Raw genomic sequence first — 144,179 nt, 5'->3', positions numbered from 1 at the left:
TCTGCCCCTGTTGCCCCATGGGAACAGTCCAGTCCGAACTACAAAAGCCATGTCCTTCCCAGAACGGAATCAAGCATCCGAGGACCGGACCGGTTTCGAGGTAACACCTCTCATCAGCCCGGCTAGCTTGAATCCAAGTGGTGTGGAGTGCCTGGGACCCACGTCTGGGCATCCCCAGCGCACTTAGGGCGGCAATTGCAAAAACAACAAGTGATGGACCGAATGTGGATCAATGTCACACAGTCCCCCAGTCAAAAGATCTGGGCCCAAAGCCATCGTTTTTTTGCACTCCACACCACCCTGGGTTAGACAATGGCGATATGCAAATCAGCTCTGACCCTGTTGCCCCATGGGAACAGTCCAGTCCGAACTACAAAAGCCATGTCCTTCCCAGAACGGAATCAAGCATCCGAGGACCGGACCGGTTTCGAGGTAACACCTCTCATCAGCCCGGCTAGCTTGACTCCAAGTGGTGTGGAGTGCCTGGGAACAACGTCTGGGCATCCCCAGCGCACTTAGGGCGGCAATTGCAAAAACAACAAGTCATGGACCGAATGTAGATCAATGTCACACATTCCCCCAGTCAAAAGATCTGGGCCCAAATCCATCGTTTTTTTGCACTCCACACCACCCTGGGTTAGACAATGGCGATATGCAAATCAGCTCTGACCCTGTTGCCCCATGGGAATAGTCCAGTCCGAGCTACAAAAGCCATGTCCTTCCCAGAACGGAATCAAGCATCCGAGGACCGGACCGGTTTCGAGGTAACACCTCTCATCAGCCCGGCTAGCTTGACTCCAAGTGGTGTGGAGTGCCTGGGACCCACGTCTGGGCATCCCCAGTGCACTTAGGGCGGCAATTGCAAAAACAACAAGTGATGGACCGAAAGTGGATCAATGTCACATATTCCCCCTGTCAAAAGATCTGGGCCCAAATCCATCGTTTTTTTGCACTCCACACCACCCTGGGATAGACAATGGCGATATTCAAATCAGCTCTGACCCTGTTGCCCCATGGGAACAGTCCAGTCCGAACTACAAAAGCCATGTCCTTCCCAGAACGGAATCAAGCATCCGAGGACCGGACCGGTTTCGAGGTAACACCTCTCATCAGCCCGGCTAGCTTGACTCCAAGTGGTGTGGAGTGCCTGGGACCCACGTCTGAGCCTCCCCAGCGCACTTAGGGCAGCAATTGCAAAAACAACAAGTGATGGACCGAATGTGGATCAATGTCACACATTCCCCCAGTCAAAAGATCTGGGCCCAAATCCATCGTTTTTTTGCACTCCACACCACCCTGGGTTAGACAATGGCGATATGCAAATCAGCTCTGACCCTGTTGCCCCATGGGAACAGTCCAGTCCGAACTACAAAAGCCATGTCCTTCCCAGAACGGAATCAAGCATCCGAGGACCGGACCGGTTTCGAGGTAACACCTCTCATCAGCCCGGCTAGCTTGACTCCAAGTGGTGTGGAGTGCCTGGGACCCACGTCTGGGCATCCCCAGCGCACTTAGGGCGGCAATTGCAAAAACAACAAGTGATGGACCGAATGTGGATCAATGTCACACATTCCCCCAGTCAAAAGATCTGGGCCCAAATCCATCGTTTTTTTGCACTCCACACCACCCTGGGTTAGACAATGGCGATATGCAAATCAGCTCTGACCCTGTTGCCCCATGGGAACAGTCCAGTCCAAACTACAAAAGCCATGTCCTTCCCAGAACGGAATCAAGCATCCGAGGACCGGACCGGTTTCGAGGTAACACCTCTCATCAGCCCGGCTAGCTTGACTCCAAGTGGTGTGGAGTGCCTGGGACCCACGTCTGGGCATCCCCAGCGCACTTAGGGCGGCAATTGCAAAAACAACAAGTCATGGACCGAATGTGGATCAATGTCACACATTCCCCCAGTCAAAAGATCTGGGCCCAAATCCATTGTTTTTTTGCACTCCACACCACCCTGGGTTAGACAATGGTGATATGCAAATCAGCTCTGACCCTGTTGCCCCATGGGAACAGTCCAGTCCGAACTACAAAAACCATGTCCTTCCCAGAACGGAATCAAGCATCCGAGGACCGGACCGGTTTCGAGGTAACACCTCTCATCAGCCCGGCTAGCTTGACTCCAAGTGGTGTGGAGTGCCTGGGACCCACGTCTGGGCATCCCCAGCGCACTTAGGGCGGCAATTGCAAAAACAACAAGTGATGGACCGAATGTGGATCAATGTCACACATTCCCCCAGTCAAAAGATCTGGGCCCAAAGCCATCGTGTTTTTGCACTCCACACCACCCTGGGTTAGACAATGGCGATATGCAAATCAGCTCTGACCCTGTTGCCCCATGGGAACAGTCCAGTCCGAACTACAAAAGCCATGTCCTTCCCAGAACGGAATCAAGCATCCGAGGACCGGACCGGTTTCGAGGTAACACCTCTCATCAGCCCGGCTAGCTTGACTCCAAGTGGTGTGGAGTGCCTGGGACCCACGTCTGGGCATCCCCAGCGCACTTAGGGCGGCAATTGCAAAAACAACAAGTGATGGACCGAATGTGGATCAATGTCACACATACCCCCGGTCAAAAGATCTGGGCCCAAATCCATCATTTTTTTGCACTCCACACCACCCTGAGTTAGACAATGGTGATATGCAAATCAGCTCTGACCCTGTTGCCCCATGGGAACAGTCCAGTCCGAACTACAAAAGCCATGTCCTTCCCAGAACGGAATCAAGCATCCGAGGACCGGACCGGCTTCGAGGTAACACCTCTCATCAGCCCGGCTAGCTTGACTCCAAGTGGTGTGGAGTGCCTGGGACCCACGTCTGGGCATCCCCAGCGCACTTAGGGCGGCAATTGCAAAAACAACAAGTGATGGACCGAATGTGGATCAATGTCACACATTCCCCCAGTCAAAAGATCTGGGCCCAAATCCATTGTTTTTTTGCACTCCACACCACCCTGGGTTAGACAATGGCTATATGCAAATCAGCTCTGACCCTGTTGCCCCATGGGAACAGTCCAGTCCGAACTACAAAAGCCATGTCCTTCCCAGAACGGAATCAAGCATCCGAGGACCGGACCGGTTTCGAGGTAACACCTCTCATCAGCCCAGCTAGCTTGACTCCAAGTGGTGTGGAGTGCCTGGGACCCACGTCTGGGCATCCCCAGTGCACTTAGGGCGGCAATTGCAAAAACAACAAGTGATGGACCGAAAGTGGATCAATGTCACATATTCCCCCAGTCAAAAGATCTGGGCCCAAATCCATCGTTTTTTTGCACTCCACACCACCCTGGGATAGACAATGGCGATATTCAAATCAGCTCTGACCCTGTTGCCCCATGGGAACAGTCCAGTCCGAACTACAAAAGCCATGTCCTTCCCAGAACGGAATCAAGCATCCGAGGACCGGACCGGTTTCGAGGTAACACCTCTCATCAGCCCGGCTAGCTTGACTCCAAGTGGTGTGGAGTGCCTGGGACCCACGTCTGAGCCTCCCCAGCGCACTTAGGGCAGCAATTGCAAAAACAACAAGTGATGGACCGAATGTGGATCAATGTCACACATTCCCCCAGTCAAAAGATCTGGGCCCAAATCCATCGTTTTTTTGCACTCCACACCACCCTGGGTTAGACAATGGCGATATGCAAATCAGCTCTGACCCTGTTGCCCCATGGGAACAGTCCAGTCCGAACTACAAAAGCCATGTCCTTCCCAGAACGGAATCAAGCATCCGAGGACCGGACCGGTTTCGAGGTAACACCTCTCATCAGCCCGGCTAGCTTGACTCCAAGTGGTGTGGAGTGCCTGGGACCCACGTCTGGGCATCCCCAGCGCACTTAGGGCGGCAATTGCAAAAACAACAAGTGATGGACCGAATGTGGATCAATGTCACACATTCCCCCAGTCAAAAGATCTGGGCCCAAATCCATCGTTTTTTTGCACTCCACACCACCCTGGGTTAGACAATGGCGATATGCAAATCAGCTCTGACCCTGTTGCCCCATGGGAACAGTCCAGTCCAAACTACAAAAGCCATGTCCTTCCCAGAACGGAATCAAGCATCCGAGGACCGGACCGGTTTCGAGGTAACACCTCTCATCAGCCCGGCTAGCTTGACTCCAAGTGGTGTGGAGTGCCTGGGACCCACGTCTGGGCATCCCCAGCGCACTTAGGGCGGCAATTGCAAAAACAACAAGTCATGGACCGAATGTGGATCAATGTCACACATTCCCCCAGTCAAAAGATCTGGGCCCAAATCCATTGTTTTTTTGCACTCCACACCACCCTGGGTTAGACAATGGTGATATGCAAATCAGCTCTGACCCTGTTGCCCCATGGGAACAGTCCAGTCCGAACTACAAAAACCATGTCCTTCCCAGAACGGAATCAAGCATCCGAGGACCGGACCGGTTTCGAGGTAACACCTCTCATCAGCCCGGCTAGCTTGACTCCAAGTGGTGTGGAGTGCCTGGGACCCACGTCTGGGCATCCCCAGCGCACTTAGGGCGGCAATTGCAAAAACAACAAGTGATGGACCGAATGTGGATCAATGTCACACATTCCCCCAGTCAAAAGATCTGGGCCCAAAGCCATCGTGTTTTTGCACTCCACACCACCCTGGGTTAGACAATGGCGATATGCAAATCAGCTCTGACCCTGTTGCCCCATGGGAACAGTCCAGTCCGAACTACAAAAGCCATGTCCTTCCCAGAACGGAATCAAGCATCCGAGGACCGGACCGGTTTCGAGGTAACACCTCTCATCAGCCCGGCTAGCTTGACTCCAAGTGGTGTGGAGTGCCTGGGACCCACGTCTGGGCATCCCCAGCGCACTTAGGGCGGCAATTGCAAAAACAACAAGTGATGGACCGAATGTGGATCAATGTCACACATACCCCCGGTCAAAAGATCTGGGCCCAAATCCATCGTTTTTTTGCACTCCACACCACCCTGAGTTAGACAATGGTGATATGCAAATCAGCTCTGACCCTGTTGCCCCATGGGAACAGTCCAGTCCGAACTACAAAAGCCATGTCCTTCCCAGAACGGAATCAAGCATCCGAGGACCGGACCGGTTTCGAGGTAACACCTCTCATCAGCCCGGCTAGCTTGACTCCAAGTGGTGTGGAGTGCCTGGGACCCACGTCTGGGCATCCCCAGCGCACTTAGGGCGGCAATTGCAAAAACAACAAGTGATGGACCGAATGTGGATCAATGTCACACATTCCCCCAGTCAAAAGATCTGGGCCCAAATCCATTGTTTTTTTGCACTCCACACCACCCTGGGTTAGACAATGGCTATATGCAAATCAGCTCTGACCCTGTTGCCCCATGGGAACAGTCCAGTCCGAACTACAAAAGCCATGTCCTTCCCAGAACGGAATCAAGCATCCGAGGACCGGACCGGTTTCGAGGTAACACCTCTCATCAGCCCAGCTAGCTTGACTCCAAGTGGTGTGGAGTGCCTGGGACCCACGTCTGGGCATCCCCAGCGCACTTAGGGCGGCAATTGCAAAAACAACAAGTGATGGACCGAATGTGGATCAATGTCACACATTCCCCCAGTCAAAAGATCTGGGCCCAAAGCCATCGTTTTTTTGCACTCCACACCACCCTGGGTTAGACAATGGCGATATGCAAATCAGCTCTGACCCTGTTGCCCCATGGGAACAGTCAAGTCTGAACTACAAAAGCCATGTCCTTCCCAGAACGGAATCAAGCATCCGAGGACCGGACCGGTTTCGAGGTAACACCTCTCATCAGCCCGGCTAGCTTGACTCCAAGTGGTGTGGAGTGCCTGGGACCCACGTCTGGGCATCCCCAGCGCACTTAGGGCGGCAATTGCAAAAACAACAAGTGATGGACCGAATGTGGATCAATGTCACACATACCCCCAGTCAAAAGATCTGGGCCCAAATCCATCGTTTTTTTGCACTCCACACCACCCTGGGTTAGACAATGGTGATATGCAAATCAGCTCTGACCCTGTTGCCCCATGGGAACAGTCCAGTCCGAACTACAAAAGCCATGTCCTTCCCAGAACGGAATCAAGCATCCGAGGACCGGACCGGTTTCGAGGTAACACCTCTCATCAGCCCGGCTAGCTTGACTCCAAGTGGTGTGGAGTACCTGGGACCCACGTCTGGGCATCCCCAGCGCACTTAGGGCGGCAATTGCAAAAACAACAAGTGATGGACCGAATGTGGATCAATGTCACACATTCCCCCAGTCAAAAGATCTGGGCCCAAATCCATCGTTTTTTTGCACTCCACACCACCCTGGGTTAGACAATGCCGATATGCAAATCAGCTCTGACCCTGTTGCCCCATGGGAACAGTCCAGTCCGAACTACAAAAGCCATGTCCTTCCCAGAACGGAATCAAGCATCCGAGGACCAGACCGGTTTCGAGGTAACACCTCTCATTAGCCCGGCTAGCTTGATTCCAAGTGGTGTGGAGTGCCTGGGACCCACGTCTGGGCATCCCCAGCGCACTTAGGGCAGCAATTGCCAAAACAACAAGTGATGGACTGAATGTGGATCAATGTCACACATTCCCCCAGTCAAAAGATCTGGGCCCAAATCCATCGTTTTTTTGCACTCCACACCACCCTGGGTTAGACAATGGCGATATGCAAATCAGCTCTGACCCTGTTGCCCCATGGGAACAGTCCAGTCCGAACTACAAAAGCCATGTCCTTCCCAGAACGGAATCAAGCATCCGAGGACCGGACCGGTTTCGAGGTAACACCTCTCATCAGCCCGGCTAGCTTGACTCCAAGTGGTGTGGAGTGCCTGGGACCCACGTCTGGGCATCCCCAGCGCACTTAGGGCGGCAATTGCAAAAACAACAAGTGATGGACCGAATGTGGATCAATGTCACACATTCCCCCAGTCAAAAGATCTGGGCCCAAATCCATCGTTTTTTTGCACTCCACACCACCCTGGGTTAGACAATGGCGATATGCAAATCAGCTCTGACCCTGTTGCCCCATGGGAACAGTCCAGTCCGAACTACAAAAGCCATGTCCTTCCCAGAACGGAATCAAGCATCCGAGGACCGGACCGGTTTCGAGGTAACACCTCTCATCAGCCCGGCTAGCTTGACTCCAAGTGGTGTGGAGTGCCTGGGACCCACGTCTGGGCATCCCCAGCGCACTTAGGGCGGCAATTGCAAAAACAACAAGTGATGGACCGAATGTGGATCAATGTCACACATTCCCCAGTCAAAAGATCTGGGCCCAAAGCCATCGTTTTTTTGCACTCCACACCACCCTGGGTTAGACAATGGCGATATGCAAATCAGCTCTGACCCTGTTGCCCCATGGGAACAGTCCAGTCCGAACTACAAAAACCATGTCCTTCCCAGAACGGAGTCAAGCATCCGAGGACCGGACCGGTTTCGAGGTAACACCTCTCATCAGCCCGGCTAGCTTGACTCCAAGTGGTGTGAAGTGCCTGGGACCCACGTCTGGGCATCCCCAGCGCACTTAGGGCGGCAATTGCCAAAACAACAAGTGATGGACCGAATGTGGATCAATGTCACACATTCCCCCAGTCAAAAGATCTGGGCCCAAAGCCATCGTTTTTTTGCACTCCACACCACCCTGGGTTAGACAATGGCGATATGCAAATCAGCTCTGACCCTGTTGCCCCATGGGAACAGTCCAGTCCGAACTACAAAAGCCATGTCCTTCCCAGAACGGAATCAAGCATCCGAGGACCGGACCGGTTTCGAGGTAACACCTCTCATCAGCCCGGCTAGCTTGACTCCAAGTGGTGTGGAGTGCCTGGGACCCATGTCTGGGCATCCCCAGCGCACTTAGGGCGGCAATTGCCAAAACAACAAGTGATGGACCGAATGTGGATCAATGTCACACATTCCCCCAGTCAAAAGATCTGGGCCCAAAGCCATCGTTTTTTTGCACTCCACACCACCCTGGGTTAGACAATGGCGATATGCAAATCAGCTCTGACCCTGTTGCCCCATGGGAACAGTCCAGTCCGAACTACAAAAGCCATGTCCTTCCCAGAACGGAATCAAGCATCCGAGGACCGGACCGGTTTCGAGGTAACACCTCTCATCAGCCCGGCTAGCTTGACTCCAAGTGGTGTGGAGTGCCTGGGACCCATGTCTGGGCATCCCCAGCGCACTTAGGGCGGCAATTGCAAAAAGAACAAGTGATGGACCGAATGTGGATCAATGTCACACATTCCCCCAGTCAAAAGATCTGGGCCCAAATCCATCGTTTTTTTGCACTCCACACCACCCTGGGTTAGACAATGGCGATATGCAAATCAGCTCTGACCCTGTTGCCCCATGGGAACAGTCCAGTCCGAACTACAAAAGCCATGTCCTTCCCAGAACGGAATCAAGCATCCGAGGACCGGACCGGTTTTGAGGTAACACCTGTCACCAGCCCGGCTAGCTTGACTCCAAGTGGTGTGCCTGGGACCCACGTCTGGGCATCCCCAGCGCACTTAGGGCGGCAATTGCAAAAACAACAAGTGATGGACCGTTAGTGGATCAATGTCACACATACCCCCAGTCAAAAGATCTGGGCCCAAATCCATCGTTTTTTTGCACTCCACACCACCCTGGGTTAGAAAATGGCGATATGCAAATCAGCTCTGACCCTGTTGCCCCATGGGAACAGTCCAGTCCGAACTACAAAAGCCATGTCCTTCCCAGAACGGAATCAAGCATCCGAGGACCGGACCGGTTTTGAGGTAACACCTCTCATCAGCCCGGCTAGCTTGACTCCAAGTGGTGTGGAGTGCCTGGGACCCACGTCTGGGCATCCCCAGCGCACTTAGGGCGGCAATTGCAAAAACAACAAGTGATGGACCGAATGTGGATCAATGTCACACATTCCCCCAGTTAAAAGATCTGGGCCCAAATCCATCGTTTTTTTGCACTCCACACGACCCTGGGTTAGACAATGGCGATATGCAAATCAGCTCTGACCCTGTTGCCCCATGGGAACAGTCCAGTCCGGACTACAAAAGCCATGTCCTTCCCAGAACGGAATCAAGCATCCGAGGACCGGACCAGTTTCGAGGTAACACCTCTCATCAGCCCGGCTAGCTTGACTCCAAGTGGTGTGGAGTGCCTGGGACCCACGTCTGGGCATCCCCAGCGCACTTAGGGCGGCAATTGCAAAAACAACAAGTGATGGACCGAATGTGGATCAATGTCACACATACCCCCAGTCAAAAGATCTGGGCCCAAATCCATCGTTTTTTTGCACTCCACACCACCCTGGGTTAGACAATGGTGATATGCAAATCAGCTCTGACCCTGTTGCCCCATGGGAACAGTCCAGTCCGAACTACAAAAGCCATGTCCTTCCCAGAACGGAATCAAGCATCCGAGGACCGGACCGGTTTCGAGGTAACACCTCTCATCAGCCCGGCTAGCTTGACTCCAAGTGGTGTGGAGTGCCTGGGACCCACGTCTGGGCATCCCCAGCGCACTTAGGGCGGCAATTGCAAAAACAACAAGTCATGGACCGAATGTGGATCAATGTCACACATTCCCCCAGTCAAAAGATCTGGGCCCAAATCCATCTTTTTTTTGCACTTCACACCACCCTGGGTTAGACAAGTGCGATATGCAAATCAGCTCTGACCCTGTTGCCCCATGGGAACAGTCCAGTCCGAACTACAAAAGCCATGTCCTTCCCAGAACGGAATCAAGCATCCGAGGACCGGACCGGTTTCGAGGTAACACCTCTCATCAGCCCGGCTAGCTTGACTCCAAGTGGTGTGGAGTGCCTGGGACCCACGTCTGGGCATCCCCAGCGCACTTAGGGCGGCAATTGCAAAAACAACAAGTGATGGACCGAATGTGGATCAATGTCACACATTCTCCCAGTCAAAAGATCTGGGCCCAAATCCATTGTTTTTTTGCACTCCACACCACCCTGGGTTAGACAATGGCGATATGCAAATCAGCTCTGACCCTGTTGCCCCATGGGAACAGTCCAGTCCGAACTACAAAAGCCATGTCCTTCCCAGAACGGAATCAAGCATCCGAGGACCGGACCGTTTTCGAGGTAACACCTCTCATTAGCCCGGCTAGCTTGATTCCAAGTGGTGTGGAGTGCCTGGGACCCACGTCTGGACATCCCCAGCGCACTTAGGGCAGCAATTGCAAAAACAACAAGTGATGGACTGAATGTGGATCAATGTCACACATTCCCCCAGTCAAAAGATCTGGGCCCAAATCCATCGTTTTTTTGCACTCCACAGCACCCTGGGTTAGACAATGGCGATATGCAAATCAGCTCTGACCCTGTTGCCCCATGGGAACAGTCCAGTCCGAACTACAAAAGCCATGTCCTTCCCAGAACGGAATCAAGCATCCGAGGACCGGACCGGTTTCGAGGTAACACCTCTCATCAGCCCGGCTAGCTTGACTCCAAGTGGTGTGTAGTGCCTGGGACCCACGTCTGGGCATCCCTAGTGCACTTAGGGCGGCAATTGCAAAAACAACAAGTCATGGACCGAATGTGGATCAATGTCACACATTCCCCCAGTCAAAAGATCTGGGCCCAAATCCAGCGTTTTTTTGCACTCCACACCACCCTGGGTTAGACAATGGCGATATGCAAATCAGCTCTGACCCTGTTGCCCCATGGGAACAGTCCAGTCCGAACTACAAAAGCCATGTCCTTCCCAGAACGGAATCAAGCATCCGAGGACCGGACCGGTTTCGAGGTAACACCTCTCATCAGCCCGGCTAGCTTGACTCCAAGTGGTGTGGAGTGCCTGGGACCCACGTCTGGGCATCCCCAGCGCACTTAGGGCGGCAATTGCAAAAACAACAAGTCATGGACCGAATGTGGATCAATGTCACACATTCCCCAAGTAAAAAGATCTGGGCCCAAATCCATCGTTTTTTTGCACTTCACACCACCCTGGGTTAGACAATGGCGATATGCAAATCAGCTCTGACCCTGTTGCCCCATGGGAACAGTCCAGTCCGAACTACAAAAGCCATGTCCTTCCCAGAACGGAATCAAGCATCCGAGGACCGGACTGGTTTCGAGGTAACACCTCTCATCAGCCCGGCTAGCTTGACTCCAAGTGGTGTGGAGTGCCTGGGACCCACGTCTGGGCATCCCCAGCGCACTTAGGGCGGCAATTGCAAAAACAACAAGTGATGGACCGAATGTGGATCAATGTCACACATTTCCCCAGTCAAAAGATCTGGGCCCAAATCCATCGTTTTTTTGCACTCCACACCACCCTACGGTTAGACAATGCCGATATGCAAATCAGCTCTGACCCTGTTGCCCCATGGGAACAGTCCAGTCCGAACTACAAAAGCCATGTCCTTCCCAGAACGGAATCAAGCATCCGAGGACCGGACCGGTTTCGAGGTAACACCTCTCATTAGCCCGGCTAGCTTGATTCCAAGTGGTGTGGAGTGCCTGGGACCCACGTCTGGGCATCCCCAGCGCACTTAGGGCGGCAATTGCAAAAACAACAAGTGATGGACTGAATGTGGATCAATGTCACACATTCCCCCAGTCAAAAGATCTGGGCCCAAATCCATCGTTTTTTTGCACTCCACACCACCCTGGGTTAGACAATGGCGATATGCAAATCAGCTCTGACCCTGTTGCCCCATGGGAACAGTCCAGTCCGAACTACAAAAGCCATGTCCTTCCCAGAACGGAATCAAGCATCCGAGGACTGGACCGGTTTCGAGGTAACACCTCTCATCAGCCCGGCTAGCTTGACTCCAAGTGGTGTGGAGTGCCTGGGACCCACGTCTGGGCATCCCCAGCGCACTTAGGGCGGCAATTGCAAAAACAACAAGTCATGGACCGAATGTGGATCAATGTCACACATTCCCCAAGTCAAAAGATCTGGGCCCAAATCCATCGTTTTTTTGCACTCCACACCACCCTGGGTTAGACAATGGCGATATGCAAATCAGCTCTGACCCTGTTGCCCCATGGGAACAGTCCAGTCCGAACTACAAAAGCCATGTCCTTCCCAGAACGGAATCAAGCATCCGAGGACCGGACCGGTTTCGAGGTAACACCTCTCATCAGCCCGGCTAGCTTGACTCCAAGTGGTGTGGAGTGCCTGGGACCCACGTCTGGGCATCCCCAGCGCACTTAGGGCGGCAATTGCAAATACAACAAGTGATGGACCGAATGTGGATCAATGTCACACATTCCCCCAGTCAAAAGATCTGGGCCCAAATCCATCGTTTTTTTGCACTCCACACCACCCTGGGTTAGACAATGGCGATATGCAAATCAGCTCTGCCCCTGTTGCCCCATGGGAACAGTCCAGTCCGAACTACAAAAGCCATGTCCTTCCCAGAACGGAATCAAGCATCCGAGGACCGGACCGGTTTCGAGGTAACACCTCTCATCAGCCCGGCTAGCTTGAATCCAAGTGGTGTGGAGTGCCTGGGACCCACGTCTGGGCATCCCCAGCGCACTTAGGGCGGCAATTGCAAAAACAACAAGTGATGGACCGAATGTGGATCAATGTCACACATTCCCCCAGTCAAAAGATCTGGGCCCAAAGCCATCGTTTTTTTGCACTCCACACCACCCTGGGTTAGACAATGGCGATATGCAAATCAGCTCTGACCCTGTTGCCCCATGGGAACAGTCCAGTCCGAACTACAAAAGCCATGTCCTTCCCAGAACGGAATCAAGCATCCGAGGACTGGACCGGTTTCGAGGTAACACCTCTCATCAGCCCGGCTAGCTTGACTCCAAGTGGTGTGGAGTGCCTGGGACCCACGTCTGGGCATCCCCAGCGCACTTAGGGCGACAATTGCAAAAACAACAAGTCATGGACCGAATGTAGATCAATGTCACACATTCCCCCAGTTAAAAGATCTGGGCCCAAATCCATCGTTTTTTTGCACTCCACACCACCCTGGGTTAGACAATGGCGATATGCAAATCAGCTCTGACCCTGTTGCCCCATGGGAACAGTCCAGTCCGAACTACAAAAGCCATGTCCTTCCCAGAACGGAATCAAGCATCCGAGGACCGGACCTGTTTCGAGGTAACACCTCTCATCAGCCCGGCTAGCTTGACTCCAAGTGGTGTGGAGTGCCTGGGACCCACGTCTGGGCATCCCCAGCGCACTTAGGGCGGCAATTGCAAAAACAACAAGTGATGGACCGAATGTGGATCAATGTCACACATTCCCCCAGTCAAATGATCTGGGCCCAAACCCATCGTTTTTTTGCACTCCACACCACCCTGGGTTAGACAATGGCGATATGCAAATCAGCTCTGACCCTGTTGCCCCATGGGAACAGTCCAGTCCGAGCTACAAAAGCCATGTCCTTCCCAGAACGGAATCAAGCATCCGAGGACCGGACCGGTTTCGAGGTAACACCTCTCATCAGCCCGGCTAGCTTGACTCCAAGTGGTGTGGAGTGCCTGGGACCCACGTCTGAGCATCCCCAGCGCACTTAGGGCAGCAATTGCAAAAACAACAAGTGATGGACCGAATGTGGATCAATGTCACACATTCCCCCAGTCAAAAGATCTGGGCCCAAATCCATCGTTTTTTTGCACTCCACACCACCCTGGGTTAGACAATGGCGATAGGCAAATCAGCTCTGACCCTGTTGCCCCATGGGAACAGTCCAGTCCGAACTACAAAAGCCATGTCCTTCCCAGAACAGAATCAAGCATCCGAGGACCGGACCGGTTTCGAGGTAACACCTCTCATCAGCCCGGCTAGCTTGACTCCAAGTGGTGTGGAGTGTCTGGGACCCACGTCTGGGCATCCCCAGCGCACTTAGGGCGGCAATTGCAAAAACAACAAGTGATGGACCGAATGTGGATCAATGTCACACATTCCCCCAGTCAAAAGATCTGGGCCCAAATCCATCGTTTTTTTGCACTCCACACCACCCTGGGTTAGACAATGGCGATATGCAAATCAGCTCTGACCCTGTTGCCCCATGGGAACAGTCCAGCCCGAACTACAAAAGCCATGTCCTTCCCAGAACGGAATCAAGCATCCGAGGACCGGACCGGTTTCGAGGTAACACCTCTCATCAGCCCGGCTAGCTTGACTCCAAGTGGTGTGGAGTGCCTGGGACCCACGTCTGGGCATCCCCAGCGCACTTAGGGCGACAATTGCAAAAACAACAAGTCATGGACCGAATGTAGATCAATGTCACACATTCCCCCAGTTAAAAGATCTGGGCCCAAATCCATCGTTTTTTTGCACTCCACACCACCCTGGGTTAGACAATGGCGATATGCAAATCAGCTCTGACCCTGTTGCCCCATGGGAACAGTCCAGTCCGAACTACAAAAGCCATGTCCTTCCCAGAACGGAATCAAGCATCCGAGGACCGGACCTGTTTCGAGGTAACACCTCTCATCAGCCCGGCTAGCTTGACTCCAAGTGGTGTGGAGTGCCTGGGACCCACGTCTGGGCATCCCCAGCGCACTTAGGGCGGCAATTGCAAAAACAACAAGTGATGGACCGAATGTGGATCAATGTCACACATTCCCCCAGTCAAATGATCTGGGCCCAAACCCATCGTTTTTTTGCACTCCACACCACCCTGGGTTAGACAATGGCGATATGCAAATCAGCTCTGACCCTGTTGCCCCATGGGAACAGTCCAGTCCGAGCTACAAAAGCCATGTCCTTCCCAGAACGGAATCAAGCATCCGAGGACCGGACCGGTTTCGAGGTAACACCTCTCATCAGCCCGGCTAGCTTGACTCCAAGTGGTGTGGAGTGCCTGGGACCCACGTCTGAGCATCCCCAGCGCACTTAGGGCAGCAATTGCAAAAACAACAAGTGATGGACCGAATGTGGATCAATGTCACACATTCCCCCAGTCAAAAGATCTGGGCCCAAATCCATCGTTTTTTTGCACTCCACACCACCCTGGGTTAGACAATGGCGATAGGCAAATCAGCTCTGACCCTGTTGCCCCATGGGAACAGTCCAGTCCGAACTACAAAAGCCATGTCCTTCCCAGAACAGAATCAAGCATCCGAGGACCGGACCGGTTTCGAGGTAACACCTCTCATCAGCCCGGCTAGCTTGACTCCAAGTGGTGTGGAGTGTCTGGGACCCACGTCTGGGCATCCCCAGCGCACTTAGGGCGGCAATTGCAAAAACAACAAGTGATGGACCGAATGTGGATCAATGTCACACATTCCCCCAGTCAAAAGATCTGGGCCCAAATCCATCGTTTTTTTGCACTCCACACCACCCTGGGTTAGACAATGGCGATATGCAAATCAGCTCTGACCCTGTTGCCCCATGGGAACAGTCCAGCCCGAACTACAAAAGCCATGTCCTTCCCAGAACGGAATCAAGCATCCGAGGACCGGACCGGTTTCGAGGTAACACCTCTCATCAGCCCGGCTAGCTTGACTCCAAGTGGTGTGTAGTGCCTGGGACCCACGTCTGGGCATCCCCAGTGCACTTAGGGCGGCAATTGCAAAAACAACAAGTCATGGACCGAATGTGGATCAATGTCACACATTCCCCCAGTCAAAAGATCTGGGCCCAAATCCAGCGTTTTTTTGCACTCCACACCACCCTGGGTTAGACAATGGCGATATGCAAATCAGCTCTGACCCTGTTGCCCCATGGGAACAGTCCAGTCCGAACTACAAAAGCCATGTCCTTCCCAGAACGGAATCAAGCATCCGAGGACCGGACCGGTTTCGAGGTAACACCTCTCATCAGCCCGGCTAGCTTGACTCCAAGTGGTGTGGAGTGCCTGGGACCCACGTCTGGGCATCCCCAGCGCACTTAGGGCGGCAATTGCAAAAACAACAAGTCATGGACCGAATGTGGATCAATGTCACACATTCCCCCAGTCAAAAGATCTGGGCCCAAATCCATCGTTTTTTTGCACTTCACACCACCCTGGGTTAGACAATGGCGATATGCAAATCAGCTCTGACCCTGTTGCCCCATGGGAACAGTCCAGTCCGAACTACAAAAGCCATGTCCTTCCCAGAACGAAATCAAGCATCCGAGGACCGGACTGGTTTCGAGGTAACACCTCTCATCAGCCCGGCTAGCTTGACTCCAAGTGGTGTGGAGTGCCTGGGACCCACGTCTGGGCATCCCCAGCGCACTTAGGGCGGCAATTGCAAAAACAACAAGTGATGGACCGAATGTGGATCAATGTCACACATTTCCCCAGTCAAAAGATCTGGGCCCAAATCCATCGTTTTTTTGCACTCCACACCACCCTGGGTTAGACAATGCCGATATGCAAATCAGCTCTGACCCTGTTGCCCCATGGGAACAGTCCAGTCCGAACTACAAAAGCCATGTCCTTCCCAGAACGGAATCAAGCATCCGAGGACCGGACCGGTTTCGAGGTAACACCTCTCATTAGCCCGGCTAGCTTGATTCCAAGTGGTGTGGAGTGCCTGGGACCCACGTCTGGGCATCCCCAGCGCACTTAGGGCGGCAATTGCAAAAACAACAAGTCATGGACCGAATGTGGATCAATGTCACACATTCCCCCAGTCAAAAGATCTGGGCCCAAATCCATCGTTTTTTTGCACTCCACACCACCCTGGGTTAGACAATGGCGATATGCAAATCAGCTCTGACCCTGTTGCCCCATGGGAACAGCCCAGTCCGAACTACAAAAGCCATGTCCTTCCCAGAACGGAATCAAGCATCCGAGGACTGGACCGGTTTCGAGGTAACACCTCTCATCAGCCCGGCTAGCTTGACTCCAAGTGGTGTGGAGTGCCTGGGACCCACGTCTGGGCATCCCCAGCGCACTTAGGGCGGCAATTGCAAATACAACAAGTGATGGACCGAATGTGGATCAATGTCACACATTCCCCCAGTCAAAAGATCTGGGCCCAAATCCATCGTTTTTTTGCACTCCACACCACCCTGGGTTAGACAATGGCGATATGCAAATCAGCTCTGCCCCTGTTGCCCCATGGGAACAGTCCAGTCCGAACTACAGAAGCCATGTCCTTCCCAGAACGGAATCAAGCATCCGAGGACCGGACCGGTTTCGAGGTAACACCTCTCATCAGCCCGGCTAGCTTGAATCCAAGTGGTGTGGAGTGCCTGGGACCCACGTCTGGGCATCCCCAGCGCACTTAGGGCGGCAATTGCAAAAACAACAAGTGATGGACCGAATGTGGATCAATGTCACACATTCCCCCAGTCAAAAGATCTGGGCCCAAAGCCATCGTTTTTTTGCACTCCACACCACCCTGGGTTAGACAATGGCGATATGCAAATCAGCTCTGACCCTGTTGCCCCATGGGAACAGTCCAGTCCGAACTACAAAAGCCATGTCCTTCCCAGAACGGAATCAAGCATCCGAGGACCGGACCGGTTTCGAGGTAACACCTCTCATCAGCCCGGCTAGCTTGACTCCAAGTGGTGTGGAGTGCCTGGGACCCACGTCTGGGCATCCCCAGCGCACTTAGGGCGACAATTGCAAAAACAACAAGTCATGGACCGAATGTAGATCAATGTCACACATTCCCCCAGTCAAAAGATCTGGGCCCAAATCCATCGTTTTTTTGCACTCCACACCACCCTGGGTTAGACAATGGCGATATGCAAATCAGCTCTGACCCTGTTGCCCCATGGGAACAGTCCAGTCCGAACTACAAAAGCCATGTCCTTCCCAGAACGGAATCAAGCATCCGAGGACCGGACCTGTTTCGAGGTAACACCTCTCATCAGCCCGGCTAGCTTGACTCCAAGTGGTGTGGAGTGCCTGGGACCCACGTCTGGCCATCCCCAGCGCACTTAGGGCGGCAATTGCAAAAACAACAAGTGATGGACCGAATGTGGATCAATGTCACACATTCCCCCAGTCAAATGATCTGGGCCCAAACCCATCGTTTTTTTGCACTCCACACCACCCTGGGTTAGACAATGGCGATATGCAAATCAGCTCTGACCCTGTTGCCCCATGGGAACAGTCCAGTCCGAGCTACAAAAGCCATGTCCTTCCCAGAACGGAATCAAGCATCCGAGGACCGGACCGGTTTCGAGGTAACACCTCTCATCAGCCCGGCTAGCTTGACTCCAAGTGGTGTGGAGTGCCTGGGACCCACGTCTGGGCATCCCCAGTGCACTTAGGGCGGCAATTGCAAAAACAACAAGTGATGGACCGAATGTGGATCAATGTCACACATTCCCCCAGTCAAAAGATCTGGGCCCAAATCCATCGTTTTTTTGCACTCCACACCACCCTGGGATAGACAATGGCGATATGCAAATCAGCTCTGACCCTGTTGCCCCATGGGAACAGTCCAGTCCGAACTACAAAAGCCATGTCCTTCCCAGAACAGAATCAAGCATCCGAGGACCGGACCGGTTTCGAGGTAACACCTCTCATCAGCCCGGCTAGCTTGACTCCAAGTGGTGTGGAGTGCCTGGGACCCACGTCTGGGCATCCCCAGCGCACTTAGGGCGGCAATTGCAAAAACAACAAGTGATGGACCGAATGTGGATCAATGTCACACATTCCCCCAGTCAAAAGATCTGGGCCCAAATCCATCGTTTTTTTGCACTCCACACCACCCTGGGTTAGACAATGGCGATATGCAAATCAGCTCTGACCCTGTTGCCCCATGGGAACAGTCCAGTCCGAACTACAAAAGCCATGTCCTTCCCAGAACGGAATCAAGCATCCGAGGACCGGACCGGTTTCGAGGTAACACCTCTCATCAGCCCGGCTAGCTTGACTCCAAGTGGTGTGTAGTGCCTGGGACCCACGTCTGGGCATCCCCAGTGCACTTAGGGCGGCAATTGCAAAAACAACAAGTCATGGACCGAATGTGGATCAATGTCACACATTCCCCCAGTCAAAAGATCTGGGCCCAAATCCAGCGTTTTTTTGCACTCCACACCACCCTGGGTTAGACAATGGCGATATGCAAATCAGCTCTGACCCTGTTGCCCCATGGGAACAGTCCAGTCCGAACTACAAAAGCCATGTCCTTCCCAGAACGGAATCAAGCATCCGAGGACCGGACCGGTTTCGAGGTAACACCTCTCATGAGCCCGGCTAGCTTGACTCCAAGTGGTGTGGAGTGCCTGGGACCCAAGTCTGGGCATCCCCAGCGCACTTAGGGCGGCAATTGCAAAAACAACAAGTCATGGACCGAATGTGGATCAATGTCACACATTCCCCCAGTCAAAAGATCTGGGCCCAAATCCATCGTTTTTTTGCACTTCACACCACCCTGTGTTAGACAATGGCGATATGCAAATCAGCTCTGACCCTGTTGCCCCATGGGAACAGTCCAGTCCGAACTACAAAAGCCATGTCCTTCCCAGAACGAAATCAAGCATCCGAGGACCGGACTGGTTTCGAGGTAACACCTCTCATCAGCCCGGCTAGCTTGACTCCAAGTGGTGTGGAGTGCCTGGGACCCACGTCTGGGCATCCCCAGCGCACTTAGGGCGGCAATTGCAAAAACAACAAGTGATGGACCGAATGTGGATCAATGTCACACATTTCCCCAGTCAAAAGATCTGGGCCCAAATCCATCGTTTTTTTGCACTCCACACCACCCTGGGTTAGACAATGCCGATATGCAAATCAGCTCTGACCCTGTTGCCCCATGGGAACAGTCCAGTCCGAACTACAAAAGCCATGTCCTTCCCAGAACGGAATCAAGCATCCGAGGACCGGACCGATTTCGAGGTAACACCTCTCATTAGCCCGGCTAGCTTGATTCCAAGTGGTGTGGAGTGCCTGGGACCCACGTCTGGGCATCCCCAGCGCACTTAGGGCGGCAATTGCAAAAACAACAAGTGATGGACTGAATGTGGATCAATGTCACACATTCCCCCAGTCAAAAGATCTGGGCCCAAATCCATCGTTTTTTTGCACTCCACACCACCCTGGGTTAGACAATGGCGATATGCAAATCAGCTCTGACCCTGTTGCCCCATGGGAACAGTCCAGTCCGAACTACAAAAGCCATGTCCTTCCCAGAACGGAATCAAGCATCCGAGGACTGGACCGGTTTCGAGGTAACACCTCTCATCAGCCCGGCTAGCTTGACTCCAAGTGGTGTGGAGTGCCTGGGACCCACGTCTGGGCATCCCCAGCGCACTTAGGGCGGCAATTGCAAAAACAACAAGTCATGGACCGAATGTGGATCAATGTCACACATTCCCCCAGTCAAAAGATCTGGGCCCAAATCCATCGTTTTTTTGCACTCCACACCACCCTGGGTTAGACAATGGCGATATGCAAATCAGCTCTGACCCTGTTGCCCCATGGGAACAGTCCAGTCCGAACTACAAAAGCCATGTCCTTCCCAGAACGGAATCAAGCATCCGAGGACCGGACCGGTTTCGAGGTAACACCTCTCATCAGCCCGGCTAGCTTGACTCCAAGTGGTGTGGAGTGCCTGGGACCCACGTCTGGGCATCCCCAGCGCACTTAGGGCGGCAATTGCAAATACAACAAGTGATGGACCGAATGTGGATCAATGTCACACATTCCCCCAGTCAAAAGATCTGGGCCCAACTCCATCGTTTTTTTGCACTCCACACCACCCTGGGTTAGACAATGGCGATATGCAAATCAGCTCTGCCCCTGTTGCCCCATGGGAACAGTCCAGTCCGAACTACAGAAGCCATGTCCTTCCCAGAACGGAATCAAGCATCCGAGGACCGGACCGGTTTCGAGGTAACACCTCTCATCAGCCCGGCTAGCTTGAATCCAAGTGGTGTGGAGTGCCTGGGACCCACGTCTGGGCATCCCCAGCGCACTTAGGGCGGCAATTGCAAAAACAACAAGTGATGGACCGAATGTGGATCAATGTCACACATTCCCCCAGTCAAAAGATCTGGGCCCAAAGCCATCGTTTTTTTGCACTCCACACCACCCTGGGTTAGACAATGGCGATATGCAAATCAGCTCTGACCCTGTTGCCCCATGGGAACAGTCCAGTCCGAACTACAAAAGCCATGTCCTTCCCAGAACGGAATCAAGCATCCGAGGACCGGACCGGTTTCGAGGTAACACCTCTCATCAGCCCGGCTAGCTTGACTCCAAGTGGTGTAGAGTGCCTGGGACCCACGTCTGGGCATCCCCAGCGCACTTAGGGCGACAATTGCAAAAACAACAAGTCATGGACCGAATGTAGATCAATGTCACACATTCCCCCAGTCAAAAGATCTGGGCCCAAATCCATCGTTTTTTTGCACTCCACACCACCCTGGGTTAGACAATGGCGATATGCAAATCAGCTCTGACCCTGTTGCCCCATGGGAACAGTCCAGTCCGAACTACAAAAGCCATGTCCTTCCCAGAACGGAATCAAGCATCCGAGGACCGGACCTGTTTCGAGGTAACACCTCTCATCAGCCCGGCTAGCTTGACTCCAAGTGGTGTGGAGTGCCTGGGACCCACGTCTGGGCATCCCCAGCGCACTTAGGGCGGCAATTGCAAAAACAACAAGTGATGGACCGAATGTGGATCAATGTCACACATTCCCCCAGTCAAATGATCTGGGCCCAAACCCATCGTTTTTTTGCACTCCACACCACCCTGGGTTAGACAATGGCGATATGCAAATCAGCTCTGACCCTGTTGCCCCATGGGAACAGTCCAGTCCGAGCTACAAAAGCCATGTCCTTCCCAGAACGGAATCAAGCATCCGAGGACCGGACCGGTTTCGAGGTAACACCTCTCATCAGCCCGGCTAGCTTGACTCCAAGTGGTGTGGAGTGCCTGGGACCCACGTCTGGGCATCCCCAGTGCACTTAGGGCGGCAATTGCAAAAACAACAAGTGATGGACCGAATGTGGATCAATGTCACACATTCCCCCAGTCAAAAGATCTGGGCCCAAATCCATCGTTTTTTTGCACTCCACACCACCCTGGGATAGACAATGGCGATATGCAAATCAGCTCTGACCCTGTTGCCCCATGGGAACAGTCCAGTCCGAACTACAAAAGCCATGTCCTTCCCAGAACGGAATCAAGCATCCGAGGACCGGACCGGTTTCGAGGTAACACCTCTCATCAGCCCGGCTAGCTTGACTCCAAGTGGTGTGGAGTGCCTGGGACCCATGTCTGAGCATCCCCAGCGCACTTAGGGCAGCAATAGCAAAAACAACAAGTGATGGACCGAATGTGGATCAATGTCACACATTCCCCCAGTCAAAAGATCTGGGCCCAAATCCATCGTTTTTTTGCACTCCACACCACCCTGGGTTAGACAATGGCGATATGCAAATCAGCTCTGACCCTGTTGCCCCATGGGAACAGTCCAGTCCGAACTACAAAAGCCATGTCCTTCCCAGAACAGAATCAAGCATCCGAGGACCGGACCGGTTTCGAGGTAACACCTCTCATCAGCCCGGCTAGCTTGACTCCAAGTGGTGTGGAGTGCCTGGGACCCACGTCTGGGCATCCCCAGCGCACTTAGGGCGGCAATTGCAAAAACAACAAGTGATGGACCGAATGTGGATCAATGTCACACATTCCCCCAGTCAAAAGATCTGGGCCCAAATCCATTGTTTTTTTGCACTCCACACCACCCTGGGTTAGACAATGGCGATATGCAAATCAGCTCTGACCCTGTTGCCCCATGGGAACAGTCCAGTCCGAACTACAAAAGCCATGTCCTTCCCAGAACGGAATCAAGCATCCGAGGACCGGACCGGTTTCGAGGTAACACCTCTCATCAGCCCGGCTAGCTTGACTCCAAGTGGTGTGGAGTGCCTGGGACCCACGTCTGAGCATCCCCAGCGCACTTAGGGCAGCAATTGCAAAAACAACAAGTGATGGACCGAATGTGGATCAATGTCACACATTCCCCCAGTCAAAAGATCTGGGCCCAAATCCATCGTTTTTTTGCACTCCACACCACCCTGGGTTAGACAATGGCGATATGCAAATCAGCTCTGACCCTGTTGCCCCATGGGAACAGTCCAGTCCAAACTACAAAAGCCATGTCCTTTCCAGAACAGAATCAAGCATCCGAGGACCGGACCGGTTTCGAGGTAACACCTCTCATCAGCCCGGCTAGCTTGACTCCAAGTGGTGTGGAGTGCCTGGGACCCACGTCTGGGCATCCCCAGCGCACTTAGGGCGGCAATTGCAAAAACAACAAGTGATGGACCGAATGTGGATCAATGTCACACATTCCCCCAGTCAAAAGATCTGGGCCCAAATCCATTGTTTTTTTGCACTCCACACCACCCTGGGTTAGACAATGGCGATATGCAAATCAGCTCTGACCCTGTTGCCCCATGGGAACAGTCCAGTCCGAACTACAAAAGCCATGTCCTTCCCAGAACGGAATCAAGCATCCGAGGACCGGACCGGTTTCGAGGTAACACCTCTCATCAGCCCGGCTAGCTTGACTCCAAGTGGTGTGGAGTGCCTGGGACCCACGTCTGGGCATCCCCAGCGCACTTAGGGCGGCAATTGCAAAAACAACAAGTCATGGACCGAATGTGGATCAATGTCACACATTCCCCCAGTCAAAAGATCTGGGCCCAAATCCATTGTTTTTTTGCACTCCACACCACCCTGGGTTAGACAATGGCGATATGCAAATCAGCTCTGACCCTGTTGCCCCATGGGAACAGTCCAGTCCGAACTACAAAAACCATGTCCTTCCCAGAACGGAATCAAGCATCCGAGGACCGGACCGGTTTCGAGGTAACACCTCTCATCAGCCCGGCTAGCTTGACTCCAAGTGGTGTGGAGTGCCTGGGACCCACGTCTGGGCATCCCCAGCGCACTTAGGGCAGCAATTGCAAAAACAACAAGTGATGGACCGAATGTGGATCAATGTCACACATTCCCCCAGTCAAAAGATCTGGGCCCAAAGCCATCGTGTTTTTGCACTCCACACCACCCTGGGTTAGACAATGGCGATATGCAAATCAGCTCTGACCCTGTTGCCCCATGGGAACAGTCCAGTCCGAACTACAAAAGCCATGTCCTTCCCAGAACGGAATCAAGCATCCGAGGACCGGACCGGTTTCGTGGTAACACCTCTCATCAGCCCGGCTAGCTTGACTCCAAGTGGTGTGGAGTGCCTGGGACCCACGTCTGGGCATCCCCAGCGCACTTAGGGCGGCAATTGCAAAAACAACAAGTGATGGACCGAATGTGGATCAATGTCACACATACCCCCAGTCAAAAGATCTGGGCCCAAATCCATCGTTTTTTTGCACTCCACACCACCCTGAGTTAGACAATGGTGATATGCAAATCAGCTCTGACCCTGTTGCCCCATGGGAACAGTCCAGTCCGAACTACAAAAGCGATGTCCTTCCCAGAACGGAATCAAGCATCCGAGGACCGGACCGGTTTCGAGGTAACACCTCTCATCAGCCCGGCTAGCTTGACTCCAAGTGGTGTGGAGTGCCTGGGACCCACGTCTGGGCATCCCCAGCGCACTTAGGGCGGCAATTGCAAAAACAACAAGTGATGGACCGAATGTGGATCAATGTCACACATTCCCCCAGTCAAAAGATCTGGGCCCAAATCCATTGTTTTTTTGCACTCCACACCACCCTGGGTTAGACAATGGCTATATGCAAATCAGCTCTGACCCTGTTGCCCCATGGGAACAGTCCAGTCCGAACTACAAAAGCCATGTCCTTCCCAGAACGGAATCAAGCATCCGAGGACCGGACCGGTTTCGAGGTAACACCTCTCATCAGCCCAGCTAGCTTGACTCCAAGTGGTGTGGAGTGCCTGGGACCCACGTCTGGGCATCCCCAGCGCACTTAGGGCGGCAATTGCAAAAACAACAAGTGATGGACCGAATGTGGATCAATGTCACACATTCCCCCAGCCAAAAGATCTGGGCCCAAAGCCATCGTTTTTTTGCACTCCACACCACCCTGGGTTAGGCAATGGCGATATGCAAATCAGCTCTGACCCTGTTGCCCCATGGGAACAGTCCAGTCTGAACTACAAAAGCCATGTCCTTCCCAGAACGGAATCAAGCATCCGAGGACCGGACCGGTTTCGAGGTAACACCTCTCATCAGCCCGGCTAGCTTGACTCCAAGTGGTGTGGAGTGCCTGGGACCCACGTCTGGGCATCCCCAGCGCACTTAGGGCGGCAATTGCAAAAACAACAAGTGATGAACCGAATGTGGATCAAGGTCACACATACCCCCAGTCAAAAGATCTGGGCCCAAATCCATTGTTTTTTTGCACTCCACACCACCCTGGGTTAGACAATGGTGATATGCAAATCAGCTCTGACCCTGTTGCCCCATGGGAACAGTCCAGTCCGAACTACAAAAGCCATGTCCTTCCCAGAACGGAATCAAGCATCCGAGGACCGGACCGGTTTCGAGGTAACACCTCTCATCAGCCCGGCTAGCTTGACTCCAAGTGGTGTGGAGTACCTGGGACCCACGTCTGGGCATCCGCAGCGCACTTAGGGCGGCAATTGCAAAAACAACAAGTCATGGACCGAATGTGGATCAATGTCACACATTCCCCCAGTCAAAAGATCTGGGCCCAAATCCATCGTTTTTTTGCACTTCACACCACCCTGGGTTAGACAATGGCGATATGCAAATCAGCTCTGACCCTGTTGCCCCATGGGAACAGTCCAGTCCGAACTACAAAAGCCATGTCCTTCCCAGAACGGAATCAAGCATCCGAGGACCGGACCGGTTTCGAGGTAACACCTCTCATCAGCCCGGCTAGCTTGACTCCAAGTGGTGTGGAGTGCCTGGGACCCACGTCTGGGCATCCCCAGCGCACTTAGGGCGGCAATTGCAAAAACAACAAGTGATGGACCGAATGTGGATCAATGTCACACATTCCCCCAGTCAAAAGATCTGGGCCCAAATCCATCGTTTTTTTGCACTCCACACAACCCTGGGTTAGACAATGCCGATATGCAAATCAGCTCTGACCCTGTTGCCCCATGGGAACAGTCCAGTCCGAACTACAAAAGCCATGTCCTTCCCAGAACGGAATCAAGCATCCGAGGACCAGACCGGTTTCGAGGTAACACCTCTCATTAGCCGGGCTAGCTTGATTGCAAGTGGTGTGGAGTGCCTGGGACCCACGTCTGGGCATCCCCAGCGCACTTAGGGCAGCAATTGCAAAAACAACAAGTGATGGACTGAATGTGGATCAATGTCACACATTCCCCAGTCAAAAGATCTGGGCCCAAATCCATCGTTTTTTTGCACTCCACACCACCCTGGGTTAGACAATGGCGATATGCAAATCAGCTCTGACCCTGTTGCCCCATGGGAACAGTCCAGTCCGAACTACAAAAGCCATGTCCTTCCCAGAACGGAATCAAGCATCCGAGGACCGGACCGGTTTCGAGGTAACACCTCTCATCAGCCCGGCTAGCTTGACTCCAAGTGGTGTGGAGTGCCTGGGACCCACGTCTGGGCATCCCCAGCGCACTTAGGGCGGCAATTGCAAAAACAACAAGTGATGGACCGAATGTGGATCAATGTCACACATTCCCCCAGTCAAAAGATCTGGGCCCAAATCCATCGTTTTTTTGCACTTCACACCACCCTGGGTTAGACAATGGCGATATGCAAATCAGCTCTGACCCTGTTGCCTCATGGGAACAGTCCAGTCTGAACTACAAAAGCCATGTCCTTCCCAGAACGGAATCAAGCATCCGAGGACCGGACCGGTTTCGAGGTAACACCTCTCATCAGCCCGGCTAGCTTGACTCCAAGTGGTGTGGAGTGCCTGGGACCCACGTCTGGGCATCCCCAGCGCACTTAGGGCGGCAATTGCAAAAACAACAAGTGATGGACCGAATGTGGATCAATGTCACACATTCCCCCAGTCAAAAGATCTGGGCCCAAATCCATCGTTTTTTTGCACTCCACACCACCCTGGGTTAGACAATGCCGACATGCAAATCAGCTCTGACCCTGTTGCCCCATGGGAACAGTCCAGTCCGAACTACAAAAGCCATGTCCTTCCCAGAACGGAATCAAGCCTCCGAGGACCGGACCGGTTTCGAGGTAACACCTCTCATCAGCCCGGCTAGCTTGATTCCAAGTGGTGTGGAGTGCCTGGGACCCACGTCTGGGCATCCCCAGGGCACTTAGGGCAGCAATTGCAAAAACAACAAGTCATGGACCGGATGTGGATCAATGTCACACATTCCCCCAGTCAAAAGATCTGGGCCCAAATCCATCGTTTTTTTGCACTCCACACCACCCTGGGTTAGACAATGGCGATATGCAAATCAGCTCTGACCCTGTTGCCCCATGGGAACAGTCCAGTCCGAACTACAAAAGCCATGTCCTTCCCAGAACGGAATCAAGCATCCGAGGACCGGACCGGTTTCGAGGTAACACCTCTCATCAGCCCGGCTAGCTTGACTCCAAGTGGTGTGGAGTGCCTGGGACCCACGTCTGGGCATCCCCAGCGCACTTAGGGCGGCAATTGCAAAAACAACAAGTGATGGACCGAATGTGGATCAATGTCACACATTCCCCCAGTCAAAAGATCTGGGCCCAAAGCCATCGTTTTTTTGCACTCCACACCACCCTGGGTTAGACAATGGCGATATGCAAATCAGCTCTGACCCTTTTGCCCCATGGGAACAGTCCAGTCCGAACTACAAAAGCCATGTCCTTCCCAGAACGGAATCAAGCATCCGAGGACCGGACCGGTTTCGAGGTAACACCTCTCATCAGCCCGGCTAGCTTGACTCCAAGTGGTGTGGAGTGCCTGGGACCCACGTCTGGGCATCCCCAGCGCACTTAGGGCGGCAATTGCAAAAACAACAAGTCATGGACCGAATGTGGATCAATGTCACACATTCCCCCAGTCAAAAGATCTGGGCCCAAATCCATCGTTTTTTTGCACTTCACACCACCCTGGGTTAGACAATGGCGATATGCAAATCAGCTCTGACCCTGTTGCCCCATGGGAACAGTCCAGTCCGAACTACAAAAGCCATGTCCTTCCCAGAACGGAATCAAGCATCCGAGGACCGGACCGGTTTCGAGGTAACACCTCTCATCAGCCCGGCTAGCTTGACTCCAAGTGGTGTGGAGTGCCTGGGACCCACGTCTGGGCATCCCCAGCGCACTTAGGGCGGCAATTGCAAAAACAACAAGTGATGGACCGAATGTGGATCAATGTCACATATTCCCCCAGTCAAAAGATCTGGGCCCAAATCCATCGTTTTTTTGCACTCCACACCACCCTGGGTTAGACAATGCCGATATGCAAATCAGCTCTGACCCTGTTGCCCCATGGGAACAGTCCAGTCCGAACTACAAAAGCCATGTCCTTCCCAGAACGGAATCAAGTATCCGAGGACCGGACCGGTTTCGAGGTAACACCTCTCATCAGCCCGGCTAGCTTGACTCCAAGTGGTGTGGAGTGCCTGGGACCCACGTCTGGGCATCCGTAGCGCACTTAGGGCGGCAATTTCAAAAACAACAAGTGATGGACCGAATGTGGATCAATGTCACACATTCCCCCAGTCAAAAGATCTGGGCCCAAATCCATCGTTTTTTTGCACTTCACACCACCCTGGGTTAGACAATGGCGATATGCAAATCAGCTCTGACCCTGTTGCCCCATGGGAACAGTCCAGTCCGAACTACAAAAGCCATGTCCTTCCCAGAATGGAATCAAGCATCCGAGGACCGGACCGGTTTCGAGGTAACACCTCTCATCAGCCCGGCTAGCTTGACTCCAAGTGGTGTGGAGTGCCTGGGACCCACGTCTGGGCATCCCCAGCGCACTTAGGGCGGCAATTGCAAAAACAAGTGATGGACCGAATGTGGATCAATGTCACACATTCCCCCAGTCAAAAGATCTGGGCCCAAATCCATCATTTTTTTGCACTCCACACCACCCTGGGTTAGACAATGCCGATATGCAAATCAGCTCTGACCCTGTTGCCCCATGGGAACAGTCCAGTCCGAACTACAAAAGCCATGTCCTTCCCAGAACGGAATCAAGCATCCGAGGACCGGACCGTTTTCGAGGTAACACCTCTCATTAGCCCGGCTAGCTTGATTCCAAGTGGTGTGGAGTGCCTGGGACCCACGTCTGGGCATCCCCAGCGCACTTAGGGCAGCAATTGCAAAAACAACAAGTGATGGACTGAATGTGGATCAATGTCACACATTCCCCAAGTCAAAAGATCTGGGCCCAAATCCATCGTTTTTTTGCACTCCACACCACCCTGGGTTAGACAATGGCGATATGCAAATCAGCTCTGACCCTGTTGCCCCATGGGAACAGTCCAGTCCGAACTACAAAAGCCATGTCCTTCCCAGAACGGAATCAAGCATCCGAGGACCGGACCGGTTTCGAGGTAACACCTCTCATCAGCCCGGCTAGCTTGACTCCAAGTGGTGTGTAGTGCCTGGGACCCACGTCTGGGCATCCCCAGCGCACTTAGGGCGGCAATTGCAAAAACAACAAGGCATGGACCGAATGTGGATCAATGTCACACATTCCCCCAGTCAAAAGATCTGGGCCCAAATCCATCGTTTTTTTGCACTTCACACCACCCTGGGTTAGACAATGGCGATATGCAAATCAGCTCTGACCCTGTTGCCCCATGGGAACAGTCCAGTCCGAACTACAAAAGCCATGTCCTTCCCAGAACGGAATCAAGCATCCGAGGACCGGACCGGTTTCGAGGTAACACCTCTCATCAGCCCGGCTAGCTTGACTCCAAGTGGTGTGGAGTGCCTGGGACCCACGTCTGGGCATCCCCAGCGCACTTAGGGCGGCAATTGCAAAAACAACAAGTCATGGACCGAATGTGGATCAATGTCACACATTCCCCCAGTCAAAAGATCTGGGCCCAAATCCATCGTTTTTTTGCACTTCACACCACCCTGGGTTAGACAATGGCGATATGCAAATCAGCTCTGACCCTGTTGCCCCATGGGAACAGTCCAGTCCGAACTACAAAAGCCATGTCCTTCCCAGAACGGAATCAAGCATCCGAGGACCGGACTGGTTTCGAGGTAACACCTCTCATCAGCCCGGCTAGCTTGACTCCAAGTGGTGTGGAGTGCCTGGGACCCACGTCTGGGCATCCCCAGCGCACTTAGGGCGGCAATTGCAAAAACAACAAGTGATGGACCGAATGTGGATCAATGTCACACATTTCCCCAGTCAAAAGATCTGGGCCCAAATCCATCGTTTTTTTGCACTCCACACCACCCTGGGTTAGACAATGCCGATATGCAAATCAGCTCTGACCCTGTTGCCCCATGGGAACAGTCCAGTCCGAACTACAAAAGCCATGTCCTTCCCAGAACGGAATCAAGCATCCGAGGACCGGACCGGTTTCGAGGTAACACCTCTCATTAGCCCGGCTAGCTTGATTCCAAGTGGTGTGGAGTGCCTGGGACCCACGTCTGGGCATCCCCAGCGCACTTAGGGCGGCAATTGCAAAAACAACAAGTGATGGACTGAATGTGGATCAATGTCACACATTCCCCCAGTCAAAAGATCTGGGCCCAAATCCATCGTTTTTTTGCACTCCACACCACCCTGGGTTAGACAATGGCGATATGCAAATCAGCTCTGACCCTGTTGCCCCATGGGAACAGTCCAGTCCGAACTACAAAAGCCATGTCCTTCCCAGAACGGAATCAAGCATCCGAGGACTGGACCGGTTTCGAGGTAACACCTCTCATCAGCCCGGCTAGCTTGACTCCAAGTGGTGTGGAGTGCCTGGGACCCACGTCTGGGCATCCCCAGCGCACTTAGGGCGGCAATTGCAAAAACAACAAGTCATGGACCGAATGTGGATCAATGTCACACATTCCCCCAGTCAAAAGATCTGGGCCCAAATCCATCGTTTTTTTGCACTCCACACCACCCTGGGTTAGACAATGGCGATATGCAAATCAGCTCTGACCCTGTTGCCCCATGGGAACAGTCCAGTCCGAACTACAAAAGCCATGTCCTTCCCAGAACGGAATCAAGCATCCGAGGACCGGACCGGTTTCGAGGTAACACCTCTCTTCAACCCGGCTAGCTTGACTCCAAGTGGTGTGGAGTGCCTGGGACCCACGTCTGGGCATCCCCAGCGCACTTAGGGCGGCAATTGCAAAAACAACAAGTGATGGACCGAATGTGGATCAATGTCACACATTCCCCCAGTCAAAAGATCTGGGCCCAAAGCCATCGTTTTTTTGCACTCCACACCACCCTGGGTTAGACAATGGCGATATGCAAATCAGCTCTGACCCTGTTGCCCCATGGGAACAGTCCAGTCCGAACTACAAAAGCCATGTCCTTCCCAGAACGGAATCAAGCATCCGAGGACCGGACCGGTTTCGAGGTAACACCTCTCATCAGCCCGGCTAGCTTGACTCCAAGTGGTGTGGAGTGCCTGGGACCCACGTCTGGGCATCCCCAGCGCACTTAGGGTGGCAATTGCAAAAACAACAAGTCATGGACCGAATGTAGATCAATGTCACACATTCCCCCAGTCAAAAGATCTGGGCCCAAATCCATCGTTTTTTTGCACTCCACACCACCCTGGGTTAGACAATGGCGATATGCAAATCAGCTCTGACCCTGTTGCCCCATGGGAACAGTCCAGTCCGAACTACAAAAGCCATGTCCTTCAAAGAACGGAATCAAGCATCCGAGGACCGGACCTGTTTCGAGGTAACACCTCTCATCAGCCCGGCTAGCTTGACTCCAAGTGGTGTGGAGTGCCTGGGACCCACGTCTGGGCATCCCCAGCGCACTTAGGGCGACAATTGCAAAAACAACAAGTGATGGACCGAATGTGGATCAATGTCACACATTCCCCCAGTCAAATGATCTGGGCCCAAACCCATCGTTTTTTTGCACTCCACACCACCCTGGGTTAGACAATGGCGATATGCAAATCAGCTCTGACCCTGTTGCCCCATGGGAACAGTCCAGTCCGAGCTACAAAAGCCATGTCCTTCCCAGAACGGAATCAAGCATCCGAGGACCGGACCGGTTTCGAGGTAACACCTCTCATGAGCCCGGCTAGCTTGACTCCAAGTGGTGTGGAGTGCCTGGGACCCACGTCTGGGCATCCCCAGCGCACTTAGGGCGGCAATTGCAAAAACAACAAGTCATGGACCGAATGTGGATCAATGTCACACATTCCCCCAGTCAAAAGATCTGGGCCCAAATCCATCGTTTTTTTGCACTTCACACCACCCTGGGTTAGACAATGGCGATATCCAAATCAGCTCTGACCCTGTTGCCCCATGGGAACAGTCCAGTCCGAACTACAAAAGCCATGTCCTTCCCAGAACGGAATCAAGCATCCGAGGACCGGACCGGTTTCGAGGTAACACCTCTCATCAGCCCGGCTAGCTTGACTCCAAGTGGTGTGGAGTGCCTGGGACCCACGTCTGGGCATCCCTAGCGCACTTAGGGCGGCAATTGCAAAAACAACAAGTGATGGACCGAATGTGGATCAATGTCACACATTCCCCCAGTCAAAAGATCTGGGCCCAAATCCATCGTTTTTTTGCACTCCACACCACCCTGGGTTAGACAATGCCGATATGCAAATCAGCTCTGACCCTGTTGCCCCATGGGAACAGTCCAGTCCGAACTACAAAAGCCATGTCCTTCCCAGAACGGAATCAAGCATCCGAGGACCAGACCGGTTTCGAGGTAACACCTCTCATTAGCCCGGCTAGCTTGATTCCAAGTGGTGTGGAGTGCCTGGGACCCACGTCTGGGCATCCCCAGCGCACTTAGGGCAGCAATTGCAAAAACAACAAGTGATGGACTGAATGTGGATCAATGTCACACATTCCCCCAGTCAAAAGATCTGGGCCCAAATCCATCGTTTTTTTGCACTCCACACCACCCTGGGTTAGACAATGGCGATATGCAAATCAGCTCTGACCCTGTTGCCCCATGGGAACAGTCCAGTCCGAACTACAAAAGCCATGTCCTTCCCAGAACGGAATCAAGCATCCGAGGACCAGACCGGTTTCGAGGTAACACCTCTCATCAGCCCGGCTAGCTTGACTCCAAGTGGTGTGGAGTGCCTGGGACCCACGTCTGGGCATCCCCAGCGCACTTAGGGCGGCAATTGCAAAAACAACAAGTCATGGACCGAATGTGGATCAATGTCACACATTCCCCCAGTCAAAAGATCTGGGCCCAAATCCATCGTTTTTTTGCACTCCACACCACTCTGGGTTAGACAATGGCGATATGCAAATCAGCTCTGACCCTGTTGCCCCATGGGAACAGTCCAGTCCGAACTACAAAAGCCATGTCCTTCCCAGAACGGAATCAAGCATCCGAGGACCGGACCGGTTTCGAGGTAACACCTCTCATCAGCCCGGCTAGCTTGACTCCAAGTGGTGTGGAGTGCCTGGGACCCACGTCTGGGCATCCCCAGCGCACTTAGGGTGGCAATTGCAAAAACAACAAGTGATGGACCGAATGTGGATCAATGTCACACATTCCCCCAGTCAAAAGATCTGGGCCCAAATCCATCGTTTTTTTGCACTCCACACCACCCTGGGTTAGACAATGGCGATATGCAAATCAGCTCTGACCCTGTTGCCCCATGGGAACAGTCCAGTCCGAACTACAAAAGCCATGTCCTTCCCAGAACGGAATCAAGCATCCGAGGACCGGACCGGTTTCGAGGTAACACCTCTCATCAGCCCAGCTAGCTTGACTCCAAGTGGTGTGGAGTGCCTGGGACCCACGTCTGGGCATCCCCAGTGCACTTAGGGCGGCAATTGCAAAAACAACAAGTGATGGACCGAATGTGGATCAATGTCACACATTCCCCCAGTCAAAAGATCTGGACCCAAAGCCATCGTTTTTTTGCACTCCACACCACCCTGGGTTAGACAATGGCGATATGCAAATCAGCTCTGACCCTGTTGCCCCATGGGAACAGTCCAGTCTGAACTACAAAAGCCATGTCCTTCCCAGAACGGAATCAAGCATCCGAGGACCGGACCGGTTTTGAGGTAACACCTCTCATCAGCCCGGCTAGCTTGACTCCAAGTGGTGTGGAGTGCCTGGGACCCACGTCTGGGCATCCCCAGCGCACTTAGGGCGGCAATTGCAAAAACAACAAGTGATGGACCGAATGTGGATCAATGTCACACATACCCCCAGTCAAAAGATCTGGGCCCAAATCCATCGTTTTTTTGCACTCCACACCACCCTGGGTTAGACAATGGTGATATGCAAATCAGCTCTGACCCTTTTGCCCCATGGGAACAGTCCAGTCCGAACTACAAAAGCCATGTCCTTCCCAGAACGGAATCAAGCATCCGAGGACCGGACCGGTTTCGAGGTAACACCTCTCATCAGCCCGGCTAGCTTGACTCCAAGTGGTGTGGAGTGCCTTGGACCCACGTCTGGGCATCCCCAGCGCACTTAGGGCGGCAATTGCAAAAACAACAAGTCATGGACCGAATGTGGATCAATGTCACACATTCCCCCAGTCAAAAAATCTGGGCCCAAATCCATCGTTTTTTTGCACTTCACACCACCCTGGGTTAGACAATGGCGATATGCAAATCAGCTCTGACCCTGTTGCCCCATGGGAACAGTCCAGTCCGAACTACAAAAGCCATGTCCTTCCCAGAACGGAATCAAGCATCCGAGGACCGGACCGGTTTCGAGGTAACACCTCTCATCAGCCCGGCTAGCTTGACTCCAACTGGTGTGGAGTGCCTGAGACCCACGTCTCGGCATCCCCAGCGCACTTAGGGCGGCAATTGCAAAAACAACAAGTTATGGACCGAATGTGGATCAATGTCACACATTCCCCCAGTCAAAAGATCTGGGCCCAAATCCATCGTTTTTTTGCACTCCACACCACCCTGGGTTAGACAATGCCGATATGCAAATCAGCTCTGACCCTGTTGCCCCATGGGAACAGTCCAGTCCGAACTACAAAAGCCATGTCCTTCCCAGAACGGAATCAAGTATCCGAGGACCGGACCGGTTTCGAGGTAACACCTCTCATCAGCCCGGCTAGCTTGACTCCAAGTGGTGTGGAGTGCCTGGGACCCACGTCTGGGCATCCGTAGCGCACTTAGGGCGGCAATTGCAAAAACAACAAGTGATGGACCGAATGTGGATCAATGTCACACATTCCCCCAGTCAAAAGATCTGGGCCCAAATCCATCGTTTTTTTGCACTTCACACCACCCTGGGTTAGACAATGGCGATATGCAAATCAGCTCTGACCCTGTTGCCCCATGGGAACAGTCCAGTCCGAACTACAAAAGCCATGTCCTTCCCAGAACGGAATCAAGCATCCGAGGACCGGACCGGTTTCGAGGTAACACCTCTCATCAGCCCGGCTAGCTTGACTCCAAGTGGTGTGGAGTGCCTGGGACCCACGTCTGGGCATCCCCAGCGCACTTAGGGCGGCAATTGCAAAAACAAGTGATGGACCGAATGTGGATCAATGTCACACATTCCCCCAGTCAAAAGATCTGGGCCCAAATCCATCATTTTTTTGCACTCCACACCACCCTGGGTTAGACAATGCCGATATGCAAATCAGCTCTGACCCTGTTGCCCCATGGGAACAGTCCAGTCCGAACTACAAAAGCCATGTCCTTCCCAGAACGGAATCAAGCATCCGAGGACCGGACCGGTTTCGAGGTAACAATTCTCATCAGCCCGGCTAGCTTGATTCCAAGTGGTGTGGAGTGCCTGGGACCCACGTCTGGGCATCCCCAGCGCACTTAGGGCAGCAATAGCAAAAACAACAAGTGATGGACCGAATGTGGATCAATGTCACACATTCCCCCAGTCAAAAGATCTGGGCCCAAATCCATCGTTTTTTTGCACTCCACACCACCCTGGGTTAGACAATGGCGATATGCAAATCAGCTCTGACCCTGTTGCCCCATGGGAACAGTCCAGTCCGAACTACAAAAGCCATGTCCTTCCCAGAACGGAATCAAGCATCCGAGGACCGGACCGGTTTCGAGGTAACACCTCTCATCAGCCGGTAGCTCAGACGTGGGTCCCAGAGCCTCCACACCACTGGAGTCAAGCTAGCCGGGCTGATGAGAGGTGTTACCTCGAAACCGGTCCGGTCCTCGGATGCTTGATTCCAGTCTGGGAAAGATATGGCTGTTGTAGTTCGGACTGGACTGTTCCCATGGGGCACAGGGTCAGAGCTGATTTGCATAAAGCCATTATCTGACCCAGGGTGGTGTGGAGTGAAAAAAACGATGGATTTAGGCCCAGATCCTTGTACTGGGGTGAATGTAAGACATTGATCTACATTCTGTCCATCAAATTGTTTTTTGTAATTTTCTCCCTGAGTGTACTGGGGTAGCTCAGACGTGGGTCCCAGAGCCTCCACACCACTGGAGTCAAGCTAGCCGGGCTGATGAGAGGTGTTACCTCGAAACCGGTCCGGTCCTCGGATGCTTGATTCCGGTCTGGGAAAGATATGGTTGTTGTAGTTCGGACTGGACTGTTCCCATGGGGCACAGGGTCAGAGCTGATTTGCATAAAGCCATTATCTGACCCAGGGTGGTGTGGAGTGCAAAAAACGATGGATTTAGGCCCAGATCCTTGTATTGGGGTGAATGTAAGACATTGATCTACATTCTGTCCATCAAATTGTTTTTTTTAATTTTCTCCCTGAGTGTACTGGGGTAGCTCAGACGTGGGTCCTAGAGCCTCCACACCACTGGAGTCAAGCTAGCCGGGCTGATGAGAGGTGGTACCTTGAAACCGGTCCGGTCCTCGGATGCTTGATTCTGGTCTGGGAAAGATATGGCTGTTGTAGTTCGGACTGGACTGTTCCCATGGGGCACAGGGTCAGAGCTGATTTGCATAAAGCCATTATCTGACCCAGGGTGGTGTGGAGTGCAAAAAACGATGGATTTAGGCCCAGATCCTTGTACTGGGGTGAATGTAAGACATTGATCTACATTCTGTCCATCAAATTGTTTTTTGTAATTTTCTCCCTGAGTGTACTGGGGTAGCTCAGACGTGGGTCCCAGAGCCTCCACACCACTGGAGTCAAGCTAGCCGGGCTGATGAGAGGTGTTACCTTGAAACCGGTCCGGTCCTCGGATGCTTGATTCCGGTCTGGGAAAGATATGGCTGTTGTAGTTCGGACTGGACTGTTCCCATGGGGCACAGGGTCAGAGCTGATTTGCATAAAGCCATTATCTGACCCAGGGTGGTGTGGAGTGCAAAAAACTATGGATTTAGGCCCAGATCCTTGTACTGGGGTGAATGTAAGACATTGATCTACATTCTGTCCATCAAATTGTTTTTTGTAATTTTCTCCCTGAGTGTACTGGGGTAGCTGAGACGTGTGTCACAGAGCCTCCACACCACTGGAGTCAAGCTAGCCGGGCTGATGAGAGGTGTTACCTCGAAACCGGTCCGGTCCTCGGATGCTTGATTCCGGTCTGGGAAAGATATGGCTGCTGTAGTTCGGACTGGACTGTTCCCATGGGGCACAGGGTCAGAGCTGATTTGCATAAAGCCATTATCTGATCCAGGGTGGTGTGGAGTGCAAAAAACGATGGATTTAGGCCCAGATCCTTGTACTGGTCTGAATGTAAGACATTGATCTACATTCTGTCCATCAAATAGTTTTTTGTAATTTTCTCCCTGAGTGTACTGGGGTAGCTCAGACGTGGGTCCCAGAGCCTCCACACCACTGGAGTCAAGCTAGCCGGGCTGATGAGAGGTGTTACCTCGAAACCGGTCCGGTCCTCGGATGCTTGATTCCGGTCTGGGAAAGATATGGCTGTTGTAGTTCGGACTGGACTGTTCCCATGGGGCACAGGGTCAGAGCTGATTTGCATAAAGCCATTATCTGACCCAGGGTGGTGTGGAGTGCAAAAAACGATGGATTTAGGCCCAGATCCTTGTACTGGGGTGAATGTAAGACATTGATCTACATTCTATGCATTAAATTGTTTTTTTTAATTTTCTCCCTGAGTGTACTGGGGTAGCTCAGACGTGGGTCCCAGAGCCTCCACACCACTGGAGTCAAGCTAGCCGGGCTGATGAGAGGTGTTACCTTGAAACCGGTCCGGTCCTCGGATGCTTGATTCCGGTCTGGGAAAGATATGGCTGTTGTAGTTCGGACTGGACTGTTCCCATGGGGCACAGGGTCAGAGCTGATTTGCATAAAGCCATTATCTGACCCAGGGGGGTGTGGAGTGCAAAAAACGATGGATTTAGGCCCAGATCCTTGTACTGGGGTGAATGTAAGACATTGATCTACATTCTGTCCATCAAATTGTTTTTTGTAATTTTCTCCCTGAGTGTACTGGGGTAGCTCAGACGTGGGTCCCAGAGCCTCCACACCACTGCAGTCAAGCTAGCCGGGCTGATGAGAGGTGTTACCTCGAAACCGGTCCGGTCCTCGGATGCTTGATTCCGGTCTGGGAAAGATATGGCTGTTGTAGTTCGGACTGGACTGTTCCCATGGGGCGCAGGGTCAGAGCTGATTTGCATAAAGCCATTATCTGACCCAGGGTGGTGTGGAGTGCAAAAAACGATGGATTTAGGCCCAGATCCTTGTACTGGGGTGAATGTAAGACATTGATCTACATTCTGTCCATCAAATTGTTTTTTGTAATTTTCTCCCTGAGTGTACTGGGGTAGCTCAGACGTGGGTCCCAGAGCCTCCACACCACTGGAGTCAAGCTAGCCGGGCTGATGAGAGGTGTTACCTCGAAACCGGTCCGGTCCTCGGATGCTTGATTCCGGTCTGGGAAAGATATGGCTGTTGTAGTTCGGACTGGACTGTTCCCATGGGGCACAGGGTCAGAGCTGATTTGCATAAAGCCATTATCTGACCCAGGGTGGTGTGGAGTGCAAAAAACGATGGATTTAGGCCCAGATCCTTGTACTGGGGTGAATGTAAGACATTGATCTACATTCTGTCCATCAAATTGTTTTTTGTAATTTACTGCACCCCTCACAGCACTGCGTGTTCACGGTCACCACAAGGCGTTTGTTGTAACGTAACCATGGTAATGATCTCTTTTGTCTCCATAGGCAAGAGCTGTCCCATACAGGTAGTACAACCTTTAAACTGACACTTAACTAGGTCATGTTTGTTTGAGGATAGATGTAAACCACTAGGTCCTGAAGAATCGCAGCCAGAGGGCTAAAGCGAGAAACATGTTGACCTCACGATAAAATCTGTAGCCCTGGATCGTCACGTGGAATCCTAATTTCCAGCGATCATAGGCTACCCACTGTTTTTAACTGTGACAGGGGACCACCAGAATAAATTGATCTCAGGTACCTCATGTCACATTTTAACTCACATACTTACACTATCCGTTCCTTTCTGGCCCCTCACCCGCACTTCACCCGAGGCAGTTGGTAAAAAGATCTCCGCTAAAGAGCCCCTCTTTGAGGTGAGCCCGTGGGGCATTGCACCGCCTGCCCGACGAGGAGCAACCGCCAATGATGAAGCATGACACTCGCAAGGGTGTGTGAGGCCATTAATACCATCATATTGGATACCCAGGGTAGCCCTCCACTGAGCACTACCTTCTCTCCCCTTGTGACCGTATCTTTACTTCCTATAACTCTCTAGTCTATAGGAACAGCCTAGTCTGTCTTTGCCTTACATTGTCCCTTTGGGCTCCGACTGTGGCTGGACCTTCCATTCTGAGGTTTCCTGAATGGTAAACTGAGCCCTAGGATCTTGACGTGATCCGCCCTTTCCCCCTTTTTTGATACACAGTGTTTTCTGTAATATCACGTAGTCTTTCTATACCTTTCAAGGTGTTTGATAATTCCTGCGACATGATACTGATTTGTGTTTGAATCTCGAGAATTTTTCTCATGACCTTAGGTGACTGAGTGTGATTATTCCTCTGTATGATTCGATCTTCACATTTTCTGTTCCTGAGTTTCCGTTCGGACCCATGTCTCATTTTCTTCTTATTTCTCTCCTTTAGTCTGTTTTCTCCTTGGACCTTAATTGCTGAGTTGGACGTTCTGTCTAGGCTTGGCGATCCACTGTTGTTGAAGTTGTTTGCATTTCGCGTTCTTTCGTTTTCATTCCTGGCCAGCGTACTTTCTGTTCCGCATAAAGCTCCTGGTTGATTTGGTCTGTTCCTGGAGGTCTCTAGATGGAGTGCTGATTTGTTCAGGTTCCTGTTGGTCCCTGGTTGGGATACTAATTGTGGAGATAGCGTCGGATGAGACTGTGATGTTTTCTGACGGACTCTGGAGTTGTAAAGGCCTATTGACTCTTGATTGCATGACTTGAACAGGTTCCTGGCGGACCCAAGTTGCGGTGCTTATTATATTGGTGTAGTTGGGTGTGACCAGGTTGACTTCTGTGTTTCTCCGGTGTATTAGTGGCTTCATGGCCTCTATGTTTCTTTTTAAGGATGCAAAAAAGTTGTCGAATTTTTCTAGGTCGTTGTTAGATGCATGGATCATCACTATCCAAGTCTTGAAGATAGTAATGCAGAGGTCCGCTCTCAGGTTGGGTGATGCTTTTGTCATATATTTTGTACCATGAGGGATGTTAGTTGTGGATTTTATATAGAGCAACGTTGTAAAGGCAATGCGCCATTTCGCCCTTTTTCTGATGAAGAATATCATATCTTTCGTGATGACTCCTTTGGCCATGCACACAGAAGTGTCACATATTAATGTGTCAGGGTTTTTCCTCATGATGTTATGCTTAAATGTTTTGGCTGCATTCTTAGAAAAATAGGTTGGTTATTTTATGATGTAGGCGTTCCCACTTATTAGTTCCAGGTAGTTTTCCTCCATATTTGTGGTTAATTAAATGCCTTTTCTTCTTTTGTTGTGCTTTATATTTAATTGTGAGGACTTTTCAAGATGTCCGCCGTGATTGTATCACTTTTGTGCTGATGCCTTCCTCTGTTTCTGTAGTTTTAGTCCTCTTTCACTTCCCATGGCTTGGTTTAGACCAAGGGATAAGCTCCTTTCTTTGTTTTTGTAGTTTTGGTCCTTTTCACTTTCCATAGATTTGTTTGGACCATGGGATTTGCTCCTTTCTCCTTGCCCCTGTTAGGAGTCCTCTTTTACTTTCTCCTGTTGTAGATGGTTTACACTCTTTATATGCCCACTTTTGTTATCTATGAGTTGTTTTCCGCCATTTTGGGATCTATTTTCAATTATTTTTGGTCCCTGGTCGTACTAGACAGAAGGAACTGCACTATGCTTATGTATTTCGACTGAGTGTCTGTTGCGGCCGTCATCTTAAGGTCAGGCACACCACTTCATGGTTTCACCTCGTCTACAGCGAAGCAACAATTCCTCGGTGATTCTCCAATGCATCATGTATCTTGAAGGCACATCATGGATCTTGTCTCTGGCCACTTCTGATGGATGCCTCTTGATATCGCCGCGATCCCTCACCTCTGCTCACTGCAGTCTCTCCTCTATTTCCATCATCGCCCTACGCTTCCGCGCTGTGCTGCGGACTTCATTCCGTTCCGGTTCCTACTTTGCAGCCTCTCCAGCCGCCTCGTGTCCACCGTTCCACGGTTCCAAGTTGGCGCGCTCTCCCGCCTCACTCCGTATCGCGAAGCTGGTCCGGCTCCACGTTGTTCCTCCGCTCCTCTGCACCTCGGACCCCCAACTCGGTGATCTCGTCGCTGGACCTATGCCTCCGCATCAGTTGCTTCTCGCTGAGTTCCGGTAAGCCGCTTCGCCCCTGTGGCAGATTCCTGATCGTTTCAGTCGCCGCAGGGCTCTCACGCCTGTTCACATTCCGAGGTTTGCACAAGAGCATTTGCAATACAAACATGTTAAACAGTAAGATTTACATTACAAATAGTAAGCAATTTAAAATTCACCATGGCTGTACAGTGACTATTGAACAACTGCTTAATATTGCTCAAGTTATTATGAACTAACATGTCATGGATGATATTGGTGAATGATTTGATGTAGGAGCACCAGACCAGGGGGAAGTAGTACTTTGTTATCATTCGAAGTGATCCTCAGCCATACTCCTGAGATGCAGTTGTCGTCCTTCGCCAAATCACAAAAGTTAAATCTTCATGTTTCTCTATGGCTGGTGTAGCTTTACTGTTCAATGATTTCTAATGGTTCTCTGGATGTCCTCTGGTGGGATATTGTGTTTCAGCAATGAATGTTTATGAGAAAGGGAGATGGTTAGGGATCCTCAATACATTTTGTCAGTGGTATCAGTCGCAGTGGTCGAATCAAAGGCCAAAGAAATGGTAAGTAGGTTGAAACCTGAAAGTTGAAAAGAACAAGGTCAGATAGGTCAAGTAGGCAATTGCCCATCCTCACAGTCCAGCAAGCAATGGAGGCACCAGGAGCTCATAAAATATATTTTGCTCTGTGTTCAACTTTGGCTTGCAAAGAATTTGAATAACGTTAACCAAGGTGATGGGGGAGTCAGCACTGAAGAGATTGTGACTCTTCAAACACGACAAGAGGTAAGGCAGTTTATAAAAATGTGCTGCCATACAATATTGTACTCCAGCAGGTGCCTCTTGCTTCTCCAGTGTCACACCCTGTTGGTTTGGAATCATACAGATTATTTTTAACAATGTGAAACAGGCCTGATAAATGTCAGTCCTAGGGGTCGATTACGATCTCGGTCGAAACGGAAGCTTTCCGACCGAGATGGTTGGTTTCACTATTGACCCCCTAAATACAATTTCGGTTGTCGGAAATGAAACTGGCCAGTCATTCCAGCTGGCTTCCAACAGGCTCAAGGAGCCCGTCGGCCTGTCGGAGTCTGGCCCGTAATTCATATGGATGCATTTTTATACTGTCCATATTATGATTAGGGTTCCCTGATTTCCGCATTGTCTGATTTTTACAGATAAACACAGACAGAAAACACTGTCTCCCCTGTCTGTATTTATTTTTGAAAGTGGAAAAATACAGATAATTTAGCTTCTTTTGAGTGATTCATCATGCTGAGATTAATCACTTTCAGGCCAGTAGCTGTACATAATGACAGCAAGGGGAGCTACAAAACTCAATGATATGTCCTTAAATTACTGCATATCTCAACATGTATATGTGTTATTACACTATTTCTTTAATGTGGGTGTATTATGTTTATATTTTTTACTGTGTAATGTGCTAGAACCTGACAGGCATTTAAGTATGAGGCCACATTTATCTGTTAAATAAATGCAGAAATACACGAGTTATCACCTCATTTATTTAAACAACACAAATTAAATATGGATAAATACCAATCAGCTGGCCAAAAAATAAATATGGACAAATACAGACGGAAATGTTCAAATAATAAATACCATAAAACCGTGAGACCTAACACGATTTCTGGGGCATACTTTCCATGCCGGCTTCCGACATGGAAAGCCTGTTGGAAAGTGTGTTTGGGGGCCTCTAGCTGGGCCCCTTCTGTTGCGGCCTCCGGTTGGGGTCCAATGGGGCACGTTGATCCCAGCACCGTGTGGCAGGCACCTTGAGGTGTCTGCCACAAGGTGCCAGGAGGAACACGGCCTCCCATTTCTCTATGGGAGCTTGTGCAACAGCTGATTTATAGCCACAACACATGCTCTCATCGGGAAATGTAAGTATGCGACCGCACCATGTGTGCTTGCATCATAATTAGGCGGTCGGGACTGCCAACTAGAGGTCAGTCGGTCCATGTTTCCATGACATTGTTGGGCGGACTCAAGGGGGCTGATAACGATGCTTACTCATGGCCCCCCCCTTTGTATCTGTACCACATTTGCAGAATTATTTTGCTCTTGTGTGCAATCACAAAGCATCCATAGAGGAATTACAGCCACGCTCTTGGTGGCTCTATTCCCACCCAGTCTTCCCCAAAATAGAGGTGTTTCTTTTATGATGATGAGTGCTTTGGACAACCCTACCCCGAAATCTCTCCTCCTCCAGCACCAATAGGATGTGATCGCTCAGTCTCGCTAGTTCCATTGTTGGTTACATATTTCCCTAGGCTCTTGAAAACCTATGTATTTCGTTCCTTTTCAACCCTCATAACTGCAATGTAATTTAAAACAGTAACCAAAGGCCTTATATTATAAGTGGCTCTGGAATTATGAGACTAAGAAGGGCCGATTGTACTCTTGAACGTCTAGTACAAGAATATTGTGGCACAGTAATACTGTGGACAAAATATCGAGGGACAAAATATTAAAGGGTAAATGCACAAAGGGACATATGCATTTGCCATTCTTAACTCCAAATAAATGAAGATATATGTATATGTATTTTGGTACACATAAGGTGAAGTAGGTACAGAAAATCGTTACATACTTACCTTTTGATATTTTGTCTGTTGATTTTTTTATCAATGATATTAGTGTCCCACAATATTGTTATTCATGAGACACATAGGAAGGCCAAATTATGGAACACAATGCAAATTATGCAGCATAATGTAGTACATTCTGTGACAATACTTTTTTGCTGTTTTATCAAATATTAATGTTGTTCTCGCAAAATGTTTTGCCTCTCTAGTACCAGTATAACACATGGGTGATAAATTCAGGTGAGTAGTTAACGTTTGCCACAGAGCAACACCATGTGTAATTTGATTCTTCTAAACTAGCAAAACATTTATTTGTAAAAAAATGTAAACTATGTAGCATAGGGTGGATTGTTTGGTAAGTATAGTAAACCCATTATTGTATGGAAGAAGTGCCTTGGGACCCTCACAGGTGACAAGCAGCTCTCTACAGATCCACCCTACATTTACATTACATTCCAGTGACCCCCATCGATAAGTGATGGTTTGTTGTGTGATCCTTTTAGTCTGATAGTACTCACACTCTCACATTGACAGGAAAAAAGCACCAAAATCTTACCTCACCCTACTTAGAAAGTATGAACTCGCACAACCTGAGAGTGCTTTTCATCATTTTGATCATGTCCGCAAGCTGGTAGATAGAGAGAATGGAAACAAGAAGGCTATTTAGACATGACAACATGTATAGTAGTTGACTTATTTTTCTCCAAAAACGCAAATAGTGGGCATTGCCAGTAAATGGTTGACCCCAAGGACTAGGAGCTTTTTTCTCCATTGATTAAAGCCAAGGCCAGCCAAAGTCTTTGTCTAGTCTAGAAGTGAGGATAGAAAAAGCTAAATTTGCTCCTATTGTGAAAGGGAATTGTTAGCCCATAGATCCTTGCTCGCCCACAAATTGGATCAACCCCAGTGTATTTTGTTTCGCAGAAGAGGTTAGTCTAGTAGTCAGAAGGGTAATTGTTTTAAATAATCTCTTTTTCCTTCAGGAGATAAATTCCACCTCTGTACATTTACACTGTGCACTAAAACCAGCTTTGAAGTTAAGAAATCAGCTCTAGCTCTCTAAGGGTACCAGTGGATGAGAGACGGATTGAGTTGCTACACCATTCACTCCTTGTTAATAACGTAAAGAATTCCTTGATTTTCTGAGAATGGAGTATAGTTTCCATGGGAAGTTATTCGTGAGATATCATGTGGATGTACTTTGTGAAGATGGTATGGAAGAAACAGAATTTGAGAGAGAAGGCACATGAACATGACGGTATTGTAACTCACATGTTTCTCAGGTGAAAAGTTGGGGATGTGGAAGTCATCCCTGTATTCTGGTGGTGGTACTTCTTCAAGCAGATTGTCCGGATCCTGACAATATAGTAAAAAAGATCAGCATTACCAAGACCCTTGTAAACAAATGTAGACTGTCATGAGTCTTGAAGAAGAAAGTCATGAAAGGCTGCACATCTCAAGCAAATAAAAAACATATGTACAAGAAACAGCATACTATGTTCACTCCTATTTTGGCATTTCACATCCTTAGCACCTTGTACTCATCACCTAAAAGCAGAACATATGTGTGAGTGAAATATTGCTTTTGTGAGTAATGGATCAAAGATGCAGTAACAGTGAATAATAGTGATTTGGCAGTGTATACGTGTGCTGCTACCATACGTGCTCACTCTGCTCTTTACCTAAGAAATCTTGTATGGCTCTTTCTAAACAATACAGTTTCTACCTTATCTGATAAATACCATCCTGGCTCCCAAAAGGCTCGCCTACCATTGACAGATCACTCACCTCCACTACATTGTAAAGAAATCAAGAAAGAAATTACTGGGGGGCGTGGCCAAGCAGCCCAAGATGGTAGCCGCATTTTGAGCGAGCTACATGCCAGCTCCTAGAACCTTGCTGAATCCGAACCTTAGGTACATATTTTCAGTTGCAGGCACCAGTGCAGTGGCCCTATAATCACCCCCTTTGGCCCACCCGAACCTATCCAGGGAGCCCTGGATGAGAGAGCGAATTTCTGCAATCGACGGCCTGGGTGTGCCTGCCAGAGGCAAACACCACCTGGAGCTGTGAACCCACAGTGGCAAACCCTCTCTGCATCGACTCCTGGAGCGTGAGAGGGAGAGAAGACAGGCGCATGGCTGAGGTGTGGCACATTGCTGCTTTCACTTCCAGGTGGTGGCCTGTAACAATGTAACGGGCACCTTAGAGTGGAGGAGATGGACTGGTCACCACACATGGCTAGGACTGAAACTGCAGCCTGATTGAGCCAACTATGGGGCAAACTTTTCTTGGATGAAAACATCCATGTGGTGCCCGCTACATTTGTCCCCTTTGGCCAACCTAAGCCTATGTAGGGAGTCGAGGATGAGAGAAACTTATGAGGCAAACAACGACCTGCCGGGAGATGGACATTCCGCCAACAGACACAACCTGGAACTGCAATCTCACTGCAGCGACTTACCTCTACCTCTGCATTGACTCTTGACTCGCAATGGAGAGGATACAGCCAAATGGGAGGGGAGTGGTAGAGACCACCTTTCATTTTAATCAACCCCCCATGGGCTTGTGACAGCCCAGCTGATTTGGTGGCCCAGAGTAGAAAAGAGGGGGAGGGCAACATGAGAGAAATTCCCCACAGAATACTTCAGAACCTGCATCATGGATTGTGAGCTATCCTCCTACTTCATTCTGGAAAGGGCGCACAGGGCACTGGCCCTAAGGCCACAGCCAGGGAGACCACCTAGAGGCATTACCATCAGTATACTGTACCTTATGGACAGACTATATCCTGCGGCAGGCACAACAACGTCCATTGCACCAACTCTATGGTTATGCTCTGACCCGATTACGCAGGTAAAGTGCAGCCCCTTCTTACATCTTTCTTAGAGGTTAAGTGAGAAGTTAGGGCTAAGGACATTCAATATATGCTGATGTACCCTGCCAAACTGAAAGTAATGTATCAGTGGAGAACCATTTTGTGTAAGAGTCCGGAAGAGCGCTGACTTCATCAGCCCACATGCCCTCAACTCCGAGAACTACATCCTACTGGGAGACCTCAACTTCCACCTGGAAAAGAAAAACGACAGCAACACCACCACCCTTCTGGACAACCTGGCCAATCTCGGACTCAAACAACTTGTTGACACCCCCACCCACCTTGCCGGACACACACTCGACCCCATCTTCACCTCCAGCAAGCACATCTCCTTCGACCACACCACAGCTCTCCATTGGAAGGACCACAGCTGGGTTCACTTCAACTACAAAAAGTCCTTGACCCACAACCCCCCACAACCTATTCCTTGAAGAAACTGGAACAAAATCACCGCCGAACAACTCTTCACATCGCTTAACCAAAACCCTCCTGCCATATCATCGGATCCAAACCAAGCTGCCTCCAAACTCACACAATGGATCACCCACAGCGCTGACGAACTAGCACCCATGAAAAACCACCAAATCAAACTAGGTTGCAAAAAGGCCCCCTGGTTCAACGATGAATTCAAGAAATCCAAGAAGTTATGCCGTACTCTCGAGAAAACCTGGAGAAAAAACCCAACCACTAACAACCTGACCACCTTCAAGGCCGCCACCCGCAAACACCACCAATTGATCCGATCCACCAAGAAATCAGCATTCAAGAACCGACTCGACAACAACGCCCACAACAGCAAGGAACTATTCAACATCGTCAAAGAATTTACCAACCCCACCGCCGGCACGAACAACATCACTCCCTCCCAAGACCTCTGTGACTCCTTATCCTCTTTCTTCCACAATAAAATCGCCGACATACATAACAGCTTTGAAAACCAGTCCGAGGAACAGTCCTCTCCACCCACCCCAGAACCAAAACAGAACTCTCACAACCTTCGCGCCTGGAACCCAATCACTACTGAAGACACCATCCGCCTGATGAACTCCATCCACTCAGGATCGCCAACCGACCCATGTCCCCACTACATTTTCAACAAAGCAGACTCCATCATTGCACCCCATCTCCGCGATGTCATCAACTGCTCCTTCAACTCCGCCACCTTCCCAGAAAACTGGAAACATGCCGAACTCAGCACCCTCCTGAAGAAACCCACAGCAGACCCCTCAGAACTTACGAACTACCGCCCCATCTCACTCCTCCCATTCCCTGCCAAAGTCATTGAGAAAGCCGTCAACAGTCAGCTCGCCACCTTCCTTGAATCCAACAATTCCCTCGACACCTCACAGTCCGGCTTCCGAGCCAAACACAGCACCGAAACCGCCCTCATCGCAGCTACAGACGACATCTGAACGCTACTGGACAAGGGAGAAACAGTTGCCCTCATCCTACTTGACTTCTCCGCCGCATTCGACACAGTCTGTCATAGCACCCTCATACAACGCCTCAGAAACATCAGAATACATGGAAAAGCATTGGACTGGATCATCTTGTTCTTCGCCGGGAGAACCCAGAGAGTCCGCCTCCCCCCATTCAAATCAGAGGCCACCGAAGTCTTCTGCGGAGTACCACAAGGATCATCACTCAGTCCCACCCTCTTCAACGTCTACATGAGTCCCCTCGCATCCATCGTGCGACAACACAACCTCAACATCATCTCCTACGCAGACGACACCCAGCTGATCCTCTCCCTCACCAAAGACCCTGACACCGCAAAACCAATCTTCACGAAGGAATGAAAGAAGTAGCAGAATGGATGAAGAACAGCCGCTTAAAACTAAACTCGGACAAAACGGAAGTCCTCATCTTAGGATCATCCCCCTCTGCCTATGACGACTCGTGGTGGCCACCGGCCCTGGGTACAGCACCCATACCTAAAGACCACGCACGTAACCTGGGCTTCATCCTAGATTCATCCCTCTCGATGACCAAACAATCAACGCCGTCTCATCCTCATGCTTCAACGTACTTTGCATGCTCAAAAAAATCTTCAGTTGGATCCCCACCGAAACAAGAAAGACTGTCACCCACACACTGGTCACTAGCCGATTGGACTATGGAAACACCCTCTACGCCGGAACCACAGCCAAACTACAGAAAAAACTCCAATGCATCCAAAACGCCTCAGCCAGACTCATATTGGACATCCCCCGTCAAGCTCACATTACCGATCACCTAAAAGACCTCCACTGGCTCCCCGTCAACAAGAGAATAACGTTCCGTCTCCTCACTCACGCACACAAGGCCCTCTACGACCTAGGTCCCGAATGCCTCAACACACGTCTGTCCTTCTACACACCCACCCGCCAACTACGATCATCCAATCAAGCCTTCGCCGCAATTCCGCGCAGCCACAGATCCACCATGGGAGGAAGATCCTTCTCCTACCTAGCGGCCAAAACCTGGAACTCTCTCCCCACTCACCTCCGCCTTACACAGAACCACCTTTCCTTCAGAAAGCAGCTTAAAACCTGGCTATTTGATAAGTAATGTACAACCCTCCCCCAAGCGCCTTGAGACCCTCTGGGTGAGTAGTGCGCTATACAAATTCCTGAACTTGAACTTGAACTTCCGTAACTGGCACAATTTACGCAACCTGAAGTCAATCTCCATCCTTTATGCTTACATTAACTCTACACCTAACTTTAATGAGTACCATTACCCTTACCCTAACTCTTATTCACACACACACACACCCAACCTCAAAGGTGGCAGGAAGGCCACAAAGAAAATGCCCTGCAAAACCAATGATCCAGTGAATATTGCCTTACCCAGCTGCCTAAATCAACCTTGGCCTCAGTGTCACCCAGCCCCCAAATACAATGATCCTCCCTGGCCTTGTCCTAGGCATAGGGGATATGTGTGGTTCTCTGCCCCTACAATGCAATCACACTGCCTTACCCATGTGTCAGAGTGGGTTGTTCACGTTGGCCTCATGAAGGCCCATCCTCAGACAGGAGAGGTAGTCCTGTAACACAACACACCAGTGCTGGTGCCGGTTGCCTCCTGGCCCGGGCAAGTCACCATTTCAGTAGGAGTTTAGAACACAGTAAGCTGTGTGCTATAGAATATGGACTCAGCCGTATACCTTTCCTCAATGTAACTGTATTCTGTAGATACAGAGACCAGCCTTTACCCAGGCCTGTTGTTTGATATCGAGTACCACTCCCCCCTTGAGTCCAGGGCCTGGTCTTAGACCCGGTCTTGTATTGAACACCCACATTCCTAAATGTAAGTTGTCTTGGAGGGTGGCATTTCCGTTGGTGCTCTATTACTTCTGAAGTCATGAGTAAATCAAAGGAGAAAGTAAAGGTTGAATGGCTTGTTTTTATGGTAAATTTAAGAGATTCTTGCATTTGGTATCATAAGCCCCTTCAAAATAAATTTTCTAAACAAATTTCTTCAACAAATGTTATATACACATGAGGAATGGAAGCTGCACTGGGCATTTATTTGATACAATTTTGTTTTCGGAATTGTAGACTGCCTACGTCTTTAGACATATTTTAGCTTTTCTTTCTCGTAAACTTTTATCTAATTGTAAAATACATTTAATAAATGTGAACCGCCGCTGCTGAGGAAAGTTTGAAATATGAGACAGAAAGAGATGCATGGTTCTTACCAGCTCAATATCAGAAAGACAACCCTTGTACGCTTCAAGTACCTGCCGGCATGCGAAAGGATGAACCTTGGCACATGTTTGGAAACCAATTACTATGCCCTGCAAATAGGGAAAGACAACTCACAGCCTCTGGGAGATAATAGACATTAACCAAACACAGACATTTAGTACAAGAGATTTCATATTAGAAAGAAAGGATAAAGCTGGTTCTTGATTTCACATTCAGTGTTTACAGCTGGTATTGGTGAATCATTGTCAACTAGTAAAGCAAATATATTCAGTGGCCTGAAAGCATGATTTAAGGATACCTTTATACAGCTATGCTGGAGGGCCTTTACCATGCTACTTAAAAAGCATCTTTGGACAATAAGATGAGAGTTTCGTCACTATTTGTTTTCTGTCACTTTGTTCTCTCTGGTGTTTCACATAAAGGAACTGCAAGGACAGTTCAATACACAAGCCTTCTTTACAACAAAGGAGTGTGATTTCTTTAGAAGTGGTGCTTATCCTTTCTTCCTCATGTCTACTGTTGTCTATTTTGAAGGCCTTTCTGAGAGAGTCATTTCAAAGCCTTCACATAGCTTTATGTCTTTCACCACTTTATCTGCTACATTGATTAAACTTGATTTATCTTGTTCAAACACTGGCTTCTATCAAGAGAGATCACCTAAAGTGGCTCCTAACTATCCCTGATGAAATGCATTATTAGTCACCTGAAAAAAGGAGCTCTACATTCAGTTTCTGCTAACTTAGTCCACATCTACTCTGTAGAGGGGTTTCACTCTACTATAATTTGCCTATGCACGGAGTACAAAATCACACTTTTGGGTGAGAGGAAGTACTGAGTGAGGAATGTTTCACCGGTCATCAATAATTTACCATCAAGCTCTATGAATGAAGTTACAAATCTACACAATGTACAACCAGATGCTCCACAGCCCCATATTACTACCTTCTCAACTTGTTTTTGTTGTGGTCGTACAGGGTGAAATACCCTAGGGAAATAAATCTATGATAATTGTAAGAAATGCACTTGATACTTACTGCATGGTAAGGCGTAGCGATGAACCTAGTAGATTCGAACATGCTTCGAAGGAAGGGTAAGATCAGTGCAGTATCATCACAGCTGGCCATGCACTTACCAAGGCACTGGAAAATAAAACCCTAATATGGGAGTGAATTAAAGACAGTCTGAGTTAAGAATAAACAGCATCTCCTGCTCACTCTATGAAAGTCTTACTTATATTGGAGTATTCATCTTTGATTCACTCTACGCACATATTTGTCTCACACTTTCACATAGCACTTAATAAGTTGAGTGAAATGTTTGTTATCTTATGTATAGTATAGTTATATTTTCTGGACATTGTAGAGATTTGTATATGGTCCTGAATATGACTCAAAACAAGGAAGTGAGGGGTAATGTGAGCCAATGAAGGTCCATTACCTAGGCTCTGAAAGTGCTAATGCAGAAACCAGTGGAAATACTGCTCCTTTCAGAAAGCAAAGTAGAAAGAAAGGCGGACAAAGAAAGGGGAATCCTAAGGATTTTTTCTTGGTGCCTTCACAAATACATGAGCATGTAATGTCTCATCATCAAGGGTGTTCTTCATAGGGCTGGCAATGCAATGCCCTATGGGCCCCACGAAGGGTCGCTTTAACAGAGATCTTTTCATTTTTGCCATCTGATGAAAGTGCCAGTGTGAGGGCGTTTTGAATGTGTGAGGTTGAGTGAATGTGTATAGTGAAGTGAAGAGAGACTAAAAAGAGGTATTCAACTGGAATTTAAACTGATGGTTTCCTTGGCAGGTTTAAAAAAACATAACTAGGTACGGGCGACTACAGGGAGGTAATGTATCCAAGTAGCCGAAATCTGTGAATGTGGTCAGGTTAACGTGTTTCTTGCCTGTTGGCCCAAAAAGTATCTGTACCACTTCTTCAGGACCTAAAAAAGAGAGAGCTAATGCTACCCCACATCTAAGATGTGATATAAAGTGTAGGTAATCCCCTAAAAGAAAATACCTTTGTTCAAAAAGTTTAAAATTGATCGTCCAACTTAGAAAAAAATAAGAAAATGAAGAAAACACACAGTAAACAAATGTTTTGCATGTATGGACCAATGTGTCTCCAGGATCGCTTTTCCGGGACACTGTATGTGCATGCTATTGTTATGGCTGATCAGGCGCCACAATGTGAAGGAAGTAAAAAACACACTAGTACATGCAATATAACAGAACAGGCAAGTGGACATACAGGTAACAGACAACATAAAACCAATCAGCGTTGATGTTACACAGTGTATCACAAGTTGTCCTCAGGAGTGAGTGAAGGGTCTTACCCTTTGGATCAGTGACCCATAGGTCAAAAGCAGAGTGTAGCCCTCAGCTGCTAACTGTGGAAAGAACAATGATAGTCAACATAAAGAAACAGCAAGTCAAGTGGACCCAAGTTGCCTTGGGGTGAGAAAAAAAAGAAAAACAGAGAGTTTTCAAGAGAGGCAACCATACTCATGTGGTTTCTGTACAGAGAGCGCAGGAGACCTACCATCCTCTGTTCATCTGGATTGAGACTGATCAGGAGAGAAGACCCGTCTTTTAAGGTGCAGGTAATTGTAGTGATTGTCCTTGGGTGGGGTGCATGCGACCGTGGGAAGGAGTGATGACGCACTGGGCCCCTTGAGATTCCAGAGCCATGATTCGCGTTTAAGTGTATCCAGAAACCGAAGGACCTCCTGGTAAACACCAGACCTCATATTCAACAGTCCCACATGCCGAACACCTTGTGGGCCTTGCCACCTGTCACAGGGCATTTTCCCTGTGGGTCCTACGGGGTATGCCCACTGACTAAACATTCCTAAGAGGTCAGGTTGGGTCCCCAATTCGCCTGGAAACAGAAAAGTCACAGTAACTGCAGTACAAAAAACTGTGTTTACCTGATCACCTGCCTTTGTGGCCTTCATTACGCGGGAATGACCACGAGCGCTATCGAACCAAGAATAATGGAGTACTGGAGCAACAAATGCTGCAGACACAGCACTACAAAAATGTGCCATCACTTTTCCAACTCCAACCACTCTCCAGATGACCTCTGGCAGATAATTTTGGAAGCTATTAATTCATGGAGCCCTTTAAACCATTTCAGAAGAGCAAGGGTGGATTTTATGTCTCTCCACCAACAGCAAAGGTTTAAAAGATGAAATCCTCTAGTGCGAGGTGTAATTCAGTCCCCTGTGAAATCAGATACTCTCTTACTATGGCTGGATTGACATTTTCTTCATACATGGGACCTGATATACCATATCACCATTGACACCATGTCACATATGGAATGCCCGGCTATGGAGTCCCAGACACCACACTAAGCAGTGCTTATGATAAGCATTTTGCGACTTGGCATTGGTCTCTTCTTCAGTAACACAAATGATTCTGTTGATACCAATGAGGTGGTACCCTCCAATAAGTAACCATTTAACTGTCTTAGTCTACTGTTTGAGTTACTTACCTTCGGTAACGCTTTTTCTGGTGGATACAGTACCTGCCTGTGGATTCCTCACCTTGTGAATATCCCGATGCCTCAGCAACGTTCTGAAAATTCTTTGTAGCTCGCCGGCGTGGACGACGGCACAGGAACGCACGACATCGCACCGGCTCCTCTGATGTCACTGACTCCATAATATGCCTACACCGGCGTGATGACATCAGTTCGGTCCTTTTTTCCGTGCCTTCGAGGAACACGGACGGACCAACAACAATAGATATATACACAGTATACACAGTACAAACTAGTCAAGTTAACACACATAGTGTGAATATAACATAGTAAATCATGTACAAGAACACACTTCCTTTGAGGATAACTTGTATACATTAAAAAAACATTACCAGAAATTCAGGTATGGAAGAGTGAACAACGGGGAGGCGGGTGGGCATGTGAGGAATCCACAGGCAGATACTGTATCCACCAGAAAAAGCGTACCGAAGGTAAGTAACTTTTTCTTCTGATGGATACATCTGCCAGTGGATTACTCACCTTGTGAATAGATTCCCACAGCAGTCCCCACTCCAGGAGGAGGGTGTCCACTCCTCTATACCAGAAAGTCCTGAAGGACAGAACGCGCAAAGTGGCCGTCCCTCCTCACTTCGGTATCCAAGCAGAAATGCTTTGCGAAAGTGTGGAGGGAAGCCCAAGTTGCCTCTCTACAAATGTCCTCTACAGGAACACCCCTAGACAAAGCAGATGTTGATGACTTTGCTCTAGTAGAGTGAGCTCTTATACCCTCTGGAGGTTCCTTACCAGCCAGGGCGTAGCAGATCTTGATGCATAGAATAATCCATCTTGAAAGTGTGCGCTTATGCACAGCTCTTCCTTTTCTACAGCCAGCAAATCCAACAAACAACCGGTCATCCACCTGATAGTCCTTTGTCTTATCAAGATAAAAGCTCACCGCCCTCTTAGGGTCCAGACGGGGAAGCCGTTCCTCCTCCTTGGAAGGGTGAGGGGGAGGATAGAAGGTAGGAAGGGTAATAGACTGTACTAGATGGAAGGGAGTCACCACCTTAGGCAGAAAAGCAACCCTGGTCCTAAGAACCATTCGTTCAGCATGAATGGTCAAGAATGGGGGCTTCGAAATAAGAGCTTGAAGCTCACTTACCCTCCTTGCCGAGGTAATAGCAACCAGTAAGACCGTCTTAAAAGACAAAAGTCTCAAGGGACACTTGTGCAAAGGTTCGAAAGGAGAACCCAGTAAGCACCAGATTCAAGTCCCATTGAGGTACAAAAAAGGGAGTAGGATGAAATTTATTCGTAAGGCCCTTTAGAAATCTTAAAACAACAGCAGACTTAAATAAGGACGGCTGATTCGGCAGGCAGAGAAATGCCGACAAAGCCGAAAGATAACATTTGACTGTAGCAACAGCAAACCCTTGCTGCGCTAAAGAAAGAGCAAATTGAAGTATAGCTGATAAACGAGCCCTCAAAGGATCAATGGATTTCTCCCCACACCATGAAACAAACCGAGACCACCTATAAGAATAGATAGACTTGGTGGAGTCACGTCTGGCCGATAAATTATGACATCCACCTCATCATGTGGATATAGAAAAGGAATTCAGGTTGCCCCGTTCAATCTCCAGGCATGAAGGTGTAAGGTCTGGAGGTGGGGGTGTTGAACCTGCCCTCCATCTGAGAGAGGAAATCTGCCCTGAGAGGGAGACGGAGCGGCGGGCACGAGGAGAGGTGGAGAAGATCTGTGTACCACACTCTTCTTGGCCAATCCTGGGCGATCAATATGACTTGGGCCCGGTCTTGGCGAATCTTTCTCAGAACCTGAGGAATCAAGGGTATGGGAGGAAACGCGTAAAGGAGTTGTGAGCCCCAACTCAACTGAAACGTGTCCCCCAAAGCTCCGTGCATCGGATACTGGAGACTGCAGAATGACGGACAGTGAGCATTCTCGTGAGTGGCGATCAGGTCCACCTGAGGAGTTCCCCACGTCAGAAAGACGTGACAAACTACCTCTGGATGAAGCCTCCACTCGTGGTCGGCCGAGAACTGCCGACAGACTGTCTGCACGCACAATCAGAACTCCGGCCAGATGATTTTCCATCGGACAAATCTGATGGTCCTGAACCCAGGATCAGAGACGCAGAGCCTCACTGCAGAGACACTGCGACCCGACTCCTCCCTGATTTTTGACATACCACATCGCGGTGGTGTTGTCCGTCAGGACATGACCCGACCACCCGCAAAGGGAAGGGAGAAAGGCCTTGAGTGCTAGACGTATCGCCCGCAACTCTAGAAGGTTGATGTGAAGCAACCTTTCCTCTGGAGACCAAAGACCCTTGATCTCCAGATCCCCCAGATGAGCACCCCACCCTAGAGTGGATGCATCCGTTATCACCGTGGCAACCGATGGAGGTAGATGGAAAGGCTTTCCTTGATACAGATTGCCTTCCACCCTCCACCAAGAGACATCCACTGCAGCTTCTCTGGAGATCCTCACAGACTCCCTGAGATCTCCGTTGTGTTGATACCACTGCCTGCGGAGACACAACTGGAATGCCCTCATGTGCCAGCGTGCATGGTTGACCAACAGAATGCAGGAAGGCTTCAGACCGAGCAGGCGAAGGACCTTCAGGACTGGAACGACCGCTCCATTGTGAAAAAAAAGAATCATTCCCCGTATGTCGAGAATCCTTTGAGGTGGAGGGAATGCTCGACATACAGTTGTGTCCAGTATCGCACCTATGAACAGGTTGAACTGGGAGGGCACCAGGTGAGATTTGGGTACATTTATTGAAAAACCCAACCTGTACAACAACTGAGTTGTGACTTGCAGATGATGGAGCACTGTCTCTGGAGATTCTGCTTTGATCAACCAATCGTCCAGATAAGGGAATACAGGTATCCCGACCTTCTGAGATGTGCTGCCACCACAGCCATGACCTTGGTGAAAACTCGAGGTGCAGTAGTAAGACCAAATGGAAGGACCGCAAACTGGTAATGTTACGATCCCACCAGGAAACGGAGATACTTTCTGTGCGACTTCAGGATAGGAATATGGAAATAAGCATCCTGCAAGTCGATCGACACCATTCGGAATTCTTCCAGCAGCGCCTGAAGAACCTGAGCAAGGGTGAGCATCTTGAACTTCTCCTGTTTCAGGTAAAGGTTCAAGATCCTAAGATCCAAGATTGGACGAAGTCTGCCACCCTTCTTGGGAATCAGGAAATACCAGGAGTAGCATCCCTGACCCCTTTCCTGCTCCGGAACCACCTCTATCGTACCCTTTCATAACAGTGACAGGACTTCCTCCTGCAGGAGAAGTAGGTGGTCCTCTGAGCAAAATCTTTGGCAAGGAGGGTAATCTGGAGGAAATTCCCGAAAGGTAAGAGCATACCCATTCTCTACAAGATTGAGAACCCAAAGATCTAATGTAACCGATTCCCAATTCCGTAGAAAATGGGTAAGCCAACCCCCTACAGGACCCGCATGATCCAGAATGGCGGATCTAGGGCTGCTTTGCTGATGGTGAAGGGGGTTGGGCAGAGGAGGAGGCTTGACGTCCTCGAGGACGAGCTCTTTGTTTGCCCCTGTAGGATTTATATAGTGGATTTTGCTGTTGCTGCTGCTGTTGAGTTTGACGGTAGGGATGAAAGGACGAATGTCCAAAACCTCCATACCGCTTAGTCGCAGAGCCTCTGGACTGCAGCCCCAAAGATCTGGCAGTAGCCCTACTGTCCTTAAATCTTTCCAAAGTTGCATCAGATTTTTTGCCAAATAGTCCAGCACCATCAAATGGCAAATCCAACAAGGCTGCCTGAACGTCCGCAGAAAAGTCAGATGACTTCAGCCAGGCAGCCCTTCTAGAGGCAACAGAAGTTCCCATAATGTGAGCAACTGAATCAGCAGTGTCAAGACCACTTTGAATCACTTGACGTGCAGCCGCCTGTGTATCGGCCAACACCTCATTAAAATCCTTTCTGCTGTCCTCAGGAATTTTAGGAGCCAACTGCTGTACAGAGTCCATCAGGGCATGTATATATCTCCCCAAGAGACATGTGGCATTGGTCGATTTTAGAGCCATACTTGCCGAAGAGAAAATCTTCTTCGCAGTCTGATCCTGTTTCTTGGACTCCTTATACCCAGGCCCTTGAGGGAAAGCACCAACAGTCTTCTTCGAACAGGCTGCCTGTATAACCAGACTTTTAGGCAAAGGATGTGAGGATAGAAACTCAGGATCACCAGGTGCGACCCTTTACCTCCTTGCAACACCCTTAGCCACTGCAGGAGCTGTAAGAGACCTGTTCCAAACCTCCAATATAGGCTTAGTCAAAGCCTCATTAAAAGGAAGCAATGGTTCCACAACTGAAGATGGGGAATGGAGGACCTAAGTCAAAAGATTAGACTTGTATTCAGCTGTAGGCAAAGTCAAATTTAAAAGATCCGCAGCTTTTTTGATGACCACATGGTATGGTGCAACGCCCTTTGAAGGGGAATCAGGTACAGAGGACAGCTTCCATTCAGGGGAAAGCTCCAAACCACTAGCATCCCTCAAATCATCAAAACAGTCCTCCTGAAGCTCACCTTCTTCCACCTCAGCCTCAGCCTCTCTAAATCTTTGCTCCTCTATAAGGCGCTGAACTTCTCGCCTCGATCTCTCCTTTAAGAGTCTCGCCGCCGAATCCGTGACCGACTCCGACGGAGCCGGTGCCGGCGTTGAGATCGGATCCGGAAGCCCAGGTCGCTGCTCATGAGGTCGAGCCGGAACCGGCGACGATGGAATTGGCTTTGACGACCTCGGAGGCTCCGAGAAATGCCAAGGCGGAGCCGGCACCGGTATAAATGGCATAGAAGGAGCTGGAGCATAGGAGTGGGGAACTACTAAATTATATGCCAATGGACCCATGGGACCCGAAGGTGCCCCAGAGGGGTACAAAGCTCTTGCGTAGACTCCATACATTGTGTTTAAAAACGAAGAAGGGTCTTGACCTTGAGCTGGGAAGGGCAGGTAAGGACCTACAGGATGCTCTCTCGGAGGTTCCAGTTTCGCCTCCTCTTCCACAGGCGGATGGACTGGAGTCATCGAGCCCTCAGGTAATGGAGCCTCTTCTTCCTCTCGAGCCGGAGACAGCACGGAGAGGGATCCAATACCGGAGCCGGAGAACGCACTGGCGACTCCAAGGGCGAAGCCTCACCTTCTGGAACACCAGGTGAAGGAGACACCTCATCTTTTATATGCCTCCTCTTAGGCGACTTCGGTCTCGACTCCGAGTCCTTACCAGAGTGATGTCGAGATCCATGCCTTCGCTTCTTATGCTTCTTCTTCGTTGACCTCGAAGCATGACCAGATGACGACCTCGAAGGCGACGCCATGCGGGACCTCGACCCCGACCTCGACTTAGACCTCGCCCTACTCGAACGTGATCTCAAAGTCTTCTTCTCCTTTCTACCTTTCAACTTCCCCACCAGAAGTTTTGCTTCCCTCTCTCGAAGAGCCTTCGTGTTCATCTTCTTACACGAAGAACAGCATTTGACATCGTAGTTCTAACTCGGGCATCAGATACAATCCTTGCGCGGGTCCGTAATCGACATCATCTTGCCGCACTCCCCACATGGCTTGAACTCGGTCTTCTTAGACGACATCTTCAGCGAGAAACAAAGAAGCAAGAAGACACCAAACAGAGAAAAACAGTAACAAAGTTACTAACAGCTACCGAGGTACCCCGAAACCGTTAGCGTCGACGACGTGGAAAAAAGGGAACTGATGGCATCACGCCAGCGTAGGCCTATTATGGAGTCGGTGACGTCAGCGGAGCCGTGCGCGATGTCCTGCGTTCCTGTAACGTCGTCCACGCCGGCGAGCTACAAAGAATTTTCAGAACGTTGCTGACGCAGGGGGATATTCACAAGGTGAGGAATCCACTAGCAGTTGTATCCATCAGAAGCCGCCTTACTAATACCATTGACAACTTTGGTCGGCCTGCATTTGACCGCTACACACTCCAAGTTGTCCACCACGGAGGGATGATACTTTTGCTACACAAGCACATGAGGGGCTTGCTCCTATTGGCTCCAGCCTACCTCTTCTCTTTCCTCTTCTCTTCATTTGACATTTCCCAATAGTGCTCACCAAGTATCCTAATCCATTGGGAATAGACCACTTGGCCGCCTCGTGTTACTTATTACATGAGGTAGCCTAGATTTCCAACATGAAAACAGATGCCATTATGCCTAGATTCCACCATGAGGGATCGCTAGGAGTTATGTGCACCTGATTTGCTCTCCATCACTGTATATACAAGAGTACTTAGGTTTACTATTCATTTCTCTTACCATTACCCTTGATTAACAAAACATTCAACTGTCTTACTTTACTACTTAGAGGCCACCTTACAAAAACCATGGATGACTTTGGGATGCCCAGCTTTTAACCACTGCACACTCTGGGATAGGCGCCACTGAGGCATGATACCTCTGTTACATCAGCACGTGAGAAGCTCACTCCTTTTGGCTCAAGCTCGCCCCTCCCCTCCTCTCCTCTCCTCATGTCCACTAGGTCATCACTCCTTCCAGCTGCTGCCCACACCACACCTGAGGACAATCGCTCCAATTGCCCGTACCTTCAATGACAGGTCTTCTCCTCTGCTCAGTCTCGAGCCAGGCGAGCAGAGGAGGGTAGGCCTCTTGTGCTCTCCGTGCAGAAACCATGTGAATATGGTTGCTTCTCTTGAAAACTTTTTCTTTTTCTTTTAACACTAAGTCATTTGGGTCCCCTTGATTTACTGTTTCTTTTTACTGACCATCATAGTTTTTTCCACTGTCAGCAGCTGAGCACTACCCTCTGCTTTTGACCTATAGGGCATAATTAATTGATCCAAAGGGTAAGACCCGTCACTCACAATGGAGGACATCCAATAACTTATGATACGCTGAGTAACACAAACACAGATTGGTTTATTTTGTCTGTTCCATGTATGTTCACTTGCTTATTCTGTTATATTATATGTACTTGTGTGTTTTTCCCTTCTTTCACGTTGTGGTGACTGGTCAGCGCCAAAAATAGCATGCACATGTCTACCTTTAGAGACACTATGATACAGTGAGTTGGAAAATCGATTCTGGTGACACATTGAACCAAACATACAAACATTTGTTTAATGAGTGTTTTCTTTAATTTTTCATTTATTTTCTAGGTTAGATGATCAGTTCTAAACATTTTGAACCAGGTATTTTCTTCTAAAGGAATACCTTAGCAGCATATCATGTCTTAGGTGTGGGGTCGGACTATCCCCCGTATTTTTGGTCCTGACGAATCATTGTGGAACCTTTTTAGGCCATCGAAACCTGACCACACTCACAGATTTAGTCTACTTGGGTACATCACACCCCTGTTTTAGCCCCAACCAAATTATATTTTTTTAATCCTACCAAGGGAACCATCACATTACAGTTCAGTTTGGTATCTCTTAGATAGTTTTAGTCTCCCTTTACTTCACTGTACACATGTACTCCACCCCTCACATTCAAAATGCCCTTACACAAGCACTTCTCATCAGACAGCAAAAAGAAAAAGATCTCCCTTAAAGTGACCTTTCATGGGGCCCGTAGGGCATTATAGCGCTAGACCTATGAGAAGCAAGCCCACTATGAAGTATTACATACTCAGTGATGTGTGAGGGCACCAAGAAAGAATCCTTAAGATTCCCCCTTCTTTGCCAGCCTTCCTTTCTTCTTTGCTTTTTGATAGGAACAATATCTCCACTGCTTTTTGCATGAATATGGCCTCACATCCCCTGAATGGGGATTGGCTCTAACATGAAGACTACCTATTGGCTAAAGGAGATCTATTAGGGAAATGAGTATAGCCCTGAAATGTTGTGGCTTTTATTGATTCAAGTGGAGAGGATTATCTCAGGGAGTTCATCTCCATCTGCTTCTTAGTAGGTCAGTCCTTCCAGGGAGCGGGAGAACCATACCTGATTTTCCCAACAGGCTAAGCCCAATGCTGTGTACCCATATTATAAAAATTACCTTTACTAATGGAATACACAGTTCTACCCTTCTCCGACTTTGTGTTAAATTGACTTCCCCAATGGTTCAATACTGACCCTTGAGAACACTAACCTCCTCATTCACATGATGGGCAAAACTGTCAATCTGTTCGGTGAGTTCTTCCATAAAAGAGACATGCCATTCTCTGTATGGGGCTTGTTTTAGGATAGTCCCCAGGAACTGCAAGGAAAACAGTGAGAGACTTTAATGCAGTAATAGAAACGTAAATGAAGTATCCACGGCTGGCGTCTGCAGTGATTTTGAGAAGATACATTTGTAGCCCTGTGCAACAACAGTCAGATTTATGAGTAATGCAATGATCACTGTAGAGCCTGTAATTTACCTGGGTAAAACATGCAGATAAACTCTGATACATGTAGGACTAGGTGTCGTAAGCATGCAATTTCCAGTTTTATGAATGTCAACTTGGGCCAATAATGTTTTTAATGCTTCTGGTAAATATTGCATATTAGGGAAATGTTATGCACCGAGTACAGCTGCTCCCCTCTGTGCCCAATCATAATCAATATCATAGTAACGATCATAATCCATAGAAATAATAGGAATATGGGGAGAATAGTGCAACCTCATAGGAGAACAGCACTATGATGGGGTGAATTTATTATCTGCATATATTCACGCTGAATGAGTGGCTATGGAAAACAGAGAGACAAGCGTCATGTGAGACATTCATTAGCAATTCATCCTTACCGAAACAAGCGTGCATTTCCACTTTGCCAAGTCAAAGGTTCTTTCCGTGGAAGCTGAAATAGTAGTTGGTAAAAAAGAAATATATGTAAGTAAAAGTGAATAGCAAGCAACATTTCAAAGGCAATGTGTTTACATACCAAGCACTAGCAGAAGTAGATTCACACAATTCAAAGTGTGCAAAATGTGTTTGTTGGCTCAGCCTGTCCTCGGAATTGAGTTCATGGTCATTAGTTGTTCATGTGCCCTTGATGTCACTCTTAGCTCCTTATATCTGGTTGTAATTTTAGGTTTATATATTCTGGTTTCCTTTCTTATATAACAGGAAGGTCACCACACCACTTGTTTGCAGAAAATCAGTTTATTACAGAGCTACTGCCAAATAAGCATTTCAGCTGTCAGATGAAGCCTTGATCACATAGGGGATCGCCGTTGTGGTTCACGAGTAAAAAAGTGCATATGTGCTCTAAAATTACATACACATAGAAAAATACTCCTTTATTATATCAAAGACCAAAATATTTTGTAACACTTCTTAATTTGCTATAATACCCAGTGTACCCCAATATAGGCCTAGGTAGTCGCACAAGCTTTTACTGACATTTGTCCTACCTTGCTCTACATAACAGTTCTGGCCCTGACCTTTTACCTAGTTAGGTGCTGCATAAATGTTGTGTAGTTTTCTCAAAAAACTAGCCTAATTTATTATGCATGAGGATTCTTAGTATCACAGCAGGATTACAATCTTGTGCATAATAACTCTGTATAAGGGTCACCACTCTCGTCATCCTTGGCTGACATGCCCACAGTACCATGGCACGTCTAGGTAGAACCCTTGATGGTACCTTTCGGGTATATAAGTAGAACATCTTTGCTGGGCAAGCCGGAGGAGAAAAAGATTCTATGCTGACATGCTGACACGAGACGCTGAAGTCCCTGCATGCAGACACTCCAGTTAGCAGTCGTCTGACATTACTTGTGGGTTGTCCACTCGAGACCAAGATGGGGTCCTTTGCTTTCTCACATCAGGTATTGGGGTTTGCTCTTTCCTAGGAGGTTCTTGGCTATACACCAACATACATGCTAGGTACACTTAGGTACATCTAGTTAGGGTTTGCATCATAGGAGTACGCACTATTAACTTCATGTATTTATATGTCTGCATATATTCACTATTTTAGCAACATGGTAGAATTCTACTTTTTATTTACTATATTGGTGCTTGTAATCGTCTATATCTGTTTCTGTCTTGTGGTTGTTGCAGCACATGTGTTTTATGCTAGAATGACTCTGGTTCAATAAATACTTATTGAAAACGCCCCCACCATTTAGTCTGTGTATCTCTCTGAGATAAAGTGAGCACAAGTGACCAAGCAAAAAGTATTGTACTGTTTCCATGATCCCTGAGGGGTCAGGGTTCTCATGCTCGATAGATGCCAGAAACTATTTTCTCCTTGGTAAGAGTGTGGGGCTTATAGTGGCACTGTGAGCTAGCTGGTCTACATACTAACATATCCTTTGGGGTGTCTGGAATCAGTCTGGATACCAATCCCTTAGTTTATGTTGTCTAAAACGTGGAGATCCTTTATAGATTTGTAGGAACTACCCGACTAATTCACATAAGTGACATTATAATTTGCAATTAATTCTACCTTAAAAACACAATAAAACACTTCCGCATGATATCTGCTACACAGGCTGAAATACAAATCTTGTTTTTCAGAAAACAAGGGTGTTTAACCTTACAGAATTATGTATCAATCAATTTATTAATAACATAATATCACCAACCTTTCTAAATGTTCCTCCGTGTGAACTTCTCACATAGTAGGATTCAATTATGCAACTTTTAAACTACTACTTTTAACTGCAACATATGGTTGTACCAGAGTTCTAACATTTTCTTTCATATTAATTTCTGTGAAATACCCTGTTCATCCTTAGTCATCACACAAACAATGTTATGCCCGAGTAGACTAATCTAACCTACCATGTACCCTGACTAATACCTACTTCTAATATAAACGCAGCGAGAGCGTTTGGTGTTTATAAATGTGTGTGCTAAATCTCTTCTGTATTGAGGCCACCAGGAGTCTTGGTTTCAAGTTTAGTCATTAGAAGAGTTGGTGCTACTGAGTTGTTACAATAAGTCACAATTGAAATAAAAGAAAAGGTGCCAAAACAGGTAGTGCTCTAAAATAATGTTTACCTTGGATATACTAAAGAAATATTTTTTTCTATGTTTATGGAATTTTTTGGCACATATGTACTTTGAAACACTGAATCAAGATGCCGCATTCTTATGTGATCAAGGCTACGTCTGACAGATGAAGCGCTTCATGGCGGAAGCTTTGTATTAAACTGATTTTTTCGGTAAACCAATGTGTCAACTGCCTTTCTGTTATATGCGGAAGAAACCAAGAACTTGCAAGAAGATACCTGACTCCGTTTCTGTTATTCCCTCATTCGGTTTGGAGTATGGCATCGGCCAGCTACAAAGAAAGACTGTGACTATTTCTTTTTTTGCTTACTTATACAAGCCTTCAGCCAGACCTCCTCATCTGCTGGTCTAACGTGTCCTATCATTCACATTCTTTTCTGTCCTCCACAGCATACATCATGGGCCAATTCTGCCATTGGCTAACTTCACTGTGAACAATGGCGTTCTGCTTTTTCACAAGGAGCACATCCACACACAAATTATTTTCATTTAGATCCAGGGACAACAATAAGAATGTGACATTTTGAGACCAAAACAGTATTTTTTATCTTGGTATGTACCTGGCATCCCCTCCCACAATACAAGTTTATAAAAACCGTGAAAAAAACATGAGTGGACAAGGTCTAAAAGCTAGCAGCCAACACCAGACCTAATGGCTTTGTCATTGGTCAATGGTTGTTTGAAATGCCATTAATACTTGTTTAAATTGTGTGCTCACTGGTTCATGCTTTGGGGTCTCACCTTCTAAATATGTTATCAGCGGGGGGATCTTCATTTTGAGGAGTTTTGCTAGAAATGGGTAATTTGAAGGAATCAGGCGCTCGAGAAGAGCCAAGACTGAAGTTCCCCTTTCGACATCACAGCGAGGATATGAAGAAATTACCTGAAAACCCACAACAAAGAATTCAGAAAGTGATTCTTTCATGAGTTCCTATTCTCTAGCCTTTAAAACTCCTGGAAATACTACCTTGTTCTCTACACAGTACTTAGTACCAACCACATTTTGGCTGTTTCTGTACAATGTAAGTAGCATGTCGTACTGATAACCAATTTACTGGAAATAAAACCATCAAATTCAAAAGGATAAATGCTGAGTTGAATTTAAGATCTCTATTAGTAGGTTGCATAGAAATGGCAGCAAACAACTTGGGAAGAGGGATCTGGTGGAATATGATGGGGGTGGAATGTGATACTCACCAGCAATCTTATGAAGAGTCTGTGTATTGGAATTTCTTTAGCTGTTTAGGTACAAAAGAACGAAGACAATGTCATACTCAATCCATGAATTACTGAGCAATACTTGCCAAAGGAAGACATATGGCTGACACACACACTTAAGACACCCAGCGGTACCTGTAAAGAAGATGATGGGTGATGGGTGGCATTTCAATGAGCCTCTAGCAGTCATGAGGATGCTTTGAAATTCCTGCAAATACTGGCAAAGGCACACCTACCACTAAGGAGCGCCCAGGGGTGTACAGTACCTTGACAGCCTATGCTGCAATTCTCTTCCTCCCTCCCTTAGCGGTTGCTGTCAAGAAATGAAAGCTGGAGGAGGAGCTACCTAAGCTGCCATGCACAGGTTCCTGCTACAGCTTTCATTGAGGGATAGAAGACTCCAGTGGGATAAGAGAGGATGCGTCATGAGCCGTGGACGTGCTTTACATCCTGACGGACCATGGAAAAATGGGAGCCATTTTCTGACAGCGGATACCCCAGAAGAAAAGAGGACTCCAGAGCATGTTCTTGCATATCTATTTTCTAATGAGGTTAACGACCTGGGGCAAGCAAGAACGAGCACATATTTTACCTGTTCCATTCTGCTCAGGAATCCTAAGATGAGTGATATATAAATAGACTAGGATACCATCTGCCCAGGTCACTTGCACTTTATCAACACATCCACTGGAAAGTTGCGGGGAGAGCTAATTGGATCCCTGGAATTATAGCAATTACAGGTATTCACCACCAGATGCGAATATCCTTCGTAACCTTGGAGTCAGTCAAAATATTTATTTTCACTTACCATCATTGAGCATGCATCCCTGCTTACAAGTGAGGGCCAATAACTAGCATTTTATTATGGAGCTGAAGTCCAAAATGTTGAACCAGAAACATTGCAGAGACAAATATCATAACTAAAAGTAACTCCATGGAGAAATAAAATACATCCCTGTTGTGGTCGGCAAAAGTAACAACACATACATAGGTACCATACCCAGCAGGGCATGATCAACATACTAGACAGAAGTAACATCATGGAGAGCAAGAATACTCCAAGGTTTGAAGAGGAGCATTAGAGCCCCGAGTAGCCTCATGGTGTGTGGAAACCTGGGATAGTTAGTACATTGCATTTAGGGGGTAGGAGCATTAACCAGACTAAGAGCTGAAACAAAAAGGAAAGTCACTTTATGTCTGACAAACTACAAAAAGTATATGGGGACTATTTACAAGCCCCTTGTGCCACCTGTGCATCACTTTTTGAGACACACCAGCAGTGCAACCTGATGCTTCATATTTACAAGGACAGGTAAAGCCACCCGGTGTGGCTTTTAATGCCCTTGTAAATATGGCCCTTTACACGCAACACTTTGTGTGGAACAGTTGTGCCATGGGTTTTGCTGTGAGATTTCCTGCGCAACACCCAAGGCTTCTGCCGCATTTCCAGATTTACAAGAAATAGTACACCTGGAAATGTGTCAGAATGCTACACCTCCCCAGGGGGAGGTATAGGGAGGTGCAACAAGAACAAATATTTTTATTTCTCCTCGTTGTTTACCTCTTTCTACGCGTACTGCATACTGCAGCACATTTAGGAAGAGGAAATTACCTATTGTGATTGTTTTTGTGCACAAAGGTATGCCTAACTGCATAAAAACAAAGATATGCCTTACTGCACACAAAAAATCATCCCTGTGACGCAGCCACCCTTGCACCATGGTACAAGGGTGCCTTCATAGGTTCATGGCAGCTAATTATGCACCAGCACTGGGAGAGCAAAGGGATCCATTATATCATTGTAGATATGAAGCATCCCGGTGGTTCGGAATTAACGCAGCGTGGCACAGCCAAATGGCTTGAGACACAGCAATTGGTTAATTCCTTGTGAATAAGGCTCACAGCGAGCAGCAACATCAGCACAGACACATATATCTCTAAAAGGAGAGCAATAAATGTTATTTGAAATGTTGACACCCACATTCTATAGTAACTCAACCATAACATCCTGAGCTAATGGACTGGTTCTTCAACTCATGCCTGATCATGACAAAGTAAGAGGGGATCTGGGAAGTGGAGGAGGAAGCATTAACCACCTTCAATGGTAGATCCCACTGTGTCAATGAGTAGGATGCTTAAGACTCACCACATTCATGAAAGTTGATGCTTGCTTGCTTATCTACAACAAGTAGCATCTGGCACAGTGCTGGCACAGATGAAGTATAGTCATCTTCCAGCATGTAGCTCAAAATCTCCTTCCAAAATCCCTGCAAGAAAGAGCAGCGAATGTGTTATTAGTATCATTAGCATTTAATAAGGCTGCATTCCCACAGATAAACAGTTATAGCCGGTGGGAGGGTTTCTGGTGGGTCTTCTGGAGATGGGGCTAAATTTGAATTATCCCCTTCCTGATACCATTCCTTGCTGATGGGGACCAAGACAGATCGCTGGTATTACACTGATGTAGCACCAACCCTGTTCAATGCTACAATCCGTGATTCTATATCCGAGCAATTATTTGCAGAGAATGAGTGAAACATTTATTCTCCAAAAACCCTGTGAGCAAGCTGCTTTGTAAATTATCTCATTATCTGCTGTTATCCTCATACCAATCACAAAACAGAACTATCTTTATAAATGTGCCAGAGTGTGTAAAGCTATGGCTGAAAATGAACGACCCTGTTGAAAAGAAATATTGGTGCTTGTTGTATCATCGGGCAAGTAGCAAATAGGAGATGCAGATTGAGTTTGTTTTGCAATGCGACAGATGTGCCATTCAATCTCGTTTGAAAGTGGCTATTTAGAATAATTTGGAAAACCTCCTGCCTCATTAAAAAAAATGAGGTAGGATTCGACAATCTTCTATGAATGCCGGAAATGCTGGGAATGAGGACTGCATGTGACAGCATACCTCTATCCCTGCAGCAGAGGAAACAGACTTTACATCGCGTCTCAAATCACGCTGTGCCTTAACAACATGGTCCAAACCACTAATAATAATAATAATGAGATTTATAAAGCACATAGCTGCGTCAGCTGCGTGTCCCAGCACTGGGGTATCAGTCCTATTATACAGAGTAAGAATATGAATTCCCCTAATCTAAGTTAGCCTGAAAAAACATGTTTTTAAATTCTTGCGATATCGTATTTGAGATTTTTCTTGCCTAAGCCAAAGTGGTAGGGAGTTCCACATCTTGCCTGCAAGTAGTTGAAGGAATGGCCTCCAATGTGAGCACTTTTGATTCTGGGGATAGATGCAAGAGAGGCATCAGCTGATCTCAGATTTCTATTAGGAAGATAAGGTGTGATCAGAGGTGAAGATATTTAGGGCCTTTATGATTGAGAATCTTGTGACAATAGCACATGGCGTTGAAATATACCCAATGCCTTAACGGAAGCCAGAGCAGCATTGGTAGAGCTGGGGCTGATGGTGAGTGCCTAGGCAGATGAAATAGCAGCCAAGCTGCCATATTCTGCACCGACTGTCGTCTTCTTCATCATGTCTGTGACACTCCGAGATACAGAACAATGCAGTAATACAGTCTCAACATGATTAAAGACTGGACCACTGTCTTTCTGGCAGCTTCTGGCAGGAAGACAAGATGTTTTTAAGGTATTTAAGGTCCCAACACATTGCCCTGCAAGACTCGTAATTGCTGTACGTGCCCTAATGTGTCTTTTCAATGCATTCCTTTATCAAGCAAGCCAATACAACCACTTCCCTGAAGGAAAGCGTTGTTGGACTAATGTTGTACTTTAAGTCCAACTCTTTCCCTACAGTTGCACAGACTGGAGTTGGAATAGTAAATACTATTCCAAAGTCCAGTGCTTTCCGAAGGCAAATCATGGTATTTTTTATTTATTTTTATTTTGGAAGTTTTCTATAGCGCTGGCCAGACCCGAGTGTATCGGAGCGCTTTACAACTAGATGAGGAGGAGACAACAATAAATGATAAGGCAAGGAAAGAGGGTGGAAAAGGAATGCATTTTAAACATGCATTCATGGTTCAGATCACTCTGTGCATAATTCCCACATACAAACCTGCAGCAGAGAGAGCTTTACTAAAACATACTATTATGTGAGTTAGAGGATAATGAAGATAACCTGGGAATTGAGGAGTCTTTGGACATTCTGCAATTTATATTTTGTACACGTCTAGTCTATTGACCCACCTTATTTCACTTCCTTCTCACTTACCTCGTCAGTATTTTTATGGCGTAATGCAATCTTATTGAGGAGCTGAGAGATTTGGATGTGGATGGTCTCTTCTTCAACATCAGAGTCAGGATCCATGCGACTAGTGCCCTGTGAAAATGTGGAAAAGCAAGAGAAGTAAAGTAACATATATTTTTACATCATTTTCACGGTGTTTTCTCTCCTCATGGAGGGTCAAGAGATTTGAGAGTGAAAACATCACAATTTTCAAAGCAAGGTTGTATTCACAGAGAGAACCTCTTGGCTTAAATTCAAATGTGAAATTAAAATCACTAGCCGCAAACATTTTAATAAAAATGTATAAATGAGGTCATGCACCCATGCTCCGCTCTACAGAGAATAAAGGTATATGGTCATTTGGCGGAGAAGTGTATAGCATTCAGATACAGTCAAAATACCGGTGGACCCACTTATAATATGTAAGGTTCTGATGCACTGGGCACTACATCTGAGACATTGCACCTCTGGCACCACAAGGCAGTCTCTCTTGCTCACTACAAAGATTGTGATGCCCCATGAGCCCTCCCCTTGCTGCATTATGGTACTTCTTACACTCAATAAGACAAAACCGGGAACTACATTTTGGGAGGCAGTGTTGATATGAAATACTGATTTGAAGTATGTTTGTGCTACTTTGTGTAGAATTTGGTAGTTTGCCCTGTTAGGCATTTCAACGACAAAGCTGGGTATGTCACAGGAAGGAGCCCACTAGATAATGTATTATCAGTGAAAAACACAGCTTATCAGTGCATTCGCTGAATGCCCATGTGCCTTGCCCAATCACCCAAGAAATTTCCCAGTTAGCCCCGGCAAAGTCTAAGGGCCAGTTGTCTCACATAGGCTGGATTGTGTGGTAGGCCTATGTACTGCATGTGAGCACTGCTGTTGAGACGTGTATGGAGCGAGTCCCATTCTCACAGTGTCTGAGCATCTTATTTCTTTGCACTCATGCCAGTCAACATGTGCATCTGGTTACTAAGTTGGGATCTAGGTATTCAAGCACCATTGTTACAATGCGATGCAACATAAGGACAGGCATCTGAATTGTTCCTGGCATGCTGCCTCTGGCCTGTGGTAAAAAAAAAACTATGGACAGTGTCTGGCTCATCTATTAGTTGAGCTTAATGGGAACCCAAGATTAAGATTAAGCATGGACTGCAGACACTCTGGATTATGGTCAGGCCCCAAGGAGATGGATACCAGACGTCATCAGTGGTGCCCAATCCCCACACATATTACTGAGCATGGACTTGAGTTGTGCATCTTGGTACAACTACTCTGTAACATGGATGCATTGGCCAAGCTTGAGGAAGTCCTACCTGGTTCACAGTGATCAAGAAGGTCATGGCACCTCTGCTGTTATGGAGGAATTGGTGAGACCATAAACCACTGTGGCCTACTCTCCCAGAGACACTGACAAAGCCAAGAATACTCCAGTTTTCAGACACCATGCCACCTGCCATTGCCCATGCTGCCACATATCACCTGCAGCCCCACAAGCACCAGTGAAGAGCACTGATCCAACACCCATTCCTGGCCCCTAGTCAGATGACAGGTGTTTCCTCCAGCTACTAGAGATAGGATCAAAGGGTAACTGCCCAAAGGACTTGAGATGGTCCAAGAAAAGAGAAGAAACAGAAGAAGTGCCCAATACAAAATCATACATGAGGCCTGTGGAAGAGGAGGGCAATGAAGGAGAAAGAGAATAACTAAAGGATATTATCAGACCACTTTCTGAAACTCGTTGATCACAACAGTGCACAACATAAGAGCAGGATAAAAGTTATAAAATTGCCAGAAGTGCCCCAGTACGAATCAAACCAGCTGCAATAGTTGAACTTCGGGACAATGACTCCACTTGCAGTTGACATCACTAACTCAGACCCCACAATAGTAAGGGTACACTAGGTTAAACTTTTTTACAATAATGGAAAAAACATAGATTGGGTGTACTGGAAGAATGACTCTTGAAGTGAAAGCTATAAGTAAATTCACTTGAGTGGTTTGGTTCACATCATGGGCACCCTGGAATGACAAGACATGAAGAAAAGGCATGTACAGTGTTGGCACTGATGGGCAGCTGCTGAATTTCAGGTGCAAATGTAAGCAGACAAATGGATAAGGGACACCCATAAAAGTGACGGAAGGAGAAAGACGCACTGGAGTGGAAGTAGGGAACATCAAGCTCAAATGAAGAACATCGAATGTCAAGGTGAGACTATGGGAACTAACGAGAGGGACATGAGGTCTATATTCCACCACCAGGGGCAAATATGTGACACTGCCGATGTATATTATATGGCAAAGTAACTACATTGGGATACAAGGGGGCTAAAAGGTCCACTTATTTCTTGTGTGCTGACTACTGTTGCTGTTCCCTAACACATTTACCTACCCAAATATGTACATCTGCCACTTACCTGCTCTTTGATAAGGAGGTTGGTTTTTTTAAGCACATAATCCATCACAGCTCTTCCGTTCACATCATAAAAACCTTTGGCTGTTAAACTGGACATTAAACTTAAAGTGGCAAGAATAACCTGTAATTGAGAAAAAAGGTAAGCATGGTTAGTGAGAAACCCTTTTGGTGTATGAATAGGAGAAAATCACACATTCCAGTGAGAAAGTAGCAAGGGAGTGTGAGAAAACCATGCATTCTCTCCTTCCTTTTGTCCACAGAGTAAACAGATATACATTTTTATCTGTGGAAAGCCAGTACCTGGATACAACCTTTTAACGTATGTTGTAAAAAGGGCTATTATGACAATCTGAGAATGAAACTTGAGTCAATTTAATTAAACTGTTTTTACAGAGTGTCTGACTGAAGTGTGATTGAGGGAATATTCAAATATTCCAGGTGGGCTACACCTTGTATAGGTGCCTGAGATTTGATAAAAGATTTAAAAAAAACATTGCAAAATATGCCTAGGTAGGTTACAACCAACAAAAAAGCTCTCAGGACCTGATATTGATTACAAAAATGCAAATGAGAATTCAATAGGCTGTGGATTCCACTGCTGAGGGAATAAAAAAAAACTAGAGTGGTCTGTGGGAAGAATGAAGGCCGCTGCCTAACTCCACCTGTAAGATTGAGCAGACATCCCCACACGGACAGCAGATAACAAATGGGCTGCAGTACTTAGAGTTCATTGTCCCACGCCTTGTTGTTTGGTTGATCCATATCACTTTCAAGAAGTCATTTTGGCTCAAGACCGTAAATAGTCACAGTCTCCTGTATCCAGTATTGAGTTAAAATTGACATCCCCAACATGGTTCTGTACGCTGTATATTTGCACAATCTGGCCACAATGGCTTCAACTGCCAAAGAATACATCCATGCTTGATTTCTGTGATTCTAACATTCCTAGCAGAGTCCTGTCTCTGATGTTCCTGGTTTAATCTGAAAAATATCTAAGGATAACTTGGTTTATATCGTGCCCTGAGGTTAAAAATGACAAACCCAATACACCTCTCAAAGAGAATCCAATAGAGACAAAGTTATGGCAATACAGCCTTTTGTTCGTTATCAAAAGAAAACAGCTTTGTTGATTTTCCTTTGTGCCTATGTCCTGTGCTTGCTAACATGCTGAACATAGTGATTCTGATGCTGAGTTACTTGCTTTCTCCATAGCACAGAAGCCAGGCACCTTGTGGACATACATGGCATCAAGAAAGTCACATATATTCCAATTTCTACATAAAATACATCTTTTATATCACAATCAGACTTTTCAAACGTGCACATTGAATATTATCCTGTATTATCGATCCACGTTTGGTGAGATTTTGCTAAGACATAGCCCAAATATTATTCTTGGAAGAGACATTTGAAATACCTTACACCACGGTTGTTAAAGATTTGAGGAGATTTTAATATTCTGAACTTCAAAACCCCTTATTTGATCATCAACATTCTCCTCCTCAGTGAGGGGTATTACAGATCAACTCAATGTGAAATACGACCAAATATGTTAACAGCATACACAAACTTTTTTTTAACACACATTTATTAAACAATTAGGGATCAACAACCTCTGGGATTGGGTCTGAAAATAATGCATTGACACAGACTAAGGCAGGAAAACTGGGATATGTCCACTTGGATAGGGAGACAATGGAACACAAGACACACTGAACTGACAGAAATGGCTGGAGGTTGCATGACCCAACACCTCCACTGAAGACTTGCCTTAGAGAAAGTCAACAGATTGTGGTGTGCAAACCACAGCTCTGAGTCCATGTAAGTAGGACTACTGCACTATGCAAAAACTGCATAACTTTAATTAGATTGAGTTGCTAATTATGAAAGTGCTTTAACACACGTATAATAGCTTGATGGTACCTTGCGATTGTCATCCTCAAGTACGTGACGGACAGCATCCAGATAAAAGGCACCTTCTGAATCTATTAAATAAAGCCATACACCAAATGTTCATAACACATAGATATTGACTTTTTCTAGTAAGATCAAGATTAATACATAAGTAGTGAAGTTTCCACTATCAACTGTGATTACCACCCTGAGGATCCTGTCTTTCAGTTTTGGTTTGTGAGTCTGTGACTGTGAGCCCCATGGGGCTATCAATGCATTCCTGTTTCGCCGTGCATGTCTGTGTCATCATGTTGCACTGAGCGTGTCTGTGTCGACCTGCTCCATATTTTATTTCCCTTTTTGTTCCTGTCCAGTGTCTATGTCAGGATCGGTTTTCACAGTGTCCCTGTTCCATTAATGGCTCACAATGGGAACAATTAACCGAAAAGAAAACAGTGGCACTCCTTTATTTCTTCACCATGATTCACATAATTGAAGTTGATGTAAACAAGACTTTATTCGTAAATTGCAGTGCTCTACCAGGAAAAGTTGGCAGTTAATGTAGCTGAAGAATATAAAATTGAAGTATTTTGCTTATAGCTGCACCATGTTGGACAAGTAAGGGAGTAAGTACAACTTAGGGCTCCGTATTCTATGACAAGCATTATATCCCTTTAACTATTTTCCCTGTCTACATCACACACTGCCACCCACCCACTGACAGTCTTACCAGTTTCCGAAAGGAGCTTGCAGAGCAGCTGTAATGTTGTGGCACGGGACTCTGCACCTATCCGCATCAAGCTACTTTCGAAATATTTAAGGACCTCACTAGAGTGAGAATGGGCTGCAGGAGTAAAGTGAAAAGAAAAAATAGACATAATTGAAAAATAACACAACATAAAATTATGCAAGAAGGAACTCAACGCAGGGGAGCAGCCCATCAAGGCCATTCTTCAACGCATGTCCAGGAGGTATGTTATCAATGGTCTGCAACATTTAATGATGATCTTACGAGCACATGGTACTCACGTGACTACTATAGCTGTATCTCGTACACTGGGCACCATATTCCAGTAGCAAGCCAACCAATGTACTGGGGGGGGATAATTACTGAAGCAATAGTAGCTTTTAAGACGATCAAGTTACGTGCAGGGCAGTGTACAGAAATTAATGTTACAGAGGACCTGATCCCTAGTAAAGGCCAATATATACTTGCAGTATCACAAATATATACATACATACATTTATGATCAACTCACCCAGTGACAGGATAATAGCCGTGGACAACTTGAGTGGCTCTTCTGTTTCATCGGAAATCCCACTTGAGGGTGTGCAGATCTGCCAATAACAAAGCCATAATAAATAATAATGGAAGCTAGGCTATCTGAAAGCCAATCCCATACATCCAGACAGCAAATAACTTCCAGTGGGGGAATGACAGCATAGGAGTTTGTCAGGACTTGTTGGGCCAAGATCCATACCACACTACAGAAAAATTAATTGTGCGGAATACATCATATTCAGGGTGCCCGATATTGGTGGAAGTGCAAATTCTCAGTTACCACTCTAAGATGGATGCCTTAGTTTCCTATGGTTTTTGGATAGTTTGTAGACTCAAAAGTCTGGCAAGATTGCAGAAGGTAGTGGTACTTAATGCTTTTAACAAAGCTGGCACTAGTGGCGGCTATTCAACGTAATCAAGACGAAGGCTGTTGTTACACTTCATCTTGGTTTATCTCTGGGGATAGTAAAGCTGTTCCCCTTTTGCGTCCTACAGTGTCTGGCAAGCATAGTGGGTTGCATGCTTTTCAGAGCAGGCCTTTTTTGCTTCACTTTTTGCCCATTTTGCGTCCCAGGTCTCTAGTCAGCAGAGTTTGATTTGATTTATGCATTTGTAGAGCGCGCGAATGCCCAAAGGCGTCTTGGCGCTGTGATTCAGCTCTGACTCTTGAAGATGTTGATTTAGGGATATACTGAGAAAAGCCACGTTTTAACTTCCTTTCTGAATGATTTCAATGATGGACTGTTTTTTATATCAAGCGGTAGTTGGTTCCAGATTCTTGCCGTGTGTACCAGGAAGCTTCTTCCGCCCCAGTTTGCTCTCTTGAATCTTCGTACCGTGATTGTTTTCTTTTGGCTGGATCTGAGAGGTCTATTTGGCTCATATAGTTTTAAATGGGTTTTTAGAAATTGTGATCCAATTCCATTGATTGCTTTATATGCTAGGCATAATGTTTTGAATTGTATCCTCTTTTCGATTGGTAGCCAGTGTAGATCTCTAAGTTTATGGCTGATTCTTTCAAATTTTGGTATCCCTAGTATCAGCCTGGCTGCTGTATTGTGCAGACGTTGGAGTTTGATTAGGATTTTCTTCCTGGCTCCAGCATATAGGCCGTTCCCGTAGTCCAGTCTGGACAAGGCTAATGCTGTCACCACTGTCTTACGTGAGTCATGTGGTAGGTCGGGTAGGATTTTCTTAATCATTTTTAGAATGTACCACAGTGATGATGCCAGTTTATTCGCTTGGGCATCAAAGGAGAGATTAGTATCTAGAGTGATTCCCAGATTTTTTACCTTTTCTGTTGGTTCAGGACATCCTCCTAGTTCTTTTGGCCACCATGAGTGGGACCATATTTTTTTGTCCCCTCCTAGTATCATGACCTCACTTTTGTCCCCGTTTAGTTTTAGACAATTTGTTCTCATCCATTGGCTGATTTGTACCATGCAGATTTGAAATTTTTCTGCTGTGTTGTCTACGTCTTCATTTATTGAAACCACAATTTGGGTATCGTCAGCGTAGGATATTGGGGTGAAGCCACAGTTCCTTATTAGTTGTGCAAGGGGAGTTACATACAAATTAAAAAGAGTGGGGCTCATCGAGGAGCCCTGCGGGACTCCACATGGTAGGTTGAATTGATTAGATTTTGCCTCTCCCGATTCTATTGAGAAAGTTCTATTCTCTAGATAGGAGGCGATGAGTGCACAAGCTGATTCATGTAGTTGTGCTGTTTTCAGGCGTGTTATGAGGATCTCATGGCTGACTGTATCGAAGGCCGCCGATAGATCAAGTAATATCAAGGCGGCCTTCGATCCGTTGTCCAGTACTTGTCTGAGTTCCTCCACCGCTGTAATAAGGGCAGTTTCTGTTCCGTGCCCAGAGTGGGGAGCGATTGTTTCTGTCGGTGGCTTCATTAGGGCCTTTTTCTGTTCTCACTGCCACTCGTTGTTTCTGCTGTACCACTTCATTTTTTTTTCTTTACCGGCATTCAGTTCTCGCACTTTGGTCCTCATCAGAGATGCTTGTCTTTTGTTTCCCATTCATTCCAGATTCCACATGCCAGCATTGCTATTTCATGCTTATGGCCGTCAAGTTGTGCACCTGTTTTCAGAGGGCCTTCTTATATATGGACTGGGGTCTTGAATGCTTCAAGTTTGGATTGTAAGGATATTCCAGAAATGTTGTGTATTTGGGTTATTTGAACTAAATTGTGGGGTAGTTTCTGCACATATTGACTTTAGGAACCTTAGTGGGATAAATACTGAATTTCCTTTGATTGATGGCATTAATCAAATGTATATGATATAGCCTTATTAATATTAAATATATAGATTTAAGATTGGGTGTACTGTTGTTGGGAATGTCATGAAGAGTCCAGTATATGTTATATAATAAAGTCTAACTGGGCAATTGAACCTCCGAGATAAGCTTTGTTAGTATTATGTCTCTGTTGTAAACCATTGTTATTGGGTACAGTTTTTTTCTTTCAGGTCCCCATCCTTGGTGTTCCCCCTGGGTCCCTTCCCTTTCCCTGTCACTCTGTTCCTCTGTTACCTATTATCAGAGCCAGAGCTGCCGGGAGGCAGAGTTATGGGGGGTTCTGGCACAGGAGCTCTCAACACTGACAGATTTATATCCATTGTCTTCGTTCTTTGCATCCTAGAAGCAAATTGGTTCATACAGGATTTTTATGGATTATAATTTAATATTTTATGCAAGAGAGTTCCCAAATGTTGCCCTTTAAAAACACTCCTACTATAAATTGGATTAAGGTAGAAACTTTATTTGTTACAATATGTTACACAGGAAATGTCTGGCACCTCCCACTGAAATACTTTGTTTGTCCTCATGTATATACTTACCAGGTGATGCAGGACGGCAAGCACGGTTGGCACAGTTCCATTCAGCGCTCTGCAACTCTTAGTAACAGCTGCCTTGATGCATAACTCAAGGGTCTGCAAGGAGATAAGAAAATTGAGATGAGGCCAAAGGGCAGTTTGTACAAATGATGATGGTCAGTGGTGAATTACAAACTTCAAAGTGTAAATTCTGTCTGAATGCAAGAGTGAGTTGGTGTGTGAATGAGCTCTCTTGTGTACTAATTCTAAATACATATGACCACAAATAGATTTTGACAGATGACCCTGCTTATGTCCCTTTTTTCTTTCCTGGTTGCTCTGTTTTCTTGACTCACAGTGCCTTAAGATCTCTCAGATCCACATAGTGATTTCTGTAGAGGTTATCTGTTGGAGTCAGATGTTGGATTTAAGTCCATCAAAGAACCAGAAGAGAACATGTTCAGCATTTAACAGGGGCATGCCCTAACACATGTAGCCTAGACTCACTCGTCATCATAGGTCCTGTATTCTTAGCCACTGTTGATGATGGCTCTTGCCTTGGTTTCCTAGTTCTCTTGGTGGTTCTAGTTCTCTTGGTTGTCTGCTACTCCTTCTTCTTATGGCACTGTCGAGATCCTCTTGGCCATCTTAGTCCCTTCCTTCATGGCCTTGGTCTTCCTGCTCCTGGTCTTCCTGCTGGTCTTGGCCTTAATGGTACCCATCAGTTTTGTTGGGATGTACGTTGTTACGACGCGTGGTATTACCACGCGTACCGTTACAACGCGTATTTTACAACGCAAGTCGTTACCACGACTTGCGCTGTAGGGGTGCGGACTTAGTACTAGTTTAATTTACTATTCCAACACCAGCCTACGTACAGTAGGGAAGGTGTTGGAATAGTAAATCTACTATTCCTTGTCCTTTAGCGCCCTCCAGCGCAAGTCGTGGTTACGACTTGCGTTCTAAAATACGCGTTGTAACGGTACTGCGGGGTAACATCCGCGTCGTAAAGGATGTTCCCCATTTTGTTGATCTCTCTTTCCTTTTCAAATCACCATTCTGCCTTTGCTTTTCCTGTACCTAGTTCTCCTGATGTGTGTCCCGTTGTGATTCCCTTGATAGTTGTGTCCTCTTGGTGGACCTGGTAATACTAGTGCTCCTGGACTTCCTGGTTGCCCTGGTCCCTCTACTCCTCTTGGTCATTCTCCTCTTCCTGGTCTTCCACCTATAGGTTTTCCTCTTCATGCTCCTGGTTTACCAGGTCTTCCTTTTCATAGTTCTCCTAATCTTCGTATTGATTTTCATGTTCTACTTTTTCTAGGTCTCTTCCTCCTGATCATCCTCTTATTCTACTTTCCCTTCTGTCAACTCATATTTTCCCCAAAATCATCCTTCTGGTCTTCATCTACATATTCTTGGTCCTGGTCTTCTAGGTATTGGCCATTGGCCATAAGTAGCCCTTATCCTCCTGAGATCCTACTTCTGTTAAAAGGATTATCTTTACCATGGTGCTTATTGCTGTGTCCCTCCTAGTTGTTCTTCTGGTGCTCTTGCCCTGGTGTTCTTCAATCTTTTCATTCTTCTGGTCCCAGTCCTGCTGGTCCTCATGATCTTCATTGTCCTTATGTTCATGGTCCAGCTAATCTTGGCCATCCTCTTCCAAGGTCCTCTGGATCCTCTGGTGCTGTTACTCCTAGCAGTCCTGGTGTTGGCCTTCAGGTTTGTCATGGTGGTCATGGTGGTGGCTGCTGTTCTGGACCTCCTAGCCTCTGCTTTCTCTTCATGGTCTTCTTCCTCTTACTGGTCTCCCTCCTCCTGGTTTTCCTCCTTATTTTCCTAGTCCTCTTAGAAATCCTTTTCCTATTCTTCCTGGTCTTGATCCTCTTGGTTTTCCTAGTTCTTGTACATGGTATTGGTCTCCTGTTGGTTCAAGTTTTCCAAATCCTTCTGGTGGTCCTGGAGTTTCTAAACTTCTTGGCTGTCCTGGACCCTCACCTCCCCTTCTACTCATCCTCATGGCCATCTTCCTCCTCATTCTGTGTAGGGTCTTCACAGTGGTGTAGGTTCTCCATGTTGACCTGCCCATCTTCTTCCTTCTTGTTCTGGTGGTACTGGTCCTCCTGATGACCCTCCCTTTCCACTTGCTAATCCTTCTCCATTTCATTCCATTCCAAAGTAGCTTTATTCGAAGTATACTCATAAAAGCACAAAACAAAAAACATTTAGATATAGTTAAAAATGCCTTGGCTGGATAGTTGAAAATGTTTGATAAAACTTAGATCTCAGAGCAAATGGACGAGATAAAAGTTACACCCAATTAAAATAATCAATCACGTTCAGTGGCCAGGCTAGGGAAGTTCAAATTAATGCTCACCAAAGAATGACCCAGATTTAGGTTTCAGCCTTATAGCCCACGCCCATCCTAGGAATTTGGCTACCGCTATTGTGATAAATTGTAAAGCGCTGGTGCGCATAAGCCTTTCCGCTTCGGCGCTCCTAAATGTGCAAAGTAGTTTGCACACTGGAGCCAGCCAAACTCGCCTAGGGAGTGCATAGGCGGAACAGGCAAAACTCAGGTGGGCAACTGTTTCGCTATGACTCCCACAGGCAGGACAGATGTTATTACCTGTGGGAGTCCACCTGGACATAAGGGACTTTAAAGGTAAGGAGCCTGCCCTGAGTTGGAAGTAAAGCTTCCTATCTCTCGGCCTTGTGATATTATCCCAATAGGATTCTAATCTGGGTGTGAGTTTTGTTTCTAAGAAGATTCCCACCATAGAAGATAAGTCAGAGTTACTCCAAGCATTAAAAGCAGCCCACTCCCAATACTTCTCTTTTAGGATGTTTTCAGAGGGAAAAGAAGCCTCTAATGGGTTCTCCCATAGCATTCTCATTTCCAGGCCAATCAGGCTAATCCTAACACCTCTTAACCAACCGGTTTTGTGGAAGGCATCAGATTTTATTACATCCAGAAAACCTGAGGCATATGATGAGAGTTCAGGTGTCGTTCACAACCTGCGCCAATATAAAATCGGACGTAAATTGGCGACATCAATAATAGCTTTTCCACATAAATCCTATCTAAGTGGCTTAAGAGGGGTGCTTTGTGGGAGATTGGTAATGCTACGGAGGAGCTTATTTTCAGAAAGAGTTAAAGGAGCTGCTTCCTCAAACCCCCATAATTCGGTGCCATAAAGCGCGGAGCTAACAGCTTTAGATTCATGAACTTGGAGGACTGGTCTAATTGGTTTTGTTAGAGACCTTTTATACTCCAGGCTTAAAGCTCCCGTAACTTGTCGATGTTTCAGGGCTGCTAAAGCTATATGGCAGTCCCACTTCAGGTTCTTCTCTAACTGTATACCCAAATAGGTAAAAGCCCTGACCAGTTCAAGTGGTTGTTTATTCATAAAAACCCTCCCCTTAAAACTTCAATGCGGATTAAAAGCCATTAATTTAATTTTTGACACATTAACTTCCAGGCTTTGAGCAGCACAAAAATCTTTAAAAATTGATAGAGCTCGCTGGAGGCCACTAGGAGTCTTGGAAATAATTAATGGGTCATCTGCAAACATTAAAATCAGAATTTGTACACCTGCTGGAGAAGGGGCATCTGAATTCACTGGCAACAAACGGTCCACTATTCCATTAATATACAAAGAGAATAACGTTGGTGCCATGGCACAGCCTTGCCGTACCCCTCGTTCAACCAGAAACTGGGTGGTGACCCTACCCTGCCCTCCCCAGCGGATTCTAGCATGATTGCCCTTGTGTAGCCTTATTATGAAAGTTAGGATGTCGTCCGAAAGGCCTAATTCCCTCAACGTCACCCATAACAGGGAACGGGGGACAAGGTCAAAAGCTGAACGTAAATCAACAAAGGCAGCATAAAGGCTGCCCTTGCCCAATGTCACAGTCTTCCACTATAAAAGAATAAAATTAATGACTTGATCAATGGTGCTAGTGTATTTACGGAAACCCTCTTGGAAAGGGGACAATATACTATTCTCTTCAATCCAGTCTAAGATATTGTTCAGGATCAACCTCCCAAACTACCTTCTGAATCGTATCTATCAAGCTGATAGGTCTGTAATTCCCCGGTTGAGTTTTATCTCCTTTTTTATATACTGGAATTATCACGGCCCCTTTCCAGGAAACAAGGATCGGGCACCCTGGGCTGTTGCATTTGCCATCAACAAGTTGTATCTACCCCATCGTATTTTGTTGTAGAGGAACACATCCGCAGGGACACCATCGAGTCCTGGTGCTCTACCTCCAGCAACTGCACTAAGAGCTGCTAAAACTTCTTTGTCATTAAAAGCCTCATCAGTATAAAAAACATAACTAACTTCTTCCATTTGATCCTCTAAAGGGTTACGCGCATATTGGGGCCTAAAGTAATTAACCCATCCTTCATGGGAGACATGACTTAGGGGCTGATCATGTTGACCCCCTCTGCCTCACTTAATGATATTCCAGAATAATTTGGCATTATTCTGCAAACTAGCTTCTTTTTGGTCCTGCCATCTAAGCTCATCTCATAGGCACTTGGCTTTATGGATAGCTTTTTTTATTCATATCTTGCAGTACGGACAGTACCCATTTCCCCAACCCCGGTAGCATTGCCAAGGGCAATTCTTGCTTGCATACATTCATTGTTATACCACGAAAGGGTTTGGAGTCAGCTAGTTTCTGGCTTCTATGGCGCTTAATAAAGTGGCTACTTGTACTTCTTCTCCTCTTTGGCCTCCTGGTTCAGGTCCTTCTGGTCTACTTCATTCTACTTATTCTCCTGGTTTTACTGATCCTCCTCTTTGTCTTGGGCATGCTGGGCCTTATGTCCGTGGGGTCTCAGTCATCCTGGTCGACTGTGGTTTTTGGCTGCCTGATCCTCCAGGTTTTTCCCACGGTCCTCCTGCTATTGCTTTCTCTTCATTATCTTGGAAATCCAGTACCGTGTGTTCCTAATCCTGCTAGTGATCTTGGTCCTCCTCCTCCTCCATTCAGTTGTACTGAACTTTTTGGAGAGTCTTGTTCACTTGTCCTCCTCCTCTGTTTGACCTCCCTTTCACCCTCCTGTTTCTCCCTGTTCATCCTACAGGTCCTCTAGTTATCTGCCTGCTTCTCCAAGTGATCCACACTCCACTGATTTAGTCTCATCCCAAGTCAGCAAAATACACCCTCAAGCCAAAGGGCACACTTAGATGTAGCATGTGTGGATGAACACTATTGGAAATACATGTTCCCCATTTGTTCATGTTAGATAGTAAAATACAGACATAATTAGGGTGCTCCTCTAAAACCTGGATCCATGTATGTGCCGCTACATCTGTTTCACTATTAACAGTTGTGGACCAGGATTGCTCAATGTCCCTCTTGCACCCCTGCACACTGTGAACCATGGGAGTACAGAGGAGCCTAAAAGGATAGTGTTTGCTTATGAGAATCAAAGGCAAGGTGGAGGCAGGAGCTGCAACACAGAAGATGGGCGACGACTAAAAGCAGTTTTAGGAACACATTTAGCTACACAGATGCTAATGAGGAGAATGATCACCTGCAATGAAGGCTTGGAAGACTCATTTGGGGAACAACCTCAAATTATGTATATGGTCAATATGCCATACAACAAAATTCTGTCATGTTTTTATGTTTGTAGCTGGTATTCTATTACAAGTGGAGACTGTCAAAAGAAGGACTTGTAAGGAAATTTGAACATCCTGTCTTTTTAACTGTAAGTGCTCAGACCTAGCAGAAACTGTTCCACTTAGATCCTCAACATTAATCTACAATTCTCAAGCCTCAAAAACAATAGTTCTGTGGAAATGAAAATTGGCAGATTGGAGACGTAATGATTCTACTAGTGTGTCCACCAAGGTCTACGTCACTCTTGCTTTTTCAGCTAATACAGTTCGCACGTCTCTAACTACGGACTCTTTCCTTTGCTAATATTTGTTTTTATAGCAACTAAAAGTAGTATTCTATAATTCCAAAACATTATTGATTACCAACATGATACATTTCCAGTGCTCCTCTTAAGACTTCACTGATGTACCTGTATGTTCGGTCACCAGGAGTGCAATGTAAAGTCACGGGGCTCCTTAGTGAAGGTCATTTGTAAATGTACTTGTATTTCACAGGGTGTAAGCAGCCTCTCAGACTAGAGAAAATGAAATGGCACACTGTTTGTTATAAGAGGTCATTAGGGCTTTAGTAAGCCCAATTACTGCTTGGGACCTATGTCAGGGCTCTAGTGACTGAAGATCTGCTATTTTGTTATGATTAACGCATCAAGATGGAGTGTCAGTATGCTCAATTTCACTTCCATAACCAATTTTACTTACCCAGTATCACACCAACAGGTGAAGCAAATTTCAGCACTGTTGATGTTTATTTAAATTCTAGCACAATTGCTTTGGTACACATTTCTCCTTTATTAATCCCGATTTCATATGTAACAAATACAAATGTGCATTTTGCTTCTCTGGCTGCCTTCATGGATTGTGTGCTAATCACAATTGAGCTGGTTCAGTATTTGGAATTAATGTTGGAAAACTATATTCCCTGTAATCCCTTCATCTCCCAAAACAATACACCAGCTCAAAACTGAAATAATTACCAGGCATGAATGTGTCAAATAGCGGGGAATTACTGTCCGAATTGGTGCGGTGGTTCTATTTCTCAGGGGTACCCAAGGGGAAAACTTGGAATCATACATTTTTCCTACATCCCAAAATTTCTGATACCCACAACATTGCTACTGTCGGGAGCGAAATGCCAATATGTTGGCCCAATGTACACATGATGGAGTCCTGAACCATCTCACAACTCCACCTGTGGTGTAACTAACTCACCAATGTAATACTGTAGTTCTGTATTCAACCCTCATTTCTCAATAATGTAGTGTTTCATTGCAGCTAATCTCTCATTATGGGATACAGTGTTCATTATGAGTGGATCATTTGGGATTGGTTGAAGTGGCAAGCATGGACAGCAAATAAAGGTCACACTCACCGTGAGCAAACAAAATGCCATATCAGCAGGCAGCTGGGACTGGAGCCTTTCAACTTCATTGACCAACCAAGGAAGCTCCTTATCTAGTTGCTCCTCTGGCAGAACGGAGGCCAAATGTCCCAGAGTGGTGATGACCTGCCCCCAGACCTGTTAAGGTAAATTGCACCAGGTTTTCAGTTCCACACACTAGACATTAACTACTAAGATAAGATGAGCCACATGTGGAAGTATAGGGTTCCCTGGAGAGGCAGCTGCACTTGACATCTGTTCACTAGGAAGTGATTCTGTCATGCAAAGGCAGTGGTATGTTTCACTGGCAGAATATTCCAATAGACAAAATTGATTCTCTAAAATAGAAATGTTATCCATGAATTTGTTTCGCTCTTGTCTTATTTGGATGAGGGTTCCCCACCCACTCTCTCTATTTTCTCCCTCTCCCCAGCTCTTTTTAAAAAATATATTTCCCCTGCCTCCTATTCATGGACAGGTTGTGGTAGACATAGAAAATACACTACTGCAGCTGCGATTTTATTAAATTGCCCTAGAATCTTATTCTGTCACTTTCTTTTTCAAAAATACTTATTACACTTACTGTTCCCTAATACTTAAGTATTATAGCATGGTTTAGCTTAGATTTTTTTTATATATCTGACCTGATAGGAATTTTATACTTGGTCGGGTTCAATAAAATTTTTTACACATTTTATTCAGCTACATAAATAGAGATCACAAGTCTGGGTCAAGGGAATGAATTTCATATTTTTTTGTATTTCATCAAATGAAGTATATATGCAAAGGCAGAGGAAGGGGCAGTAAATGTGTATGCATCAGTTATCTCACAAAACATAACAGCTCTAAACCTTCATCCACTGCACTCTGTTCTTTCCCCACTTTACCAACTCACCTCCTGGACACTGGGGATGGTTTCAAGAAGAAATACCTTACAGGTTGAGTAGGCTTCAAAGAAAAGTGCGACTAGAGGAGTGTCTACACTGGAAGCAAACTGGCCTGATAACATCTCAATGACTGCACAAAAACAAAAAAATTACAGTTAAGTTCAAAGGCTTAAGTGTTGCATTAATCTACATATGTACCACCTTGTCTGGTAGTGCATAGGACATACTGAGCAAAAACAGTGCAATGCGTCTGCTGATAGGAAATGATTTTTAGCAGGTATTAGACTCAATTCACATAGGTATTCTCAGACTCTCATAGATACTGTAATGGTATCCATTTCGATCATGCATCCTATTGCACTTTTGAAGCATTCTAGACAATATATGATAATTCCACATTACTGCAACTCATTGCATTGAACTAAAATGAAGGGAAGGCAGAATATGTGTCACCATTGTACTTTTTACATTCAATTAACAACAAAGCAATTTAGTTTGTACAGTTTTGTTGTTTATGAAATAAAAGTGGAGTAATCAGATTTTGCACAAGTTATTACTGTATGACGATATTTGCCCTCTTGGCAAAATAAAAAAAAGTATGTAAAAATATAAAAGAGGATGCATCCAAGCATTCCTTATCAGTAATTTTGTGAATCATTTTATGTGGTCAACAAAGAAGTGCTGGTTCAGATATCACCAGAGTAAAAAAGTGGTGTAATGATTTTGCACTATTCTGCTAATCAGGCAGGAAGACACTACACTGGTTTTAATCTCACATCTAAATAAACACTGATTCATTCAATTTCCTACATTAAGCATAGCAAAACGTGTGAAATCACATTGCCCCTTTTTCTGTCCTAATATTGAAAATGTTTAGTTGGGAGCAAATCTTGCTTCCTGCATTCTCTATTTTTCAAGAGGCAAAAATTGTAAAAATATATTTACTCCATGATTTGCACCAGTCTAAATCTTTACTTAACACGGTGACTAGTTTGCAATTGTGTGAGCTCTAGGTTGCAACAAGATGTCTGTGCCATTGAAGTGAACAATTACCTCTGAGAAATGATGTACATTTTCTACAGGTTTTAATGCTCTACTTCCTAGGGAGGTAAGTTCACAACATAAGGCCTGATTCAGGCTGTGGCAGATGGGTATCTCGTCACAAACGTGATGGGATAGCCCGTCCCTCTTATTACACATACAATAGGATACAACTTGTCCACCAAACTCTAAATCACGCCCTTAGTTTTTTATTACTGAAAAGAATAGGGTGTTTCCCGGAGGTGCACTATACAGATTAGAGATGTGTTCCAGTCATTATACGGCAAACTTGACACAGCAGCTCAGCATGCCAGTTCAATTGGCAAATATACTAGAAAGTAGTGGAGTTACACATTATGCAGACAATGTTGCAGTTGAGTTCTGATTTGTGCCACAAATGGAAGTTTAATGCAGATAAGTAATCCGTTGTTGAAAACAATGGGATGAATAGGGACTGTTATTCTCTGCACCAATCAGACATAAGAAATTGCATCTCTTTACATGAAGGGTGCTCTCAGGAAATGTCACAAAAGTGAACTTAATAAAGGTGTCCTCTCCCCACACTCTCCCAACCCTCAAACCGAACCCGACCGCTCCACCAGCGCAGGTGCACACCAAGGCTAAACCAATATTTCTGGTTGATTGTAGAAGCCGTCTTCATTACAGGAACGAACGTTCTGATCATCAGATCTAGATATGGTTCCATTTCTGGTCCTGTGAGAGAAAATAGGATAAACAATATTAATTAAACTAAAGACTAATACCAACTTAAGATGATGAGTGTGCTGCAAAGGTGGTGTTGGTCATGAAACATATTGTAAAAAAATCTTGATGCATAGCTTTGCATATTTTCCACCCAGCAGAACATAAAACGTAATGCAATAAGCATTAAAGAACGTTTCACATTGTCTTTTTCCAGGATTCACTCGCACCTTTTTATGACGTGATGAAGGAGTTCGGCATTATAGCAAAGTTGCTGCATTTACAGAAATTCTAAATCCTTGTACAAATAAAGGCTTAATAGTTAAGTAGCTGGTTGGTGTAGAGCTGTTTCAGTTTTTAACAGTTTTTCCTCAAGAGACATAATGAAACAAAACCTGTAAGGGACATCTGGTGCTGGTATGTGGTGCTAAAATGTGAATCTACAGTGTGAAATTACTACATTTCAACAAATCTAAAACAATATGTATCATTTGAACATAATAACCAAAATAGCAGCAATACATTTGCATCTTTCAAAAGTGGCTGTCAGTGGACCTGTATTTAAGATGCAACCATTCACTTCTAAGGCCTCTTGCTGGAGATCCATATTTTGAAGCCTTCTGATGGCATAAGCACGGAGATGCTTGTTTCTTTAATTAGCACTGTACAGAAAGTAATCATTTTAGAGCTTATTTGAATTACCATTATGACATGGGGTTGCAACACATTTCCTTCCAATTAATTGTCACTTCCTCAAAGAATTAATTGTTTTAACTATACGGGATGAAATGGCAAAAGCATGGGCATGGGACTCTATTCTGAGTGTCACAATCAGTTTGAAATATATGTGGAAAATAACTTAAATATACCCTGTGGCTTCTTTCCACTTTCAATTTGCATTGTATATGCAATGCTAGTGATTGATCCATTCTCAATCACCACTGTAAAATGCATAAATTCACCATAATGTTATGGGTTTTGTACAAAATGTAGAAATACTTTAAACAAACAATGAAGTAAGGGAACTAAAAGAACATGTTGCCGCATGCTTCAGAGCCCACTCTGTGTATTTGAGTGTTGTGATGACATGAGCCATAGACAGATAAAACTATTGGCAGACAGACCTAAAATGAATGTAGAATCCGGTAGACCGCCACAGAGCACAGTGTTTGACAACAAAATAGCATTTTTTCAAATTACCGTATTGAATTGCCATTTGATGAATGGCCCAAAACGCAATCTCCTCTCGAATAGAAGGCACCGTAAACAGATTTACAATCTTAGATGATATTGACTGTGGTATCCACTTGGTAAGTGTAATTTGACACATTAAAGCCATCCTTTCAAGTTCAGGCGCATTCTCCTAAATATGCAAAAATAGGAAATATTGGTAATTTGAAACATTTGTGACGAACAAGAGGAGAAAAACAAATCCAAAACAAGTATTAAGTACCATGGATCAGGTATAGAGGGAATATTGTGAAACAGGAGATGCCTGAACAAATCAATAACGGTTTGATTATGAGTTTGGCGGATGGGATACGCCGTCACAAACGTGACGGATATCCCGTCCGCCATATTACATGTTCCATCCATAGGATATAATGGAATTGTAATACGGAGGTCGGGATATCCCTCACGTTTGTTATGGAGTAAAGCTGTACTCCAAACTCCTAATCAGGTCCTAAGACTCAATTATCAATAAGATAGAAGCGGAGCAAATAACAACAATGTAATCACTCCTTGAAATAGACCAAGTAGAACCAGCAGTTGCCAAAACAGATTGAACATAAGGCTGTAGCCTGAGATTTCTTGACCCCTAGCAGCAAGAAAGTTTACAGGATAAAAATGGGTCATAATAAAATTATAAATATATTGGTACACCCAATGAATGAATAAATAAGTCCATCAAAATATCAGAAATTCTTGTCTTTTCTTAATTTCACATCAAAAAGGCTTTTCTTTTTTATAAATGCATGTCTTTCTGCACTGCAGAGGTATCCAAAAGTGACTGATACCATTTAGGATGTGCACCAAATGTATTGCTTGGTACAGGCTGAGAGGTGCGAGCTATTCGACCTAGTGGCTTTCTGTATTGGCATGGGTCATATATCATCAGAAATAATTAATTCTATTTGGCTATTCTCTAGACCTGGATTAACTTAGTGTTTTCTACTTATAAAATATCTGTACAGTGGTAATGAGTTTGTGAAATATTTAACCTCTTTTCAACACAATACTGGCCTTAGAGACTGCAATATCTTTTTGAGCCGAACAAAAGGTAAACTGACTTTAAAAACACTGAATGATTATATCTATACTACTATAATAAAGGAGAAACTTGCAGGCTTTGAGGCAAGTAAACGCGGGAACCACTGCGCCAATCTACATACCCGATACACCGTAGAAATCGGCAGGGTGTGTAGATTGTTATAGGCTAAATAAACTTAAAAAAAAACCTTATTTAAAACAATTAATTAAAAAAAAGTCCCCCCAAAGTAGCGCCGGCCGCGACGTGCGTGCTCACGTCGAGGAGTGGCGTCAGAGCGGCGTCAGAGGACCGGCCGACATGGCGCGGGGGAGGGGCTGTCACGTGAGCAGCAGCGGACATGCCAGCGGCGGTGAGAGACCAGCATCCACAAGGTTAGAGAGGCGGTGCTTTCATTATGCCTCCCTTCGCTCTATCCTTTTTCTCCTTTTCTGTATCTACCTCTCCTCTGCTCTTCTCTCCCCCCTCCCTCTTTGCCTCCTCACTTTCCTCGCCTTGTCTATTTCCCCCATCTCCTCTCCCTACCCCCAGCCTGCTAACAGCACTTTATAGCCGTCATCAAATAGTGCGTCAAGTGCTGAATTATATCTCACTAATTAAACCGCCTGTTGCCGCGCTCAGCGGCTGCAATTACACCCGAGGAAATAAGCCCGTGCAGAGAACATCAAAGTCTCTCCTTCCCAGTCTGAGCAACACAGCTGCTCGAGGAGGGGGCTTCGGGGGGGACTGCACAGCGCTTAGAAGCAACAGAACTGTGGGCAGCCACAGCTACCAGAAGACTCTGTCAGAACAGTGTCCGTCCTGTCCCTGAACAAAAGAAGTCATTCTGGGAATTGTAGTTTTGTGTAAGGTCATATGCACACTGTGGGCATAAGTTTGAAACTACAATATGTTGTTAAAGGAACGTCCAGGAGTGGAAATGTAGGGTCTTAGAGAAATTTTACAAAACTATGCGAGGCCTCTACAGGACAGAGGCAAGTTGGGGAAGAGCAACACAGAGGCAGTGTATGATGCGAAGGGTTAATAAGGCAGAGTGCTGAACATGTAGGGGTAAAAAACATAGGACAGCTAGCTGTACGTGGAGTGCGTAACACCCAGATGCCCGAGGTGTAATTGTAATTGCATTTATAAAGTGCTTGCTACCCCAGACGAGGTTTTGAGGTTAGTGGTGGCTGATATGGGGCTGTGGTGGTATTTGTGTGTGTGTGGCAGGGAAGTGTTAGAAACAAGCATTTGCAATGCAATAGGTCTCGCATTAGGAAAGTTTGGGCTATTGGTATTGTACATTACAAATTTTGTATTTATGTTTTGTATTTGAAAATAGCTAAATTAATAGTTTTGTCATTTACAATGCCAATAGTTATACCTTTCGCAAATGTGACACCTATAGCATTTGTAATGCAATATGTGTTGTATTTACGTGGCTTACATGTATTGATATTACAAATAACAATGGCTTTTAATTTCTTTTCAATAATTAATACTTAAATAAAAGTTATTGTAATTTATAATGGCAATAGCTTAAAGTTTTGTAAATAACGTTTGTGAAGATTATGTGTATTTTATTGTGTCGAAAATCCAACAACAGAAGTGACATATTGACATCTTTTTGTTACATCTATACTACTATAATAAAGGAGAAACTTGCAGGCTTTGAGGCAAGTAAATGCGGGAACCACTGCGCCAATCTACACACCCGATGCACCGTAGAAATCGGCAGGGTGTGTAGATGGTTATAGGCTATATAAACTTTAAAAAAAACCTTATTTAAAAAAATTAATTAAAAAAAAATAGTCCCCCCAAAGTAGCGCCGGCCGCGACGTGCGTGCTCACGTTGAGGAGCGGCGTCAGAGGCTCAGCGGACATGGCGCGGGGGAGGAGTGGTCACGTGAGCAGCAGCGGACAGGCCAGCGGCGGTGAGAGACCAGCGGAGAGGCGGACATGGTGTGGCGGAGGAGCGGCGGCGGACAGGCGGTGAGGAGCAGAGCGGCGAGAACCTGTCAACTCAGGAGCGGAGAATGAGGTAAGCAGGCGGATGTCGGGCCAGGCGGGGGACAGGGAGTTACTAAAGGCAATGTCGGGGCAGGCGAGGTTCGGGGCAGGAGGGGGACGGGGACGAACACCTCCAGGCGAGGGTCGGGCCAGGCGGCAGGCGGGGGACAGGGCGGGCGGGGGCACGGGCTGCTGGGCAATGTCAGGGCAGGCGGGGGTAGGGGGAAGCCTGAAAGCACCCGGACAAGGTCGGGACGGGCTGCTAGTATGTAATATTCTGATATATAGTTCTGTTGATTTCTACATTCCCGCCCACTGTAAAACTAAGACAGTCTTCTCGTTATAAGAGCTGCTATATTTCTTGTAGCTCCCATGATATCCCCAATCCAACAAAATCCCTTCTATTTCCTTTGGGTAACTGATTAGACTTATCTAATATCTTGGCTTTTTTGTGCCCCATTGCGTCTCCCATGCACTACTTCTGCCAGGCTCTCTACTCACATCCATTGTGGCGACAATGTAATCATCCTATGCAAAATTTTTCAGATACTTTGAGAGGGCCATCTTTATAACCCTGTTAACCATTCAATCGCAACACTGCTATTTTCCATACCGGCTGCAGACCATGATGGAACTATCTGGAATACCAAAGTTCTGACTGAATGATCAGAAGTAATTCTGCTTTGCCCTGAAGGTTCTGAGGTTTTCCAAGACTGAATGAACGATCACCATCTGTCTGTGAGAACCTGTTGCTTACCGAGTCCGTCAAGATGCTATCCAGAGTGTCAGCAGTCACCAACATGTTGCTCATTGTCACCTCCCTTTGAGTGATGGTAGTATACATACAATGTACAATGGCTAATTCCTTCAGGGGTGTTAACTGGAAGAAAAAGTACATTTCATACATGTGATTAACAGAGTCAATCAGGAACTTATTCACAAACTGCAACATACTGCAAAATGCTTATCCCAAAACCTTTGTCTGAAGACCTCTGCCTCCACCTCTCTTATCTTTACTGCGAGATCTTAGCCCTACACATACAACTATAATGTTGTACTACCCGTGGGAGGGATGGGAGTGAGTGGCTGGAAAACAAGTAATAGTTATTACTAAATGGGATAGCTTTAGGTAAAGGTAGATTGGGTATATATATTCATTAAAAACCAAAGGTTATAGGGAGGTTACAGTTAGGTTCAGATTTTCCACACTCAAAACCATAGAAATTCAGCAGTTATAGCTAGAGTTATCTCAAGTAACTATAACTTGTGCCTAAGGTAATTATAACTCAACCCCACCATGAACTGTTATCTCATCAACAATTTGACAGCAAAAGTTGCACTGATATCATCAATAATATCAGAGAAGATGTCACGAGTGAAGTAAAATGTGAGGTGCATGGTGACCTTGCGAGTTATAGTTGCCTTAGGGCACAAGGTATAGTTACTCCCCTGTAGTAACAGGGTCGGGCCATGGGGTCCCAAGGGCTTGAATCAGCCCGGGGAGGGGGTCTGCGTGCCCCCTCGCCCTTCTTACCTATATCTGTACCCCAGAAGATGGGGTCCGAGGCTGAAAACGGTAAGGGGCCTATGTGCTGCCCTCTCAATATTTTATAAAGCTGGGCCCCGGGAAAGGGGGACATCAGGGTTGGCTCATCCTTGGGAAGTGGGCCACGTACGCCCCTGACCTATATGCATATGCAAAAATGAATGTGCCCTCAAGTAATACAACTGGTGCTATGTAAAGCGCTTTGATACCTGATTCGGGTCAGGTTCGCGCTATATAAAACTCTGTAAAAAAACAAAAAACATGGGACCTTACCCGCCCAGGGAATTAAACAAAACAAGCACAGGAGACTGTACTTGTTTATTTTTATTTTTATTTGGCCACAGATCCTCTGGAAAATCAGAGAAAAATTTAAATCTAAACATTTTTTCAAAGACACGGTTACCTGGGGCCCCCGCAACCAGTCCTAGGGGGTCAGAGTATTCCTACCCCGCTCCATTGCATTTTTTTCCCGTTTTGTTTGTGAGTTTGGCCAAGTCCTTTTTTTTTTTTTAAATATTTTTATTTTATCCATTGCACAGTTAGCACATTTACATCGCGCATTCTCCATTATTACATTACAAATCATATAACATATTACATCATACATCATACATAAAATTCTTCGAATCATCCTACTTATTTCAATCAATTGATATCATCTCAAATTCCTGCAGCCGCTACCACATATTCATCCAAGGCCTTCCTACCTTCATCCTGCAATCCCAGACCCTCTCTCCATCATATAATGGGGTCCCATATCTTTAACCCCTATCTCCTCCCTTTTCTACCTTTCCGGGCATAGCTATTTTTTTCCAGATTATAAGTTGATAAAAGATTAGACAGCCAGACTTGCATTACTGGGGGGTTTTTATCGAGCCAGGCCCTGGCTATACAGAGCCTATAAACTGCCATTGCGACAAAAATAAACTCCCTTTGATTAATATTAGTATCTGTGACTCTCCCTAACAGTATTTCTGGGGGTTTTAGGGTAATCCGGATATTCAGGGAGGCATCAAGAAACCTCTCTATCTCTTTTATCACTGTTTGTAGCTGCAGGCATACAGCAAATACATGTATTAGGTCTGCATCAGGGGAACTACATCTTGGGCATGTGATACCTACGATACCCCCCCATTTTGCTATCTTTGCTGGGGTGAAGTATAGTGAGTAGAGGGTTTTGTACTGCTGTGATTGCAGCGGTGCTGAACAGAGCAGAGTACGCCCTAAATCCAGTGACTCTTTGAACCAACTGGCCTCACCTTCCAACTTGTCTGCCCACTTTTCACTATATTTGTCCATATCATCTGGTTTTCCTGTTAACAAATTCGCATAAAAACTCCGAATAGAACAGTCCCCCCCTAACCTTATTTTCTCCAATATTTCTACCTTACCAAATCCCACACTCCCACCCTGCTTATTCCCCAAATAACTTCTTACCTGCAGAAATTTAAAAAAATACCTCCTGTCTAGTCCAAATTTGCTCATTAGCTCTGTAAATTGAAACACACCCTCCGTACTCCTCACATCCCCAATCTGTATTATCCCCTTCTCCATCCAGCCCGCCATTGTGGTATCCCCAAAAATCTGCATTGGGAGGGAAACATTTTTAAAAAATCTGGTGTACCAATTATATCGTCCCAGTCCAATTCTCTTCATCACGGCGTTCCAAATTTTAATTGCGGCTTGGACTGACTTAAATCTGGTTCTCTTGTAATATGCGAAGTCAATACATTTAAGAAAAGAATTATCCACCTCCAGTCCCAGCACTATAGAGTATATCCTAGATGAATCATTTGATGTTCTATAATCCAAACCACCCCCACCTATCAGCCCTCGCATATATTGCAGTGCCGATGCCCAGTAATATAATCTGAAATCAGGCGCTCCCCAACCTCCTCTCTCTCTGGGCAAGGACATAAAGCGATATGCCCTACGGGTCTTGCCCTGGGCCCAAATAAATCTATTCAACATATTTTCTAAATCTTTAAACCATTTCACCTCGAAAAATAACGGTATTGTCCTATAAAAATACAGAAATTTTGGCAATATTAACATTTTTATAACGTTAGTGCAACCCACTAACGACAAATGGAGATTGTTCATTCGATCCAGATCCGTCTTGACCTTTAGCATCAAGGGTGTTAGATTATTCTGTACCAGCAAGTCTAAGTCAGCTGTGATTGCAACCCCCATATATACCGCTGAGTCCACAACTCTTTGATCACTAAGCACAACATATTGGTCACATACTATTTGAGTTTTAGACCTATTTAAGCTGTATCCGGATATTTGCCCAAATCTTTGTGCTTTGGACTCAATTTCCCCTATGGCCATGCTGGGATTGGGTGTTAAAATGGCCACGTCGTCGGCATAGGCGAGAGTTTTTACCTCGCATCCGTTCAGCCTTATTGGAGGAATCCTTTCATTGCCCTCCATTTTCTTTATCAATGGGTCCAGGTAAAGAGCGAATAGAAATGGGGAGGATGGGCACCCCTGCCTAGTCCCTCTCCCAAACCTGACTGCTGCCGATTTACCTCTATTAACTCTGATCCTTCCTGTCGGATTCTTGTACAGAGTCTGCATTGCGGTTATAAAACTATTCCCCAATCCATTCCATTTTAATATTTGCCATAGGTATTCCCAGGAGACTCTATCGAACGCCTTCTCGGCATCCAGAAAAAGAGCCGCGATAGGGTCCCCCAGGACACCTCCAGCGTCGAAAGTTGTAATCTCCTGCCTAATGTGTTGCGTCGTGCCTTTGCCAGGAATAAACCTGTGTTGAGTGTGGCTTACTAGTCCCTCTATTACCTCTGCAAGCCTTCTTGCTAGTATCTTAGAGTACACCTTAGTATCTGCGTTCATCAGTGTAATAGGCCTATATGACCCCGGGAGTGTCGAGTTTTTACCTTTTTTTAGGATGACAATGATATCCGCTTCACCCCATGACTCGGGTATCTTATCCCCCTTCTGCGCCTCCAGCATAACATTAAACATATCTATTCCCAGAGCTTGGTAAAACACTTTGTAGAACTCCACTGGGAGCTGGTCTGGGCCGGCTGCTTTACTTGATGGTAACATGCTTCATGCCGTAAGGAATTCCTCCAGGCTAAAGGGGGAGTCCAATCTATCCTTTTCTTCCACAGATATACCCGGAGGAGTAATATCGCCAAGATAGCTTTCAACCTCTCTTGCGGTTCCTACCCTATCCCTAGTATATAGTTTTTCATAATACTGTCTGAACACTTCCCTTACTTTAGTTGTTTCAGAGACCCTAATTCCATTCACATCCGTAATCTCCCCAATGTCTGATGCTGCTAGTCTCTGTCTGGTACGTACTGCTAATAGGTGGCCTACCTTCTCGCTTAACTCATAAGCAGCTTCCCTCTTAGTTAGATAATTCTCTGCTGCTTTTTTTTAGATACTTTCTACCACTTCCGCCCTAAGAGCCACTATTTTTAGCAGATGTGATTCTATTGGTGCACTATATTTTAAATCCTGCGCCAATTCCTCCTCAACCCTTATCAACTTTTGGTAAACCTCCTTAATTTTAAGTCGTGTCCTTTTCTGGGCTGAAAACACATAACTCATCGTCTCACCCCGTATCCCGGCCTTAAAGGCATCCCATACCACTCCTACGGGAGCCGTACCTTTATTAATTTCCCAATAGGCCCTGATCCAGTCTGTCATGTGTATCTTGTATCCTTCATCCTTCAAAAGGGCTCTATCAAATGTCCACTGCATATCTTTTCGGCATGCCTGGCCCAATCTAATGGTTAAAATCAGAGGGCTATGATCTGAAACAATTTGAGGTTGTTTTTCTATTTGTGCCTCTCACAGCAAGGAGGGTGAAATCAGAAAATAATCCAGCCTAACAAGTATCTTATGGGGGGCCAAATAAAATGTACTACAATCAATACCTGGATTCAATTTAATCCATGGATCCACTAAGGAATTATTTGACACCAAATGAGAGAGAGCCCTATGGGTTCTCTTTTTTCTCCCTACATATACCCCCCCGTATGTACAAATGAACTACTGGGGTCATGAATATTAAAGTCCCCACAGCATATAATTGGCTCAGGCCAAAGTGCCAACTCAGTGTCTAGAAACTGGAAGATTTCAGGATCATCCTCTGTCGAGCCATAGACAGAAACTATGGTGCATTTTTACCCCTTGATTTTTATCTCCAATATTACCCACCTTCCCCATCGGTCCTCCATTTTCCTTAACACCTCTATATCAGTGGATCTCCCTAGTACAGCAACCCCCCTATGTTTCGTCCCTTGCTTAGTATTTGCCAGCACAGCAAACCCTAATTGGTCCATAAGATACGCCTTAGAGGCTTCAACGTGTGTTTCTTGGAGACAAACCAAATCCAGCTTAAGTGTCCTAAGTAATGCCGCCACCCTAAGTCTTTTACCCGCATCATTAAGGCCGCAGATATTAATAGTAGCAATCCTACAAGTCATTAAAATACCTCATAAGTTTTGTCCGACTCTGCATACCTTAGCCAATCTAGCACTTTAATTTGATAATGGATCCGATGGTTAACGCTTGTCCTCCTCCTTTTGGCTAATGCATAATGTAAAGAGTGAGCTCCCTGCGCGATGGACTGTGCTTTCCTGTGCTGCTTCTTACATCCTACCTCACTTTTTTTAAACGTTTTTAACCCTCTTTTTGCCCCCTATTCCCCCTGCTTCCACCCTGCCCCCTTCTGTCTCCCACTCCCTCCCCCCCTTTACTGGCAAATAGGTCCATAAGACCTATGTGTAGCCGCGGTAGCTTATGGGGATCGCTCCTCTCTCTCCCCTTCACCCATCACCCTGTGTGTCGTATACCCCCCCCTCTGTGTTTTTCTCTTAGCTATTTCACTATTTTGTATGTTCTATCCCCTTGACAATAGTCCAAACATCAGTATACCAAGGTCTAATATCTTCCTCTCCCAGTGCATATACCTAGCTTTACCTCATTCCAAATCCTTGGAGTTTAACAGTTCTATACTACTCAGCCCCCTTTCTGCGTTTTAATCTCCTCCAAGAACTGTTGGGCCTTGATCTCGGACAGGAAGATATTTGTTCTACCCCTTGTAACCACTTTCAGCCTAGCAGGAAATAAAAGAAATGCCTCGGAGCCTAGAGCCTGGAAGGGTTTAATAAGCTGCCTGAGTCTCCATCTTCTCTCGCCGGTTACGTGGCAGAAATCTGGCCTGGCGAAGAAGGTGGTTCCCTCAAAGGATTTTTTCCTGTCCGGTCTAGCCTTATCCATTATTTCCTCCCTGAGCAGGTAGTTCCCAACATATATCAAAATGGCTCTAGGCAGTGCCTGTTGACCTGCCTGCCTCTCGGCCCCTCTGCCTTTTCTGATGGTGAAGGGAAGTCTGTGGGCTCGTTAAATCTCTCTCTCCCACTCCCACTGCGATTCGGGGAAAGCTCCTCTTAGCAAGTTAACAACAAAGTGCATAATGTCGTCTCCCTCTGCTCCTTCCTCCACCCCCAAAATGCGAATGTTATTCCGCCTCTGGCGGTTTTCAAAATGCTCCAGCTTCCATTGCAAATCGGTCGTCAATTTTTCCTGCTCCATTTTGAAGTCCTGCCATCCCCCAACATCATCCTCTAGCTTCCCAGTCCGTGCCTCCACCTCAGTCACTCTCTCGCTGAGACCTTCATACAGCTTGTTAACTATCCTAAGGGTATTATGGATCTTTTTTGTAGCTTGTCTAGCCCTTCGACTTTCTGACCTTGCTTCCCCTTGCATCTGTTTCAGTGTGGAGCATATTGTGTCAAAGGGAGCCAGATACTGCGCTGGGATGGGGGTACTACCTGAAGCCTGTGAGTTACCTTCCTCTACGTAGGTCTGTGACGTTGCAGAATAGTCTCAGTCTAACTTCTTCCCCCCTGCTACAGGTGATTCCAATCCTCCACCATGCCTTCTACCCTTTAACCTTCTCTTTTTCTGCGTGGTATCTTTCATTGATGAGCTTGAACCAGAGCTTGAATCTTCATCTAGCTCCCCCTCCTCTGAAGTCTCATTGCTTGTCTGGGTAGTATCGGTATCTTCATTCACTGAAAAGAAGCATTCCCCTTCCAATGAGGCTCCCTCTCTTTTCTCCAATCCCAAAGTTTTATTATCTGCACCTATTAAAGCACTTTTTCCTGCTACCGTTGGACTATTGGCCCCATTGTTTATTTCTTTTGTCTTTTTGCTGCTCATCTCTGCTTCCAGTTGAATTAGCGCCTCCATCATGTATGCGCTTCCTGCTGACCCAGGTTTTTGTGGTCCCCGACTTGTAGCTGGTGTTATAACATTACTAGGCCCCTTAGCCTCCTTCAGCCCGCTGTTGGTTAGTTCTGTTATCGGCATTACCTTCGGTGCTGCGGCTTCTGCGTTACCTCCGTCTCCGCTGCCGCTGCTGTTGAGTGTTGTTGCCAGGTCTCTGAGTTGCCTAGCGACCGCTGCTTCCGCGCTGGGAGCGTCTGCTGCTGCCGCTGCTGCGTCCTCGAGGACGTCTCTGTTTGCGGTTAGCTCCATGTCCGGCTGGGAGCTTCTCCTAGAGGTGAACGCCTCCATCAAGGTAGGCTGCCTTAGTGCCGCTTCTTTTCCTTTGCTCGAGCCTTGTTTTGTAACTATTGCAGTGTCTTCGGTGAAGTGATCCGGGGGCCGATCGTTCCTTACTGCTGCCGCTGCCGCTGTATCACAATTTAAGCGCACCTCCGCCTTCTCTGCTTTCTCAGCTTTCTCGATTTTCTTCCCCTTTTGAGCCGGGGGTATTATCTTCCGTACGGCGCCAGGCCCCCGTTGTTGTAGACCTGGGGGTAGATCATTGCTGCTTCTTTTTGCGCTTGCATGGGCACCTTTACCACCCGTTCCTTGCAGGTTTGTTGACGTGTCCTGTTGCAGCTTTGCCTTCTCCTTATCCTTGTCGGCTTTAGTTATACGTGCCGGCATCCTTGTCAGTTGTTCTCGAATCACCGCTCTCAACTCCGATGCTTTTCGCAAAAATCGGCTGAATTGTTCTTTAACTACTGGGTATTTTGGACAAATCCTGATCAGTCCTATCTGCAACCAGCTACTCAAATCCATAAGGGGGTATAGTAGTCCTTATTCCAAAGCCATCTGGGTGTCACTGGGAGAGAGGTCTGGAGTGACTTCTCACCACAACCTCACGGCGGCCATCTTGCCTGAGTTCGGCCAAGTCCTGAGTCCCAAGATGTCTACCACTACTTTCTAGTAGAAGTGTTGGCAGCCAATCAGATCTCACTATGAGAACTGTCAGATCTTCAGACCCTCTGCGTCTCTATATATACATATATATTTGTTTTACTTAAAAACTACTGAACAGATTTAAACCAAATTACGAGAGCATGCTTTCTGTCAAATTTGGTGTAATTCCATTCAGCAGTTTGGGCTATAGTCACGTTCAAAATTCCTATGGGAAATTACATGAGGAAAAGTTGTTTTGGGTCCTCCTACCTAATGGCAAATGCCAGTAGGTGATTTAAAAATATATGTAAATAAACAAACAAAGGATCCCTATACTCTCAGTCCTTCTTGCAATGGTTGTCTCTTCAGATTTCAAGCCGTGCAGTGTCTCTGGCCATTTTTTGTTCCTCAAGTGCATATGGAGAGGGGATAGATCTATAGATAGATCTATTATTCACCATAAAAACAAAGGGTACAGGAACGTTATAGTTAGGCTCAGATTCCACTTATACAAAATCTGATCTAACTATAACTTACGGGCCCGCAATGCACTGTTTATTACCTCACATATTACATCACTCATGACATGGTCAGTGACCTCACTGAGGACATCACTAATGACATTATCCACAGAACTACTCACACACCCTCTCACACTCCTATATAACCTCTCATGCACCCACTCACACACCCACACAATCACTCACAGACCCATACAAGTACTCACACAACCACTTACTCATCAATAAAGCCACTCACACACCCACTTATAGTGAAGATTTGTCAAACTACGCCAAAGATATAGACAAGTTACAAAACCCTTTTCCTATGGAAACATGGTCCAATTGTCCAAACTATAACTACCTACTGGCGTCCGCCAGTAGGTAACATGGCATACATCTATATAAACATATTGTCAGCATACAAATATTTATTTGGCTATAATCACAACCGTACAAGAACATAAAATCATATGTTTCTAAAATGGTAAAAACTAGTAGGCTTAACATTTTTTAAAGAAATACGAATGTGTCAGAAGTAACAATACATTATATAATCTCATGCATCACATCAAGGTTAATCAGGTCTAAATTGTCTTGATCTCAAAGCAGCATGTGGAAAGCATGAAACAGCAAAAAGATAATGCTTGATCATCAGGAGCTGCAGATACATAAGTGTCAGGTATCCTTGTGAGAAGTTCAGAACTTTCAGTAACGGGAAAAGGAACTGCTTCCTAGGCAAGCTCAAATATTTGCACAACAAAACGTAGGGTAGCCTGTGGAGACATATTGTTGCATCCACAGGGCCCTAAGTGTCTAAAGAGACCGACCACTAGATGTGGCCAAAAGATGATGCAGCACGTTAACCTTGAATCGTACCAACAGAAATCTATCCCTTTCATTAGATTGGAGAGAAAGGAAAGCTCCATGCCCTGAGCAGTTTTTAAAAATAAATGCCCCTATACAAAGCGTTTCAATAGCTCTTGGTGTTCATGTTGTAATAAGGGACTTTTGAGAAACAAGTCTCTCCGTCGTTTGAGTTCCAGGGGGTACGGGGAGAAATAATTGCAGTATATGTACATCCAACCCATGCTGGTAAAAGCTGCCTTCATATAAGCAATCCAAGGGATTTGATGCATGTTGTCAAGGGTCAGACAATCAGACAAAATCAGTCTATTTATTTGGCATTCCTCCCCAGTCTATGTCTTGATCCAGCACAGCAAGGGTCTGAGAGCAACAAGGTCACCAATGTATCTAAAACAAAGTTTCTGACGAACAAAAAAAGCTGGGGTACTTTGTGGACCCGCAGAATACACCTTAAAATGTATTTTCTGTGAGTTCAATGTTATCGACCGTCATGTAACCCCATACATCACTGTCATATAGCTCCTTGGAGATGCACTTGGACTTAAAATACTTAACTAGAGATTCCAGTCACCATGAGCCCAACCTCTGTGCAACGCTAGCTACAGTCCCCGTGGTCTTGACCAAATCACAAGTCCTACCCTCAACTAGGGGTTTAAAACTCATATTAGCATCAAAGAGCACCAGCAGGTAAGAGAAAGCTGGGACCTTACCCAGGGTATGACTCCCCACCTTGAAGGTTTTGAAACTGGTGGAAATTCAGCGATGTTAAGAACTCTCTCCGCAAGTTGGGCTTTAAATATGATATGCTCTACCCTGCCTGTCTATGAGTTGAGGTCAATGGGAAGCCTCGCTCCTTTGACAACCCAGCAGAGGCAAACGACTTTTGCAAACACTTTGCTTTCAAGTCCTCCTCTTCTAGACAGAACACGCTACAAAGTACTGGATCTCCGGCTCCTGCTCCTTAGTCCCCTTAGAGCTGATATGGCCTGCAGTATTTGGATTCTCCCTCAAAATAGGGACTACTTCTGCATAACACCTGTGGACTGCCTCAGACAGTATGCTTTGCTCATCATTGCCTTCTCATTACTTTTTCCATACAAATGCTGTTTATATGTAGTTGATTCTTCCTTTCTGTTTCAGCTATTCCTCTAGTAACGGGCCACACCAAGCAAACACGTCAACTCTCCCCCATGGAGAACACTGCAGTAGCCTCATTGGGATTGTTTAGTTCTTTGTTTCTCCCTTTCGGGGCTTTATTGGATGTGTTCCTATATAGTGGGGGGGGGGGGATAGGTGTGGGCCTTTACTGCTTTCTCTTCAGTTTTGTATTTGTTTGTTACCCTTTGCACAACAGGTACACTATATTCCAGCTTATAACATGGCGCTGTCCTTTTCACACCTGTTTACTCTATGCCATCTCAGAAAGGGCCTGGAGAGGTGATAGACATTACTTCCCTTACATGAAAGATATGTGGCATCAATAATCCACGTAAAGGCAAACAAGTCCTCTCATATCTGTCGCGACATAGCCTTCCTTCAGGAAACACGTCTCCTACCCAATGGCGCCCAATCATAGGCGACTACTTGGCCCCCCCCCCCGCTATTTCTCCTGTCACGGCTCCTATTCCTGTGGATTCACCCCCTCATGCATAATAGCAGCCCCTATTCCCTCCATAAATGTCACTCGGACCCAAATGGATGCTATTTAATCTACAAGTCAGCCTCACTGACAAACGAGTTCTATTAGTCAACATATATGCCCAGAACACTGAGTATCCAACATTCTTTCAGGAGTTTTATGCCCATATGGGACATGCAGATGCCAACTTTGCTCTTCTGGGTGGGGATTTCAACATGGTACATACTCTAGCATTGACTCTAGTACCCAGCTGAGTGGTTATCCCCAATCATGGGAAGCACTCCACCTTATATTGCAGACGCCTATCCTCTACAGGATATCTGATGTGCTCAACAGCCATCCACACCTGGTTATACCTTTTACTCTGCCCCATATGATATTTTGACATGGCTAAATTATTGGTTCTTGTCTGCTAATGTTTCACTCTGGACTACAAAGGTAAAACTTCTACCGCAAACTCTATCAGATCATAGCCCTGTTCTCTTAACCCTACAGGTCCCCTATGGATGTAGGTCAGAGCGCACCTTGAGTATCCATCACTAGGCTCTACATGAGCCTGTCTTCTGTAGCGAACTCCTTCATTCCATCGTCCACTACTTCGCAATGAACTCGGGCATGGTCTCTACACAGGCAACCCTCTGGAAGGCCTTTAAAGCATATATCCGTGGGGTGTGCATATCCAAGCATCTGAGTATCCTATGAGATATCCACTCCCAACTGCAATGCTTTTAAACCTCCAAGGTATAGACTTAAGTGCCTCCTAAGGCGGCGGCCTCCAACTCCATTGACGTTTAGTATTGTTGACTGAATTTCGCGATCTGGCTGATAGGGAAATCGCATATCTAGGGAAACACACTAGGGCTCCGTGCTATGGTGAGGGGGCGCACCCGACCGCACTCTTGTGCGGATAATCCACCCTAATCGCCTAGGTAGTTATGTCGATGAATTGCGCACCGTCTCTGAGTCCTCTGTTTTTGTTGGCTAAGATGTTCTGGCAGAGTGCCAATGCTATTATGAACTCCTTTATACATCCTGCATGCCTGACAATGCACCAGAGATCCCATCATACTTGGTGGAGATCGCCATAGGTCTGGCCCATGACAATTCTTTAGCAAGATGATTTTATGCGAGGAGGTCACCCAGGTGATCGACTCTTTAGACAGGTCCAATGGCCCTGGCCTTGATGGCCTCATGAGAGCTTTCTATAAAGCTTTCAAACAACAAGTCACCCACATCTCTTTGCAGTGGTCAACAGGATCTCCTGCCAAACACCTGCTGTAGTTACCCTATTGGATCCCGAAAAGACGTTTGACCCCTTGGAGTGGCCCTTCTTGAAAGAAGCTCTGATCAAACTGGGAATCCCCACCGCGCTCATCTCCTTGGTCATGCTCTTATATCCTAATCCTGTGGAACGCATGGGAGTCAATGGCTCCCTCATGGATTTGTTCCCTACATTAAGGGGGTCTAGGAAAGGCTGCCCTTTATCTCCTCTCCTCTACATTCCCTTAATGGACCCTTTGGTCTGCCACCTTCTGGAGCGCCACATACATGAGGCTTCCGCGCTTCATTTTTTAAAATATTTTCGGCCGGAGTCATGCTGGGTGTGAAAATCCAGCCCCCCCAAAAAATGCTCTTTTGGCACTGTGGGACCCTCTGATCAGGCCTATGCGGTCAGGGCGCTTTTACCCTGCCACCTTTTCTTCTTTTTTAATCGTTTTTCTTTCTCCTCATACCAAGTGACAAGATGGCTGTCAACACTTCCTGGTTACAAGTGTTGGCAGCCAATCAGAGGCAAGCTCCACTGTGGCACTTACTGGATGTACCGAGTGGGCTAGTTGGACCCCACACTGAAAAAAACATAGGTTTCAGGGACATTATAGTTAGTTGGAGATTTCACTCGTACAAAACCATAGAAATAGTCAGTAGATCTAACTTTAACTCGTGCCCATGCAATGCACTGCCGATGACGTCACATATTACATCACTCATGACATGCTCAGTGACATCACTGATGACATCTCAAATTTTCCATTGGGCATACAAGTCACACAGTCCTTAAAATAACAAACGGAGATGTCGGTTCACCATCTGCCATCAACTACTGTCTCCCGATTGGATAGAAAATAGTCAATTGTGACATTAAATTGCTTACATTCTCATGGTTCTGCCTATGTCGAACATTTGCTTTTGCCACACTGATGAAGGCTGATTGCTGAAACGCGCATGTGGCCAATAAAGTTATGTTGAAAGCCCCGGGATTGTTCCAGTTGCTTTTTTGGTTGTTGAATGAAATGGGTCACACCCCCGCTAATTGGAGGCACCAGTTGTGAGTTCGGACGAACTGGTGGGAAACGTGTATGGATATATATATATATATATATATCAAAAGGCGATCACTCAAGCAAGTAACCAGAGGACACAATGGGGAAACCTTCGGGAGTTCTTTTAATGACCAATGCTTGGCATGATGCATTTCGGCTTTATATTGCCTTCCTCAGATGCCGTTTGCAAATTCAGGGTCCACTTCGCCATTTTCCTTTGTATTGCTACGGCCCCTCCCCATAGTAGGAGGTGTTTCGGCTCCACTTGATTGGAAACAGCTGCAGTCGGGTGATGGAGGACTGCAACTACCATGATTCCCTGTTTCGGTAAGTACCGCTCCTGGAGTCCGAAGTCCGCTCATATGAGCTCTGTGTGCCTGGCAAGGGAAGGTAGGCTTGAAGTACCATTCGGACCCCTATATGACAGTCCAGAAATCCCTTGGGTCCCCAACGCTCTGCCTCATGCACAAAAAGCAATCCGGGACGTGAGACAGAAATAGCTTCCTCCTGTCTCCCTGTGAAGTCACAGTCCGTGCTGAACAGCGCCCTCTTGATTGGTTTGCTTCCGAGGCGGTCCTGCGAAATCCGATCCCTCGGTGAAATTTGCCACGTTTTCCAACAATCCACTGGACTCTTGTATATATATATATATATATATATATATATATATATATATAGGGGACTCGAGGGGGCACTGAACTGCACTTTGGCCTCACCTCCCAATGAACTCTGAAGGCTGCGCTCATCACGGAATCCGGCTCCAAAGCGTATATCCCACAGCACTTTCACGTCCCCACGAGGCATTTCACTAGCTTTGTGGGAGATGTAGTTCCACCACACGGGACCGCACCTGAGAGCTGATCCACACCTGGTGGGAGGAGCTAGGTGACTATCTACAACAGCGTGATTGGACGATGCCTCGCAGCACAAGGAGCAGTTGGAGAGGGGCGCTGAGGAAGGCAGCAATTGCCGAAATGCACCCGCCCGAGTCTGTTCTGTATTAAAGTGCTCCTGAAAGTCTCTCTTCTGGGATACGTCTCTTTTCTTGTGGAAGGGGAATGTTGCATATATATATATATATATATATATAAACAAATTAAAGTTATTATAATTTAAATACATTTAACAACAACAAACAATTAGTAATTTTTAATTCAGACTAAATAAAAATAAAAAATATACATTTTACTTTCTGGTTGATTTTTTAAAGAAATATTTAAATAAATAATGTTGTATTAGCTTATTATATTTACAGGAAATATTTTAACATACTTTCAAGATAGTATTGCTGTAGAATTCATTTTCAATTTCTTTTAGGTTTAAAAAAAAATATAAAATACATAAAAATATTTTCATTAACTTATTTTAAAGATTAAAAATCCCCAATACTACACCATAGGGAGAACTCTGCCCTGGTGAAATAAGTCTGAAACGTTACCAGTGGCAACTAGTCACTTATAAATTTGCCTTCACCCTCTAGTTTCAGGAATCGACGATATGCACATTTCCACTGTGTTGTAACTTTACATGTGAAAACGGTGAATAGTCAAAAGCAGTAAAGTTACTACAAAGTCTAAGAGTAAATGTGCACGTTTGCAGGTATTTCTACTTTTGTGAATAGGGATGATAGTCTTTTTTGACCTGTAATTATTGACCTTTTCCTTGTGCCACATTTTTCTCAATTATCCCTATCCAGAGTAGAAACTAGCCATGCATTCTTACGTTTCACAAACGGCTCCTTTAGATGACACTCAACATAATATTGTAAGGACAAAAGTAGCTGACAGGAGAGCTTTCCATTCACAGATTTGCTGTAATCAGGATCAGGGTATTTCACAATAAGTCCCTCAAAGCAGGATTCTGGTTACATTTCTGGATTAACCAGAGTGGTTAAATGATCTTCATTTCGATGAGGTTATGTACATTTGTTTTACAGGGATATCTTGAATACCAGGCATGATCCATTCTGGTTCTAGGTTTTAGACCCCAAGATATGAAGTATTTTTACAACAAACTAGCAGTGTAACTGTTCCTTCTTCACTCCAAGAAAGAATTTGCCATGACATGTTTCGGTGAGAGGTTAGTGTCTGCCATTTTCTCCCACAGTCTCTGACCGAACAGAGTTGAAATGTTCAAACAAAGGTTACAATACTGTTTTCTCTAATGACTCATCCATGAAGTACCATATCAATATGTATACTTAATGGATGCTTTAGAAGAAAATATGTAATTCCAGGCACTTGCAACACAACACAGCGATGTAATGCATTACAAAACATCTCTGCACCATACTACAACATAACACCACAAACACACATAGCTGCACTACAGCACAGCATGACACTGACAAACTACACAAGACTATAGTACACTGCACAAAAATATTATATAACACTGTAACACCACACTAACTCACTTATTCTGTACACTATAGCAAAGCATTGGACTACAAGCCAAGACAACCTAACCTTATACAACTCTACTTCACACCACATAGACCTTTGCAGTACCCTAGGGCCCAAAAACATCACACTACAACCCTACACTGTCAGGAAACGAGCTTTTTGCATGTTCCCGCCCCAGTTCTTGCCCCTATTTGAGTACTAGTTGCTGTTTTTTTTGACTCAGTGCACTTAGGCCTATTACCCTGACCCCAGTGCCAGTGTACTGACCCATTATAAAAGATTTCTTGAATTGGCTGACCCCAATTTGCAAGCACTAACTTACTTGTGAGTCCCTAGTATATGGTGCAGAGTGTGACAAAAGACAAGAAGGCTACTAGCCTCCCCTGCAGACTAGAAGGGTAGTGTTCACAATGCTAGTTTGACTATGGCATTGCCATTAATGGCAAAGCCACCCGTTCCCTTAATGATATATGTAATTCACCCCTAAGGAAGCCATATAGACCCCTATGGCAGGGAGCTGTATATTGTTAAGCAAGACATATAAGTTTATATAAGCTTAGCAGCAAAACCCTTAAAGTTGTTGTTTTGATGAGGAAAGTTAGTCCGGCTAACTTCTGACTGGGGCTACCTTACATCAAATTCAACTTGATGCCCAAATCGAAATTAATGTCACTGTTAAAGTTAGGCAGCTTTTAAAAAGTTGACACTCTGTGCCCTAGCTAGTCCAGTGGCTTTGTGCAGGCCCGGGCCAACAGACAGCTTTCTGCCCACCTGGGGAGACATATGAACAACTCCAAGACTTAAGCACAAAGGCAGTTGCCGCAAAGAGTGAGGTGTCACCTCCTCTCACAGAAAGGCCAACTGAGGTGTTAGCCCAAAAGGCAGGCTCAAAGGAAATGCCCCCTTTAAAGGGTGACAACACACCCGAGCAGGATGACTTTTGTTCCTGCAGACAAGTTGGAGGCAGGGACGGAGAGGAAAACACTGTCCTCAAACCTGTTTTCCTGTGGGCTTGACAGTAGCAAGAATATTGCACACTGGGATTGCGAAATGCCACACATAACTTGAACTTTGTCGCAAAAAAGGAGTGGGCCTACTAGCCCATTGAATAGTGACCACGTTGTCCCCCCAGGCACTTTCCCAGGATAAAATAGGCACCCCTGGCATGCTAAACCTCAGTACACATTGAATTTGGGAAAATAACCCAACAAAGACTGTCCTCCTGCCCTTGGAATAGCACCTGCTGCACTTTGGACTAGTACAATTTGGACTGTGCCTTCGGCTCCCGGCTTGGGAAAACATTGATCACAGAGCCAGATTGAAGCAGTGACTCCAAGGGTTAGTTGGTTGGCCCCCTGGAACAGCACCATGGATACCAAAGTTGAGAAAGCCAAAACCGGCACAGCAGTATCCTCTTCAGAGGAATCACCACTGACTGCTGTGGGTGCTCCTAGAGACATCTCCGATGTAGCCAAAAGTTGCACTCGAGTCTGCTGGAGCCAGGACTGCTATCAAAGGATTTCTTGCCGTAGAGGGATACTAGCCTCTACCAAGGATATTCGCAGTGATTGCTGTGTCGGGAGAACAGTAGCCCAGTCGCTGCTGGCCTTCGACTGTCACAAAGAGGATGCCATGGTACCTCACATGCAGTGGCCAAAGTTGCCCCACCTCACCCATGCACCAAGGAATCACCCACAGCTCACCCTTGTCGACTGCACAGCTCCAGGATGATATTTGAACATCTTTCCTGCCTGCATCCCCAGCATAGGAACCACTTCATTGTTCTCTATGGTGGTTGTTTTCTAAAGGCTAGAACTGAACTGAAAAAGGGTCTGGTGGCCAGGTCACTGCCCTAAGTGACCTTAAGTCAGGCTGAAGTTGGCAAACTAACTGTTTTAAACATTACAAAAAATTACAAACTTTTGTTGACCAGTGCTGTTTTGTGGTTGTATTGAAAGTTTTTTTTTATTGTTTTCAAAATACATATCTCTGGATCCTCCAATGAACTTTGATGAACATGGATTCTAAAAATGTATAAAAATATGTTCTATTTTCATAAAGTATTGTTGTATCTCTTGTGTGACTTTCTTATTCCATTGTTTGGTGCTCTTACATGATTTACCCTAAGTTCCTTTGTCAAGCTTTGCTGCTCGAAGCCCCAGATACCCAGGATTAAACAAAGGTGATACAAACAAGCTTCACTGGACCCAAGACAGTTTTTGTGACTGTATTCCATGATAAGGCTTCTACTGCCATATCATATAATACTCTGAAATTCTCACATGCATAATATATCATACCATGAGACAACCACATTGCCACTTATTCCCTAGAATGCCCGGTAAAGCAATGGAGAATCACAGTTACCTTTTTTCGATGTTCCAGGATTTTACAACATAGCAAGATGTTCTCATTTGAATTTGCAGAAGCAGATGTATGCAAAAAAGCCATAAAGATGTTTATGTCCATGCGCCGGACAGATTCCATCAGTCGAACTGTAATGACAACCCAGAGAAACAGACACATGTACAAATAATGCCCAAACAGAGGTTACTTGACATTTTTTAGAAGTTTAGAAAAAAGTGTCACAAGATATTTTTAACTTGCAGTAAAATGTGCATGAAATACTAAAGAAAGGACACTTGTCCAATATGCATTGGTGCTTGTGCAAATTATGTTTCATGTTATTTTTTTACAGATTGATTATATCTGGAATTCAGCAGTAGGTCTTGCCACATTGAGATTGACACTTTGTGTTCATTTTAGACTTTTACTCCAACTGTTAGGATCATAATTGGTTTTTGTACCTCATTCCACAAAACTTACAGTCGCTTCGTTTTAGCTTGCTAATCAGGATGACAGCTGTTGTGATCTTCCGTCCCCGCCCCGTTCCGCCGTGGCTTTTGCCGTTTGTTGCGGAGGGCTAAAGGACCAGACATACCTGACTAGCACTTGCAGGTTGGGAACAGCTGATGTGTGCGCGAGACGCCTCACTCACTGCTATTTAAGCAGCATGCCGGCGCGGACGCGAGAACACCAGCGGTAGGTCTTGTCACCTATCATTTTGCCCTGCTGCTATTTTTAAAAACCGCATTGAGATTGACACTTTGGGCTCCATTAGGATGACGGGCGGACTTTGCCCGCCCGTCATCCCATCGTAAATCGGGACCGCCCGCCATAAGGGCTGGGGTCCCGGGGGTGCCATTAGGATGTGCCCGCCACAGTGGCGGGCACATCCTGTATTTTCAGCATTGTGGCGAGCGGTGCTCTCTGCACCGCCCGCCACAATGCTGAAAATGCACTTTAACATTGTCATGTGCAAAGCGGCAGGCACCGCGCGGTGCCTGCCGTTTTGCAAATGACAATGAAGGGGGGTACCACAGGTACCCCCCCCACATGCACCCCCCACCTGTACTTCACTCAGGGGGCCCGCAGGGGGCCCCTAGAGCGAAGACCGCATGCCTTTCCGTGGCGGCATCGCCGCCGCGGAAAGGCACTGCACACCATCCATCATAATATGTCTGGCGGTGTCTATTAGACACCGCCACCATATTATTCCTTTACCGCCCCGGCCGCAAGGCAACCGGGGCGGAAAAGGGCGTTGTGTTCCCCGCAGCCATTGTAATGTGGCGGGGAGGAAAAGGGTGGTGGGCGGGCATTTATGTTGGGCGGATCGCCACCGCCACCATGGCGGTGGCGATCCGCCCGACATCCTAATGGAGCCCTTTGTGTTCATTTTAGACTTTTACTCCACCTGCTGGGATCGTAATTGGTTTTTGTACCTCATTCCACATGCTTACCGGCACTTTGTTTTAGCTTGCTAATCAGGGTGGCAGCTGTTGTGATCTTCCCTACCCGCCCGTTCTGCCGTGGCTTGTGCCGTTTGTTGCGGAGGGCTAAGGGACCGGACATACCTGACTAGTACTTCTGGGTTGGAAACAACTGATGTGTGGGCGAGACGCCAGACTCACTGCTATTTAAGCAGCATGACAGAGCGGATGCACAGAGGGCGTGCCGCTGGCACGCCAAAGGCAAGCCTGTCTGCGCCCATCCGCACCTCGATCGGGCCCAGGGCCACCCCCGTGTCCGTTCCCTACTGATCTTGGGCCCAAGTTTAAAATATACAAGAGATACTCTTGTAAGTCTTAACCCCCAGATGAAGGATTCCTGTCCGCAACTCGATCCTTTGAAAGAGCCTAAGGTGTGCCCTCTGTGTGACATGAAGTTCCTCTTCACCAAAACAAAATGCAGCTTTAACTCGCATCAAGCCCTTTACCCGCAAACAGTTTTACAAAAGTCCCTCCAGGGCCTACTCATGAATACACGCTCTTTAATTAAACACAACATTGAATTCGCCGAGCTGCTGGAACCTCACAATATAGATATGGCATTTGTCACGGAGACGTGGGCAGATGGAACATCTGATCCGGAGCTATCATTAGCCGTTCAGCAAGGATACTTATTAATCAGGAATGACAGACAGGATAAGCGGGGAGGAGAAATAGCGATTATTATCAAGGACACCTTGTTGATGAAAAGCTCTACTTGAGGAAGCGGTCCTGATTGTGAACTGCTTTCATTTAGAATCACCATCAGTGAAAACTATATATTTAATGGCATACTGCTGTATAGACCACCAGGGGCTAAGAACAAGTTTGTAGAGACAAAAGGTCATATCATCGAGTCTAGTGTTGACTTTCAGGAATTTTCTATCTCAGGTGACTTCAACTACCATTTAGAAAATATAAATGACCAATATACAATCCAGGAGGGGGGTTGGATCGTCGGGGTCCGGTTCCGAGGCTGAATACAGGTTTCCAGTGGGCTGTGAGCGTTGAGGGCGATGTTCCAGGCACGCTCCAACCCCCCTCCCGAGACCCATGGTGCAAGTAGCGCCAATTTTTAAAGTGCTGAGACACTCCTGAATTTGGAGTATTTTTGGATCGAGCTTCCTGCTCTCCGTTTTTTTCAAGCACTTTTTCACTTTTATAATTTTCACTTTCACGCCCCCAGGTTAGGGTGGACGATTAGAGAGTCCATACCGCCGGGGTATAGTCCTGATGAATGCCTTGGTAAACTTAAACCACCCATATGGCAGAAACATGTTGACTGACTGATTTTATTGTATTTCTCTGAATTTAACCAGTCCTAAACCTTGGCAAATTAATTCAGACACATAATACCTGTTATATTTGTCTTAGGGATCACCTATTAAAATTTTTTTTACTGATACCCTCTTAGACACTTTTAATTTTATTTACCCTCACAACACGCCCTTCCTCACACAACCAGCTCCGCAGTCTTTCTGGCGTCGTAGCACACCAAAGAGGCACTCGGCCTCTTTGGTGGGGCCAGTGATGAAGCATGACACTGACTAGGTCGGTGTGTGAGGGCCTTCCTATTCACCCTAAGTGAGTGTGTGATCCTTATCTTTCTCGCTCCATTTTTTGTGGCAATTCTGAGACTGATTTGACCTCTCTTTCTTTGTTTACTTGCACTTAACCGGGGACTGAGAGAGTGCCCTTGATTCTCCCTACCTCTCCCATTGTTGGTTTGTATTTCCTGTATCCTACTTCTATGTAAATCTAACTGCTTGAACTACACCTTGCACGTGATGAAGCCTACGGAGGGAAATGTAAAGAGAATTAGCACTCCCAACAAAGCTTCCATAACTATGCAGACGTAATAAAAGTGCCTCTCATGATAAATTTTAGAGCTGTTACTCTCCATTTTTATAATGAGATTCCTCAAATGTTATGCTGTGTTAAAGCCCCCGGCATACAAGACAGCATATCCAGGAGCTCTCTAACCTATCCAAAAGGACACCAATGGCATTTGCTAATCACAAAGAGCCTCTGGTCAGAAATTAGGGTTAGTTTGAGGGCACAAGTATCTCTAGATTGAATGTCAATTTCGATTACAGAGTCCCATATGTCTGCACAAACTGAAGAAAGCGGCTCCTCAGATGGTCCTACCTTCATGCCCCAAGTTGCTGCTGATTGAAATTATAACATTAAATACAATATGATAACATAGTATAAACTAACATAACATAACATAACTTATTAATCTACTAGAATTTAAAAGCCATGTTTGCTGGATACAAAAATGTCCTGAAACTCGGTAGCTACATGTTTCACTGCCAGTCCTGTAATGCTCCTGGTGAAAAAGGCCCTCCAACTTGGGTCTCCCTATTCCCCCGATTGTATAGTTGTTGCCTGCCTTTCTCTGTTTGCAAAATATGAATATTTGAGTCAGGATGGGTGATGGGGGACCATGCATGGTCAATTCAACTCATCTATGTTAGACTTCCGATACAGCTGAACAATTGTTCATGTTATGTGACTATACGTGTGAATTTATGATAAGGTTTTTTTTTACCCAGGAATGGTGCAGCTGTTTGTGACTTTTGTATCAAATATAAGAGATTAATATATATAGATTTAGAAGGCACTGCTATGGCAGGCTCTTCTAATTTGCCCATGTAGCAAATCACTGCATTTTGTGAGTGAGGCTTACAAGTTGTGTTCCTGCTCCTATGCTCCCCATTGGAATGTATTTTCTCCAGGTCACTGTTTTGGACAATAACTTCTGAAGCTATTTGCCACATTTATGAAAGTTCTAGAATGTCAGCATTTTTGGTAAGACATAATTTGAGGGCATCTGTACAGTACAAATTTGAAATGTATTACCCATTTCCTACTATTTCAATCCTGCTTGATGCCAAACAATATTAAATCATATGCCACACTATAACAGGAGCACACAATAACAGATTAAATGTGTCCCTACAGGGATCCAAAAAGTCCTTAAAATGACTCAAAAGAGTCAGTAGTGGCATGAGGTAGAGAGTTTTAACAGAGAAACAGAATAGTCAAAGATCAAATAGTGAGAAAGTTCACTTTCCCACGGGGCCTCTTGGAAAGTGGGGGCCCTGGGCAATTGCCTAATTTGCCTATGCCTTAAAACGTCTTTGACCATCTTGCCTGGTGACCAGTGGCCTCCAAGCCTACCACACACATGCCATAAGGCTCCAATAATTTGTCAGTGCTGTGTTTGGTTGTTGAATGACCATTCTGCCGAGGTGGTGCCAGGATTTGAAACACAGCCAGTACCTCCCACCTCAATGACTGTGGCCCAACACGCTCGGAAATGAAATACTAAATGATGAATGCCGGCGCCATACATTGTAACATTGAGTAACTGCTGCCTCCATATCCGCATGTACTTGAATATTGAGGGGTTGATTCACCTGCATTTCACATACTATATTATTACATAATAGCTTCAAGGACAGTGTGTTCTGTGCTGAAAATGTACTTTTTACAGAAATGCATCCCTTCATTTCATTAAAACTATAAACAATCAAAGGACTCACACAAAGGGGAAAACTCAGGGGCAGATTTACAAGAAAGTGACCCAGGGGCATATTTTCAAGGACCGGTGTTCAAATTATCGCCGTTTAATCGGCAGGAAACTGCAGATAAAACGGCGATAATGGGCTTGATAATACGCCCTTGTTAATTCCCATAGAAGCCCAGGTTCTGGTATTAACATGGGCGTCTATGGGAATTAACAAGGGCGTATTATAAAAAGCTCATTATCGCCGTTTTAACGTCAGTTTCCTGCCGATAAAATGGCGATAATTTTAACACCGGTCCTTGATAATATGCCCCTCAGTGCCTAATGCAAGCCACATTGAGTCACTTTCAAAGCACAGGGATGCAACATATTTACAACAATATGTCGCATCTCAGTGCTTCCCTCTGCCCTGGCGTACAAACTGCTGCTGTGAGCTGTGCGTCGTGGGTAGATTGTTTTTGTTTAGGAAGGGTTCCCTTCCTGCACAAAAACAATCTGAAATGCCGTTTTTCAACTTCTATGTGTGCTGCATTAGCACCCATAGAAGTTGAAAAACTGCATTGTTTCAATGATTGTTGATGTGCCGGAAGGTAACCCTTCCTGTACATAAACAATCATTAGAGGTGATTTTCTCTTTCTATGTGTGCTGCAAAATGCAGCACACATAGAAAGAGGAAAAGAAAACGAGGAGAAATTAATACATTTCTCCTTGTTGCGCCTCCCTACGCCTCTGCTGGGGAGGCATAGCATTCACACTCATTTCCAGATTTATGATTCCTTGTGAATCTGAAAATGTGTCTGGTTCCATGGGTGCTGCGTGGGAACACCCATAGCAACACCCATGGAAAGTCCCTTTCATGCAAAGTGCTGCGTGTAAAGGGGTCATATTTACAAAGAAAAGCAAAGTCACACAGGGTGGCTTATCCTGTCCTTGTAAATATGGAGCGTTATCATGCGCCACAGGTACAACACAAAAAATGATGAACCGGTGTGTCAAGGGGCTTGTAAATCTGCCCCTCAGAGTACATTTATGTTTAGTGGCATGAGGTAATGAGGTGTTTTGCTTTCGACCACTTACCTCCCTGAGGGACTGGTCTGCAGCAGCAGATTACTGCCCTCAGGCGGGCTCGCATGCGGAACTACAAGAGAAACAGAAAGAATCATTTGGTCTTTCTCTCTAAAACCAGATTTTACCATTTCATCATATTGATTTACAATGTTACACCATGTGCCGCTCAGCCATTTTCTCGTTGAAATGTAGTAGCTAACTACTAAAGGGAATCCGCTATATTCAAATGCCATGGTCGGGGAACAGTCGGAATACTGTGGTCTAAACCATGAGTTTTCCAACTCCGCTAGATCTACAGCACATACCTTAACCACACATATGCCCTAAGCACGCCTATGTGTGGTTAAGGCAATATGCATACTAACTGCTGCCTGCTACGGACAGAAGCAAGAATACCTTGCAGGAAGCGGTGAGTTTATTTGTGCTGGGTGTAGTTTTGGGCTGGGGGTTGTTTTGTTGTAGTTTAGTAGGCTGGTGGGGTTGGGGTAGTTTTATAGGCTGGGGGTGAGTCAGATTTTCTTTTGCCGGCTGGAGGGGGTAGGTCGGGTTGGTTTGTTGCCTGGTGGGTCAGGAGTAGTTTTGTGGGCTGGGGTTGATTTGGTGTTGTTTCACGTTCTATGAGCCTCCTCGGTGAGCTGCCCTATATCTCACTCCGGCCTTGAAGGGGAAATAAGTTGTTTCACCAAGTGTAACTCTTTCACTTCACATTGAAGGCCTGTAGTGGAGCGAGCTCTAAACATGATGTTTGTACAACTTTGGGAAAGAGATCACACCCCTACTTTTTTTCGAAGATACTTAATTGATTGTCAACAAAAATGAGAACATCTCAAATGACAACTCTTTTCATGAAAGTGAAAACTTTAAAGTAGGCACTATAATTTGCTCACTACTTATCCTCCCAAACTTTTAAACTAACATTGTAAGTTGGGAAGAAACCGCAGGGCAGATCTAAAAGAAACTAACGCAGCGCGATAAAGCAAGTCATTTTGCTGTGCTGCACTGCGTTAGTTTCAAAGCACAGGGATGCAACATATTTACAACAGTATGTTGCATCTCTCTGCTTCCCCTTGCGCTGGCACACAAACAGCTGCCATACGCCGGCGCAGGCATCCTTGCACAGTGGTGCAAGGATGCCTGCGTCATGGGGAGATTGTTCTTGTGCAGGAAGGGGCACCTTCTGACATTCTGACACATTTCCAGATTTACGATTTCTTGTAAATCTGCAAATGCATCAGTGGACATGGGTGTTGCGTGGGAACACCCATATCAACACCCATGTCCCGCCCCTAACACACAAAGTGTTGCATGAACTGGGGCGATACTTACGAGCACAGGTTAAGTCAGCAGAATGACTTTACCTGTGCTTGTAAATATCACTCAGCAGGCTACGCCACAAGTGCCTCATGCAACTAGATGCACCGCGGCACATGGGGATTGTAAATCTGCTCCCATATATTTAGGTCCGATCGTTTCTCAGTCATCAAACAAAAACATAGTTCAAAGGTTACTACAAAAACTCTTCTCGCTCCCTGTGTTTTTAGTAGGTGACGCTGTATTGTTTCCTCTCCTGTTTTAAAACATTGCATGTCTTATGTTTTACCTTTGTTCACCTGCAGCTTTTTTTAGAATCGGGACTTAACGTGTGAATTTTCACTAAAATAGCAGTACTCATCTCTATTTCAGAAACTCAAACCCTGATAATGACAATCAAGCATAATACCTCATTTACACTTACAGGCATGAAATCAAAACTCACATTGTTGGACATCCTGAATTGAGTAAAATTCAAATTTCAACTGTGGTTGATGGTGCTCACTAGGAATCAAGAAAGAAAAGTAATGAGTTGAGTCAAGAACTTCAGTTGTCACAATAATTTCAGAGCAAAGGATTCCATGAGCTGTGAAAGTCAGAGATCAGTGGCATAGCCTCCCATAGTAGGAAACAGTATACAATATATGCTTTATAAACACTGGAGATTCAAGACGGGTCTGTGAACTACGACCTTATTTTTTAACATGAATAATGGATTATAAGAGAAAGAACATTATCTCTATATCCAGGGTTCAGTTCAGGGGAGGCGAGAGGAGAAAAGAAAACTTGACTCTCACCTATGCTGTTGTTATACTAAATCCCCAAATACCAAAATATTTCAATATCATTTCGCCAAATAGAATGAGAAAACACCTTCATTGCAATGTGCTGTACAAATGAATTCCTCACTTCTCATCCCTAAAACCCAGACCTTAAGTTACTGTTTTCATAAAAGGATTGGCCTATATCAGAAACTGTGGGGATTCACATTTTCATCAAGTAACACTCCCTTTCTATAAGTGACTACTAAAAAATTGTCTAGACTTCGGATGAAACATGGTGGCCCTATGGAACCTTGTAAATGATTTTTAACTATCCAAAGTGCTTTTGTTACATGGAATCAGCTTCATTTTGCTATATGAGAATAATGCCCTAAAACATCACCTGCTTGTGACACAACTATTCTCTCTCTACTACAGCGTCATTGCTTAAACATATTTTTGGTTGCTTTTCAAGTTGCAAATTAAATGTATAAGTATGAAGGAAATAGATGGTAAGAACAGCTCAAGATGGCACCTAGGCTGTTCAAAAAGCCTTTAAAATTACCTAAGCAGCTAATTTATAAGTTACTGGAGTAAGTATGTAGATGAATCAAAATAAGGAATGGGCAGGTCTCTTGGAGGGATTGTAGTTGGCATAGGAGAATTGTAGGGGAGCATTACACTCCTCCTGTTCGCAGAATGGATGTGTGGGAGACAGTGATATTTTATGAATGCAGGCCACCCAGTGCCCCTGTATGGGTTATTTGTGTGTGTGTATATCTTTGAACTGGGTGTGAGGACAGACGTATTGTGAGAGTTCAATGAGTTGGAGTTGGAGGGTGGAGTTGGAGGGTGGAGTTGGAGTTGGAGGGTGGAGTTGGAGTTGGAGGGTGGAGTTGGAGGGTGGAGTTGGAGATGGAGGGTGGAGTTGGAGGGTGGATTTGGAGGGTGGAGTTGGAGTTGGAGGGTGGAGTTGGAGGGTGGAGTTGTAGTTGGAGGGTGCAGTTGGAGTTGGAGGGTCCTATTGGCTATGGCAATGCTTGTTGGTAGCAAGCAAGGACAGTGCTGTTGTGGTGCTGAGTGATGATGTGGTTGGGCTGAGTGAAGTGGTGGTGTATTAGAGTGATGTGGTGGTGTCCCAGAGTGAATTGGTGGTGTCCCAGAGTGATGTGGTGGTGTCCCTGAGTGATGTGGTGGTGTCCCCGAGTGATGTGGTGTTGTCCCAGAGTGATGTGGTGGTGTCCCAGAGTGATGTGGTGGTGTCCTTGAGTGATGTGGTGATGTTCCTGAGTGATGTGGTGGTATTCCCAGAGTATTGTGGTGGTATTCCCAGAGTGATGTGGTGGTGTCCCTGAGTGATGTGGTGGTGTCCTCGAGTGATGTGGTGGTGTCCCTGAATGATGTTGTGGTGTTCCTGAGTGATGTGGTGGTGTCCCTGAGTGATGTGGTGGTGTTCCTGAGTGATGTGGTGGTGCTCCTGAGTGATGTGGTGGTGCCCCTGAGTGATGTGGTGGTGTCCCTGAGGGATGTGGTGGTGTTCCTGAGTGATGGAGGGTGGAGTTGGAGGGTGGATTTGGAGGGTGGAGTTGGAGGGTGGAGTTGGAGGGTGGAGTTGGAGGGTGGAGTTGGAGTTGGAGGGTGGAGTTGGAGTTGGAGGGTGGAGTTGAAGGGTGGAGTTGGAGGGTGGAGTTGGAGGGTGGAGGGTGGGTTGGAGGGTGGAGGTTGGAGTTGGAGGGTGGAGTTGGAGTTGGAGGGTGGAGTTGGAGGGTGAAGTTGGAGGGTGGAGTTGGAGGGTGGAGTTGGAGGGTGCAGTTGGAGTCGGAGGGTGGAGTTGGAGTTGGAGTTGGCGGGTGGAGTTGGAGGGTGGAGTTGGAGTTGGAGTTGGAGTTGGAGGGTGGAGTTGGAGGGTGGAGTTGGAAGGTGGAGTTGGAGTGTGGAGTTGGAGTGTGGAGGGTGGGTTGGAGGGTGGAGGTTGCACTTTTATGCGTTTTAAGCCTATAAAATAGGAAGAGCTAATTGAGAAGCTGAAAGAGATATTATCATGATTTCGGGATATCTGAAAGATGAAGATCATTCACACAGTTTGTGAAATTATTTGAATGAAACTTACAGAATTAATGTATCAGGCCAGGTACCTAATGGTTGGGAAAATACTGCTGCCTTTGGAGCATAATTAAAGTTGACGTCAATTACCGACCTGTATCATTTTTATCGTTTGCCACCAAACTGATGCAAAGCCTGGCTAATAATCAGTTATCAAGTTATTTGGAAAATAATTGCTCAGCCTGCAACAATCAGGTTTTAGACCAATGCACTCCTCTGATTAAGTCTTGACGTCCCTGTTGGATGCCCTCCATCTGTTGCATTCCTGATTCTTTTAGGCCTTTTGGCTTCTTTTGAGTCTGTTTCCTATCCAGTGCTTAACGCGGATAAAATCAAACTTAGTAGTGGGCAACAAACTAAACAGCTGAGCTAACAACTGTTGGCTGGATAATCAATCATATAAGTCAAATATCACACGAGTTCCTCCAAAAGTTTCTTTAACCAATAAATGATGAAGTCGGCACAATCTGGAGTGTTATCAAAGGGTAAAAAGCTTTAGAGCAAGGGGATCTGGAAAGCCCATCTTGCTGCAACGGATGTATGACGCTTCAACGCATGCTTTTACAATGCATGCCATTACGACGCAGGTTTTACAACGCAAGTTGTTACAACGACTTGCTTTGCGGGGCCCTGGATAGTGAATAGTTTAATTTACTATTCCAACTCCAGTCCCCATGGATAGTAGGGAAGGTGTTGGATAGTAATGAAACTATTCCCTATCCTAGAGCGCCCCCCAGTGCAATGCGTTGTAATAACTTGCGTTGTAAAAGTTGCATCGTAATGGTAGTGCGTTGTAAAAGTTGCGTTGTAAAGGATGTTCCCCTGCTGCAACATTAGGATTCAAGGTCTTGCGTGAGTGGGAAAAGATATTCAGACTTACATTCAGAAGCTACTCCCACACATTGTGAACAACATCGTTAACATGCACTGTACATACATATGTTCGAATGTTCCTCACCCATTACTGTACCCATATGTGATTAGTTCCAACATCTACAGGAGTCCTGCACGTGTCTTGCATAATTATGTAATGATTATTTTGCCTCCCAATACTGTATCCATCTTACCCAAAATTGTGAAGCGCTCTGATACCCGTAAGGGTCACTTTGGCGCTATACAAAACTTTATAAATAAATGTTTGTGCCTTGCGCACCAGACTCAAACATTTTACCGCTGACCTGACTCTGTGAAATATCTAGTCTGTTATGTGACTTGTTCACCAGCCATTTATATTTTGCTATGTATGACTATAAGGGAGAGCCATTAGCATGAATACCGAATTCCAAATCCTGTTATTGCTATGACAGAAAAACTGGGAGAAAAAAGTTGTTTCATACTGTTGCAAACTGATAAATCAGTTCCAGGTTATCCTGCCATGGCTCTCAGAGAGCCTGTCAGCATTGGAAGAAGAGCAGAGAGCACAACTTGGAGCAAGGAAGGAAATGAAAGCTCTAGAGAGAAATGTGGTAGGGTTGCCAGAGGCCAGGAATAATGTTTTTATATTTTGGCAGGAGAAAGATTTAAAGAGAGGTGTGGTGGGAGGCAAAATACCAGACTTATCAGTGAGTAAGGCAATGGCTTTTGCCTCAGGGTTCTGAGATGCACCATAGACAGGGCCAGACTGGGCGTAGCGGGCACTAGGTTTTTCCCCGGTGGGCCGCCAGCGTGAGCGATGGTTTTTGGCCTGTGGGGTGTTGTTTTTGTTACAGGGCCGTTTCTGCAGCACAGCTATAATATTGGACCCTGTAACAAAATCGTCCGAAACCTGCACTGGCAAACAGGTCGGTCGCACCCCAAACCCCCCAGGCAGTCCGCCAAGAACTTTGCCGGGTCTTGTTTTGGTTCTCAGTCCAGCACTGATCATAGACAACTCAAGCTTCCATCTCATCATCTATTTGATGCTACCTAGGACCGCTGCGTGAAAAACATGGCAGTTGTGTTAAATGATCGCTAGTCCGAAATGTTTAGTTGATGCATGAGAAATTGCAAGAGATCTAATTCAATAATCAGCTTCAAAAGGTATTAGTGGGTTAAACAGATAATTTCACTATAAATAATATTCCGCTAATAGGAACAAAACAACATGTAAAGGGTGATGGCCCTTTGTGGTTCAACTTAAATTTGAAGAACTGTAAAGTGTTCTTTATGGCTAAATTATTTTGGGGAAAATATACAATTGATGATGGCACTTTGTTGCAATAACTTTTTTTTGCAAGGTGCACATGAAATCCCAAAGGTCTTGTTTAGCCTAAGAGTGTTATGTTAAAAAGTCTGATTTAAGCCCCATTAGCGACAATCATTTGAAAAGGTCTGGATAGAGATAATGAAAACCCTGCGTCACTGCCCCCTCTGCCAAAAAGGATAGATTCATTCTGAGGTCATCCATGTGGGCTCATTTAAAAGAATTCCTTGCACCTGAGAGACCTTCCAGGCATGTACTGACAACTCTGCTTTGGCTTCATTCATAAACAATTAATTTAAACTGATCAAGCGTTAGAAACTGGGTGAGAGGGGTGGAAGCACCACTCAAGTAATAAACATAATCCTTGTCTGGTTAACCACAAAAGTCACTAAGTAAACCTGTGCTTACCCTCTGGTGCCTTGGCACAAGATCACTTAGCCTTAAGATAGGGTTAATGTGTATAGTACTTATGCAGCACGCAAACAAAGTAATAAAGTGGTAACACAACGCAAGACAAATCACAAATCTATTGATGTTGCTAGAGCTTCTCTTTGGCAGTCATTGCAGTCTACTGTGCTGGTGCTGGTTATTTTGACTGGGAGTGGATGTTTGATTCATTCAGCTCTCCGTCCATCATTTGTTTGCTGAGCACTTTTGCCGAAAGTGGGATGAGTAAGCCTAGATGTGTGTCCTTTACTGACTGTGCCACTGGATTTAAGCGAGCCTAGCTGATGACGGGTGATGCTCTGAAATTGGCCCTATGATACTTTTTTCTGGTCCAAGGAAAGCCTTGCTTGACAGTACAGTTTGGACCGTTCCAATGAGAAGCAGGATCAACACTTATTTGTATATAGCTGGGTCTAAACTGGCATGGCATGGAGAGCAAAAGGGCAATGGCTTTAACCCACATTTCTTAACTGGGGATGAATGTTTGGTTCATTCAGCATTCCTTCCATCATATGTTTGCATAGCACTTTTCACCCTAAGTGAGACGGATATGCCCAGACATGGGTCCCTTGCTCACTGTCGCACTGGATTGAAGCTACCTTGGCTGATGAGGGGTGATACTCCGAAATTGGTCCTAGGATGCTAGTGTCTGGTCCAAGGATGGCCTGGCTTTTCAGTTTGGTCTAGACTGTTACCATGAGACGCAGGTTCAAGGCTGTTTTGCAGTTGGCTTGGTCTAAACTGGGATGACATAGTGAGCACAATAACGATGGCTATAACCCAGATCACTTGACTGGGAGTCAAAATTTGATTCATTCAGCATTCCGTCCATCATTTGTTTCCTCTGAACTTTTCACGTTAAGTGGGATGAGTAAACTCAGATGTGTGTTCCTTGCTGACTGTGCCACTGGATTCAAGCTAGCTTGGCTGATGAGGGGTGATACCCCGAAACCGGTCCTAGGATGCTTGCTTCTGGTCCAGAGAAGGCCTTGCTTGACAGTTCGGGCTGGACTGTTTCCATGAGGAGCAGGATCAAGACTGATTTGTATATGGTTGGGTCTAAGCTGGGGTGGCATGGTGAGAAAAGGAACAATGGATTTAACCCTGATCTCTTGCATGGGGCGCTGAATGTTTGATTAATTCAGCATTCCAGCCATCATTTGTTTGCATAACACTTTTCACCCTAAGTGGGACGGGTATGCCCAGACATGGGTCCCTTGCTCACTGTCGCACTGGATTGAAGCTAGCATGGCTGATGAGGGGTGATACTCCAAAATCGGTCCTAGAATGCTTGAGTCTGGTCCAAGGATGCCCTGCCTTTTCAGTTTGGTCTAGACTGTTACCATGATAAGCAGGGTCAAGATTGTTTTGCATATGGCTGTGTCTAAACTGGGATGGCATTGGGAGAAAAATATCGATAAATTTAACCCAGATCTCTTGAGTGGGTATCAATGTTTGATTCATTCAGCAGTCCATCCATAATTTGTTTGCCTGGTGCTGGATCTAGGAGCGGACATGAAGAGCAGGTCGTCGCAGGAGATTCACGCTGGCAGGCATTGCAGATAGTTGTCGGGTGACATGAGGAGTCCATTCGCAGTCGCACAGTGGCCAAAAACTTCAGAATCTTCACCTGGGACTCAGGGCTTGCGGTTTCAGACAAGAAGGGAACACTCTAATGCTAGCCAAGGGTCCATGACTTGGATGGGAACCTATTGGGGATCAGAGTTCACTCCAGCAGAGGCCAGCAGCAGGGCTCAGGCAGGCCCTGTTGGTGCTGGTCAGCTTTGCAGTTGCAGGGAGGCTCCTGGAAGCATGCCTTGTCCCTTTAGCTCAAACAGGAGGTCAGTCAACTGACTCTTGGAGTCACTTCCATGGAGCCTGAGCCCAAGTCAAGCAGGTCCAATCTTCCATCTTCAAATAGCAGGACAGTTCTTCTTCCTAATCTTACACAGGTCAAGGAATGTCCTGTTGAGAGGTTTTGAAGGTACCACTTTTATTTTCAGTGCCAGTCTGCAGGTAAGGGACGTCCCATTTGTATAAACTTCACTCTTTCCTATATTTGGCTCAAAACTGTCCAGGGTGACAAAGGGGAGACAGTGAGTCATGCCTTTAAGATATTTTCATTATCAGGGCATGTAAAACTGAAGTAAACCTTTGCTACTTTTTAAATACACTGCACCCTGCCATATGAGCTATTAGGGCTTGCCTTAGGGGTGACTTATAAGTATTAAACAGGAATTCTTAGGCCTAGCAAAAGGCATGTTGTGCCTGGTTGAAATGGCAGTTTAGTTAAAAAACTGTACCACAGATTTAGTGGCAGACGTAAGATATGTTTTGCAGTGCTACCTTAGTTAGGGAGGGGGGGCACAATGAGTGCATTTAATTTGCAGGCAGTGGGTACATTTAGTGCCATGTACTAGGGTTTTACAAGTAAATTAAATGTACCAGTCAGGTGTAGGCCAATTTGACTCTGTTTTAAAGGGAAAGCACAGTCAGTTTACCAGTGATTATCAGGAGCAATGTGCACAGAGTCCTAAGAGCCAACATAACTGTGTTCAGCGAAGGAAGGCAAACATCTGGGGTGACCTGGCTTAGAGGGCCAGGTCGAATACCAACTAATTCTACTGCTGCTTTTAACATTTAGAACTCATATTACCAGCCCACTAAATAGTAATATTTATGCAGGTTGTAAGGCAGACCAAGAGATATTGAAACCATCACCACTGACATTGATTAGATGCAAATACACCTCATAGGTATCTCACCTTTTCCTATTTGATAGGTCGATAAGCCCAACCCTAACGTTAGCATATATTAGATATCTCTAGATGGTAAATAGTGTTTGAACAGAACACAAGTAATCTTTCTTCTTTTCCCCACAGCCTATACGGTTTTCTCCTATACCTTACCAATGCACAGGTTCATAACACGGGTGTACAGCCTGACAGCCCTCAAACACAAGACTCACATGAACAGACAGAAGAGCAGAGTATAATAACAACAATACCAGCCCAACAGTGCAGCAACAAACACAACTTACCAGAAAACGAAATAGCTAAGCAAAAACTAGAGATGCCTGTAACATTTTGAGGACAATAAATCAACAAAAGTATTTTTCACTTCAGAACATCAACTCTGAACCACTAAGGGAATGTTTGACAATGAAAGAAATTTACAAATTGGGTATGTTGTGATATGTACAGACTTCAGCCCCTATCAATTAAAACACTTCGCGCTCAATTACCACATTTATAGATGTTTTGAAAATATACAAGCAAACACAACCAATCTTAACCTCATAGATGCTATTAAACATTCCTCCCCAGTGCTGCGCTGTCCATTGGAACTAGTGCTGAATGGACGTCCAATGGTCGTGCGCAGCACTGGGGAGGTAGTGCTGCCGTCGGCCAATGCACCGAGGCAGCACTTAAGGGGATAAACAAATTAAACATGTAAACATAAATATTAATCTTTTTTTGAAATGAGAAATCATCTAAACTGGTGCTTAGTGAACAAAATTCTATGGGTACTTAGTTTGAAGCTAAGAAAGAAGAGGATCAGAGACACATCTATGATTGTCGTAGGAACTATTATAGATAACAATAAAACTACATACTCAAGAGGTGTGTGTTTGAGTGTATGTGTTTGTGTACCTAGATAATTCATGTTGTTTACTGAGAAATAGATGGCTGGAAAGTCATGTGTGTTCCATTGAAATAAATTGAGTGCAATGTTAGTATGAAAAGTAAACCTGCATATTTTTCATACAGATGAATACAATTTAAAAAAATACTCATTAGCATAACTCATATGTACAACATGTTCCTCTATATTATTAAAGAGATGTAATATCAAGGTTTCTTTAAACCTAAACCTACACTTTTAACCCTCTTCACCATAACCTTAAAAAGATTCCTGAAATACATAAGCCATACCTTAGGCCCTATACCTTATACTCAACGTGTTAATCTCTGTTCCCTTAATCCATTAACCCTATACCCAAAAGTGTCAATCCTAATACCGTATATCCCACAATATTAAACCCTAGCACCTTTAACCGTCATAACCCTCACTCCTAACCTTTTCATTCCTTAACATTATACCCAAAACCCTTAACACTTAAATCTGTACCTCAAAATCTTAACTATTATACCCTAAACCTCTAACCTAAAACCACATTACCTCACATCTATTCCCCTAATGCATAAACACTAGTCCCTAAACTTTAACGTAAAGTTTCATCATTTGTTCCCAGTATGTGTTTGTGTTTATGTAAGTGCACATGGATTCTTTAAATACACAGGCCTTTGGAGGTAGCACAATGTCTATATTCTATTTAAGTTTAATATTAACACAATGTTTTAGATTCAAGGCATCACAGATATCCCATCCATCAAATTCCAAGTGTATTATAATCTAAAGCACTTGTAACATAGGGGAAGAAGTATCTGTCACCTTTTGACTGAGTATCCCATCCACAAACCTCTAAATAAGACCCTCAGTCAAGCACTCTAACACATAAATGACCTTACCAGTTGTAGTAGTATTCAAGCTCACTAATAAATGTCAGTGTTTAAAGAAATTGCAGCTCTCACAAGCTAACACAGCTCCAACCGCCTACTTCCAAGTCTCCAAGGAAAGTGACCACTGCACCAGAGATCTAGAACTCTCAGCCTCAGTTTCCTAGGCAGCACTAATGGAGCCCTTATGACACTATCAGCAACCATCTGCTTGTTATGTTTCTATTTGGGCTCCTTGGCAATGTCTGATGATGTCACACACACAGAATCTGGAGAGGTTGGAAGATGAGTTGAGAATCCTGTTGTGTGGGAAATTCCAACAAACAAAAGAAGCAGGATTATCCTTATTTAAAATGCAGAAAGGTCATCGTTCCTCAATATGGGAATGCCCACAAGATTTCGAATTCAAGTAAGCTTTGTTCCAGTGGCACAGTGTCACTGAAACCACGTCTGGACATACACTGTGTCACAGGAACAAAGCTATACCTATTTGATGAGCCCTAACCAGGGTAAAACCACTCCTAAATTGCTTGGTTCCGTTTCAGGGAGAACTTAGCCTGTTCTAATTGGAGCAGAGTCAAGAGTGATTTGCATAAGGTTGGATCCAAACTTAAGTGGCATGGTATGGAAAATAATGATGGATTGGGATGCGGCCAAAGTAATTACCAATGAATGAGATTACTTCAAACATTCCATGCATCACTTTTCTGTACACTTTAATGAAAAAGCATACATTGTTTATTAACCATGTACATCATGGGAAGGGTTTCCTAATTTACAGTTATATTTGTTGTCAATTCTTGTGGAGTATTGCTATTTTTTTTCAATGTTTTAAACCATTTGAAAATGGTTGTAATAACCAAGCGTGCAGTGTGCAATTTGCACACTTTTTGCATGTTGTAATAATTTTTGGCCACTATTTTCTGTTGCTTTTATTATGAAGTATTATGATAGCAACATTGTTTGATATATCTTTGCTTTATTTCCTGCCTAATTCCTCTGCACTAAACCTGGACGGAGTTTGCGGAGTTGCACTATGCGGCACTATGCGAACTGCAAACAAATCTCCGCCGCACCACGCAGAGCTATACGAGTGGCGGAGTATGACAGGAAAATGCTGTTTGCAGTGATTGGACAGTACTGGATGCTTGTCCGCACTGTGCAATCATTGCGAACGGCACCATGCACGGTGCAAGTGGTCCCTGCTTTCCTTTTGTGCCGCTCAAGTCGATTTTTACTCGAGCGCCAGCTTTCTTAACGGGAACGGGCAGTTTCTTAACACGAGCTGTCACAAGCATTCGCGACCACTTGCAAGAGAAACCTGTTGCCCCCTGCATTGAGAAATCTTGCCGGAATGTTGATTTTCCAAGCTCGCGCTCGCCAACTTGATGTTGACGATCGCTAACGAGGTAAAAAACTCTGCTACACAACGCAAAGTGGAGTTTTTTGGAACTCAGTGATCTCCGCTTAACGCGGAGTGCAGGAAAAGTGAGGTTCAAGAAACGCTTAGGGAGACGCGTTTCAGCCTTCACATGGCTTCATCAGTGCTGGTTTCAATGGCTCCTTCTTCCAGGGGGGCCAAACGCACAGATTTAAATATCGTGGCCACTCCCCACCAGGTGGTCTCTCGCCCCTCCTCAGCCCAACGATGTTCAAGTGTCCTGCGCTCAAACCAACCAGGCAGATGCATGCTGGGGCTGGGAGTACTCAGAGGAAGCCCTTTCCGTGACAGGGCATCTCCTAACAACATGTGAAGTCCCAACTGGTTGGCTAGGGATCCCAGAGCCGCTAGAGGTACCAGGAATGATTATGCCTTCCTATGTCCCCTTCTCAGGCAATGGGGGGCCACGCGTTGCAGTTTCATGCAGCTACCAGAGTTCACAGGCTCTCAGCATTGTTCCAGACTGAGAGGGAGGTCGTCAGCCAGCGCCTGCTTGCTGGTGAAACATAGGCACCAAAACTTTCTCCCAGGTAGGGAAAAATGGACGACACCGCTCCGGGGATTAAAAAGGCTTTAATAGCTCTTGTTTGGCGCAAGTAAGTGAGGTCCATGAAACGCTTAGGCAGATGCGTTTCAGCCTTCAAATGGCTTCATCAGTGCCGGTTTCAAAGGCTCCTTCTTCCAGGGGGGGCCAAATTCACAGATTTAAATATCGTGGCCACTCCCCACCAGGTGGTCCCTCGCCCCTCCTCAGCCCAACGATGTTCAGGTGTCCTGTGCTCAAACCAACCAGGCAGATGCATGCTGGGGCTGGGAGTACTCAGAGGAAGCCCATTCAGTGACAGGGCATCTCCTAACAACATGTGAAGTCCCAGCTGGTTGGCTAAGGATCCCAACGCCGCCACAGGTACCTGGAATGGTTTTGCCTTCCTATGTCCCCTTCTCAGACAAACAGTGTTGCCTCCTCGCTCCCAAAGTATGGGGGCAACGTGTTGCAGATACATGCAGCTACCAGAGTTTACAGGCTCTCACCGTTGGTCCAGACCGAGAGGGCGGTGGTCAGCCAGTGCCTGCTTGCTGCAGAAACATAGACACCAAAACTTTCTCCCAGGTAGGGAAAAATGGACGACATCGCTTTATTAGCTCTTGTTTTGCGCAACTAAGTGAGGACCATGAAACGCTTACGCAGACGTGTTTCAGCCTTCAAATGGCTTCATTAGTGCCGGTTTCAATGGCTCCTTCTTCCAGGGGGGCCAAATTCACTGATTTAAATACCACGGCCACTCCCCATCAGGTGGTCCCTCACCCCAACGATGTTCATGTGTCCTGTGCTCAAACCAACCAAGCAGATGCATGCTGGGGCTGAGAGTCCTCAGAGGAAGCCCATTCAGTGACGGGGCATCTCCTAACAACATGTGAGGTCCCAACTGGTTGGCTAGGGATCCTGACAACGCCACAGGTACCTGGAATGATTTTGCCTTCCTATGTCCCCTTCTCAGGCAAACAGTGTTGCCTCCTCTCTCCCAAAGTATGTGGGGCGATGAGTTGTAGTTTCACTCAGCTACCAGAGTTCACAGGCTCTCAGTGTTGCTCCAGACCGAGAGGGCGGTTGTCTGCCAGCGCCTGATTGCTGGCGAAACAGAGACACCAAAACTTTCTCCCAGGGAGGGAAGAAGGGACGACACAGCTCTGGGGATTATAAAGGCTTTTAGAGCACTTGTTTTGCACGAGCAAGTGAGGTGCATGAAATGCTTAGGCAGACACGTTTCAGCCTTTGAATGGCTTCATCGGTGCCGGTTTCAATTGCTCCTTCTTCTAAGGGGACCAAACGCATGGATTTAAATATCGTGACCACTCCCCATCACATGGTCTCATGCCCCTGACCAGCCCAACGATTTTCAGATGTCTTGCTCTCAAACCAACCAGGCGGATGCATGCTGGGGCTGGGAGTCCTCAGAGGAAGCCCATTCAGTGACGGGGGCATCTCCTAACATGTGAAGTCCCAACTGGTTGGCTAAGGATCTCAACGCCGCCAGATGTACTTGGAATGATTTTGCCTTCCTATGTCTCCTTCTCTGGCAAACAGTGTTGTCTCCTCTCCCCCAAAGTATGGGGGGGCGACGCGTTGCAGTTTCATGCAGCTACCAGAAATCACAGGCTCTCAGCGTTGCTCCAGACCGAGAGGGCGGTCGTCAGCCAGCGCCCTGCTTCCTGGCGAAACATAGACACCAAAACTTTCTCCCAGGTAGGGAAAAAGGGACGACTCAGCTCCGGGGATTAAAAAGGCTTTAATAGCTCTTGTTTTGCACAAGTATCTGAGGTCCATGAAACGCTTAGGCAGATGCGTTTCAGCCTTCAAATGGCTTCTTCAGTGCCGGTTTCGATGGGCTCCTTCTTCCAGGGGGGCCAAACGCACAGATTTAAATATCGTGGCCACTCCCCATCAGGTGGTCTCTCGCCCCCTCCTCAGCCTAGCGATGTTCAGGTGTCCTGCACTCAAACCAACCAGGCAGACGCATGCTGGGGCTAAAAAAATAGGGTTTTTTTACAATATCTTTGGGGCCCTTTGATGAATCTTCGCAAAAATTTTCAAAACTAATGAGGTGCTCCGTTCAGCTACTGTCTTGAAAGGTTTGGGGTGAATCGTCAAGTGGGGGCCGAGAAAAAAGGAGGGTCCCAAAATCCATTTTCTCCATGTTCATTTCCATAGGAAACTTTAGACAAGGCTACAGCCTGAACTCCTGAACGGAATTGCACTAAGTTTAGTAAGTTCAGGCTGGACTGTTTCCATGAGGAGCAGGATCAAGACTGATTTGTATATGGCTGGGTCTAAGCTGAGTGGCATGGTGAGCAAAGGAACAATGGATTTAGATTAATTCAGCCTTCCAGCCATCATTTGTTTGCATAGCACTTTTCTCCATAAGTAGGATGGGTATGCCCAGGCATGGGTCCCTTGCACACTGTGCCACTGGATTGAAGCTAGCCTGGCTGACGAGGGGTGATACCCCTAAGCAGATACTAGGATGCTTGTTTCTGCTACAAGGATGGCCTGGCTTGGCCATTCCACAGGACTGTTCCCATGAAAAGCAGGGTCAAGACTGTTTTGCATATCGCTGTGTCTAAACTGGGATAGCATGGGGAGCAAAATAACGATGAATTTAACCCAGATCTCTTGAGTGGGAGCTCAATGTTTGATTCATTCAGCATTCCATCCATCGTTTCTTTGCGTGGTGCTGGATCTAGGAGCGGACATGATGAGAAAGTCATCGCAGGAGATTCAAGTTGGCAGGCATTGCAGATGGTTGTCGTATGACATGAGGAGTCCATTCAAAGTCGCAGAGTGGGCAATAACTTCAGAATCTTCACCTGGGACTCAGGACTTGTGGTTTCAGATAAGGAGGGAACATTCTGATGCTAGCAAAGGGTCCATGACTTGGATGGGCACCTATTAGGGATCAGAGTTCACTCCAAAAGAGGCCCGCAGTAGGGCTCAGGCAGGCCCAGTTGGTGCTGGTCAGCTTTGCAGTTCCAGGGAGGCCCCTGGAAGGTTGCCTTGTCCCTGTAGCCCAAACAGGAGGTCAGTCAACTAACTCTTGGAGTCATTTCCATGGAGCCTGAGCTCAAGTCAAGCAGGTCCAATCTTTCATCTTCAAATGGCAGGGCAGTTCTTCTTCTTAACACCTTGGCTGCTAGGCGTTTCCCCCCCCCCCCCTGTGCTGGAAATTGCCATTTTGCTGGTGTCATGACGAGCTCAGCTCGTCATCAGCACAGCTCAACTGTGCATCATGACGAGCTGAGCTCGTCATGAGCATCGAAAGGGTTTAATCTTCCACAGGTCAAGGAGTGTTCTGATGAGAGGTTTTGAAGGTACCACTTAAATTTTCAGTGCCAGTCTGCAGGTGAGGGACGTCCCCTTTGTCTAAACTTCACTCTTTCCTATATTTGCTCAAAACTGTTTAGGGTAACAAAGGGGAGACAGTGAGTCATGCCTTTAAGATATTCTAATTGTCAGGGCATGTAAAACCGAATTAAACCTTTGCTACTTTTTAAATAAATTGCACTCTGCCCTATGAGCTATTAGGGCTTGCCTTGGGGTGACTTATACGTATTAAACAGGAATGCTTAGGCCTAGCAAAAGGCTTATTGTGCCTGGTTGGAATGGCAGTTTAGTTAAAAATTATACTACAGATTTAGTGGCAGACGTAAGATATGTTTTGCAGTGCTACCTTAGTGGGGGACAGGGGGGCACAATGAGTGCTACAGCCCACTAATAGCATTTAATTTACAGGCAGTGGGTACATTTAGTGCCATGAACTAGGGTTTTACAAGTAAATTAAATGTACCAGTCAGGTGTAGGCCAATTTTACCCTGTTTTAAAGGGACAGCACACTCAGTTTACCAGTGATTAGCAGGAGGAATGTGCACAGAGTCCTAAAAGCCAACATAGCTGTGTTCAGCGAAGGAAGGCAAACATCTGGGGTGACCTGGCTTAGAGGGCCAGGTCGAACATCAACTAATTCTGTTGCTGCTTTTAACATTTAGAACTCATATTACCAGCCCACTAAATAGTAATATTTCTGCAGGTTGTAAGGCAGACCAAGAGATATTGAAACCCCTCACACCCCCACACACCCTCATACTCACACTCACACCCCCTCACCCTCACCCTCTCACCCCCCCACGCTCACCCCCTCACCCTCATACACCTCCTCACCCTCACCCCCTCACACCCCTACACCTTCACACACCCTCACACCCTCTCACCCTCACACACCCTCACATGCCGTCACTCACCCTGACCCACCCTCACACACCCTCGCTCACCCTTACACCCTCACCCACTCACACCCTCATCCTCACTCACCCTCACCCCTCACACCCCCACACCCCCTCACACTCACACCCCCTCACCCTCAACCTCACGCTCACCCCCTCACCCTCATACACCTCCTCACCCTCACCCCCTCACACCCCTACACCTTCACACACCCTCACACCCTCTCAACCTCACACACCCTCACACACCATCATTCACCCTCACACACCCTCACTGACCCTCACACCCACACACCCTTACCCTCACAACCCTCTCACCCTCACCCCATCACACCCCAACACCCCCTCACCCTCACCCTCACCCTCACCCTCACACCCCCTCACCCTCACACCCCCTCACTCCCTCACCCTCCCTCATCCTAACCCTCACACACTCTCACCCTCACACACCCTCACCCTCACACACCCTCTCACGCCCACATCCCCTCACCCTCCCTCACATCCTCACACCCCTCACCCTCACACCCCCTCACAGCCCCTCACCCTCACACACCCTCACCCTCACACACCCACACCCTCACCCTCAAACACCCTTACTCACCCTCACACACCCTCTCACCCTCACACACCCTCTCACCCTCACACCCCTCACCCTCACACCCCCTCACCTTCACACCCTCACAGCCCTTCTCACCCTCACACCCCCTCACCCTCATACACACTCACCCTCACACACCCTCACCCTCACACCCCCTCACCCTCACACACCCTAACCCCTGTCACCCTCTCCCTCCCTCACTGTCATGCACGCACCTGTTATGTCTCGGAAGTGCCCTGGATCCACGCTGCTAATCACCCTGCTTTCCCCTCGTCACCCTCCGGGTGCCAGGAAGTAACGCTAACACCCAAAAAGTAACTAAGAGGAACACAGGGGAACAAAACAAGGGTAGGAGGGGGAGAAAAAGACAGACACTCCACAGTCTTCGTCCACACTGGGGTATATGGGGTCTTCAGTATGACACTGCAGAAATATAAGAAAATATCATGAGAAGAAACCCCACCCTGTGTAGTCCCTGTAATGATATGTGCTGAGTGTCTAAATGTACCTTAGGGAAAGTGTAAGGCCCCACGAATCCAAAGGAACACAAATAAAACGACAGGAACTCTAGTGAAAACTGGAACGGACTGTGTACTGAATGTCTGCACCTTGAAATCACAACAACACGTATTATTATCTGTTTTCCCCACATTAACCAAATCAAAACCCCTTGTGGACAGTGCGCAAACACTCACCCTGCACACCTTCACGGTGCGCCTCAATATATACGAAGTACCCACAGAGGGGTTGAACAACACTCAAAGCTATGAGCCTGAAACGTAAACGTGAACCTCCTATCCTCGAGGCAAAAACTCGGAAACAACGTAAAGATTCCACCGCAACCGCGGTAAACAATATTCGAACGGAATAACGCACAACAAAGTAACTCTTCCCAAAGCAAGCCGCTAAACGGAAGAACGAAAGCACCTACGAGATCTTGCACGCCAACCTTCTCCTAGCTCCTCGGACGCCGATGTGAACCCGGAACGGAATAACACACACTAACTGAACGCGAAGCACTTCCTGTAGGTCGGGGCGGGCTTATCACTCGAATACTACTCAGTAGCGCATGCGTGGTGCTAACGCATGCGCACTTGTATCTCTGACGCTTCGTGCCAATAATAACCTGTCTGAACAACGAAACGTACTCTAGTCAGTCTTGCCGATCGTACTGCAGGCATGACAGAACACCCCCCCCACAACGCCCCCCACTGGTTTGGGCTTGTGGGGGTACCGCCTATGAAAAGCCCGTAGCAATCGGGGTGCATGGACGTGAGATGCGGGTTCCCAAGATCTTTCCTCTACACCAAACCCTTTCCAGTGTATCAAATACTGGAGACGGCTCCTCACTCTCCTGGAGTCCAGAATAGCACCCACTTCATATTCCACATCAGAATCAACCGGCACTGAAAGAGGTGTAAGAGGAAGGCGGGTACCAGGCAATACCTGTTTCAATAATGAGACGTGGAAGACAGGATGTATTTTCATCGACGGGGGCAGATTCAATTTGATGGCTACTGGATTCACAATCTTGAGTACAGAAAAGGGACCAATATACTTGGGCTTTAATTTGCATGTTCCCTTCAAGGCTAAGTATTTGGTGGACAACCATACCTTGTCGTCTTGCTGGTACACGGGCCCTGTATGTCTATGTGCATCAGCAGACTTCTTATACTCTGTCTTGGCCCTGTCAAGATTGGTGTGTACGTTAGCATGAACCACCTGTAAATGTGCTACTAACTCTTGAACGGCCGGAATGGCACAAGGTCTCAATGGGGGAAAAGGCAGCACCTTAGGATGAAACCCATATGAAGCATAAAAGGGTGTATATAAGGTGGAAAAGTGATGGCTGTTGTTATAGGACAGTTCTGCCAACCAGATCAGTTCATCCCACTCTTTTTGTTCTTGTAACAGTTGACATCGCAAGAATTGCTCAAGACATTGATTGACACGTTCTGTTTGTCCATCGGTCTGTGGATGGTGACTAGACGATAGACGCACTTCGATTTGTAATGTCTTACATAGCTGTTTCCAGAAGTTGGAGATAAACTGGGACCCCCTGTCAGTAACCAAGACAGATGGAAGACCATGGAGACGAGCGATTTGTTGCAGAAACACCCCCGCCAACCCTGCAGAGGTAGGTAACCCTGGAAGCGGGATGAAGTGAGCTGCCTTGGTGAACATGTCTACTACTACTAGTAAAGCAGTATTGCCCCTGTGGGTTCTAGGCAATTCCACAATGAAATCCATGGATACAAATTGCCAAGGTGCTGTGGGTGTAGGAAGGGGCAATAACAAACCCACCGCCCCTTCATGGGATGACTTGCTCTGTGCACAAACATGACAAGTTTGCTCGAACTGTTGTACGTCTTTAGCCATATGGGACCACCAACAATGTCTCTTGATTAATTCTAATGTCCGTTTATATCCGGGATGACCTGCCACCCCATGATTATGGCACCAATCCATGACCTGTTGCTGTAAGGGTGCTGTGGGAATAAACAACCCTCCCTGTATGTACAGGAGATCGTCTGTGACAATGGCCTGATGTTGCTGTGCTAGGGCTCTAGCAGTGGATTCATTCTGTGCATGCTTAACCTGCGCTAAGAAGTCTTGTTCATTATGCAATACTCCAATTAATCTATTGGGAGCAATAATACAGGGAGGCGTCTCCGCTGGCGAAACTGGATCGAACCCCAGACGGGATAAGGCGTCTGCCTTCCCATTCTGTCTCCCTGCTCTGAAATGGATCTTAAAATCGTACTCATTAAAGAACTGAGTCCATCTCAACTGACGCATGGATAGAGCTCTGGCAGATTTAAGGTACTGGAGATTACGATGGTCAGACAAGACAGTAACTGTGTGATTCGTTCCTAGAAGATATTGTCTCCATTCTTCCAGTACCTTTTTTATGGCCAAGAGTTCCCTCTCACCAACAGCATAGTTCACCTCCGCAGGTGTCAATTTGTGGGAATAATAAGCCACCGGATGTAATTCACCAGAGGATGCATCGACTTGAGAAAGTATCCCTCCCACAGCCACCTGGGATGCATCGACCTCAACAATATAGGGGCTGGAAGGATCGGGGTGTTTCAGAATAGGAGCCTGTGTAAAAGAAGTCTTAAGGAGGTGAAAAGCCTTATCTGCAGTCTCCGACCAATGAAACGGTACACCTTTCCTCAACAATCTCGTGATAGGAGCCACTAATTCCGAAAACTGATGAATAAAACGTCGGTAAAAATTAGCAAACCCAATGAATTGCTGGATTTCCTTCACAGTTTTGGGAGGGGGCCAATCAAGAACAGCTCTGACTTTATTCGGGTCCATACTCAGACCAGTAGAGGACACTATGAATCCTAAGAAGGCCACTTGATGGCGATGGAAGAAACACTTGTCCAATTTACAAAACAGATCGTTCTCCTGTAATAGTTGAAGAACCGACGTCACATGCTCCACATGTTCCTCTAGCGACTTTGAATAGATCAGTAGATCGTCAATATAGGCTATGACGTGCTTGTCCAGATGCTCCTTCAGCACCTCATTGATGAAGTATTGAAATGCCGAAGGAGCATTACACAAACCAAAGGGCATCACTAAATATTCATACAGCCCGTATTTAGTACAGAAAGCTGTCTTCCACTCATCGCCCTCTCTTACCCGGACCAGGTGATATGCTCCCCGCAGGTCCAATTTCGTAAACCATACAGCATCTCTCACCTGGTCGAGCAGAGAGGAGATGAGCGGTAAAGGATACTTGTTTTTTATGGTGATGTCATTCAATGAACGGTAGTCAATACAACAACGTAAACCCCCCTCCCGTTTAGGAATAAAAAATAAAGCAGAAGAGGCAGGGGATCTGGAGGGTCGTATCAACCCAAGTTCTAACATGTTGTCAAGATACTCTCTCAAGTACAGATTTTCTTTCTCCGTAAGGGAGTACACCCTGCTGGTAGGTATGCGTGCGCCAGGTTGGAGGTCAATTCGGCAATCATAAGCCCTGTGAGGTGGTAAACAGGTTGCCTGTTTCTGATCGAAAACAGTATGAAACCTTTGATACTCCAGAGGTAGGGTGACATCAGGTTGTTCTTCCTGAGGTGTGATCATAAGGGACTCCGCCACCACAGGTACGGTTTTTTGTACGGGCGTGGCACAGAGTTTTTCAGCCGAAGAATGTGTATGAACATTCTTTAAAGGAGGTAGTTGTTCGTCTGGTATCGGGAATGTAATACTAGTGGTCTTCCAATTTATGTAAGGGTTGTGAAGACGCAACCATGGAAGGCCTAGGACCACAGAGAACTGGGGAGATTCTATCAAATCAAACGTTAAACGTTCTTTATGTGTAGAATCGATACACATTTCTACAGGGATGCTGGCATGTGTGATGGGTCCAGATCTTAAAGGACTCCCATCTATGGTATACACTTCCTCGGGGGTCTCTTTGGGTTCAGTAGGAATGTTATTAGCAATAGCCCAACTATGATCCATAAAATTGCCAGAGGCGCCAGAATCAATCATTATCGACTGTGTTATTGACTGTGTCATCCAGGTTAGAATGGCTGTGACAAAAAAATGTCCTTTGTTGTTCACCAATGAGGAGACCATTTGAACCAAAGGACCCTGCGGTACGGTCTCTATTACCTTAGGGTCTTCTAGTTTTCCGACTTGCGGTGGGATTTAGGTTTGACAGGACATTCACGTACAAAATGCCCTGCTTTACCGCAATATAAACATAGTCGATTGACTCTCCGCCTTTGTCTTTCTGTCTCACTTAAGGGACCTTTTAGACTCCCTATCTGCATGGGTTCTGGTTCTTCTACCTTAGTATCGGTTTCAATTTTCTTTTCCTTAGGACTATATCTAGTGTATTCGTATCTTCCTCTATCTCTCCTTCTTTCGCCCAATCTGTGATCTAATTTAACCACAAGATCTATTAACTCAGGACAAGTTGAGGGAGGATCAACTACATGAGCCAATTCATCTTTGAGGTCCTCTCTTAACCCTTTATAGAAAAGGGCACTTCTCTTATTCTCAGGCCAATCCGCCTCTACCACTAATCGATTGAAGGTGGTAATATAAGTGACCAAATCTTTAGACCCTTGTTTCAGATGTAAAAGCTCCGTATCGGCAGCATGAGTAAAGGTGTGTTTGTCGAACATTTTTCTCAATGCTTGTCTGAACGCTTCATAATTTAATAGCATAGGGTCATCCTTTTCTATTAACGGGATAGTCCAATTAGCGGCTGACCCACCAAGATATGACAGTACAAAAGCCACCTTGGCTTGGTCAGTGGGAAAACAGGCAGCCTTGCATAAAAAGTGTAACTGACATTGTGTCAGAAAAGCAGCGCATTTTGAAGGTTCCCCGTAGAACCTTTCAGGTGGAGCTAAAGGAATAGACTGGGGGGTGACAACCTGTACTACTGGTGTTGCATTGCTGGTCCCGGCTCTATCCCCTTCTTGAGTGCTCAAAGCAGCCAACCTGTCTGAGATGTTTTGGGTTTCTTTCTGGAGATTACCCACCATGCTAGCAACGTCCTGCAGTGTAAGTTCCATGACACCTAGGAGACACTGTACATAAAGGCTTCGCGTTCTGTCATGCACGCACCTGTTATGTCTCGGAAGTGCCCTGGATCCACGCTGCTAATCACCCTGCTTTCCCCTCGTCACCCTCCGGGTGCCAGGAAGTAACGCTAACACCCAAAAAGTAACTAAGAGGAACACAGGGGAACAAAACAAGGGTAGGAGGGGGAGAAAAAGACAGACACTCCACAGTCTTCGTCCACACTGGGGTATATGGGGTCTTCAGTATGACACTGCAGAAATATAAGAAAATATCATGAGAAGAAACCCCACCCTGTGTAGTCCCTGTAATGATATGTGCTGAGTGTCTAAATGTACCTTAGGGAAAGTGTAAGGCCCCACGAATCCAAAGGAACACAAATAAAACGACAGGAACTCTAGTGAAAACTGGAACGGACTGTGTACTGAATGTCTGCACCTTGAAATCACAACAACACGTATTATTATCTGTTTTCCCCACATTAACCAAATCAAAACCCCTTGTGGACAGTGCGCAAACACTCACCCTGCACACCTTCACGGTGCGCCTCAATATATACGAAGTACCCACAGAGGGGTTGAACAACACTCAAAGCTATGAGCCTGAAACGTAAACGTGAACCTCCTATCCTCGAGGCAAAAACTCGGAAACAACGTAAAGATTCCACCGCAACCGCGGTAAACAATATTCGAACGGAATAACGCACAACAAAGTAACTCTTCCCAAAGCAAGCCGCTAAACGGAAGAACGAAAGCACCTACGAGATCTTGCACGCCAACCTTCTCCTAGCTCCTCGGACGCCGATGTGAACCCGGAACGGAATAACACACACTAACTGAACGCGAAGCACTTCCTGTAGGTCGGGGCGGGCTTATCACTCGAATACTACTCAGTAGCGCATGCGTGGTGCTAACGCATGCGCACTTGTATCTCTGACGCTTCGTGCCAATAATAACCTGTCTGAACAACGAAACGTACTCTAGTCAGTCTTGCCGATCGTACTGCAGGCATGACACTCACCCTCACACCCCCTCACCCTCACACACCCTCAGACACCCTCACACACCATCACCCTCACACACCCTCACCATCACACACCCTCACCTTCACTCACCCTCGCACACCCTCTCACCCTCACACACCCTCTCACCCTCACACACCCTCACCCTCACACCCCCAGAACCTCACCCTCAAACTCCCTCACTCACCCTCTCACCCTCACACACCCTCTCACCCTCACACCTCCTCACCTTGACACCCTCGCACCCCTCACACCCCTCACGTCCTCACCCTCACACACCCTTACACACCCTCTCACCCTCACACACCCTCACCCTCACACATCCTTACCCTCACACCCCTTCACCCTCACACACCCTCATCCTTGTTACCCTCACCCTCCTTCACCCTCACACCTCCTCACCCTCACACCCCTCACCCTCACACCCTCACCCTCACACGCCCTCACCCTTGCACCCTCACACCCTCACACCCCCTCACCCTCAGAACCCCACATGCTCACCCTCACAATCCCACCCCCTCACCCCCTCACCCTTACCCCTAACCCTCACACCCCACACCCTCGCACCCCTCACCCTCACACACACCCTCACCCTCACACCCCCTCACCCTCACACCCCCTCAGCCTCACTCCCCCTCACCTTTACACCCCCACACTCCCTCACCCTCACACCCCCTCACCCTCACATCCCCTCACCCTCACACCACCTCATGCCCCTCACCCTCACACACTCTCACCCTCACACACCCTCACCCTCACACACCCTCACTCGCCCTCACACACCCTCACTCACCCTCACACACCCTCACCCTCACACCCTCACCCCCCTCACCCTCACATATCCTCACACCACCTCACCCCCTCTCACCCTCACACACCCTAACTCACTCTCACACCCTCACCCTCACACAACCTCACCCCCTCACCCTCACACCCCCTCACCCTCACCCTCACACACCCTCACTCACACACCCTCAACCTCACACACCCTCACCCTCACACACTCTCACCCCCACCATCACACCCCCACACCGTCACTCACCTCACACACACCCTCACAGCATAACAAAACATAGCATAGCATAGCATAACAAAACAAATCATAGGATAGCAAAACAAAACAGCATAACAAAACAAAACATAGCATAGCAAAACACAACAAAACATAGCATAGCATAACAAAACATAGCATACCAAAACTTAGCATAGCAAAACACAACAAAACATAGCATAGTATAACAAAACATAGCATAGCATAACAAAACACAATAACACATAGCAGAACAAAACATAGCATAACAACAAAACATAGCAAAACACAACAAAACATTCCATAGCATAACAAAACACCACAAAACATAGCATACATAACAAAACATAGCATTGCAAAGCATAGCAAAACATAGCATAGCATAACAAAACGCAACAAAACATAGCATAGCATAACAAAACACAACATAGCATAGCATAACAAAACAAAGCTTAGCATAGCATAACAAAACATAGCATA

The 144,179-nt window shown here is 46.6% G+C and overlaps 1 protein-coding gene across 1 annotated transcript; it reads right to left on the bottom strand.

Annotated features, from left to right (window-relative positions):
• Positions 1 to 42,116: 42,116 nt before the first annotated feature.
• Positions 42,117 to 119,718, bottom strand: LOC147659165 (maestro heat-like repeat-containing protein family member 1). Its single transcript, XM_086951925.1, has 22 exons — positions 119,707 to 119,718; positions 117,960 to 118,020; positions 111,887 to 112,014; positions 93,799 to 93,921; positions 89,981 to 90,143; positions 88,694 to 88,792; positions 87,046 to 87,167; positions 86,142 to 86,288; positions 79,158 to 79,250; positions 76,277 to 76,355; positions 75,748 to 75,861; positions 75,048 to 75,109; positions 73,126 to 73,245; positions 68,636 to 68,756; positions 66,469 to 66,509; positions 66,013 to 66,154; positions 63,054 to 63,106; positions 62,415 to 62,522; positions 51,834 to 51,953; positions 50,790 to 50,888; positions 45,502 to 45,585; positions 42,117 to 42,200 (listed from the first exon to the last, which is right to left on the bottom strand). The coding sequence occupies exons 1-22, from the start codon at positions 119,716 to 119,718 to the stop codon at positions 42,117 to 42,119; spliced, it is 2,175 nt and encodes a 724-aa protein (XP_086808051.1).
• Between the last annotated feature and the right edge of the window lie 24,461 nt (positions 119,719 to 144,179).

This window comes from Lissotriton vulgaris, unplaced genomic scaffold (assembly GCF_964263255.1).
Source record: "Lissotriton vulgaris unplaced genomic scaffold, aLisVul1.2 SCAFFOLD_990, whole genome shotgun sequence".
NCBI classification, from domain to species: domain Eukaryota; kingdom Metazoa; phylum Chordata; class Amphibia; order Caudata; family Salamandridae; genus Lissotriton; species Lissotriton vulgaris.
Note: the sequence above shows the minus strand (reverse complement) of the source record. Positions and strands in the feature narration are given on the sequence as shown.

What these genes read in the sequence shown, in the direction of transcription:
- LOC147659165 (XM_086951925.1), bottom strand. An exon ending in ACCTCCTTATCAAAGAGCAG is followed by an intron (nt 68,757 to 73,125) that starts GTAAGTGGCAGA and finishes TCTTTCTTGCAG; the next exon opens with GGATTTTGGAAGGAGATTTT. An exon ending in CATCAACTTTCATGAATGTG is followed by an intron (nt 66,510 to 68,635) that starts GTGAGTCTTAAG and finishes GTACCTAAACAG; the next exon opens with CTAAAGAAATTCCAATACAC.